Source organism: Ochotona princeps, chromosome 11 (assembly GCF_030435755.1).
Source record: "Ochotona princeps isolate mOchPri1 chromosome 11, mOchPri1.hap1, whole genome shotgun sequence".
Taxonomy (NCBI): domain Eukaryota; kingdom Metazoa; phylum Chordata; class Mammalia; order Lagomorpha; family Ochotonidae; genus Ochotona; species Ochotona princeps.
In genome coordinates this window covers 72,997,976-73,136,544 of record NC_080842.1, presented here as the reverse complement: position 1 = coordinate 73,136,544, position 138,569 = coordinate 72,997,976, and the positions used below count along the sequence as shown (strand labels likewise).

General features: G+C 55.6%; 2 protein-coding genes across 5 annotated transcripts; both read left to right on the top strand.

Annotated features, from left to right (window-relative positions):
• The first annotated feature begins 1,346 nt into the window (after positions 1-1,346).
• On the top strand, positions 1,347-23,741 carry RNF4 (ring finger protein 4). Its single transcript, XM_058670349.1, has 8 exons — positions 1,347-1,511; positions 9,545-9,684; positions 12,777-12,891; positions 15,096-15,179; positions 20,602-20,607; positions 22,590-22,749; positions 23,063-23,111; positions 23,506-23,741. The coding sequence occupies exons 2-8, from the start codon at positions 9,676-9,678 to the stop codon at positions 23,653-23,655; spliced, it is 573 nt and encodes a 190-aa protein (XP_058526332.1). The 5' UTR covers positions 1,347-1,511; positions 9,545-9,675; the 3' UTR covers positions 23,656-23,741.
• Positions 23,742-33,565: 9,824 nt separating this feature from the next.
• FAM193A (family with sequence similarity 193 member A) lies at positions 33,566-137,178 on the top strand. Of its 4 annotated transcripts, none has more exons than XM_058670346.1 (21): positions 33,566-34,020; positions 76,895-77,140; positions 88,444-88,598; positions 89,077-89,244; positions 91,014-91,248; positions 95,017-95,141; positions 96,410-96,557; positions 101,280-101,357; positions 102,136-102,245; positions 102,352-102,579; positions 104,247-104,400; positions 104,477-104,656; positions 111,281-111,532; positions 118,772-118,970; positions 120,076-120,333; positions 121,225-121,504; positions 122,968-123,151; positions 123,702-123,932; positions 125,981-126,818; positions 132,819-132,900; positions 136,494-137,178. In XM_058670346.1, the coding sequence occupies exons 1-21, from the start codon at positions 33,787-33,789 to the stop codon at positions 136,585-136,587; spliced, it is 4,479 nt and encodes a 1,492-aa protein (XP_058526329.1). In that variant the 5' UTR covers positions 33,566-33,786; the 3' UTR covers positions 136,588-137,178. The 4 variants fall into 4 exon arrangements, with proteins under 4 accessions (XP_058526329.1, XP_058526330.1, XP_058526328.1 ...); XM_058670347.1 differs by having other exon boundaries at positions 88,441-88,598; positions 104,486-104,656; XM_058670345.1 differs by having other exon boundaries at positions 88,441-88,598.
• The last annotated feature ends 1,391 nt before the right edge of the window (positions 137,179-138,569 follow it).

The following is a 138,569-nucleotide window of genomic DNA, read 5'->3' as shown; positions in this document are numbered from 1 at the left end:
AAGGGATGACCACACAATCCCCCAAACTGGGTCGAGCAGCCTGGAACAGTGAGAGCCAGTTACTGCCCCCCTGGGTGGTGGGAGCCAGGACAGAGCCAGGAGCCGGGCAGCTGTCATCCAGTTCTGGGGCTGCATGCCCAGTAGTTGCCAGGCCCATGAAGGCCATTGCAGCTATTGCGCAACAATTGCCATGCAGAGAGGGCCAAGAGCAGAGAGAGGTTTACCAACAGTGACAAACTACATCAGCATCAGACGGGAGAGGGGTTCTGGGGAAGGATCTACAGTCCACAAAGTAGCTCCAATTGGCCCCTCTCTGAAAACCAGACCAACCAATAGATTCAACCAATCACAGGAGGAGCCCACTCGGCGCATCAGAGGCAGGGGGCACTGGCTGAGTTGTCTAACTGACCCAATTGCCATCCAACCACCAGCGGGTCTCGTCCCTGGCATTCCAGTGGCCTAACTGCCCACACGGCCCTCTGACTCTTCCCTGGGCCGGACCTAAGGCAGGATGCCGTCTCCAGGGGAAGAGGCGTGCTTTGGGGGTCCCTGTGGGGCGGCGTGCAGCACCTCCTCAATCCAGAGAGCTAGTTAGGGAGGCAGCCAGAGCCGAGGGAGGCAGGGAGCCAAGCCCAGGCGGCAGCGAGGCGTTCCCGGAGCCTCACCCCTGTCTGCTGTCCTCCAGAAGGCCAGCGGCCGGCTGTCCAGTCCCCACGCAGCGTGTGCCTGCACAGAACAGGTGGGGACCGTCGGGGGGTCCGGGGCCTGCCGCAGGGCAGGGAGCAGATGCCTGCAGCGGCCGCCCAGGCCACCTGGGACTTGGGCCGATCCCTAGGGCGGGGTCAGCTCTGGGCTCCTGACCCACTGGGCAGCCGGCCTCGCCCCAGCCCCTTGCTCCCAGGGACACAAGGTTCCTCGCTGCCCGGGCCTTCAGTCCCCGGCTCCTCCGGGGAGCACCCCCAGACGCGCTGCTCGAGGGCCTTCTCCTGACCAGGGCCCCCTGGGGGTCGGTCCGAGGTGGGGCCTGCGCGAGTGTGGGCCCAGGCCCGGCCTCCACCTTGTGCCCCTGAGAATACTCCTCACAGAGGTCTCCTCCCCGCATCGCGACTAGCGACGGGATCGCTCGGAGGCCGCCGGGATCCCACCGGCCGGCCAGCTGGGGAGCAGCCAGCTGCCAGACTACAACTCCCGAGAGGCTTTGCGGGAGGACATGGCGCGAGCACCGGCTCTCGCGGGACTCTGGGTATAGAGGCGCGCGAGCGTGGGCGGGGCCGGAAGAGACGCAGTTCAAAGTGGTGATGGACGTCGCTCGGGTCCAATAGTCTTGCCGCCCCGGCGCCCGCGGGGGGCCGTGCCGGCGACGGGGCCAAGGGCTTCGGGGCGGAAGTGGGTCGCGGCCGAGTCGGCGGCGTCTTCCTCAGGGTGCTTGTGGTCAGCGGCTGGCCGGAGGCGCGTCCCTGCTGCCGGGCGCGGACGGCGCGGCGCCTCGCGGGCCTCGGGACCGGCTCCGAGTAAGGCCGGGCTGGGCGGGGTCCGCGCGGCCTGGGGTAGGCCTCGGGGCTCGGCGCGCAGCCGGGGCGCGGGGGTCTGGAGCCGGCCCCGGCGCCAGGCCTCCCGCCGAGGGGGCGTTCGCAGCCGGGGCCCCGGGAGGCGGTGTGGTGGGGTCGTGGCGACCGGCTGCTTTTTGCTCGGGGCTGCGTCCGTGAGAGCTGAGCTTTTGTCTAACCTTGGCCCCCGTGGGCGTGTCCCGCGCTCTTCCGCTGCCCGGGGGGCTGCCCTGTCCGGGGGACCTCACTGACCGGGGGCTCTGCTGACCCGGGAGGCCTCGCTGGCCCGGGGGGCTGCCCTGTCCGGGGGACCTCACTGACCGGGGGCTCTGCTGACCCGGGAGGCCTCGCTGGCCCGGGGGGCTCCCCTGTCCGGGGGACCTCACTGCCGGGGGCTCTGCTGACCCGGGAGGCCTCGCTGGCCCGGGGGGGCTCCCCTGTCCGGGGGACCTCACTGACCGGGCGTCCCCGCGCCTGAGGTGGGTGGGGTGCCATGGTGGCTTGCTGGGCGATGGGCAGGGGGCGTCCGGGTTGTGTGTTACTCTCGAGGACGTATTGCTGGTTTCTCTGATGCTTGAACTTTTGTTTTCTGAGTCTAACTGAAAAAGTGTTTATAACACCTTTACCTTTTCAAAAAAGAAAGCTTTATTGGAAAGGTGGGTGTATACAGGAAGAGAGGGAGCTCTTCCGCCTGCTGGTTCACTCCTCAGAAGACAGCGACAGCCTGAGCTGAGCCAGGAGTCAGCAGCGTGGGACCTGGAGCCAGGAGCATAGAGCCAGGAGCCAGCAGTGTGGGACCTGGAGCCAGGAGCCAGCAGTGTGGGACCTGGAGCCAGGAGCCAGTAGTGTGGGACCTGGAGGCAGGAGCAAAGAGCCAGGAGCCAGCAGTGTGGGACCTGGAGCCAGGAGCATAGAGTCAGGAGCCAGCAGTGTGGGACCTGGAGCCAGGAGCCAGTAGTGTGGGACCTGGAGGCAGGAGCAAAGAGCCAGGAGCCAGCAGTGTGGGACCTGGAGCCAGGAGCATAGAGTCAGGAGCCAGCAGTGTGGGACCTGGAGCCAGGAGCATAGAGCCAGGAGCCAGCAGCGTGGGACCTGGAGGCAGGAGCCAGCAGTGTGGGACCTGGAGCCAGGAGCCAGTAGTGTGGGACCTGGAGGCAGGAGCAAAGAGCCAGGAGCCAGCAGTGTGGGACCTGGAGCCAGGAGCAAAGAGCCAGGAGCCAGCAGTGTGGGACCTGGAGCCAGGAGCATAGAGCCAGGAGCCAGCAGCGTGGGACCTGGAGGCAGGAGCAAAGAGCCAGGAGCCAGCAGCGTGGGACCTGGAGCCAGGAGCAAAGAGCCAGGAGCCAGCAGCGTGGGAACTGGAGCCAGGAGCATAGAGCCAGGAGCCAGCAGCGTGGGACCTGGAGGCAGGAGCAAAGAGCCAGGAGCCAGCAGCGTGGGACCTGGAGCCAGGAGCAAAGAGCCAGGAGCCAGCAGTGTGGGACCTGGAGCCAGGAGCATAGAGCCAGGAGCCAGCAGTGTGGGACCTGGAGCCAGGAGCATAGAGCCAGGAGCCAGCAGCGTGGGACCTGGAGGCAGGAGCAAAGAGCCAGGAGCCAGCAGTGTGGGACCTGGAGCCAGGAGCAAAGAGCCAGGAGCCAGCAGCGTGGGACCTGGAGCCAGGAGCAAAGAGCCAGGAGCCAGCAGCGTGGGACCTGGAGCCAGGAGCGTGGGGCCAGGCACTGAGGACTGGGCCATCCTCCGTTGCTGTCCTCCCCCGCATCAGCAGGGAGCTGGACAGGAAGCAAGCCAGCACAGCACCTCGGGCCCCGTGAATTCTTGCTTGAATGACGGCCTTGATAAGTTGCTTTCTGCTTGTCTTTCTGCATGACATTTTTATGCCACATCCACTGGGGTCCTGTACGTCTTTGTGCCGCACACATCTTTGTACGTAGAATGAGTAGAATTTCCCACACCGTGGCAAGGCGCACGTTTGTGTGGTCGGCGTGGTTTTGAGGTGGACAGAGGTGGGTTACAGCAGGGAGCGGAACTGGAGTCCGCTGGCTCTTCTGGGGCGGGAAGGGCAGGATTGTGCAAGACCGGGGGAGGCCCAGGCTGCACAGGCCCGCAGGAACCGCTCGGGGCGGAAGCTGGGAAGTCGCATGGCTGGAGTGGTGTGAACAGTTGGGTAGGACCGGAGACTTTGGGGTCAGTGAGGAAGAGAACAGTAGCCAAGACAGTGACTGGCGGCTGAACTTGGTGTAGAAGGCCGAGGCGGAGCGCAAGACTGGCTCGAGTGTTGTGTGTTTCCAGCAGTCTACAGCCTTTAGAAGACAGATGGGCTCCTGCAGGGTGCCGAGGGCTTGCGTGGGCCTCGGCGTCCCCGCGTGCTCTTGCAGCTGGTGTTCTTAATGCCCAGCGACTGGCTCTCTTCCGCGTTTCCCCCTGCCCGTGCCGGCTCTGAAGTCTGTCAGAGGGCCACCTGCTTTCCCAGGCCTGTTGTACCCCGACGGCCGGGAAGCCTTGGGCTCCTCACTTCCCCTGGCGTCTGGCTGTCAGATTTGGAAGCTTCTCCCTCCTTCTCTTGGTAACTCTGACCTTTACATTTTAAACAGAAAGAAGTTACCAAATACGCATACTGTGATCAGTTGTACATCAACATGCCTGCCATCTTTTCTTATGTGGCTATAAACAGTAAAGCTGTTACCTTGGCAAAAAAAAGTGTGAGGTTTGAGAATGCTGCTGTAGGTCTCTGTAATTCCCTTTGGGAATGAGTTTTTGGGGCCACAGTCAGGGTTAAGCGCTGAAGCGTAGGACAGGCTGGAAGCTTGCAGTTAGAAGTGAAACTGTGACCACCACGCATTCCTGAAGTGCTGTTTTAAAGCATGCACTGCCTGCTGGCTGCTGAGTGAGCTGCTGTGTAGGTTTAAGTTGGCGAATGGCTGCTGAATGGCAGCGTTTCTGTAACGGTGAAGACTGTGCCCGAGGTGTTCCCAGAGGCTCCTGTGGTGAGCCCTCCTGCTGTAGCTCGGGAACCACAGCCTGCGTGCTCCTCTGTGGTGGGAAAGTGCCTGATTGATGTTGCTGGAAGCCTCAGATGATGATAAAGAGCCTGGGGGAGGGAGATTGTTGTAACCGGAGGGCTCTGGTTGTAAGCCTCTTCAAGGAACGGCTCAGTGACAGCGATTTCTCCAGAGGGAAGTTGCTGTTCCTACGGGTCAGCCCTGTCTTCTGTGTCTCACCACCTACCCCCTGTCCACATGTTTGAAAGGGAGGCTGATTCAAACCCAGAGAAAGATCTGTTCTCTGGTTCACTTCCCAGATGGCTGCCGTGGCTGTGCCTAGGCCCGGCCAAAGCCGGGTCTCCTGTGAAGACAAGGGCTCCAGGCGCTTGGGCCGTCCTCTGTTGCTTCCCCTGGCCTGGCATGGAGCTGGGTGAGAAGCAGGGCACCACTGTGCCAGTGTCACAGCCTAACGTGCCCTGCTGCTTGCTGTTGCAGCATTCTTTGTAACTTACATTTTGTTTTGCCTTTTTTTTTTTTTTTTTAAGTATTACTTATTTTGAAGGCCTGGTGACGGATCTTCTGTCTGCTGGTTCGTCCTAAGTACCCACAGACCCAGGAGGAGACCAGGCTGGAGCCACGGGCACAGAGTCCATAGGGGTTTCTCACTTGGGTGCCAGGGCCCCCCCGTACTGCGGCCATTATCTGCTTCCTTCCCAGGTGCCTCAGGAATAAGCTGGACCACCGGCAGAGCCAGACTCCAGTGTGGGAGCCTGGCAGTTTAATCTGCTGTGCCTGCCATGAAATCTGCTTGTCTTTGGGCCAGTGTGATGAGCTGTAGTGGCATCACTGGGATCCCATGTGAGCACAGGTCTCATCCCAGCCACTCCACTCTTCCAGCTCTCTTGGCCGCTGGCTTCAGATCGGCTGTTTCGGCTGTTGCAGCAGATCTTTGTATCTTTATATCTCCCTTTCCAATAAAAATATAAGATAAATCTTTTTTTAAAATTGCTTTTCTTTCAGTCTCTCTCTTTTATCTTTGTGGTGACTCTGTGATGACTTTCCTTGGGCCTCATGTGATGGCTCACCTTGCAAATGCTGGGATTCCATATGGATGCTAGTTCATGTCCCAGCCACTCCACTTCCCACCCAGCTTTCTGCTTGTGGCCTGGGAAAGCAGTGGAGGACCCTGCCCCAGCGTTGGAGCCCATTTGGGGAGTGAATCCATAGATAGGAAATCTTTGTCTCTCCTTCTTTCCATAGAATCTGCCTTTCCGATAAAAATAAATATTTGAATTTTTTCCGTTAAAAACAGTTCTCTGTTAAGCATGTAATAAACTTGACAATTTCAGTGGGGCAAAAAGGTTTTTAACTTTATTCACATATTTTCCAACTGCTCAGTAAGAAGTTAGTCCATAGGAAGTACCTGATCCAGAGTTAAGTATATCATGTTAAGGAACACTGAAAGAGTGGGAGAAATGGAAGAAACCTTTGAGGCAAGTCTTAGAGGATTGGAAAGAATTATGCTGAGTTGGGGGGAGTGGCAGGACCCTTCTTGTAGGGGAAAATCTAGAGAAGTTGCTTGGAACCCAAGAAACTAAAGAAACTAAGCTGAAAGAGGGAGCCAGCCGGTGGGTGGCGGCCGGGTGCTGCCCAGTGCCAGTGTCCAGGCCCCGCTGTACAGTGCTCAGGCTCTTCAGGAAGGTGGCCTTGTTCTGTGGGATGTGGGATTAATGTATTTCAGAAACATTTGAGCACGATGGGAATGTGAGTTGGTGCTGGCCAGTTCCTTAATTTGTTGATGTTCTCACAGTTGAGGGATGTGTGCTTGTGTCGGCCTCTGGGTCAGGCGTGGAGGAAGGTGAATGGGACTGTTGGTGCGGCTTGTTTTTCTTCTGTCTGGGGCGGGGCAGGGGCCTGCTCCTTGCTGGCTGCCGGCTGCCTAGCAGCGTTGGACTTGGTACACTGGACTACCGAGTGATGACCAATAGCCAGGGTTTATTAACAGCATCAGGCTTTTATAGACTGGGTTTTATAGTCTGTTAAGCTTAAGGAGGAGTGTTTGTGGCAGGATGTAATTTACATATCAGGAGCCTGAGGGAGTTGACTTTTGGTTGTGGGAGTTCCCGTCCCTGCCTGGAAGGACCCTTCTGAGGGTTAGGGTTAGGGAGTAACTGTCTCCCTACAGAGTTGTGACTTCTCAGTGTCAGACTTCCTCACCAGGGGTGGGAGATGGGCGTTTGACACCTTAGAGACCCTGATGGGGGAAGTGTGTTCTGAGGGTGTTTCTTGAGTGGCTTCCATAGTTTGGGGGAAGTTCTTGGTTTCATTGCACCAGGGTTGAGAAAATTGTTCCAAGGTCTGTTGGTTGACTAAGTCCATCCTGGTGCATACGCAGACTAGGGATGTGTTGCGAAGCGTGGCCAGGAGACTCGTCTTACCTGTTCTGCTCTCCTTTCTCTGAGGAGGCGATGATTACCCTGCTGGCCTCAGTGAGCTGGCTGTCATGCTCCCATGTGCATCTAGACATGCTGTCCACTGCACAGGCTCCACAACACCAAGAGGCCTAGTCCTCACACAGGCAAGTCAAGGTTGGACCGCATGTCCGTGATTGTGCCTATGGCGGGTGGTTTGAGTCCAGCCATCCAGTTGGGCTGTCCCCCAAGAAACCTTGCCTGGAGTGACCTCAGACTTGACTCTAATGTATGCCAGCTAGTGCAGGGTCAGGCTCGGTCTGTCAGCCAACACACATACTGCTGGATGCAGCTGCCTGGTCAGTTCTGTCCCCAGCCCCATTTTTCATCTGAACTGATGACTGCTATGGCCCTGCCCAGGCAACCTGCCACAGACCTGGTCCTTACGCATACCAGCGGGTGCAGTGACCTAGTCGGGGCAACTCCCAAGAGCCCCCATCAGACCCCAGACCCCAGACCCGGTTTTTGCATGTGCCAGCCTCTGCTGCAGCCAAACCCTACCTGGCCCTGTACGCTGACAGGTGCTACTGCTGCATCCATCTTGATGGTCCCCAGCCCTGTTCTTGTACTCAGCAGTGCTATGCGGGAAAGTGCCACAGTTTCCCCCTAGGCACGTTGCCTACCTCAGATCTTGTACCTGCCAGGGGTGTGGCCCGGTTGTGACTCACACCCAGTGCTAGTGGTGCTGCCATCTAGCCCTGCTGGCCTGCTCACTTCTGGCTCTTGTGCGAGCCAACAGGTGCAGCAGCCTATCCCAGTCTGGCCCATCCCCGGTTCCCGCTCTCACACTTATCAGTGGGAGCTGCAGCCCAGCAAAGGAGTGCACATAGTTCCCCTACAGGGCCCGCTCCCAGCCTCAGGTCTTGTGTGTGCCAGCAGGGGCTGCAGCCCAGCACCTGAGATGACCTGGCCTGGCTTTCACTCATGCTAGTGTGTGCTGTGGACTGGTCCAGCACGCTCTAGCCTGCTGTTGGCCTTGGATTTTGCACTAACCGACAGGAGCTGTGCTTGGCAGGGGAGTGCCCCAAGTTCCTCTACCAGACCTGCCCCCAGCAACAGATCTGCTGCCCTGGCATGGCTGGTTCCCAGTCTTGGCACTCATTGATGGATAATGTGGCCTTGCCTGACCTGCCCTTACCCATTCTGGCTCTCGCCAATGGGTACTATAGCCTAGCCCAGTCTGGCCTGCCCCCAGCCCTGGGCCTCATGTGTGCCATCGGGGCGGTGGTCTTGCTTTGCACTGTCTGCTCTTGGTCCTGGCCTTTGCATGTGCTGGTGGTTCTGTGGTGCAGCCTGGCTTAGCCTGTCACCAGCTGAGCTCTGTGCATACCAGCAGTGCCACAGAGGCGAGTCCCCTGCAGAATCTGACCCAGGTTCCAGTATTCTAGTGCTTTGGTGGGTGCTATGGCCAGCCACACATGTCCCCCTAGCCCCAGCTTTTGGGAATGCCATTGGGAAGTAGGTGATGCTGTTTAGCCCAGCCCACCCACATGCGCGGGTACCTTGTTCTGACTCAGACATCCCCTCTGTTTCCCCTCTCTAAAAACTCCATCTCACTCCCTCGCTTACCTGCAAGTGCAGTGGCCCAGTGTGTGGAAGATGCCAGAAGTTGTTTCTGCGCTGCCCAACATGCCCTCCACCGCTCTCTCCAGTATGTCCTTAGACTCCTTCCCGGGGCAGTCTGCCTCCCTCTCCCTCCACCCCGCCACCCAGGACCAGGGTGGCATGTCCTGGCCTGGGGTTTTCCGCCTTCCCCCTTATCTTTCATTTTTATTTTTCTGATGATGTTTGCATAGTTGACCAGCTTGAGAAGATGGAGGCCTAGGAGAGTGTGGGTGAGACCACTGTTTGCAGCTCTTCTCCCTCTTCCTCCTGTATCTATCTGATCCTCACTTATCTTAATAACAATAATAATAATAATAATAACAATAATAATAATAATAGAAGAATAAACAACTATGCTGGTGTGCTGGGATAGTTAACACTTATTTGGCATTCACCAGGCCCCAAGATGCCCGCCAGCCTTAGCTGCTTTTCTCCTAGCAGTGGAACACTGCCTCGGTAGAAGGCAGCCTAGGCCCTTGCATGTAGCTGGGGGGCACTGCCCAGTTTCATCTTAGAAAATTGAACCCAGGGCCCAGTGTGGTAGCCTAATAGTTAAAGTCCTGGCCTTGCCTGCGCTGGGATCCCATATGGGTGCCGATAAGTGTCCCGGCTGCTCCACTTCCCGTCCAGCTTCCTGCCTGTGGCCTGGGAAAGAGTAGAGGACGACCCAGAGTCTTGGGACCCTGCACTCATGTGGGAGACCTGGAAGAGGCTCCTGGCTTCAGATAGGCTCAGCTCCAGGTACTGTGGCCACTTAGGGAGTGAACCAGTGGACGGAAGAGCTTTCTCTATTTCTCCTCTCTGTAAATCTGACTTTCCAGTTAAAAAAAAAAGAAGACTTGGTGCTAAGGACACAACTTGCACGAAGTATTCAGTAGGTGGCGGGAAGGCGGGGGCAGCATTCATGTACCTAACAGCTTGTTGTTTGTTCTTTTAGGGCTGGAAGATTGTGGAAATCTGTGTGGACCCAGATTGTGCAAACCCAAGGATGTGTGTCCAGGCGGCCTGACGGGTGGATATTGGGCATCTTTGAGCCTCACCTCGAGGCCACGTCCTTTTCTGAACACAATGAGCTCGGTAAGTTTCACCAGCTTGTGAGTTATTTCCTTTTTTTTTTTTTTTGAAAGATTTATTTATTTTTATTACAAAGTCAGATATACAGAGAGGAGGAGAGACAGAGAGGAAGATCTTCCGTCCGATGATTCTCTCCCCAAGTGAGCCACAATGGGCCGGTGCTGCACCGATCCGAAGCCGGGAACCAGGAACCTCTTCTGGGTCTCCCACACGGGTGAAGGGTCCCAAGGCTTTGGGCCGTCCTCGACTGCTTTCCCAGGCCACAAGCAGGGAGCTGGATGGGAAGTGGAGCTGCTGGGATTAGAACCGGCGCCCATATGGGATCCTTGTGCGTTCAAGGTGAGGACTTCAGCTGCTAGGCCACGCCGCCAGGCCCGTGAGTTATTTTCTGAGCTAAGCAGCTGTGTTGCTCTGAAATGTTCCATAAAGCCTGCGGCTTGGAGAGTGAGTGAGCATCGCTGTCATCGTGACGCGGGTCCGCTTGTCTGCAGCTGCGTGGCAGGTGTCGAGAGTGGAGCCCAGAGCGGAGGAGCCGTGGTGTAGGGCTTCGAGCCCTCGGGCCGTCTGCGCCTTAGGGTGTAGACATCATACTACTCGGTTCTGCCTTGCCCTTCTGCAGTGAGGCTCAGTGTGTGACGGTGATACTGCGGTGAAAGCTGTAACTGTTGTGAAGAGCTTCCGCCACACCCCCGGGAGCTGTGGTTGGGTGTAACCCCGTGTCACGTGGAGCCTCCTGAGCTTTACTTGCGTGGAGATCCCCCAGCCCCTATTGCTCTGGTGACAAAGTGCCCGCGTCAGGCTTGTCATGTGACCTAGATGCAAAACAAGTGTTTGAGTTGCTGCGTTCAGACCAGATGTAACCCTTGTTCCTGAGGTGCGGAGTGTCCGTGGGGTGGTAATGGGGGTGCTGTAGCTTGTTCCTGAGGTGCTGTGCCTGCTGTGGGGGGCAGGATGAGACCCAGAACACGGTGGTGGGGTGCTGTAGCTTCCGCTGCCACCCTCTGAGGCTTTGGGTCCTCCCTCTCTTCTGCGTTCTTCCCTGTTTCTCTCTTTCAGCCTCTGCTGTGCTGAGGGCGCGCTGTGGAGAATGGTCTGTTCCCTCAGCCCACCCTTTATCTGCAGCTTGCCCCCATCGCTCACCTGTGGGGAGCAGGTGTCTTAACCTCTGAAGCTCCACCTTGACCCAGGCTAGAGCAGTTTGGCCTTTGATGTAAGAAAGCTGGTTGGGTTTCCTGAGTTCATTGTGAACAGCATGGGTGGCGATGAGACGGTGTGCAGGAGAGGTGCTGGTGTGGAGCGGCAGTACGCTTGAGTCCGCTCTTGCCAGCGGGGTGGGAACTGGCCACTTGAAGGAGGGCAGGAGGCTCAGGAGGACCTGGAGGGATGGTGAGTGCAGCCCGGGAATGTGGTGGGTGTCGGTGGACCAGGACTGCCTGCATGGCTCCTGTCCTGGGGAGCGAGTTGTGCCGGCTGTGTCTCTGCAGGGGAGGGAGGTGAGGGCCAGGGCACGTGTTGTAGGAGCCCAGTTCCTGGGCAGGGGCAAGCATTTGGGCACAGCGAGTTAAGCTGCTCCTGGGAACACCTGCATCCATATTGAAATACCTGGTCCAAGTCCCCGCTGTCTGCTGTTATGCTGGACAGGCCATGCGGGATCGCCCAAATCCGTGGGTTCCTGCCAGCCACATGGGTACCTAGGTAGGATTTCTGTTTCCTGGCTTTGGCCCAGCCTAGTCTGGGCTATCGGGGCACCTGGGGAGTGAACCAGAAGATGGGTCAGTCTGTTATCTTTTCCCATCACTTTACCTTTCTAAGAAATACATAGTTAGGGCCCGGCACCATGACCTAGCAGCTAAAGTCCTCGCCTTGTCCAAGCCAGGATCCCATGTGGGTGCTGATTCTAATCCTGGCTGCTCCACTCCCCATCCAGCTCCCTGCCTGTGGCCTGGGAAAGCAGTCGAGAAGGGCCCAGAGCCTTGGGACCCTGCACTCATGTGGGAGACCTGGAGGAAGTTCCTGGCTTCAGATTGGCTTCGGATCGGCACAGCACCAGCTGTTGCAGCCACTGGGGGAGTGAATCATCGGACAGAAGATCTTCCTCTCTGTCTCTCCTCCTCTCTGTATATCTGACTTTGTAATGAAAATAAAATATATCTTTAAAAAAAAAATACATAGTTAAAGGGGGAAAACCCCGACACTGGGCAGTAGAAGCCACTGGAATTTGGAGTGTCAGCGCCCCCGAAGCTTTCGAGAAGCAGCTCTCTTGGGAGTTAAGAACTACTGCTGGTTCTTGCCTGTGACTCTCCTGGTGTGGCTCTGGGTGCCTCAGATGCTCCGGATGAGGCTAAACCCAGCTCTTTCCAAAGCTGCCTTGGGACGCCAAAGCCACTGGAGCGCCAGCAGAACTAACAGTTGGCGGCCTCTGTTGTCTTCTGCTGATGGGCATTTTTGTGCCTGCCTCACCTGCCCAGTCTAGACCCTCCAGGGTTTCAGGAACAGAATGATTCCAGTAAACGTGGAGCATTGGCTCATCCAAGCTCAGTACTTAAATGAAAGCCGGAGTTCCTGAAAGGGGTGGGAGGAAATCTTCCGTCTGTTGGTTCACTCCCCAAATGGCCGTAACTCCTGCGCTGGACAAAGCTGAAGACAGCAGCCTGGAACTCTGGGTCTGCAGCGTAGCCGGCAAGGACCCAAGCTCACGGACCATCTTCTGAGGTTTGCCCAGGACCGTCAGCCAGGGAGGTGGATTGGAAGTGGGGTAGCAAGACTTGTTCAGAGTTCCTGGGTGCTGACATTTACTCTTCTGTGCCACAGGGTCCCCAGTGATGGGCTTTAGACTTAGAAATTGTCCCACATCACCCAGTTGGAGGACAGATAGACCCAGGGCTGGCTGGCGTAGTGTGAAGTGGTAATAGGAAAATATACTCAGGATTCTTAGTTTCTCACCCCTAGAATCTCAAGTTTTAAAAGAACCCCAATGTCAAATTTGCTCACTGACATCTTGTTTGGAACAAATGGAGCCGTGTTTCTGTTGGCGCTTTTGTTCCTTTTGAAGTCGTTGCAGTCTGGAGCTCTTGACTGTTTCTTTTCCCCTTCAGAGAAAGCGTCGTGGTGGGACAGCACATTCTAGACAGACGCAGAAGCGGACCCGGGAAGCAGCTTCTACTCCTGAGATCGCCTTGGAAGCAGAACCCATAGAACTTGTGGAAACTGGTGAGCTGGTCAAGTGGTCGAGGAATGCTGTGACTGTGGGGAGGCTGAGTTGGCTGGTGGGGAGCACGTTTGTGGAGCTAGACGGGGATCAGCAGTGGAACCTGCCAGCCAAAGAAGCCACTGCCGGGGTCTGTAAGATGGTCCCAAGCTGCTGCCAACTCACTCAGAAGCTTCATTCAGAGCCCAGTACGGAAGCCTAGTGGCTAACTCCTCAGCCTTACATGCACCGGGATCCTATATAGGCACTAATTTGTATCCCAGCTGCTCCACTCCCCTTTCAACTCCCTGCTTGTGGCTTGGGAAAGCAGTCGAGGACAGCCCAAAGCCTTGGGACCCTGCACCTGCGTGGGAGACCCAGAAGAAGCTCCTGGCTCCTGGCTTCGGATCGGTTTAGCTCCGGCTGTTGCACCTAGTTCCTTCTCTCTGTACCTGCCTTTCCAATAAGTATAAATACACAGTAGAGCTGCTCCCAGGAGGCTTGGTGTTGGCCACGCTTGGTTTTCTCCCTGTGTGCCCTTGTGTCTGACTCGCGGAAAGCCTTCGCTTTGCATTCAGAGGCTGGGACCTGCCTGCTGCCTGCAGCCCACAGTGGTGTCTTGGAGGGCTGAGGGTCTCAGGCCCAGGGAAGCCCACCTGCTCTCCAGGAGAGCCCTGATTTCACCTTGTGAGCAGAGCTTGTGGTCAAGACGAGGACTGGGTCCTGGACGGAGCTGCTTGTCAGGGTGGGCAGGCTGGTGGCCTTTCTTCTCAGTTATAAGCAGGTCATGGTGGGCGCTTAGCATGGAGGCAGGATGCTGGGGAGACGACCCGGGGCCAGCTTCCTGCCACCACCCTGGGGTGCTGTAGTGGTGACCCGAGGTACTCAGATCCTGGCCTTTGCAGCCCCCTTCCCCTGCTGTCTCTCAAATAAGCTGGTGTTTAGTAGTAGTTCTCCCAATATGTGTTTATTTATTGGAAAGGCAGCTTTACAAGAGAGGAGAGGCTGAAAGATCTTCCATCTGCTGATTCACTCCCTAAGTGGCTGCAGTGGCCAGAGCTGAGCTGAGCTGAAGCCAGGAGCCAGGAGCTTCTCCCGGGTCTCCCACGTGGGTACAGGGTCCCAAGGCTCTGGGCCGTCCTCAACTGCTTTCCCAGGCCACAAGCAGGGAGCTGGATGGGAAGTGGAGCAGCTGGGATTAGAACCGGCGCCCATATGGGATCCCGGGGCATTCAAGGCGAGGACTTTAGCCACCAGGCCACACCGCCGGGCCCTAAACCTGCTGTCCTAAGCTCATGCTTTTACTGTTTAGATTTATTGTGGAAGAGTTGAAGGGTTTTTTGTTTTTTTCTGTTCTGGTTCATTCCCAGATGGCCCCAATGTGGAGTGCTGGGCAGGGCTGCATGCAGGAGCCTAGGGCTTCACCCCGATATCCACAGTGGCCCAAGCACTTGGGTTACTTTCTGTAACTTCCCCAGGCCCTTGGGGAGCTAGACCAGAAGTGGAACAGCTGCAAGTTGGAGCAGTGTTTGCACGGGCTGCCTGCGGGCGTCCCAGGCAGCGCCTCTCCATGCTGTGCCCCGACCTCAGACTGTGTGTGAAATTACTGGAAACAAGCATGGGTGTGAATGGGTTTTGTTGGCATAAATGGAATGGCACTGTGCTCCTTGCTGCCAGCTGCCGGAAGTGACTGTCTTCATTGTGTGCTGCTCTAAGGCAAGCCGCCTGTCAGGCCCCACACATCTGACCTGTTGTGTTCTAGAAGATGAATAACTATTACCACCCATCCGTGCTCTCCCCATTCAAGTTGAGAGGTGCTGGAGAGAGAAGTGGGGCTTGAAGTGCGTCCCAGGGCTCGCTGACAGGCGTTGAGTTAAGCATTACTCTGCATCTTTGCTGCTAGTGAGGGGTTTGCTTCTCCCAGGGGTTTCAGTCCAGTCCATCCCAAAGAGAAAGGCTCTGAGCTGCGCATGCCCAGTGTAGGTGCAGGCCGGGTGTGGGCATAGCACGTGGTGGTGACACACCATGGGGAGAGAATGCGCGTGCACCCCCCTTGCACAGCATCTGCTGGGTAGCCCTGGGAGCACACTGGGTTGTTGGTTGTTGCTCCTGAGCAATGCATTGGTCTTGATGCTCGGAGTTAGGTAGACGCGGTAACCGTGTGTGCCATACTGATGAAGCTCTGAGGGGTGCACCCTAACGTGTGCTGGGCTGCTCGCTTTTGCAGCGGGAGATGAAATCGTGGACCTCACCTGTGAATCCCTGGAGCCCGTGGTGGTCGACCTGACCCACAATGACTCCGTTGTGGTAAGTGCTGAGCGGGAGCGGCTCTTCCTCAGTGCTGCCAGGGTCAGACCTCAATGACAGGTTTCAAGTCAAGGTTACAGCTTGGGTTGAGGAGCTCATGCATTCAGTGACTGAAATCCAGTGTCAAAAGTTTGCGGGAAGACCATGTGTTGTGACTGGCTGCCTGCGGAGTAGGCCTGTCTGCCCTTTGCCCCGTTGGGCCCTGGAGGCTTGGGGAGCCTCTGTGTTGGGTCTTCAGTAGCTGTAGCTGGTGGAAGCTGTGCTGCCTGCAGCGCGCTACGTAGGTTCCTTCACCTGATGAAGGGCACAGGAGCTCAGCTTAAGATGTCTGCAGTTGGGAGGGGCAGAGTGATGGAATTGCAGGAGCAGTCCCGATGGTGGGGTGGGCTGTCCGTCCTGGTGGTGGAGGGACGGTGAGCGTAGGCCGTCTGTCCTGGTGGTGGGGGGATGGCGGGGTGGGCCGTCTGTCCTGGTGGTGGGGGGATGGTGCGGTGGGCCGTCTGTCCTGGTGGTGGGGGGATGGCGGGGTGGGCCGTCTGTCCTGGTGGTGGGGGGATGGCGGGGTGGGCCGTCTGTCCTGGTGGTGGGGGGATGGCGGGGTGGGCCGTCTGTCCTGGTGGTGGGGGGATGGCGGGGTGGGCCGTCTGTCCTGGTGGTGGGGGGATGGCGGGGTGGGCCGTCTGTCCTGGTGGTGGGGGGATGGTGCGGTGGGCTGTCTGTCCTGGTGGTGGGGGGATGGTGGGGTGGGCCATCTGTCCTGGTGGTGGGGGGATGGCGGGGTGGGCCATCTGTCCTGGTGGTGGGGAGATGGCGGGGTGGGCCGTCTGTTGTGGGATTCAGGCTCACATTTACTAGTTGTTTGACCAGAGGATTTCTCTGAAGCTGGCTGCTGTTTTCCTAGCTGAAAAACAATTGTTTAGTCCAAATGCCAGTTTATTAATTTGTAGTAAGAAATACACCTGTGTAGGATTCTCTGCGTAGATCTGTGTGTTCAGCCTATTCAGGGCAAGGTCCAGCACTGTGGTCAGGTGTGCAGGTGACTGGGGGAGATGGCGCAGTGTGTCTTTCCAGAATGGGGGCGACCATCAGGCACTAGGAGGCAGGCTCCGTTTGCTGTCTTCACGCACAGAGGCGGTGTGCTGTGTGGGGAGAGGACGCCTGCTGCCTCACGGCCCTGCTGCCTCCAAGCATCCTGGGAGCTCTTGTGGCAGAAATTGCGTGTAGAGGAATTTTTCCTGCTGCAAGGGTCTCAGAGCCCCTGAGCAATTAGCAGTCCTGAGAGGGCTGTCGGATGCTGGGAGGCACCTGGTGAGACCCCGGTTCAGCTCTGCTTCACACTCCGCTAGGCTCACAGAATGGCACTTTCCGGGGTCGGACATTGTGAGTCGCTTGAAGTTTTACTGTGTTAATCCCTGTTTTCTGCCAAGTTGTTCCAGGTTTTATAAGAATCGTTTATTTATTTACTTTATCAGAAAGTCAGATTTACAGAGAGAAGGAGAGACAGATATTCTATCTGCTGGTTCACTCTCCAAGTGGCCGCAATAGCCAGAGCTGAGCTGATCTGAGGCCAGGAGCTTCTTCCCGGTCTCCCACATGAGTGCAGGCTCCCGAGGCTTTGGGCCACGATTAGGAAGCTGGAAGGGAAGTGGCGCAGCCGGGGACATGAACCGGTGTCCATATGGGATCCCAGTGCAGGCAAGGTGAAAACCTAGGGCCCTCCAGTTTTACATTTGAACCAGTCAGTGTCTTTAGATTCTTGGGATTCCACATCCTTACCACAACTTTTTCATTAAACCAGTTATTACCCTTTACGTTAGTTTCCTGATTCCTAACAGGATTGAGGGAAGTGAGAGACGAGCTCCCCCTGCCGGTTCACTCCCAGGACGGCCACGTGCGGCCGGCCCTGCCGCTGGCCAGCCTCCACCTCTTTCCCAGGCCGTTAGCTGGGAGCTGGTGGGAAGTGGAGCAGCAGAGACACCCATATGGGCTGCCTGCCATGACATAAGACTCGTCCCTGTTCTCTCCGTTGCCAGGTTTTACAGCATTTAAATTTATTATTGTTTTTTTTATATATTTTTTATTGGAAACATTTACAAAGAGAAGGAGTGGGAAAGATCTTCCATCCGCTGGTTCACTCTCTGCGTGGGCTGGAGCTGAACTAATTCAAACCCAGGAGTTTTTCTAGGTCTCCTAGGTGGTATAAGGGCCCAAGGACTGCATCCCCAGGCTGTGATTACAGCAGGAAGTTGGATCAGAAGTGGTGCTCATGTGGGATGCTCACTGCTGGCATCATGGCACCAGCGCCTAGAAATCTTTGTTATATTCACTTGCTTATTTGATTGTCTGTCTTCTAAGTCTTAGGCTAGTGGCAAAATCCTCACCTTGCACGCCCCAGGATCCATTATGGGCCCTGGTTTCCTGGTTGTTTCACTAACCTTCCAGCTCCTTGCTTGTGGCCTAGGAAAGTAATAGAGGATGGCCCAAAGGTTTGGGACCCTGCACCTGTGTGGGAGACCTGGAGGAAGCTCCTGGCTCCTAGCTTCAGATTGGTTCACCTTCTGGCCATTGTGGCCACTTGGGGAGTGAACCAGGGGGTGGAATATTCTCTCTCTGTCTCTCCCATTCTTTATGCGGTTGCTTGGGGAGTGAATCGTCGGACAGAAGATCTTCCTCTCTGTTTCTTCTCCACTCTGTGCATCTGACTTTACAATAAAAATAAATACATTTAAAAAAAATCTTCTAGAAAAATTCTAAGTCTTAAGTATGGCAAAGTTCATGTGGAATTTGTCTTTCTGTTTTTAGTGCTTACATATAGAACCTTGTGGTGCATGCGTGTGCTGCTCAGGAGTAAGTGGTTCATCTCGGCTTGCTTAGTGCGCGTTCCCTACCGGCTTTGGTGTCCTTAAAATGGATTTGGGTTTTTTTGTTGTTATTTTGTTTTGCTTGTCTTTTTTTTTTTTTTCTACAGAAGACTTTGTAAGATTGAAATTACTTCTTCCTTGAATGTTTGTTGGGACTCTACAGTATCTACCTAGAGTTGTAATCAGTGTTGGTAAGATGCTGGTTTTAGAGAGCCGATTTCCTCTGAAATGCTTGCTCTCGCTGGCGCTGTTCTCAGGCTTGTGGGTTTTGTTCTGGCGCCCTCGTTTCTGCTGTCAGGTATTTGTGTTTTCCTTTTAGATTAGTTATTACCAGTACTTTGTTAATATTTCCAGGAACCAACGTTTTAACTTTGTGGATCCTTTTTCTTGTAAGTTTATTTCCATTTCTTCATTGATTGTCTTTTAATTTAGTGTTCTTTTTCTAACTGACTTTCATTGTTTTTTATCCAGTTAGTCAATTAAGATTAAACTTTTATCATCAGTGTTTCATACTTGTATTATTCATCCAGTTTTCACTTGTTATTTTAAGAGTTATTTTTATTGGAAAGTCAGATATACAGAGAGCAGGAGAGAGACAAGGGAAGCGCTTCATCCACTGATTCACTCCTCAGGTGGTCACTGAAGCCAGAGCTGAGCTGATTCCGAAGCCAGGAGCCAGAAGCTGCTTCTGGGTCTTCCATGAGGCTATAGCTGTCCTCTACTGCTTTCCCAGCTGGAATGAAAGTGGAGCAGTTGGGACATGAACTGGTGCAGGGACATAAGCCAGTGCGTATAGGAGATCCTGGAGTGTGCAAGGCAAGGACTTTTGCCACTAGGCTGCAGTGCCGGGCCCCCTCTTGAGGCTTCCGACAGCAGACAGAATCCCCCATGCCGTTTTGTTTTCCTTTGACTAGTAGCCCCTGTGTGTGCCCTCCGTTTTCCTTACTTTGATGTTTGTGTAAGTGTGTGCAGGGGCTTGTGTGGTTTCTGGAAGCAGGTTCCCTGTTGTTCTCTGTTGAATTGAAAGCTGCAGTGTTGCCCATCGTTCCTCTGTCTTGCCTGCCTGAACAGGTGGCTCAAGCTGCAGGCCGCGTTTCCTGAGCAGGTGCAGCCGTCCTGTCCTGACGGGTTTCCACGTGGTTCCCGGCTTCTCTCTCTGCTCTGAGGTCTTGGGGCAGTCACCTGGCCTGGCAGTTAAGATGCTCACACCCTGTGTAACGAGTGCCTCTGTTCCCAAATACTGGAAAAAAAAAAAACCAGAAACCGAGTCTTTGAGGAAGAAGTTTGAAAACTATTTGTTAGCTGGCACTGTGCCACAGCGGGTAAAGCCTACTGCGTTGGTGTCCCTTGTGGGCACCGTTCATGTCCCAGCTGCTCCACCTTTGACTGCGGCCTGCGATGCACCTGGGAGAGCTGCAGAGGATGGCCTGGGCGCTCGGCGTCCACGCCCGGGGGCAGTCTGGAAGAGACTCTTGGCTCTACACCTGCCAGCGCTGCCTGTTGCAGCCATTGGGGGAGTGGACCAACATAGTGCAATCTCTGTAGCTCTGCCCTTCAAAGAAGTAAGCCTTAAAAGAGTAAGGAGGGAAGGGAGATGTGTGCTTGGGTAAATTACATTTCACAAAATTGGGTCCGATTTGATTGCTCAATGACTACATCCTCACTGTGCAAGTGCTGGAATCCCTTACAGGCGTCGGTTCTAACCCTGGTTGCAACCTCCCATCCAGCCCCCTCTTGTGGCCTAGGAAAGCAAAAGAGGAAAAAAAAACCTGGGGACCCTGCACTCCTGTGGGAGACTTGGAGGAAGCTCATGGCGTCAGATTGGCTCAGCTTCAGCTTTTGCAGCCACTTGGGGAATAAACCAGCAGGTGGAAGATCTCTCCTCTCTGTAAATTGACCTGCCTTTAATAAATCTTTTAAAAATTTTTCCTTCACAAAATCGTGTCTGAAAGTTGGGTTAACTGTTCGGACTGTGTATGGAGTGTGCCGTCGTCACACGAGTCATGTTCTGCTCTGTATCCTTTCGGATTTTCTTGTTTTCATGATGCTGTGAGAAATCCAGCTGATGGAGTCTCCCTGCAGGCTGGGATAGCCCCTCGGGATGTAGGGAAGGACATGAGAGGACGGTGAGTGTAGGAATGCAGAACCCAGCCCCTTCTGTGTGAGAGAACAAGACCTTCCTTCCACACCGGAGCCTCGGGGCTGTCACCTGTGCCACCAGAGGTGGTTTGGACTCTTGTCGGCTGCATCTTGCTGGCCCTACAGGTCACAGTGGTCAAACGGTGCCCAGTGTCCAGGCTTGGCCATCGAGTGTGTGGAGACAGCTGTTCTGGTGAACAGTGTGTAGTGCCCTCATCCTATCTCAGGGCTGTCCCTGGATGCCTGGCTGGCTGAATCTAGAGAATTCCCAGGGTTGTCCTGTGCTTCCTGTAGCTTGATTCTCATGTTGCGTCATGAGTCTTGCCTATACGTTAGAATGCAGAGGTTCCTGACGGCCTTCAGGTGCCCTGAACAGGTTGGCCCTGGTCTCCACTGCTCTCCTTCATAAGTGAGACTGGAGGGGAGTAGAAGGTGTGCGTCTCAGCTGGTGGACTGACGACGCTGCTCAGGCCGGGGCGTGGCCTGACTGCAGTGGCTTCAGAGTGTGTTCTGGTCCCCGCTGCCCCAGACCTTTCTGCTTTTAAGGTCTCGAACCAAGTTGGCGGTCCCAGGGAGGGGTCAGTGAGTGGACATTCCCGAGGGCCTGATATGCTCGTGCCTGGCCTCCGTCGATGCCAGGCAAGCTGACGTGTGGCAGTCACCTCCTGGGTCTTAGGGCTGCAGCACTGTGCTTCCTCCTGGGTGCAGGACTCCTGCTGTGCCCTAGGTGTGTTGCTGCCCAGAGTTGGGTGCTTAGGGAGAGCAGTTCCCACACCCCAGGTGCCATGGAGCCGAGGTGCCATACCCTTCCACCTGTGTGCTGCCGCTGTCATCGTCCTTTCTACTCACAGCAGAGTTCACTTCTCCCAACTAAAGCCAGGGTTCCCCAAGATGGAGTCCTGTTTCCAGCCTTTCTTTGCGGCTCCCCTTCCCTCTTCTGTAGCCTTCATCTGACGGCTGCTACAGAAGTGACACCCCCTCGACCCCCCAGTTTCCATGATTACCCTCTGTAGTCCCTGCTGGGAGTTGGGGGACAATGCTGTGGGGTGTGGGTTAGGTTCTTACCTTCAGAATCAAGATGTCTGTACTGAGGTCTGTGAAGCCAAGTCTACTCCGATGATCCTTCAATAAGTGGACTTTAACATGTGGAAGGAGTTGTGCCAAAAAAGCTTAGGAGAGCAGGCTGGCCTGTCCATGTTGAGCCACCTGGGGGTTTCGCCAGGCAGGGGCTCACTGGCCCACCGGTACCCCCGGATTCAAGCAGGCCTGTCACCACTCCTTGCTTGGCCCAGAGCACTTCGAGTACCTCTTAGTAGCCCAGATGCATCTGCCAGGAACCGCCAAGCCTGCGGTAACCTCTCCTCCTGCCTGAGCTTGTTGAGCATGCTGAGTTGAGGAGGCTTAGCATCCCTGCCATGAGGGAGTGAGAGAGGGGGCCATGGGAAGGACTTTGTGGAAGCGTGCCTCCCAGGCGCTGAGCAGGAGGTGGTCAGGATGTCGGGAACACGCTGTAAGCCAACAGAGGCTTTGGTGGGCTGGAAGCTACTGGTGAATGCTTTTCCTGGTAATTACACTGTTTTGAGTTAATCTCAGCCCTTTGTGTACCAAGTTCATAGTCATACGTGACCTGCTTGTAATGTGGCAGATTACTTTTTAACAGTATGCTGAGCTCTCTTGGCCTTGGCAGCAGCTGGCACAGGAGAGCGCCTGCAGGTGCTCTGGGTGCACTCACTGAGGCCCGCGTCCCTGGGGCTGTGCTCACAGCAGCAGCAGCATGGGGAGGTCTGGGCACAGTGCATCTCTCACCCAGGTCTCACAGCACGTCTTCGGCCGTGGGCACTCGCACTGCAGAAGCTCAGCGCCTTGGACACAGTGGGGCCTGGGAAGGGCCGCCTGGGACCAGGGGAAGGGCCGCCTGGGACCAGGGGAAGGGCCTCCTGGGACCAGGGGAAGGGCCCAGGTCCTCTGGGGGGTGGCTGGGGGATGCGCGTCACTCACTGAAAACAACCAGTACTCCCAGTGATTACTCAAACTGATTAATTTTTTCTCTTTTTGCTTTTTTTTTTTTCAAGATTGTTGACGGTGAGTGGTTTGGCCATTTTCTCTGGGCTTGGAGAGCCACGTGGTCAGGAGAGCACTGCAGATCTTGCCAGATGATCCTGAGGAGGTCCAAGAAGACCAGCAGGAAGATTCCCAGGGCTGCCCTGGCCACGCGGCGCAGTCTGAGCCTTGTGCCTGCCTCTAGGCGCGAAGCCAGAGCCCTGCTGTGGGGCCTCTGGGGTGTCAGGCAATGCCCAAAAATGCAGGGGGGTGTGGGTGTCCCTGGAGGTCCTAGCCAGACAAGGAGGGTTCGGGGGCACCAGGGTGAAGTGGGGACAAGGAGTCTGCAGTCTGAACTGTGACTCTCGTCTTAGAACGGAGGAGGCCGAGGAGGAACGCGCGGAGGCTCCGTCAGGACCATGCCGACAGCTGTGTGCTGAGCAGTGACGAGGAGGAGCTGGCCAGGGACCGAGACGTGTATGTGACCACCCACACTCCCACAAGTGCCAGGACTGATGGAGCTGCGGGGCTTAGGTACCATGGGCCCCTGTGCTCTGCTGGGGGAGGGCGGGGCCAGCACACTGTATTTTCTGTGGTTCCGGGAACGCTGGGCTGGGCTCAGTGAGCAGCACGTGCTGGTCCGTGGCGGAGTGGGTGTGGACAAGCCCAAGGCACGACAGCTGGGTGGTCGGCATCTTGTAGGGTTTTCATGGCTATACTGCCTGTCCCCTTGGCTTCCCAGAAGCCTCCCGGGGTGGGGGTGTGGCATGAAGGGAATTCAGGCTGCTTAGGGGGCAAGGCTGAGGGCTGTGTCTGCTCGGCTGCTGACGGGAACCACTGTCTGTAGGTCCTCGGGTACTGTGAGCTGCCCCATCTGCATGGACGGATACTCAGAGGTAAGCTCTGATTGGACAGGACTTCTCTCCTGGGCTCCGTGACAGGATCTTGCTCTTAAGGGCGTGACGCCTCACGTGCTCCCTGGGCGGGCACATACTTCGAATGGAAAGCACGCCAGTGTCTGACCCTGGATCCCCGGGGCCAGGGCATCAGCTTGTTAGGGTCCTCACCTGACCCTAACAAGCCCCTTACTTCTTGGGGTGCTCTGGAGCCCTCTTGTGCTGCAGCTGCTTGGAGGCCACACTGCTGCTTTCAGCTGGGGGTGAGGCCTGAGTGGGCTGCTCCTCCTGCTGCAGCCCTGAGCCCCTCCCCCGCAGGATCATCTGCAGGGGGCAGGGCTCCGACCCTCTGGGAGGAGGGAACACTCAAAGGCTTTCTTTCCATGTCTTGTAGATTGTGCAGAGCGGACGTCTCATTGTTTCTACAGAATGTGGCCACGTCTTCTGTAGCCAGTGCCTCCGTGATTCCCTCAAGAGTGCTAACACTTGCCCAACTTGTAGGAAAAAGATCAACCACAAACGGTATCACCCCATTTACATATGAAGTGCTCAGAGCTACTCGGAGGTTCGGACGGACCAAGGGAAAGCCTGGCCAGGGCTCTGCATGCTGTTAGGAGTGCTGTGGGCGAACCAACCCCGGCGCCAAGTGCTCTGTCATTTCCAGCCCCTCCTGGATTCTGTGTGACGCTCTGGAACGGGTCCAGCGCCCGTCTCCTCCCTGGGGGGCTGGTTCCCGAGTGGAAGAAAGGACAGTCAAGAATTGTGGCTGCAGCTCTTTCTGGAACCTCCATGTTGGCTGAGAGAATCCCCTTGTGCCCCAGCTCTGCTGCGCTATACTTCTCTTTGGCTTCTGCCTGTCAGTGGACCAGCCTGCCTGCCAGAGACCGGCCAGACCCGGCCCAGCCAGCCCGAGGGCCCTGGGTGCGAGAGCAGCCCTCTGTCCTGGAGAGATGAGCCTGCACCTTGCAAGGACGTGCATTGTTCCCTGCAGCCAGGAGAGCCTCTGCAGGGCAGACGGCAAAGTGCAATAAGCCCGCTCTTGACCTGTCTGTCCACAGCCTGGGAGATGGAGCACAGCTGCTCTCCTCCCAGAGGTCTGGGGCCTCCTGAGGAGCTGTGCCTGGCTGCCCTATCTCTGCTCACCAACTGTTCTCAGGAACCTTACCCACGCTCCAGAGTTTTTCACCTGGCACGGGACATGTGTTTGAGTGTCCTCTCTTTTCTGATAAAGTCTGTCCTGTGTTTGCCTCCATATGTCCTCTGACCCTCAGTTCTCGCTGCCCGGGTCTGTCCAGGGTCAGCAGACCCTGAGGTGGTGGCAGTCGTCGTGGCCTTAGCAGCAGCTCACGTCCACACTGGGGTCCAAGGCACCGTCTCTCCACGTTGCAAAGAACGCAGCCCGCCTCACTAGGCGTTCTCATCTGCTCCCCAACAGTGGGTGTTTCTAGCGGAAGCTGCTCCTTTGGCAAGTTGGGCTTTGATCCTAGCTCTTTTGACTGCTCCCCAGGCGTTGGTTGGCAACCCGCAGGGGCTTGGCCTTCCCAGGGCACCCATATAATAGCCTCTGCCCCAGGCTCCAGGCATGGGGGAACCTGGAGTGCTCTCAGATGGCAGCACAGGGCCGGGGACAGCTGGCAGGGTGAGGCCTGTCAGTGCCAGCCTGCCCCCACCTGCGTACCTCCTCTTCCTCAGAGGGCTTCAAGCCACCCAGCAGCCTTTTCGTGTGAAATGTCCCCAAGATGAGCAAGGGACTGGTCCAGCTTTGCTAGCAATAACTGCCCTTCAGATTGCCCTTCTGAAGGAGCAGGGACTCGGCACAGAATTCACTTTATGGGCTGAAGGCGTGCCCTCCTGTATGTGAAGAGCAAATGGTTATATTCTTCATTCTGACTTTTTAACTTTAGGCTCACTTGCAGTTCGTATGAATGAAAGTAATAATTTTGTACTTGGAGTCAAAGAAGGCCGTGTCCTGGCACCCATCGTTGCTTGTAGAGCCCGGCTGCCCTCTCTTAGGATAGCGTTGCCATGAAGTCCCCCTGGGCTTCCTGGAGAAGCCCTTCTGCTGTGTCCCAGTGATGTCCAGGGGTGACGTCAGGCGCACAACAGCTGAGCAGAGACACAGCAACACCCATTTCAAACCAAGTTTATCTCTCCAGACAACCCAAGTGGTTGATCATAAAGGTTGTGTTACTGTCTAACTTCAGTTGGGGCAAAATGTGTTTACTTTCTAAAAAAAGAATCACAAACTAAAAAGATTGGTTGAGAAAATTCCTTTCCCATCCTGAGTGTACATAGTTGAGCTCTCCTTGTTGATATATCCATGAACATCAGTTAGCCTTGGACTCCTGCGAGCGTTGAAGGTGGAAATAAAACCAGTCATTTGAACCAAGTATCTTTTGCCACGCATTTGTTTGCTTTTGGCAGTGGGCAGCACCCCCATGCCCTCACTCCGTTTTGCCAGTGTGCATGTTTTGCCTGCACCCGTTGTCCTAGAAAGCTTCTGCTGCAGACACTGGCACGCAGCGAGCCAGTCTGGGACCAGAACTCCAAGGTCCTGGAATCCCTAGCAGTGCAGAAATGGTTCTGAGAAGTGAGGCTGTTCGGGAGGCTGTCCTCCCCTCCGACATGTCCTGTGCTTTGGGCGGGAGTCTAGGCCCGTGGAGTTCAGGTTTTACCAGTAACTGCCATGATTGAGTGGTGCCATCTTAGCGTGAGGGAAGGACTTCATTTGGCTTTGGACAACTTGAGGAGGGCCAGGTTGTTGGCCTCCTGTGGTGAAGAGGCTGTAACACCATCATTGGGATGCTGGCCGTGCGTGTGGCTCTGGCAGTTATGGGGACACCCAGCTGCAGGGCTTCCTCCTGGACAGTGGGAAACTAGGTCGGAGCCGGAGAAGCAGCAGTGGCTGGCTTCCTGAGGCAGGCACGCTGTGCTTCCGTCCTGCAATCCCAAAATGGAAAAGAGTTCTGAGCGGGACCCTGTGAAAACTCCCTTTGCTGGCAGGCAGCAGGGTCTGCAGAGCTCATGCCTGAGATGGGTCATGACTAAGGGTGTGGGGGGCGTCCTCCCCTGGTCTGTCCTGAACACCCCAGGGCAAAGGCCCATTGGGAGGGCAGGGTGCCAGAGAGCCTCAGGCCGGCCTGACCTCAGTGGGCTCCCAAGGCTGGCTGGAGGAGGTGGTTTCTGGTTGTGAAATATTCAAATGGTATCTTTATTCCTGCTAGTCAGTTTGTTTGCGCCTGTTTGGGTTGCAGTGTCTGTTGAATGATCCTGCCCCATGACCTGGGCCGTTGAATTTCCTCCATTCCATCCGTCTACTGTGTCTTCTAGTCCCTTAACGTGCGTTCCGTTGTAGGGTGGGCACCCATTCTAGAACTCCGAACTTTGTGAAAACCAGTGTGAGCGTGACAACACATGTGGAAAATGGCTGTACCGTAGGTCCCAGAACACAGGTGCACTGGAAATCTTGTATAAAACTACCTTCAGGCTATGCAAATAAGGTAATTAGAAACATAAATGAACTTCCTAGTTAGGACTGTGTTCCGTCCTCAAGGAGTGGGGCAGGGGTGACAGGCAGCAGTGCTCTGCTCCAAGCATCATGGATGCATATTCAACTTGTGTTTGCTTTTCCAACATATGCCATTCTTGGATAAATTCATTGTGTTGATATTTTATACATTGCTTAATTTGTTTTGCTAGTATTTGGATTAGGGTTTGTTTTGTTTTATTAAAGTCCATGTTCAGAAGATACAGTGTGGTTTTCTTGTACTGTCTCAAGTATAACTGATTCATTGGAGTCGGCACAGTGGCTCAACAGGCTGATCTGCCTGCCCTTGCCAGTCTCCCATATGGGCGCTGTTTCTAGCCCCACCTGCTTCACTTCTGATCCATTTCAAGTTACACTGATAGGATTTTTTTAAATGTTTGAGAACCATTCATAAATTTTGAAGACACTACATGGCAGATTTCCATAAATGTGTACATTTTAACTTTTTTTTAAGATTTAGTTTTTTATTTGGAGGGCAGGTTTTATGGAGAGAGGAGAGATGGAGAAGGCCTTCTGTCCACTGCTTCTCTCCCTACGTGGTCATAATGGCCAGAGCTGAGGTGACCCAACACTGGTGGCCAGGGGCTTCTTCCAGGCCTCCCATGTGGGTACTGGAGTCCAAAGTCGTGGGTCGTCCTGCTCTGCTTTCCCAGGCCATCAGCAGGGAACTGGATGGGAAGTGGAGCAGTCAGGACACGAACCTGCCCCCTTCCGTGTGTGATGCTGGAGCTGCAGACAGAGGGTCAGCCTGCCATACCCTCTGACCTGCTGGCCCCTCTCCCATCTCCTTTTTCATTCAGGTAGGGAGCCAGGTACCACGTGAGGTACCTGGACTGCATTGTGGGCTCCTGGCTTTGGCCTAGTCCAGTCCCAGCTGATGTGGGTTTGGGGGAGTTCACAGCAGGTGGGAGAACTCCTTTCTGCCTTTTAGTAAGTAAAGGAAATAAAAGAATGGCCAAATGACTCAGCTACTTCACTCCCAGGTATATACCCAGATTAGTGTAAAAAGTCGCACCATGTGTGGATGAGTGTCCCCGGTGATCACAGCCCCAGGTTGGAGTAGCTCATCCATGGCTGGGGGTGCAGGAAGGCTAACAGTACAGCACTGCTTCATGCTCAACAAGTACTGAGGGGGGCCCGGCGCCGTGGCCTAAGTCCTCATCTTGAACGTGCTGGGGTCCCTTATGGGCGTCGGGTCAAATACCGGCAGCTCCATTTCCCATCCAGCTCCCTGCCGTGGCCTGGGAAAGCAGTGGAGGACGGCCCAAAGCCTTGGGACCCTGCACCCGTGTGGGAGACCTGGAGGAGGCTCCTGGCTTTGAATCGGCTTGGCTCCAGCTGTTGCAGCCACTTGGGGAGTGAACCAGTGGATTGAAGACCTTTGTTTCTCCTCTCTGTAAATCTGGCTTTCCAATAATAGTGAATCCCAGACGACTGTGTAAGTGATGGTATCGGTAGTAGGGATTCCATGTTAAGTTGGATAAAGGTGGGATAAGCTAAGTGAGTCATGAAATCAACACTCACGGCATTGAGTAACAGGAGGTCTGACCTTCAGCCTGGCCGAGCAGGCTGTCCTAATAAATCCCTTTAGTAGTGAATTCAACCTTGGATCATCACTTAGTTTAAGGTTTTTTTTAGTTGGGAAGATTTACAGAGAGGAGAGACACACCTGCCGTCTGTGGGTTCATTGCCCCAACTGGCCATGCCATCCAGAGCTGAGCGATCCCAAGCCAGGAGGTTCCTCAAGATCTCCCACGCAGGTGCAGGATCCCAGCACCTCTGGCCATCCTTACTGCTTTCCCAGGGCACACACAGGGAACTGGGTGAAAAGTGGAGCAGCTGGAACATAAACGGGCTCCCATTTGGGAACCTGGGCATTTAAGGTGAGGATTTGGCCAGTAAGCAACTGTGTCAGTCCCTGAGTTTATTTTAGAAAGCGCAAATGAGTGAACGAGTGGAGGAAAGAACTCCACATTGCAGATGACCAGTTGCTCTTGGAGACGTGAATGAGCTGCTCTGTTTCATACACTGGTGCATTCTTTGTGCAGGGCTGGCATCTGGCGTAGCGGTTAGGGTACCTGAAGTCCATAATCCAAGCACCTGGGCTTTGGTCCCAGCTCTGGCTTCAAATTCTAGAATCCTGCCAGTGCCGGAATTAGCCAGTTCCTGCTGCTGTGGGAAACGCAGGTGGCCAGAGGTGTAGCTGGGGCCTGGCAGCTCCAGCAGGCTGCAGCTGGACAGCTCCTGACCTGTGCATGTCACTGGCAGATGGCTTGACAGCTGTGGTGGACAGGCCCCTCTGCCCAGCCCTTTCTGCAGTGTGGGAAACTAGAAATAGCCAACATGGTTGCACAATGTAGACCTTAAGTCACTAATGTGGGGTTGTCAGAACAGGAATTGTGAGCACCAGGTAACCCCTGGCCTGCAGGGGTGCCGTGAGAAAGCTCTGAGAGGCAGAGTCCCAGGCCCAGCCCTGGCTCTACGCTGCCAGACAATGGCAGCTTGTGGGAGCCTTGTCTTACAGTTGAGATGACCCGTGAAGGCTTGGGAAACTGTACCAAAGCCATGGCGTTAAAACATGGAGGAGACATGGAGATTTCCTGTCTGCAGGTTCACTTCCAAATGGGCAAGGTGTCCCCCATGGGTGGCAGGCCCCCAGGTCTTCAATCTTCTGAGGCCTTGGTGTGCGCCTGTGGAGGCAGCTGTGACCTCATCCCCGCAGAACCTCCCCCTGAGCTGGAGTGTCCTTGGAGGTTACATTTCAGTTAAAACGCAACAGGGGTAGTTACCGCTTCAGAATTTCGTGAGAAGTATACCTGCCAGCCCATCAGAAAGACCTGTGCACTGACGGCTACCCTGCTGGTTTCTACCACTCATTTAAAAGAACAAATGCCAAAAACTTAAAAACATAAATTATGTCAAGTTTCAGGTTAACTGGTTGACATAGACTACCAGTGAGTGATCAGAGGTGATGATCCCACTTCATACAGTGTGAAAACAATAAGTAGGTGTGGCCAGTGAGGCAGAGCCGCCTGTGCTGAGGGAGGGGCGTGGGGCCTGGAGTGGCACAAGCATTCGAGTGCTTGGGCAACCCAAACGGGCAAAGTCAGATTACAGAAAGGAAGATCTGTCCACTGGGTCACTCCCCAAATGGCAGCAATGGCTGTTGCCGAGCTGACCCGAAGCCAGGAGCCTGGAGCCTCTTCTGGGTCTCTCACGTGGGTGCAGGGTCTCGAGGTTTGGGCCGTCCTCCACTGCTTTCCCAAGCCACAAGCGGGGGGCTGGATGGGAAATGAGGCCACGGGGATTAGAACCGGCGCCCATTTGAGATCCTGGAGCATGCAGGTGAGGACTTTAGCCCAGAATTACACAGACTTTGTACCTAGTGGTTGAGTCGGAGTCTGGTCTAAGCATCTAGGTCTCCCAGGTGGGTGGCAGGACCACCTGCTGCCTGGCACCACAGTGCTGATGCTGTGGGTCTCTGGTTTTCTGCCAGGAATTTTCCTTGGTAATCGCCTTCAGCCTGGACTGCTGGTATCCAGGGCTTGAACCAGCACCCAGTGCGATGCCAGCACTGCAGATGTTTGCTTTGCTTGCTATGCCACAGCACTGGGCCCAATATTTTTAATTTCGAACACTGCTTTCTTGTATCTTTGAACCTGTTAGCATGTTTTTGAAAGTGGGACAGAGAGGGCAGGGGGGAAGAGAGAGCTCTTCATTCCACTGGTTCTTTCCGCAACTGCTCAGCAGCCAGGACTGGGCCAGGCCAGCATGCCAAGAGCCAGGAACTCACTGAACTCTCCCACATGCGTGGCAGGAAGCCAAGCACTGGCGTCATCTGCTCTCTCGGAAGCAGCATCAGAGAGCTGGACTGGAAGTGGGCAGCCCTGAAGTGGAACTGGCGTTATTGAATGCAGGGGTCTTCTTTCCTGTTTTGATATGTTTTTAGTGGAATTGAAAGTTTACAAAGCAAAGAGACGAAGATTTCCCATTTGTTGTAACAGGTGGAGCAGAGCCAATCTGAAGCCATGAGCCAGGAACTTCTTCCCCATTTCCCATGTGGGTACAAGGTCCTGAGGACGTGGGCCGTCCTCGACTGCTTTCCTAGGCCACAGGCAGGGAGCCGGATGGGAAGTGGAGCAGCCGGGATGCTGGTTCTTACAGGTACTGCACCAGGATGCGGGTGTCTTAAGCTGTGGCTTACTTCACAACATCTGTCCCTGGGGCATTTCTTCAGGCCGTGCTCATGCCCGTTGATTCATGTGACAAGCTTTTCTGGACGGAGTTGCAGGTGACCCCTTGGGGCATAGCATCAGAGACAGCCGGCATTTTTGGGACTCCTCAAGTTCGCATCCTTTCTTGCATTTTGCAGTTTGTGTGGAGTTTGTGTGTCTTAGGATGGAAGTTTAGTGCCTGTGGTCTTGCCTGTGGCCAAAGCCTTGTCTAACTGGCTTTCCTAAAGTGAAGTGCCCCAGGACATTTTATCACAATCACATGCGCCAGCCACACACTGTGTGATGATTTACCTGATTAGCCTTGAGAGAGGAGAGACAGATCTTCCATCCGCTGGGTCACTCCCCAAATGGCTGTAATGGCCAGAAGTCAGCCAATTTGAATCCAGGAGCTAGCGGCCTCTAGGCTTCCCATGCAGATACAGGGTTTCAGAGCTCCCCGTCATTCTCCACTGCTTTCCCAGGCGATTAGCAGGGAGCTGGATGGGAAGTGGAGCTGCCGGGATTAGAATCAGCACCCAGATGGGATGCCAGTGCTGGCAGGTTGGAGGATGAGCCAACTGAGCCATTATTCTGGCCCCGGATGTTTGGAAGTGAAAACTTGCTTTGGAAGGCCTGCCTGCTTCTCACAGGGCTGGGCTCTGCCCTGGTTCTGCTCTCAACTCCCACTCCTGCTGCCGTGCGTCCTGGGAAATGGTGGCTAAGCTAACTGCCCAGGGAGTTGGATCCCTGCCAGCTGGGGCTCGGGGTGTCCAGCTCTTGCTTCTAGCATTGCACAAGGCTGTCCGTGGTGCTCTTGCTGCTGCACACACATGCTGGGCAGCGTGGGTGAGGCAGATTTTGCACCCCGAGGTGCTGAGCCCCTGCCATCCGCTGAAGCCCCCAGCAGGACTGCCCAACGGCACCAGACACCCAGACATGTTGGCATCCGACCGGGCCTCTGCAGCTTGTTCACTGCAGGTTGTGGGAGCTAGGGGACAGGATTTGAGTGTACCCTCAAGGGCGAGTGCTGACGCCTAAGAGCCACACGTTAGCTAGAGCTGTTTGGTGCTTGCTAAAGCTTAGTCAGTCGGCGCTGGCATATGGGTAAAGCATCACCTGCAATCCCAGTTCTAGCACTCATCTAGCTCTCTGCTAATGTACCTGGGAGAGCAGCAGAGGACAGCCCAAAGCTGCGTGCCCCTGCACCAAGTGGGAGACCCAGAGGAAGCTCCTGGCTCCGCTTGACCTGGCCCTGGCTGCTGCAGCTGTTTGAGTGACCACTGGTTATGTGGAAGGCAGTTAGAGGAGAAACACTATCTGCACCCACTGGTTCACTCCCCTGCCCTGGCCAGGGCTGGGGTGGAAGTCTCCTGTGTGGGTGGTGGGAACCATGGCCACTGCCTCCCCGGGGCTGCACAGCAGGAAAGGGGCACCTGAGATCCTAATGGGCGAAGTGCCAACTCCTGCAGTAGCTTCTGAGGGTGCCCTGCCCAGGTTCTCCACCGCAGGGGCGGCCACCCCATCTCTATCATGTGGCCAGTGCTCTGAGCCCTGCCTCCTGAGTCTGCTTCCTGTCCCATGGCCGCGTGGGCTCCCCACGGTGCTGTGACAGGCTGACAAACGGTCAATCTTAACATCACTCCTCCAGCCGAGAAACGCTGGGCATCGGCTGCCCAGTCCCTGCTTGCTGAGCACAAGCGGGACGCGGGGCTGGGAGAGGAAGACTCTCACTTCTCACGTTCCTCCCAGCCCAGGGACCCCAGGGACATGGGGGTGTGGGACTGTGCTTACAGCAGAGGGTGGGTTTGCTTCCGTGGGTGCCTCATGGTTGGGGCCGAGGCTGACAGCTGTGGGAGTCCATCGGCCTGGCAGAGGGGCCTCGTACTGGGTATACATGGCAGCGGGGTGCTCGGACCCGCGGGGGGACAAGCCGTGTCCTGCCTGGGGTGACACGGGAGCCTGATGGCTAGGCAGAGGGCCCGAGCCCTGGGTGCACATGGCGGCGGGGTGGGAGCTCCGGTGGTCGCTCCGGTTCCCACGCCAGGCTGGGACCGGGCCGGCAGGGTTAGCACAGCTGCCCGCGGAGGCCTGCTGCAGGCCGCGAGGCGCCCGGGAAGGAGGGGGACAAGCGGCTGGGCGTCCGAGATCCCCGTGGGGTGGGGGCAGACCGGCAGGGACACCGGACGACGGCGCCAGCGGGCTGCCCAGAGGAGGGACAGCGCACGGACCCCGGCCAGCCGTCCTCCCCGAGCTACCTGCACCCGGGTGGGGCGGCTGAGCCAAGGTCGCAGGGCTCGCGGGCGGGCCTGGGGTCCGCGTCCTCGGGGACCAGCCGGCACGGACGCGCCACGCAGCGCCGCCCGGCCTCGCCGTCCTCTCGGGCCGTCGCCCGCGGCCTCCTGCTCGCCCGCCGGCCGCGCCGCCTCGACCACAACTCCCACAAGGCCGCGCGGCGCGCGCGTCCCCGCCGCCGCCACTCCCCGCGCCCGCCTCCGCCGCGCACGGCCCGACGGGAAGCGTGGTTCCCCCGCCGCGCGCCCCCGCGGCCGCCCGGCCGCGCCGGACTCCAAGTCCCGGCGTGCCTCGCGCGCCGGGCGCACGTTAACGGCGGGAGGCGAGGGCGAGGCCGGGGGGCCGCGGCGCCCGGGCGGGGGGGCGGACGCCCGCACCCCTCCCCCGCCGCTCTTCCCCCTCCCCCGACGTAAACTGGGCTCCCTTTCCCCTTGTGTCCGCCATATTGGACTCTAACTCTGGTCAGCGGCGGCGCCGGGCCCGGTGGACTCGCCGTCGCTCCCCGCCCCGCGGCCTCGCCCCGCAGCTGCCGCCCGCCCGGGAGGCGACGCGCCCCGCGGCCGGCCGCCGCCGCCTCAGCCCTCCGCGCCTTCCCCGCCCGCAGCCCCTCTCCCCGCCCGCCATGAGCCCGGCCGACGCCAAGCGCGGGGCCAAGCGCCGGAAGAACAAGCGGGGCGGCGCCGGCGGCGGCGGCGGCTCGGGCGGGGGCAACGGCGGCGCGAGCGGCGGCAAGGCCGGCCCGGCGGCGCTGCGCGGCTCCCAGGCCCCGGGCCTGGCGGCTCCGGGCGGCGCGGCGCCGGCCCACGGGCCCCTCGGCGCGGGCGCGGGCGGTTCCGCCCCCGGAGGCTACTTCGAGGTAAGCGGCCGCCGCCCCCTCGGGCTGCCGGGGCTGCGGATAACGGGCCGGGCGCGCGCGGTGACAGCGGGGCCGGGCGCGGGGACCCCGACATGACGGTGCGCCCGTGGGCGCGCCCGGGGCCCGGGCTCCGCGGGCAGGGCGGCCGTGGCCGGGATCCCATTGGCTCCCGAGAGATGATGCTCTGCTTTTTGGTTTTGCTTTTTGGCTTTAAAAGTTGTATGGGTTCTTAGAGCGTCGTTAGTGCTGGTAAGTCACATTATGTTAAAGGCGTTTCCAGTTGAACAAAAAGCCTCGGGGTGTGTGTGTGTGTGTGCGCGCGCGTGTGCGCCGAAGGGTGGAACAGATCACTTGCTGCTGCGATCCAGGCGCCGTGTGTAGTGGGAGCAGGTGACGCTTGGTGCCTGTGGCCTGGCCCACCCGTGGCCTGGCCTATCTCCTGGCCCACCCGTGTCCTGCTCCGCCCGTGGCCTGGCCTGCCTGTCTCCTGGCCCACCCGTGGCCTGCTCCGCCCGTGGCCTGGCCTGCCTATCTCCTGGCCCACCCGTGTCCTGCTCCGCCTGTGGCCTGGCCTGCCTGTCTCCTGGCCCACCCGTGTCCTGCTCCGCCTGTGGCCTGGCCTGCCTGTCTCCTGGCCCACCCGTGGCCTGCTCCGCCCGTGGCCTGGCCTGCCTATCTCCTGGCCCACCCGTGGCCTGCTCCGCCCGTGGCCTGGCCTGCCTATCTCCTGGCCCACCCGTGTCCTGCTCCGCCCGTGGCCTGGCCTGCCTGTCTCCTGGCCCACCCGTGTCCTGCTCCGCCTGTGGCCTGGCCTGCCTGTCTCCTGGCCCACCCGTGACCTGCTCAGCCCTTGACCTGGCTCGCCCGTGTCCTGCTCCGCCCGTGGCCTGGCCTGCCTATCTCCTGGCCCACCCGTGACCTGCTCGGCCCTTGACCTGGCTCGCCCGTGGCCTGGCCCACCTGTGGCCTGCTCCGCCCGTGGGCTGGCTTGCCCGTGGCCTGGCCTGTCTCCTGGCCCACCCGTGGCCTTCTCTGCCCGTGGCCTGTTCTGCACATGGGTAGCTTGCCTATGGCCTGGGCCACCAGTCTCCTGACCCGCTCGTGGCCTGCTCACCTGTTGGCTGGCACATGTGGCCTGGGCTGCTCACCCATGGGCTGGCCCGCACGTGGCCTGCTCACCCGTAGCCCTCCCAGCCCTCATGTTGGCAGTGTCCTCGTGTTTTCTGGTTGCATTCATGGAGGGTCCCGGGTCCCAACTACCTACTCCCCGGGAGGAGAGCAGCTGCAGTGGGCGTTTTCAGGGCTGAGTTTCCTGCTGCTGGGGAGCAGGAAGGATGCTCGGATGGAAAGCACGAGTGCTTCAGTCAAATCGGTAAAAACCCTTGGTGACACAAGACAGTCATCGGCTGTTCTGTCCGTTCTGGCTTGTAATTCCTGCTTGCTTTGAAATATCTGGCTTAAATAATGTACATTAAGTGATTGTAGTAATCGCACTTACACCTCGTGTGTGTGGTAGTGTTTTGGCAGATTAGGCCATCTGGGTGTTTGACCATGTGCCACTGTACCAAAGGAGGCATCTCCAGAAGCAGGACACGCCCCGCCGAGTTCCCTTGAGGTCTTCCAGTTACACGTCCTTACTTTTTGGCCTTGCCTGTTGCCTTCAGTTTCATTAGCCAAATATTGGTTCCAGATTTATTTCATTACGTATATTTAGAAGAAAAGCATTCGCTTCTCCTTTTAGTTGTAAAATTCTTTCATAAGCATTTTGATTGTGTTTTAAAGATATGCTATAGTGGTAAAAGCTTTTTATTTGAAGGGGGAAAGAACGAGAGAATGCCGCGGCCCCGGTTCTCTCAGGTGCGGGGGAAGCTCCGCGTGCCTGCCTGGACCCCAGCTCGTTGCTGCTTTCCCAGGTACAGTACCAGGGAGCAGGATCAGAAGCAGAGCAGCTGGGATTTGAACTAGCGTTGCTAGGTGATGCTGGCATTTCAGGCAGTGGCTTAGTTCACTGTGCTGCAACGCTGCCCCCCCAAGGAAACCATCCTGGAGGCTGATTGTAAATGTAAGTTTGCAATTATTCCCCTAAAGCTCGCGTGTGTGATACGAAACAGGTTCTGGAGTCTGTTCCCCTTCCCATCCAGCTGCTGATGGCCTGGGAAAAGCAGAAGACGGCCCAAATGTTTGGGTCCCTGCACCCGCCTGGAAGCAGCTCTGGTCCAGCCTGGCTGTTGTGGCCAACTGAGCAAACCAGTCGATGGCAAATCTTGTCTTTGCACTTACCTGAGTAACTCAGAGATGTCATTCTTTTGAAAGCAACATCAGCAAGGGAAAGGCTCTCTCTGCTGGGTGGAGTACCAGCCTCTGTGCCCCATTCTCTGAGCGCTAGAGCCCCAGTCTGTGTTGGCCCCTGGCCCTCTGAGCGCTAGAGCCCCAGTCTGTGTTGGCCCCCGTCGTCTGAGCGGTAGAGCCCTAGTCTGTGTTGGCCCCCGTCGTCTGAGCGGTAGAGCCCCAGTCTGTGTTGGCCCCCGTCGTCTGAGCGGTAGAGCCCTAGTCTGTGTTGGCCCCCATTCTCTGAGCGGTAGAGCCCCAGTCTGTGTTGGCCCCCGTCGTCTGAGCGGTAGAGCCCCAGTCTGTGTTGGCCCCCGTCGTCTGAGCGGTAGAGCCCTAGTCTGTGTTGGCCCCCATTCTCTGAGCGGTAGAGCCCCAGTCTGTGTTGGCCCCCGTCGTCTGAGCGGTAGAGCCCCAGTCTGTGTTGGCCCCCATTCTCTGAACGCTAGAGCCCCAGTCTGTGTTGGCCCCCGTCGTCTGAGCGGTAGAGCCCCAGTCTGTGTTGGCCCCCATTCTCTGAGCGCTAGAGCCCCAGTCTGTTGGCCCCCGTCGTCTGAGCGCTAGAGCCCCAGTCTGTGTTGGCCCCCGTCGTCTGAGCGCTAGAGCCCCAGTCTGTGTTGGCCCCCGTCGTCTGAGCGGTAGAGCCCCAGTCTGTGTTGGCCCCCATTCTCTAAGCGCTAGAGCCCCAGTCTGTGTTGGCCCCTGGTCCTCTGAGTGCTAGAGCCCCAGTCTGTGTTGGCCCCTGGTCCTCTGAGTGGTAGAGCCCCAGTCTGTGTTGGCCCCCGTCCTCTGAGCGCTAGAGCCCCAGTCTGTGTTGGCCCCTGGCCCTCTGAGCACTAGAGCCCCAGTCTGTGTTGGCCCCTGGTCCTCTGAGCACTAGAGCCCCAGTCTGTGTTGGCCCCTGGTCCTCTGAGCGGTAGAACCCCAGTCTGTGTTGGCCCCCATTCTCTGAGCGCTAGAGCCCCAGTCTGTGTTGGCCTCCGTCGTCTGAGCGGTAGAGCCCCAGTCTGTGTTGGCCCCTGGCCCTCTGAGCGGTAGAGCCCCAGCTCCTAGGGTCGCATGTGGAGAAGGTGCCCAGACATTGCCTGGTGCTATGCAGAAGGGGCTTGGGGTGTGTGATGGGTTTGTTTCTTTTAAATATTTACTTTTTTTATTGGAAAAGCAGGCTAGGTTACAGGTTAGGAGAGAGAGAAAAGGAGAGAAGGAGAAAAGGAGGGAGAGAAGGAGAGAGAAAGATCTTTCATCCAGTAGTTCACTCCCCAAATGTGTAGAAGGGCCAAAGCTGAGCCGATCCGGAGCCAGGAGCAAAGAGCTCCTCCTGGTCTCCCACGTGGGTGCAGGGTCCCAAGGTTTTGGGCTTGTGGCCTGGGAAAGCAGTTGAGGACGGGCCAAAGCCTTGGGACCCTGCACCCACGTGTGAAAGAACCAGAATTGCTCCTGGCTCGTGACTTAGGATTGGTGCATCTCTGGCTGTGTGGTCACTTGGGGAGTGAGTCATCGAATGGAAGATCTTCCTCCCTGTCTCTCCTCCTCTCTGTATATCTGACTTTCCAATAAAAATAACTAAAAAAATCTTTAAAAATTCATTTGAAAGGTATATACACACACAAACACCCAGAGATATAAAGGGCTCTCCTATGTACTATGGTGCTCCCCATCCTGTGTACTGAGGTGCTCCCCATCCTGTGTGCCACTGTGCTCCCCATCCTGTGTACTGAGGTGCTCCCCATCCTGTGTGCCGAGGTGCTCCCCATCCTGTGTGCCGAGGTGCTCCCCATCCTGGGTGCCACTGTGCTGCTCCCCATCCTGTGTGCCGAGGTACTCCCCATCCTGTGTGCCACTGTGCTCCCCATCCTGTGTGCCACTGTGCTCCCCATCCTGTGTGCCGAGGTGCTCCCCATCCTGGGTGCCACTGTGCTCCCCATCCTGGGTGCCACTGTGCTCCCCATCCTGTGTGTCACTGTGCTGCTCCCCATCCTGTGTGCCTAGGTGCTCCCCATCCTGTGTGCCACTGTGCTCCCCATCCTCGGTGCCACTGTGTTCCCCATCCTGTGTGCCACTGTGCTCCCCATCCTGTGTGCCTAGGTGCTCCCCATCCTGTGTGCCACTGTGCTCCCCATCCTGTGTGCTGAGGTGCTCTCCAGATATCTGGTGGCTTGGCTTGAGCCAGGTGAAACCAGGCGTTCGGGGCACAGTCCCACATTCACTGCTGTTGGCAGGGCTGGGTGGGAGCAGGCTCAGAGCTGATGCCAGGCACGCAGTGGCAGGCAGTGCCCCACCAGCTGGTGTAAACAGCCTCCCCATGTCTTTGCTGAAGACAGCCAGAGCAAGAGTATTTTTTCCATGGGCCGAAGTGTGGTGTAGCTGGTTAATCCTCTGCTGTGGCGCTGTGGTCCCATTTGGGTCCCAGTTCTGTTCCCAGCTGCTCCACTTGCCATCCAGTTTCCTGCCCATGGACTGGGAAAGTGGTCTGTGGAACCCTGCACTCGCTTGGGAGACTTGGAAGAAGCTCCTGACTTCACAGCTCTGCTCTCTGTCTGTTGAGGCCACTTAGGGAGTGAACCAGTGGATGGAAGATCTGTCTCTCCTCCTCTCTGCACATCTGCCGTTCAAAAAAAAAAATAATAAAACAAAACAAAACAAACTTTAAGCCTGCTCTTGCATGTGCTGGTTCCCTGTCCAGATGCCTCCAGCAGCCAGGACTTGGCCCAGCAAGCCGGGTTCCAGGAGCTCACCCTGGATCTCCCATGTCAGATGCTCAGTGCAGGAAGCGGCCGTCAGAAGCAAATTCCAACTTAGGCGCTCTGGCATGGGGTGCTGACCCCCCAAGTCGTGTCTTTGTTTTTTTGCCTTTTTGAAGGATTGATTCATTGATTCGAAAGGCAGAATTTTAGAGTCAAAAGGATGAGAGATCTTCCGTCCTCTGGTTCATTCTACAAATGGCTGCAATGGCCGTAGCCTGCTGGGCCAGGAGCCTGGAGCATCTCCAGGTCTCCCATGTGGGTGCGGGTTCCCAAGGACTTGGGCTGTCCTCCTCTGCATTAGCAGGGAGCTGGACTGAAGGCGGAGCAGCTGGGACACATGTTGGCACCTGTTGGAATATCGGTGCTGGCAGGTAGAGGATTGGTCAGTTGAGCCATTGTGCCAGTCCCTGCTTTTTGTTTTTTTTTTTTTTTTTTGTAAGATTTACTTATTTTCACTGAAAAGGCAGCTATACAGAGAGAAGGAGAGGCACAAAGAACATGTTCCATCTACTGGTTCATTCCTCAGTTGAACCATAGTGGAGCTGAGCCCATCCAAAGCCTGGAACTTCCACTGGGTCTCCCACAGGTGCAGGGTCCCAAGGCTTTGGGCCCTTTTTCCACTGCTTTCCCAGGCAACAAGCAGGGAGCTGGATGGGAAGTGGAGCAGCTGGGACTTGAACTGGTGCCCATGCGGGATCCTGGTGCATGCTGGGCGAGGATTGAGTAGCCATTAGGTCTTGGCGCTGGGCCCCTGCATTTGTGTTTTATCTATTTGTTTTTGTGTTTGTATTGAACACCTGTTCCTGTTTGTAGCTCTGCCCAGGGGGGCTGTTTTCTAGGCACATCGGCAGCTTGCTGGCTGTGAGGTGCAGCAGCTGGGACTTGAATGCTGGCACGGCCAGAGACTACGTGATGTGTGTGCCATTGTGCTGGTCCCGGCTTAGCAGTTCTTAATTTGGGTGTTGGTTGTCTCCAGTTTTCTGATTAGAAGTAGTTTTTGTTAACATTATAGCATTATTAACATTACAGGTTTATGGTGAGAGTGAATTACTACTGTTGAAAAGATGTATTTTTATTGGAAAGGCAGGGAGAAGGAGAGACAGAGAAAGGTCTTCTATCCACTGGTTCACTCCCCAAGTGGCCACAACAGCCATTGCCGAGCTGAGCTGAAGCCAGGAGCCTCTTCCGGGTCTCCCACATGGGTGCAGGGTCCCAAGGCTTTGGGCCGTCCTTGACTGCATTCCCAGGCCTCAAGCAGGGAGCTGGATGGGAAGTGGGGCTGCCAGACACGAACTAGTGCCCATATGGGATCCTGGCACGTGCAAGGCAAGGACCTTAGCCACTAGGCTGCTGTGCTGAACTCAGGAGTAAATGTTCCATCTGTAGGGTAAATACCAAGGGGTGTGAGCTGAATTGTATGGCAGGTCATTGCAGAGCCAGTGCCCCGCCTGCCCCGCCAGCATTGCTGCTGGCATGAGGTGTGCTGTGCACTTGGTGGGTGGCGGCATGCTGTCATGGGTTGGATGTGCGTTTCTTTGCTGGCCTAGCGACAGTGCACACTGTCTGTGACTGTTCACTCTCTCCCATGTCTCGGTCTCCAGGAGAGGTATTTATCCAAGAGCTGTAAGAGCTCGGTTGACTATGGGTAAGGCACAGAGACTGGGCGGGTCACCCTCCAGATGCGCCCGTCAGCTGGGTCTGGTCAGGCCAGAGCCTGGGGCTCCCTCTTGGTGGCCCACATGGGTGTCAGGGTTCAGGTGCCTGAGCTGTCACGGCTGCCCTGGGTGTGCGTGAGCAGGAGGCCGGGGTAGGAGCAGGGTTGGGTGGCAGATCACTGCTGTCCCCCGGTGTGCGTTTGGCCAGGAATAGAAGTACAGCCAGCTACTCAAACCCAAGCACTTGGAAATGGTGTGTGGGCACCCTGCGCAGCACCCTTGTCACTCTGCCACCCCCTTCCTCCAAGACGACCTGTTTTCACCTGGGTTGGTTGTTTTTGTACTTTTAAGTTCAGAGAGTTGATTGTGATTTTGAATAACAGGCCCTCTGCCAGATGGGAAGTGGAGCAACCGGGACTTGAACCAGTGCCCCCTTGGGATGCTGGTGTTTGGAGGGAGGAGGATTAGCCATTTGAGCCATAGTGTTCACCCCGGAAGAGCATACTTTTATTTTATATATCAGAATAACTGATCTTACTGTAATTTTACCAGCTTTGAAAAAGGTGTTTTTTCCATAGGCGCAGGGATTTCCCTTCCACTCCGCCTTCCTCCTGTTGTAACAACACAACAGTAGCAGCCGCCAGTCATCCTCACATTGTAGGTATAGACAGTGGCAGCGAGTCCAAGAGGCTACTTTTTTTTTCTAAACATTTGTTTATTTTTGGCTTGGCCCAGTAGCCTAGCAGCTAATGGGCACCAGTTCTAATCCCAGCTGCTCCACTTCCCATCCAGCTCCTTGCTTGTAACCTGGGAAGGCAGTGGAGGACAGCCCAAAGCCTTGGGACTCTACCCACATGGGGCCCTGGAAGAAGCTCCTGGCTCCTGGCTTTGGATTGGCTCAGCTCTGGCCATTGAGGTCGCTGGGGGAGTGAATCAACGGACAGAGAACTTCCTCTCTGTCTCTCCTCCTCTCTGTATATCTGACTTTCCAATAAAAATAAACAAATCTTTATTTTTATGTATTTTTATTATTTAGATTTATTTATTGGGATCCTGGCGCATGCAAGGTGAGGACTTACCGGCTAGGCTACCGCGCCGGGCCCGAGTGTGTGCTTTCTTTAGTTGACTTTTGCCAGTGCCAAAATCAGTTGACTTTTTAATCCCTGCTATGTTGATTACTCTTGTGGTTTGAAAGGTTGAGTTAGAGATGGAGATATGTTGCAGCTGATGGCTCAGATGGCTACAGGAGGCAGGGTTGGGCCAGCCTGAAGCCAGGAGCCTGGACCTCCTTCCGCAGCCCCCTGCAGGGATGCACTGTGCCCCCTGCTCTCCCAGGTGCTTAGCAGGGAGCTGGACACACACTGACCCCCGTGGACTGCTGGCCTGCCGGCTGACAGCTTCACTCAGTAGACCACAGTGTGGGCCTCTTCAGACCAGGCTGGGCTGCAGGACATTCAACGGGCTTTATTCCTGGAATAAACCTTGTTTAGTCATGGTGTGTAGTTGTGATTTTTGTTTAAAGATTTAGTTATTTGAAAGAGTGGTGGACAGGGTGAGAGAAACTTGGGTTCAGTGGTTCACTCCCTAAAGGCCTGGACAAGAAGGGCTTGACCAGGCTGAAGCCAGAGCTGGGAGCTCGGCTGCACGGTGTGTCTCCCGTGCGTGTAGTCGGAGGTGCTTGGTCCATCCTCTGCTGCCCTCCACTACCTTCCGGGCCTTCAGATCAGCTCTGCGTGTGGGTTGGGGCTTCCCTGAGGGATGGAGACGCTGTGCCAAATGCTCATCCTCTTACCCTTTCCGTGTCTGAGGGTCTTAAAGTTTGTGCTTTCCTGATAGTGGTCCTTGCATAGGGTTGAGCCCCTGAAGTCGAAGGTGCATTTGCGCAGGGCCTGTGCTCAGCGTCCTGGCTCGGGCACAGCACACTGGAAAAGGCTGCTGTGCTCCCGGGGCTGTGAGCAGCTCTCCCCCGAGGGGCACTGCTGTGGCACCGTTGGCGTGTGGACAGTGAGGGCAGGGCCCGCCTGCAGGTGTTTGCTGGCGTTGCTGGAGGCTTCCTCATTTCTTGGTCTTAAAAGAAAAAAAAAAGACCAGCTTTTGCTTTTTCCTCCTTGTTATTCATTTTTAACTTTAGTGATCACTTTTCTTACTATTTTCTTTATTATTTGCCTTGACTTTATTTTGATGTTCTGACTCCAGAAAATAAAAGCTTATTCTTTTTTAATATGAATATTTAGTATTAATGCTACTTAATACTTTCAGCTTCTGAGCCATATTTTGGCTGCATGTCTAAATTTTGCTGTGTGGTACTCTTACAGTTAGCCTGACTCACTCAGGCTTGTTTAGAATACTCATTTTTTTTAAAGATTCTAAAAGATTTATCCATTTTTATTGCAAAGTCAGACATATATATATAGGAGAGACCGAGAGGAAGATCCTTTATCCACTGATTCACTCCCCAAGTGGCTGCAACAGCCGGATCTGAGCCAATCCGAAGCCAGGAGCCAGGAGCCTCCTCTGTGTCTCCTACACGGGTGCAGGGTCTCAAGGCTTTGGACTGTCCTCAACTGCTTTCCCAGGCCACAAGCAGGGAGCTGGATGGGAAGCGGGGCCGCCGGGATTAGAACCGGTGCCCATATGGAATCCCAGCACGTTCAGAGCGAGGACCTAGCCGCCAGGCTACCATACTGGTTGTTTACATAGTTGAGAAGTTGAGTGGTAGGCCTGTGTAGGGCAGGTTGAGGTGTGGAAGGAGAAATGTTTCCAGTTTTTCGTCTTTCTCCCGTGTCGGGGCAGGGAGAGGCGAGAGGGCCACTCCTTGCTGCCAAACACACCACAGCTGGAGGTAAGAGGGGTTCTGCCTGGTTCTGCCCAGCCTGTCCCCAACCCCAGCTTATGCTGGTGGGTGTTGTGGCCCAACCTGGCCCTTGCTGCACCCCATCGTGGCTCTCGAACTTGCCAGCAGGTGTTAACAAGCTATCCCAGCCTGGCCTGTGCCCAGACCTTGTCCACTTGAATGCTGAGGGACATTGTATTGCATTCTGGTCTGGACTGCCCCCAGCCTTAGCTCTGGCACTCACCAGCAGGAGCTGTGGCCTAAGAGTTCTTTAAGGTCCCCCTCAGGTCAGCTCCCGGCTCTGAGTCTTGCATTAGGGTATGTGCTCTACCAAGCCTGACATGACATTCACTGACCTGCACCTGTTCCAGTCATTACCAGTGGGTGCTGCAGCCCAGCCCTGCCTAGGCCACCTCTGAGACCTGCCTCTCCTAGAATGCTGCAACACGGCCCAGCCTGATCCATACCCACTTGGCTTTTGCAAGTGGCAGCAGGTGCTGGGGCCTAGCCCAGGGCAGCCAGTCCGGGATCCGGCCTGCAGGGATGTGGGGGGATGCTGCTGTTTTGCCCCCAGGCCCGGCTTCTGGGCTCAGCAGTAGGAACCACAGCTAGCAGGGGAGCCCCTTCGTTCCCTACCAGACCCGTTCCCAGCCTGGCTCTTGCACGTGCTGGTGGTACTCCGACCCAACCTGGCACATGCCCAGTGTCATCCTCCATACCCTCCGGTCTTTGGTCCCAGAGTCACCTTCACCACCCTGCCTGCCATATGTATGTATGTATATCATATGTGTGTATTTTTTGATGGACTAGACAGCTGTTTGTACCAGCACACTGGTAGAGTTAACACAGATTGGCATTAACTAGCCCGGGATGTCCGCCAGCTGCTGGCTGCCTTTCTCCCAGCTGAGAAACGCTTGCCTGGGTGCAAGACAGCCCGGGCAGTTGCCCACAGCTGGGACGGATTGCTCTCCTCTTACCTCTCTGTGGCTGAATTCTTCCCAGGTCCATTGTGGTCATAGCACATCTTATGATTTTTCTTGGTGACTATTATAGATGTATGTTTGATAGCTGGATTGTTTTCTTACCCAGTTGGTTAATGGTTTTGTTCAGTTCTATATTCTTGCTATTGTAAAAAGTTATTGAAGCGAAACTGGCAACAATAGAGTGACCTCCACTTTGGGGCTGGCCGGGGACCGCAGTCCAGGTGACCTGGGCTGGAGGTGACAGTCCAGTGACTTCATGCCTCACCGGTCTAAATGGTCAGGAAGCTGGAGTTGGGGGCGAGAGTTGGGAAATGGGGCTATGATAGCTTGTAGAATTAACCTGCCACTCCTTTGGTTTTTGTTTTTAAGATCTATTTATTTTATTTTATTTTATTTATTTATTTATTTATTTTTTTTAAAGATTTATTCATTTTATTACAGCCAGATATACACAGAGGAGGAGAGACAGAGAGGAAGATCTTCCATCCAATGTTTCACTCCCCAAGTGAGCCGCAACGGGCCGATGCGCGCCGATCCGATGCCGGGAACCTGGAACCTCTTCCGGGTCTCCAACGTGGGTGCAGTGTCCCAATGCATTGGGCCGTCCTCAACTGCTTTCCCAGGCCACAAGCAGGGAGCTGGATGGGAAGTGGAGCTGCCGGGATTAGAACCGGCGCCCATATGGGATCCCGGGGCTTTCAAGGCGAGGACTTTAGCCGCTAGACCACGCCGCCGGGCCCTATTTATTTTATTTTTATTTCAAATGCATATGGAAGATTATAGAGATAAGAGATCGAAGGTCTTCCATCTGCTGGTTCACTTCCCAAATGCCCAGCGCTGAGCTCACCCAGTCTGAAGCCAGGAGGTTTTTCTGGGTCTGCCATGTGGGTACAGGGTTCCAACACTTTGAGCTGTCCTCTGCTGCTTTTCCAGGGCACAGGCAAGGAGCTGGAAGGGAAGTGGAGCAGCGCGGACATGAACCAGTGCTCCTAGGAGACCCCAGTGCCACAGGCGGACGATTAGGCCTCTGGGCCGTGGTACTAACCCCTTTGTTTTTGCTTTAGTCTGACAGCTCATTTGATTGCTGAGAAAAGATTGTTGAGAAAGCTTTGGCTAAAGCTGGATTTGTTGATTTTTAAAAAAGATTTATTTATCTTTTTAAAAAAGATTTATTTATTTTTATTGGAAAGTCAGATACACAGAGAGGAGGAGAGACAGAGAGGAAAATCTTCTGTCTGATGATTCACTCTCCAGGTGACCTCAATGGCCGGTGCTGCGCCAATCTAAAGCCAGGAGCCAGGAACTCCTCTGGGTCTCCCACACAGGCGCAGGGTCCCAAGGCTTTGGGCCGTCCTCCACTGCTTTCCCAGGCCACAAGCACGGAGCTGGATGGGAAGTGGAGCTGCTGGGATTAGAACCGGCGCCCACATGGGATCCCGGCACGTTCAAGTTGAGGACTTTAGCCGCTAGGCTATGCTGCCGGGCCCATATTTATTTATCTTTTTTAGAATGTCAGACTTACAGAGAGGAGAGACAGAAAAATCTTCCATCCAATGGTTCACTCCGCAAGTGGCTGCAACAGCCGGAGCTGAGCCGATCCGAAGCCAGGAGCCAGGGGCCTCTTCCAGGTCTCCCACACGGGTGCAGGGTCCCAAGGCTTTGGGCCGTCCTCAACTGCTTTCCCAGGCCACAGGCAGGGAGCTGGATGGGAAGTGGAGCTGAGACATGAACCGCGCCCATATGGGATCCCGGTGATTCCAGTGTGTGCGAGCCGAGGACCTTAGCTGCTAGGCCCCACACTGGGCTGATTTGTTGACTTCTTAAAGAGGTGTGTCTACATACATACATACATACATATATTTTTCAAAGATTTGTTAATTTTGCAAGGCAAAGTGAGAGATTTTACATTCACTGGTTCACTCCCTGAAGATCCTAGGGGCTTGAACTGGACCAGCCTGAAGCTGTGAACCCTTTCTGGGTCTCATGTGGGTGCGGTGGCCCGAGGAAGGTTCATCTTCTGAGAACTGCTTTCTCAGGCGCGTTAGCCTTGAGCTGGGTCCACAGTGGACACTGGGGCCTGAGCCGCTGCTGTGTAGGACGCAGGCAGGGGATAAGCTACAGTGCTGTGGCAGCAGCAGCGTTGCAGAGAATACAGTCATGAGCGCAGGGGCCAAGGCCTTGCAGCGTCCTCTGCTGCTTTCCCTGGCACGTCAGCAGGGAGCTGCAGGTGGAGAATTAGCCTGGGAGGCCACCATGCTTCCACCCCTAGTTTGCTCCTGTCCTCTGGCTCACCTGTCCAGTGCCCACCATGGCTGGGGTCTGTGGGAGGGAGGTCGGGTGTCCCATGTGGGAGGGGTTGCAGGACCGGAGGCCTGGGGGTATCGGCAGCTGCGTTCTGATATGAGAGTGTGTAACTGTGAGGCTGAATCCATCCCCAGGGTTCATGGGATTATCTTCTCTTTAGTTAGGCAAATTGAGAGAGAAAGATACTGTCCATGAGCTTTTCGCTGCCTTCATGGCTACAGCGGCCAGAGCTGGGCCGGAGCCAGGAGCCAGGAGCCAAAAGCCAGGCAGTGCGTCTGGCTCTTCCGCCACCTTCCTAAGTACCTTCCACGGGAAGCTGGGTGGGAAGCAGAGGAGCGGGACTTTTTGCTTTTTAAATTATTTTTGATGTTGTTGACCTAGTTGAGAGAGGTGCATGCCCGTGTGGGCCTCCAGTTAGGGTGGGGAGGGTCAGATATGGAGGGAGGTGGGTGGGATAGACACTTTCCTCTGTTCTGTGTCCTCTGGGGGAGGATGAGGGGGCCACTCCTTGCTGTCAAACCACACCAACACCTGGGGCTGGGGGACAGTGGTTTGATGACGCCTTAGAGACCCTGGTGTGGGAAGAGTGTCCCGAGGGTGTTGCTTGAGTGGTTTGGATAGCTCTGAGACGTTATCAGCTTTGTTGCACCAGGACTGAGAAAATCTTTCAAGGTCTGTTTGCTGACCAAGTCCACCTTAGTGCAAAGCTTGGCCAGGAGAGCTGTCCAACCTGTTCTGCTTTCCATCCTCTGACGAGGGGCTCGTTGTCCCCTGCTGGCCAGGTGACCTGGCCGTCACGTTCCCGTGTGCATCTAGACATGCTGTCCGTTGCACAGACATCAGCAGCTGAGGCGGCCCAACACATGCACTCCAAGGTCAGACCACATATGTTGTTATTGTCCTGTGGCCGGGGTTTGAGTTCAGCTCTCCAGTTGGGGAGTCCCCTAAGAAACCTTGCCTGGGGTGACCTCAGACCCGACTGCGTGCCAGCTAGTGCAGGGTCAGGTTTGGTCTGTTACCTGCACCAGCCAGTTCACATAGTGGATCAGCTGTCTGGTCAACTCTGCCCTCAGCCTTATCTCTCACATGAACTGGTGGGTGCTGCAGTCCAGCTCAGCCCATCACAGTCCACCAGAACCCACCGCAGGCCCAGGCTTCATGCCCATCAGTGGATGCTGTGGTCCAGTTGGGGTGAGCTCCGATAACCTCCACCAAGCCCACTCCCAGCCCTGGTCTTTGCCTGGCCTGGTTTGTCTCATGCACGCCCGTGGCAGATACAGCTTAGCTTAGCCTGACCTGCCCCCAGACTTGGCCTACACATATGCCGACAAGTGCTGCTGCCTTGACCAGCTTGACTTGCCTCCAGCCCTGCGTCTGCTGCTTCTCAGGGGGAGTTGCAGCCCAGCTGGGGAGTCCCACAGTCCCCCACCCTGCCCAGGAGTCGGCCACAGCATGACAGTGTCCTGAGCAGTGGCTCAGCCCGCAGCACCTGAAGTTGGCCTCTGTCTTGGGGAGTGCACTTTTGTCAGGCAGGCTCGGGGAGTCGGAGTTCCGTCTATGCTCGAGCCAGAACGTGGCTTCCCAGATCTGCCTCAGGCAGGACCCCAGGCATTCATTGTGGAGATGCAGGCGGCCTTTTTTTCCTGTTTAAGATTTATTTATTTCTTGGAAAATTAGAGATACAGAGAGAGGTGAGACAGAGGTGTTTGATCTGCTGCTTCAGCCCCCAAATGGCTGCAATGGCCAGAGTTGTGCCAGTCTGAAGCCAGGAGCCAGGAGGCTCTCCTAGATCTCCATGTGGGTGCAGGGGCCTCAGAACCCCTGTGGGATGCTGGCACTAGCAAGTGGAGAATTAGCCTGTTACATCACTGTGCCAGCTCTTGGATACAAGCATTTTAATGTCAGGGCCAAATGCCAACCCCTGGAATTACTTTTTTTAAAAAATTCTTTTTTGGGGCCCGGCGGCGTGGCCTAGCGGCTAAAGTCCTCGCCTTGAAAGCCCCAGGATCCCATATGGGCGCCGGTTCTAATCCCGGCTGCTCCACTTCCCATCCAGCTCCCTGCTTGTGGCTTGGGAAAGCAGTCGAGGACGGCCCAATGCATTGGGAGACCTGGAGGAGGTTCCTGGTTCCCAGCTTCAGATTGGTGCAACACCGGCCATTGAGGTCACTTGGGGAGTGAATCATCGGATGGAAGATCTTCCTCTCTGTATATCTGACTCTGCAATAAAAATAAATAAATCTTTAAAAAAAAATTTTTCAGTTTATTTTTTTTAAAGATTTATTTATTTTATTACAAAGTCAGATATACATAGAGGAGGAGAGACAGAGAGGAAGATCTTCCATCTGATGTTTCACTCCCCAAGTGAGTGCAACGGCTGGTGCTGTGCCGATCTGAAGCCGGGAACCAGGAACCTCCTCCGGGTCTCCCACACGGGTGCAGGGTCCCAAGGCTCTGTGCCGTCCTCAACTTCCTTCCCAGGCCACAAGCAGGGAGCTGGATGGGAAGTGGAGCCGCCGGGATTAGAACCGGCGCCCATATGGGATCCCGGGGTATTCAAGGCGAGGACTTCAGCCGCTAGACCATTGTGCTGGGCCCAATTCTTTTGGTTTGTTTTGATAATTTGAGATTTATTGGTGGAAAAGTTACTAGTGTAGGAGGTTTCCATAATACTTTGAGCAAACTTCTCATGTTGGTGTCGAACTGAACCTGGTTACATTTGCCAGAACTAAGAAGTCAGTGTTGACAGAATGCTGTTAGCCACAGATCTGGTTTGGATTTTATTGTTAATGTCCCCTTTCTGTGTCAGTATCTAGTCCAGGACACCACACTGCATTTAGTGACTCCAAATCTCAGTTTCTTTTTAGATGCTGTCTTTATGAAATGCCAGGATTTTTTTCCTTGAAGTAGTGCTGCCCAGGCTCCTTTCAGGGTTCAGTGGACTTGATCACAGTGATGGTTCGCTGTCACGTTCCCCTGCAGTGAAGCCACTCAGCCCTGCGTGCGTGTGCGTCTGCGTCACTACACAGGTGCCGCCAGAAGGCCTTGACTAGGGCAGCTGGAGAAGGACACGCAGGGACTGTGTGCTGTGAAGGAGGGAGCTGCAGTGCAGTGGCCCCGGACCTGTGTCAGGACACGTGGCGAAGGCAGGTACCAGCTGCTGGCCAGGCTGGTGGCCTTGAATGAATGCTACAGAAGTGAATTCTTGGGCCTGGTGCAGTGGCCTAGTGGCTAAAGTCCTTGCATTGAATGGGCAGGAATCCCATATGGACACCGGTTCTAATCCTGGTAGCCCTGCTCCACTTCCCACACAGCTCCCTGCTGTGGCCTGGGAAAGCAGTGGAGGACGGCCCAAAGCCTTGGGACCCTGCACCTGCGTGGGAGACCTGGAAGAAGCTCCTGGCTCCTGGCTTTGGATTGCTTCAGCTTCAGCTGTTGCAGCCACTTGCGGAGTGAATCATCGGACGGAAGATCTTCCCTCCCTGTCTCTCCTCCTCTCTGCATATCTAACTTTATAATAAAAATAAATAAATCTTTTTTAAAAAAAAGCTTACAAAAAGGAGGGACCACATTGTGCGACCTGCACTGTTGGCACTTGGCGGTCCCTGCTGCTCTACTCCCAGCCAGGTCCTTGCTCTTGTACCTGGGAAGGCACTGGGAGATGAGCCATGTGGGAGAGCTGGGTGAAGACCTGAAGGGATTTCAGGCTGCCAGCTCTCTTGGCCCCGTCCCAGCCCCAGCTGCTGTGGCTACGGGCAGAGCAAACCAAAGGGAAGGATAGTTTTTTTTTTTTTTAAAGATTTATTTATTTTCATTGCCAAGTCGTATATACAGAGAGGAGGAGGGACAGAGAGGAAGATCTTCCGTCCGATGATTCACTCCCCAAGTGAACTCAATGGCCGGTGCTGTGCCGATTCAAAGCTGGGAACCTGGAACCTCTTCCGGGTCTCCCACGTGCAGGCAGGGTCCCAAATCTTTGGACCGTCCTCGACTACTTTTCCAGGCCACAAGCAGGGAGCTGGATGGGAAGTGGAACTGCCAGGACTAGGACCTGCACCCATATGGGATCCCGGGGCGTTCAAGGAGAGGACTTTAGCACTGGGCCCTAAACATATTTTTAATGCACTTCAAAAAACATCATTTGGGCCCAGCATGATGGCTCAATGGCTAAATCCTCACCTTTCACACACTGGGATCAGATATGGGCACCGGTTCAAGTCCTGGCTGCTGCATTTCCCATCCAGCTCCCTGCTTGTGGCCTGGGAAAGTAGTCAAGGATAGTCCAAAGCCTTGGGACTCTGCACCCATTTGGGAGACCTGGAGGAAGTTCCTGGCTTTGGATCGGCTCAGCTCTGGCCATTGCAGGCACTTAGGAAGTGAGCCAGTGGACGGAAGCTTTTTCTCTATCTCCTCTCTATAGATCTGCTTTTCAAAAAAAAAAAAAAAAATCACTCATTGATGAAGTCAGATTTTAACTGCCGCCAGGGTTCTCTGGAGCTGTGCAGTGTTGCTGGAGGGATGTCGCAGTACGTCCCTGTCCGAGTTGTGGCTTGTGGTGCTCTCTGTGCCTACCCCTTGTCCTGGGGGAATATTGGGGTGCTTCTTCCGGGGACCATTGCTTAGTGAAGGAAGGTGAAAAGATCGAGTTTATGAAATTCTCTCAGTTGCCCTTGCCAGTGTCCGATTGGCACATTGCAGCCTGGGGGCCCTCGATCCCTGCTGGTTCGTGCCTGGTGACCTGCGCCCTCCTGTGCTCGTCTTCCCTTGAGCCCGTCCCTGGAAAGCACTGCCTGTTCAGGCCGCCTTCTCACCGGGCACAGCAGGCCTCTGCGGGTCTGACATGGCCCCTTCTTGGGCTCTGCCTCCCAGCGGGGCTGGCCAGTCCCGGCCTCAGCTCCCTGCTTGCTTTCTGGGCTCTCCCTTGGTGTCGGACTTTTCTCAGTGTGTGTTGGGGCCGCCTCGCTCTGTGCCTTTGTTGGTCACCCTCTTGTGCCTGGCCTGTTCTCCCTGCTTTGCTTGGTCACTGCTGATCTCTGTTGTGGGAAGTGGTGCCGTCCTGTGGGAGCGCCCTCACCCCTGCCCGTCGGGCTCCCTTGGTGCCGTCCTGTGGGAGCGCCCTCAACCCTGCCCGTCGGGCTCCCTTGGTGCCGTCCTGTGGGAGCGCCCTCACCCCTGCCCGTTGGGCTGCCTTGGTGCCGTCCTGTGGGAGCGCCCTCAACCCTGCCCGTCGGGCTCCCTTGGTGCCTGGTGTAGACTGGGCCGGAAGGTCTGCTTTGGTCTGCAGGCCCGGGCTCCCTGCTCAGCGCTGCCCTCAGTGCTGCCTGCACTTGGCACCTCTTCACCTTTGTCTCTGACAGTCTCCTGCCTGGGAAGGAAGCATTGATCTTTGAGAAGCTGACCGTGTGCTCTGGGATGTCTCTTTCATGAACGCTGCCTTGGCGTGAGCCTCGCAGCACACCTGCTGCCCTCACTGCCCTGCTCTCTGGCACTGATCGGCTTCTGCCCGGGTTCCTGGTCACTCACAGCTGTGCTCTGGGACTGCTGAGTTCTGTGTTTCAGGCTCAGATGTGGGTTGATACTTTGAGCATTTGCTGTTAGAGAGTTCTGGAAGTTGGGAAGGTTCTGCCGCTGTGGGTATTGATGTGTTGGAAATGCTGCCCGAGGCCTTGCCCTCAGCTCTGTTTGCTGTGTGCTGTCGGTTGTATTCTCACTGGACCCAGGTGAGAAGATGCTGCTGGCCCCCTGGCCAGGTCCCCTGGGACATCGGGACAGCGCCGAGCCTGTGCGGGGTGGGCCACTTGCGAGGCACACCGGAGGGGGGTGTCCTGACCCTGTAGCTGCAGGAAGAGTGTGTGGACATGTGGGCCTGGACCAGGCAGGCACCGCTGGGCCGGCCACCCTTCCAGTGGCAGAGGCATGGGTGTTTGCAACTGGCGTGCGGGGAGCCTTCCACCTGTGCGGTTGCTCCCCAGAACTTGGAGCTCTGGGCGCCTGCACACTCGGCGAGGGTGCATCCTATGCCTGAGCGATCAGGGTCAGGAGATTGTTTTGTTCACTTCTAGAATTCCTGCAGCAGCCAGGAGCCTGGAGCTCCGTCAGAGATTGCCCTGTGGATGGCAGCAACATACCGGAGCTGGAAGCTGGAGTGGAGCGTGGAGCCAGGCCTGGGGCCTGAGCACCCTGACAGAGGGGGTGTGGCTGTGCCAGGCTGTGCCTTAGTGGATGAGTCAGTCCCCGCCTCCCCGCCACCAGCTGTCGAATGGTGTTTAAACTCTGCTTCCGGCGAAGCATCGGGTGGTCTTCGAAGAAACACTGGATTGGAGAAAATGCAGGCCATGAGAGCATGAGGCCTCAGAGGCGTTCGCGACACCACCTGTAAATTTACAGCTGTTTGAAGTTACACATCACTAAGCCTGCTGCTTCCTGGCAGTTGATGGAAGCGTCAGTTGGAATCAGGGATCTTGAACGGAATCCGGTTGGAGAAGCAGGGAGGGCCGAGAGCGGAACTCCTGTGGAGAGGACTTCTGGCTGGCTTGCTGTGGTGTGTTCCAGTGCAGAGTGCCAGGTCCAGCTGGGCCTCGCTGGCTTGCCCCGGGAAAGCAGGCCCGCGGGGGAGCAGCAGAACAGCAGAAGAAACACAGAAGAAATGTGTGTGAGACACGTTAGTGTCAGTGCGTACTTGTGGAGTGTTCATTGAAACAGCCGCAGGTTAGAGCAAGCTCAGAAACGTTGGGGCTGTGGGGATGGCTGTGGGTGGCAGAGGTGTGGGTGTTTGCAACTGGCGTCACCTCTGCTTGTTGCGAGGCTCTGATCAGAGTGTTTTGTTGGGAGACAAACATGGGATGCGCCGGGGCGTGTAGGTCCTGAAGGGCTCTGTGGGCAGGGGCAGGAGGGCCAGGCACGACCCCACCTTCAGCGAGAGGCACTGCCCATTGTCACTGTGAGAAGTGACGATTAGTAAAATGCTACCTACAGATTCAGTGTTTTTTGAGGAAAATGAAGTCTGCAGTGTGTGTCCTTGCTGAGAGGGACGGTCATCTGCACGAGCGGAAATGAGGTGGGATCTTCAGCCTGTTTAGAAGCTTCTGTTATAAACTTCTTAAAAATAGAAAGTGGCTTTTGGTGATACAAAGATGTTTTCAGCAGTGTTCGTTTTAAGAAAAGCAAAAATAGTTTGATTTTCACATCATCTGTTTCTGTAGGTTCTGTTTCTGGGGGCTGTAGGTGACAGGCCGCACTGCTGGGTGCTTGCCTCCAGGCCCGCGAGGCCGTGTGCTGTCTGCGCTTGGGTCTATGAGTGCAGACTCCGCGGTGGGTACCTCGCTGGGGACTGGGCAAGCTGGGCCGCGGCCAGCTGGGTACCCCCTGCTCCCCACTGCCCTGGCCCTTGTGCCGTGTGCTGTCCTCGGGCCAGGCTCGTGCTGCCCTGGGTGTCCAGGAAGCTGTGTTCTGCACCTTCCTCCTGGCTCTGCCTCCTGACACCCTCCACCCTTCGTGGTCTGGCCCTGCCCGGAAGGCTCCTGGTTGCTCCTCTGCCGTGGGCAGTGGTGCCCTTGTGTCACACACAGCCGGGTATCTCCTTGGGACTGCAGGACATTGGTCTCATGTCTTTACCATGGCCAACAAGCCCCTGCTGGACAAATTAAACGAGATGTAGATAAGAAAGTTTTTTTTTTTCTTAAAGATTTGCTTATTTTTGTTGGAAAGGCAAATTTATAGAGAAGAGACAGAAAGATCTTCCATCTGCTGGTTCACTCCCCAAGTGGCTGCAACTGCCGGGGCTGAGCCGATCCAGAGGACTTGCCAGCCCCCCATCTGGGGTTCTGCTAGAACTTGGAACAGCAGACCTCACTTAGAAGCAACTCCAAAGCAGTCCAGAGCCCGTCGGTGCAGTTGCGTGGAATCGTCAGGGTGGTTGTGGATGTGTGTGTTGATGCTCTAGACAGAAAAATGTGCTTGTAAATTAGAATACATATTGTTGAGTTTGAGAAGTAGAGATATACACAGAGAGAGAGATATCAGTCTGTCTGCCGTGGTTCACTTCCCAAGTATTTATAACTTCAGGGCGGGGTCAGGCAGAAGCCAGGGGCGTAGAACTGGCTGGGTGTGCCACGTGCAACACGGGGGCGAAAGCGCTTGTGCCAGGCCCATTAGCAGGGAGCCAAGGAGTGGAACAGTCAGGATTCGAACTGGTGCTCACACGGGATGCTGCCTCTGCAGAGGGAAGCCTAGCACGCTTTCCTACAGTGTCCTCCTTTCCCACCCGGCACACATGGAGGCCATATTTCTGGATCACACTTGATCCAGATTTTTAGTTAATTCTTAGTATCTACACATATATACATATATATTTATGTATTTGAAAGCGTCTCCCACCCTGACTGCTCCCACAGATGCCTGCGGTTGCTGGGCTGCGGGGCTCCGTCTGGTCCCTGCTGTGGCTGGCAGGGACCCAGGTGTGTGAGAGGAGCTGGGACTTGACCAGGCACTTCAGAATGGAATGTGGGTGCCCACCTGTAATTACGTGATTCTTAAGAAATGAATGTATTTGGGAGGCAGAGAGAGTGTTGCCGTCGGTTGGTGGGGCCTCCAGGAGTCAGGAGCCAGGCAGGGGTGACGGGAAGAGCTGTTGTTCATGAATTTGAGCGGAGCAGCTCTGCAAGGTCTGTTGGCCTGAAGCCACTGGGATGGGCGTGAGCCTTGCTGTCACCGTCACCGCCTCGCGCTGTGTGTCAGCTTGGTTGTTGCCTTGTGTGAACACTGACACTGGGATGAGTTGTCCTCAGTGTCGACGATGCACACACAGGATGTGGTCATGGGTGTCCGAGACTTGGTGAAGCAGTTGTTCCTGAAGGTCCCTGACCTTCTCATTGAGAATGTCACAGATCTGTGCACACGTGGGGGCTTGGCCCAGCCTGACTTGGTCCACCTCTGGTTTTGGCAGGAATGGCGGCCTTGCCTGACTGGCCCACACCCATTCTGGCTGTTAACTGTTGGGGACTGCAGCCCAGTCCCACTCGGCCACCCGAGACCCAGCTTCCATGTGGCTCAGCGGGTGCTAGGATGTAGCCCAGCTTGTCCTACATGTAGCCTGGCTCTCTTGAGCACAGACAGGCGCTGGAGCTGAGTTCAGTCAGGCACGCCCAGGCCCGGTCCACTCCCACGCCGAGAGATGCTGCAGCCGTGACCAGCCCAGATTGCAAAGCCCCTTCTGGCTTTCACGCTCACAGTTGGGAACCTCAGCCCACCTAGGGCATCTTGTGGCTTCCCAACCAGGCCTGCTCGCAGCCACAAATCATGGCATGTGGGCAGCCGCTCTGACCCAGCCAGCATAGCCCTCCCCCAGCTCGACCTTTGCTGTCAGATGCTGTGGCCGGCCGCCCTCCATCCCTGATTTTCATGTCAGTTGGCAAGTGTGATAGCCTCACCTAGCCTGATATGTCCCACATTCCATCCTGGCTTATGCACTTGCCAGTGCAGTGTGCTGTGGTAGTTTGACCAGACCCTGTCTGGTCCACTCTCCCACCCCCAAGCCGGTCCTCTCCTTGCCTACACATGGAGCAGCCTTGCCTGACCTGACCAACACCCGGCCCTCACTCAGCATGCTCACTAGGTAGGGCTCTAGCCTAGCCCCCGGGAAGCTCTCCAAGTTTTCCCACCATGCCCACCTGCAGGTCCAGGGCTCATGCATGACAGTGGGTCTGAGGCACTCACCCTGCACCTTGCTCCCGTCAGCCTCTTGCTGGCCTTCACGCTGGATGTGGCCCTGCCCGCCCCACACGCAGTTCTTGGGTGTGCTTCGGGTGCTGCAGCCTGAACCAACCCGCCGTGAGTGTTGGTGAGTTCCATGGTCACGCCCAGCTTGGCGTGTCACCACTCCGTGTCCTGAGCAAAGCAACAGATGTTGCAATCCCACGGGGGTGAGCCCACAAACCCCCACACAGTTTGCCCCCAGACCTGGTTCTTTGGTGCTGGTTAGTGTCGAGGACTGTTTGGATACCTGCTCGTGGGCACTCTGGGCCCCAGCCCTAGGTTTCTGTGTGCTGGTGGATGGTGGTTGATGCCAGCTGCTGTATCCCACATGGCCGGGTACATCGCTCTGACCCAGAAAGATCTTCCAACTTTGCTCCACGGCACTCTTCTGTCTCAGCCCGCTTGATTCCCTGCAGGTGCACTGTGGCCTTGTTGGTGGAAGTCCCCTACAAGTCATTCTGCACCAGGGCCCGGCGGCATGGCCTAGTGGCTAAAGTCCTTGCCTTGAAAGCCCCGGGATCCCATATGGGCGCCGGTTCTAATCCCGGCAGCTCCACTTCCCATCCAGCTCCCTGCTTGTGGCCTGGGAAAGCAGTCGAGGATGGCCCAAAGCTTTGGGACCCTGCACCCACGTGGGAGACCCGGAAGAGGAAGAGGTCCAGGTTCCCGGCATCGGATCGGCGTGCACCAGCCGTTGCGGCTCACTTGGGGAGTGAATCATCGGATGGAAGATCTTCCTCTCTGTCTCTCCTCCTCCTCTGTGTATATCTGACTTTGTAATAAATAAATAAATCTTTAAAAAAACAAAACAAACAAAAAAAAACCCAAGTCATTCCGCACCTGCAGATGCTCCCTCAGTGTTCCCCCCTTCCTCACTCATATTCCAGAGCCCCTTCCTGAGCAGTCCACTGCCCGTGGGTTCCCCAGCCCGGTCTTTTAGCTGGGTGGTGTGCCGGCTAGGGATCTGCCTGCCTTCCAGGACCCAAGTGCACGCCTGTTTGCCTAGACCCAGTCCTCCTGCATCTGTGCCGACCTGGGACCTCGTACCTCCACACAGGCATCCAGCTCCCTGCCTGTGGCCTGGGAAAAGCAGTCAAGGATGGCCCAAAGCCTTGGGACCCTGCACCTACATGGGAGACCTGGAAGAGGCTCTGGGTTCCTGGCTTCAGATCGGCTCAGTTCTGGCCGCTTGGGGAGTGAATCAGTGGGCAGAAAATCTTTCTCTCTGTCTCTCCTGCTCTCTGTATATCTGACTTTCCAATAAAAATAAAATAAATCTTCTTTTAAAAGGATTAATTTATTTGATAAGCAGATTTAGAGTGCGTCCATCTGCTGGTTTGCTCCCCAAATGGTTGCAGTGGCTGGGGCTGGGCCATATTGAAGCCAGGGGCTTGGATAGAACTCTGTCCAGGCCTTTCCTGTGGGTGCAGGAGCCCGAGGATGGAGCCGTGTGCTGCTGCTCTCTCAGACACATTGGCAGGGTTGGAAATGAAGCGTCCAGGTCGTGAGCCGTGGCGCATCTGGGTGCTGCAGTTGGAGGTGCGTGTGCCGCATCCCTGAACAGCTGCTGGGGGTGTGCTCCCAGGAGTGCAGGGTGGGGCTGCACGCCAGTGGCACTGACGGGCACATGAAGGGCATTCTACTCATCTGCCTTGTTGATTCAGTGTGATATAGTCTGGATTTGGGGGCGTATTTCGTTTGGAAGCATGTGTAGATATAAAAACACATTACTGACAAAATTTTGTTGGGAGAGGAGCATATGGTTCTGGGGTAGTGTTTCGTTATTTTTCCTTCATTTTGTTTTATGACAAATTCACATGGCTAGAAAAAGTTGATCAGCACTAATGTGGTTGTATTTAGGAAATATCCAACACTTTAAACCGAAGTATAGAGTAGAAATGTGGGTGTTTTTTTTCCCCCCTTCACTTATTTTTATTTGAAAAGATCTTGCATCTGCCGATTCGTTCTCCGCATGCTGTAGCAGCCAGGACTGCTGACGGCTGAGGCCAGGGGGCAGGAGTCCAGTCCAGGTCCCCATGTCGGGAGGACTGACTAGGGAGTGGGAGTGTGGGGTCATACCCGGGCTGGAGGAAGCCAGGCCTGCCCCGTGGCCTCCTGCAGGGGTGGGCAGCCCGTCCCGAGGACCAGCCGCCATCCCCCAGCTCCCTCTGCTGGCCGCAGGCAAAACCACAGACAGGTGTCAAAGTGGTACTTGTTCAGTAAAAACCGTACTTCAGTTTTAAAATTTAATTTTATGTTTGATGATGTTTACATAATTGAGAAGTACAGACACCCATGTGGACCACTGATCAGGGTGGGAAAGGTTGAGGAATGAAGGAAAGTGGATGAGACAGTGTGTCTAAATTATTTTTCTTCCTGTACTGGAGAAAGGGAGGAGAGAGCAGGAGAGAGCTGCTCCCAGCAGCCCAACCGCATCAGTACCCGGGCTGTGGGCCGGCCACTCGGTGTCACTGGAGAGTCCCCAGTGTGGAGCCTGTTCCGAGGGCACTGCCCAAGTGGTTTCGGCAGTTCTGAGGTGTTGATTTTGTTGTTCCAAACTTGGGGAAATCCTCCCAAGGCCCACTGGCTGACACAGTCCACCTTAGAGTCTCTGCTCCCCCAGATACTCGCTGTCGAAACTCAGCCGGGAGAGCTGTGCAGTTTGTCCTGCCCCCGTGGTACTGGACGTCCTCTGCAGGCCTCGATGAACTGGCTGCCATGTCCCGCATGTGTGTCTGGGCGTGCCATCCACCGCACGGGCTCCAGCAACCGAGGAGGCCCAGTTGTGACCCATGCACTCCACGGTCAGTGCACAGCTCCTGTGATTGTCACCGTGGTTGGAGTTCTGAGTCCAGCGGTCCATTTGGGGTGAGGGGAGCCCAAAGCAACTTGACCAGAGGTGACCCCAGAGCTGACTCCTGCGTGTGCCAGCCAGTGCAGGGTCCGGCTCCGTCCATCACCCACATCAGCCTTTACACAGATTTCACCCAGTCACCCATCAGACCTGTCCCCAGCCCCAGCTCATACGCAAACCAGTGGATGCGGTGGCCCAGCCTCACCCTGTCCGCCACACACTTGGCTCCACATTTACCAGCGGGAACTGCAGCCTAGTCGGCTGACCCCAGTAACCCCACCCGGCTCTCCCCCAGCCTGTTCCTGCACGTGCGACAGATTGGTCCCGTCCTACCTGTATCTGTTGAGCTCTCATACAGACCCATGGGTGTTGGATCCTAGCTCATCCCAACTGACCCCACTATCCAGGCCACACTCATGCTGGTGGGTGCCACTGCCTGTCCAGCCACGCCTGCCCCCAGCCCTGGTTCTCATGCTCATGAGTGGGAGCTGTGGCCCATCAGCAGCGTGCCCACAGTTTCCCTGCTAGGCCCACTTCCAGCCCTGGATCTTGCACTTCCATGGTGGTTCTGCAGTCTAGCGCCACAGGACTTCCCCCAGCCCCCATTCCAGCACCTGGCAGCTGATGCTGCCGCACAGCCTGACCAGCCCACTGGTGGACATGGTCACTTGGCCCAGCCTGGCTCTGTCCTAATCCAGCTCACATGCAGGCCAGTGGGTTTTCTAGCCCTTCCCTGCCTGGTCTACCTCCAGTCCCAGATCACACACTCACAGTAGGAGCAGTGGCCCAGTGGGGTGCTCCCACACTCTCCTTCCTGGGCTCGCTCCCTCTCCCTGAGTGTTACGTGTGCTGGTGGATGCTGTGGCCAAACTGGCATGGCCCACCTTATCTTGGCATTTGCTGGCGGGTGCTGCAGCCTAACCCAGCCCAACCAGTCCCCAGTCCCGGCCCTAATGTGAACTAGCTGGTGTTGTGGCCCAGCCCAGCCTGGCCTGATTCTCACATCTGTCAGTGGGTGCTGTGAACTGGCCCAGCACGTCCCGTCCCCAAACTTGAACTACACATATGCCAGTGGGTAGTGTAACAGCCTGGCCTGGTGTGGGGTTCTCCCAGCCTCAGTTCTTGTGCCCACCTGCAGGGACTGCGTCCTGCCGGGGCAGTTCCCCAGCTCCTCCATCAGGTCACTCCCAGTCACAGATCTGTGCACACGTGGGGGCTTGGCCCAGCCTGACTTGGTCTACCTCTGGTTTTGGCAGGAATGGCGGCCTTGCCTGACTGGCCCACACCCATTCTGGCTGTTAACTGTTGGGGACTGCAGCCCAGTCCCACTCGGCCACCCGAGACCCAGCTTCCATGTGGCTCAGCGGGTGCTAGGATGTAGCCCAGCTTGTCCTACATGTAGCCTGGCTCTCTTGAGCACAGACAGGTGCTGGAGCTGAGTTCAGTCAGGCACGCCCAGGCCCGGTCCACTCCCACGCCGAGAGATGCTGCAGCCGTGACCAGCCCAGATTGCAAAGCCCCTTCTGGCTTTCACGCTCACAGTTGGGAACCTCAGCCCACCTAGGGCATCTTGTGGCTTCCCAACCAGGCCTGCTCGCAGCCACAAATCATGGCATGTGGGCAGCCGCTCTGACCCAGCCAGCATAGCCCTCCCCCGGCCTGGCTTTGGCCTTTGGGTATTGCCTCCTAGCCTAGCCTTGCCAGCCCCTAGTTCCAACTCAGCTGGTGGGTGCTGCCGCCCAGCCCTGGCCAGGTATGATAGCCTAACCCGATATGTCCCACATTCCATCCTGGCTCCTGTACATGCCAGTGGCTATGGTTTGGCTTGGCCCTGCCCGTTCTGCCACCCCCGACCAGCACCCCCACACACACCTGCTGACAAAGCAGCCTTGCCCGACCTGACCTAACTCCCATCCCTGATTCGCGTGGTCACCAGTGGCAGCTACAGCCCACCAGGCCCACTCACAGACCCAGATCACATGCATGCCAGTGGATCACATGGTCCAGTCTCAGCCTTTGTGTGTGCTGGTGGATGTAGGTGCTCCGCCTGCCCCACACCTTATTCCTGGTGGGCTGCAGTCTGGACCAGCCCAGCCTGTTCCCCACCCTAGTTCCCATGAGTATCAGTGCGTTCCGTGGTTGTACCTCGTCTGGACCGTCACCACCCCCCTCTTGAGCTAACCAGTGGATACTACAGTCCCACAGGGCGGAGCCCACATATTTCTCTCAGATTCTGCCCTCATTTTTTTTTTAAGATTTATTTATTTTTAATGGAAAGGCACAGAGAGGAGGAGAGACAGAGAGGAAGATCTTCCATCTGATGGTTCACTCCCCAAGCAGCCGCAACAGCTGGAGCTGAGCCAATCCGAAGCCAGGAACCAGGAGCTTCTTCCAGGTGTCCCACACGGGTGCAGGATCCCAAAGCTTTGGGCCATCCTCGACTGCATTCCCAGGCCACAAGCAGGGAGCTGAATAGGAAGCGGGGCTGCCAGGATACGAACTGGTGCCCATATGGGATCCTGGCGCATTCAAGGTGAGGACTTTATTTTATTTATTTATTTATTTTCAAATAATGTCATTTTTATAAGAAAACTTAATAGCAAAGGACATAACATTGGCACAGTATCTTTTTTCCCTATAGAAATTTGTCTGGTTTTTTATAAGATTTATTTATTTTCATTGAAAAGGCAGATTTACCTAAGGCTTTTGGCCATTCTCTGTTACTTACCCAGGACACAAGTAGGGAGCTGGATGGGAAATGGAGCAGCCTGACATGAATCCTATATGGGATGCCTGCACTTGGAAGTGGAGAACTAGCCAGTTAGGATAACATGCCGGCGCTTGTTAAAAAAATTTTAAAGGATAAAATCATGATTGTCACTCCGGAATAAAATAAATACACATTGAAAAATTTGTTTATATCATTATTAATGAGGAAATAATGAAGATGTTACAATTGGTCCAAAAGAGAATGAGAAAGCTATACATGTATTGGCCATTACAGAAGGTGGTATTCAGTTACAAGGAGATCCTTCATCGACTACAGTGCCACACTGCGGTCATGTCCCGTGGATAGTGCGTCCACTTTTGTATAGGAAGCCCACAGACCCCTACAAACTGTTCTGAATAGGCCACTCGGCAATCATTAGCATCTCTCTCTCTTTTTTTTTTTAGATCATTCACATTTATTTTTGCTCCAAGTAAATCGAGGATAGTACATCGTATTTCTTCAAATAATCCTCATGTATTAAAGTTCTCCAGTTGAAAGAATACTGAGAATAATTTGTGCTCATTTTGTCCTAAATTGTTCTAATATTGCTTATTCCTTACCATTTTTGTTGCCATGCTTGCCTCACATTAAAATATAAACAGTTAACACTTTTTTTTTACAAATTTATAAGCATCATATCAGTCATGTTAAATCAACATATGCATTTAGAAAGATTTAACAACAGAATCAAGATGGCGGAATAGGGTAAGGACACGTTTATACAGACGGGAAAACATTTAACCAGGATGAAGCACAGAGGACACATTTCAGGAATTAGGAAAGGACACAACAACAGCAGAGGGGTACCTGGAGACTGACCGACACAGGAAAGCAGCAGACACAACGGGGTGGTGTTGCAGTGACTGATACTCCAGCACGGCGATCTGAACTCCGCAGCAGCCGGAACTCCACCAGCAACCAGGTGGGAAGGGACTTTCACTGGGATCTCCGGTGGTGAACCCAGACAAAGAACTGTCCGTTCCGCTGGTCCATTTGATTTGACCAGGAGCAGAGACAGAGCAGCAGATCTCAGACGGGCAGTGCGAGAACAGAGTGGATTTCACAGTCCAGTCAGCCCCCTAGAGCTGAATTGGGTGCCATTTTGCCTAAGGAGGAAAGGGCGAGGGAGAGGACTGAGCATGCGCTGAGCTGGGAGTGAGCTCATTTCTGACCCAGTGGACTGCAACGACGTGGCATTCTACGGGTTCCACTCAGGGCAGGTCTGGGTAGCCCTCGGATCTGACGGCCAGCAGATCAAGAACCTTAGTGGTTGTACGGCAGGCGCCATTTTGCGCACTGTGCAATAGCTTTGGGACTGCAGGGGACAATAGTGAACTGCGCATGTGCTGATCTCGGGAGAACTTGCTGAGGTCCGTGAATGCATTGGTCCCGCAGGAAAATAATACTGACTGTGTCATCGTGCAGGTCAAAATAGGTCCGTGTGGCACCCAGACCTAATGTCCAACAGGTTCCGACAAGATCAGCGCCACCAACAACCTAATTATATCGGACACCTGGTGTCTCTCTAATCCTGAGACCTGCTCCTACCGAAAGTGGGAGAAAGGTTGCAGAGACAACAGTGCAGCCTCACCACGGTATCACAGGAGGTGGAGAGTGGTCAGCCAACAGCTGGGGCTGTGGAGACCACGGTGGAAATCTGACATAAGAACCCAGACCTGGAACTTGCTGGAGGTTGTGGCACAAGTGGCTGCAAGAAAAGTTGTGTACCAATGACAATAAATAAAATCGCATTGTAGACCTGTGGGTGACAAAGCTTAGAAACTTACCCCAAGGAGAAGACTCTGCTAACCAGAAGTACAGTGATCAAGAGCAAAAGAAGAGACAAAGGCACAATGAATATTACCGAAGACTCCCCTGCAAGGGAGCAAAACCCTAAGCCAACCTCAGAGTTAACTGAGGAAGACACCGAGAAAACGGGGCACACAGAATCCATAAGACTCATTTTAAAGATTCTGATCAACAATGAGAAGCTCATGCAAGAGTTCAAAGAATTTAAGGAAGCAATAAAGCAAATCAAGGCTGATATATCAGAAATTAAGAACACAGTAGAGCAAATTAAGAGTACAATGGGGAGTCTCCAAAATAGAACGAAGCAAGCAGAAAAAAGAATCTCAGAATTGGAAGGTATTTCCTGTCACCAGGGGGAAGCAAACAAAAAGCTGGAAGCAGAGCTGGATCAGGCCAAAAAAAGTATTCAAGAATTGAAAGACACTATTAAGAGGCCAAATCTAAGAGTTATGGGAATCCCAGAAGGTGCAGAAAGAGAAGCTGAGTTTGCAAATGTATTTAATGAAATAATAAAAGAAAATTTCCCTAATCTAGAGGAAGAATTGGGAAACAAGTTCCAGGAGGGGCACAGAACTCCCAACAGGCTTGACCAAAAGCGATCTTCACCATGACATATGATCATCAAGCTCTCTTCAATTGAACATAAGGAAAAGATCCTTAAATGTGCACGTGACGTGGCCTAGCGGCTAAAGTCCTCTCCTTGAAAGCCCTAGGATCCCATATGGGCGCCGGTTCTAATCCCGGCAGCTCCACTTCCCATCCAGCTCCCTGCTTGTGGCCTGGGAAAGCAGTCGAGGACGGCCCAGTGCATTGGGACCTGCACCCGCGAGAGAGACCCGGAAGAGGTTCCAGGTTCCCGGCTTCGGATCGGCACAGCACCGGCCCGTTGCGGCTCACTTGGGGAGTGAAACATCGGACAGAGGATCTTCCTCTCTGTCTCTCCTCCTCTCTGTATATCTGGCTGTAATAAAATGAATAAATCTTTAAAAAAAAATGTGCACATGAAAAAATCAATTGACATATAAAGGAATGCCAATTAAACTCACAGGAGCTCTCTCACAGGAAACTCTACAGGCAAGAAGAGAATGGAGTGACATATTCCAGATTCTAAAAGAAAAAAATTGTCGGCCCAGGATAACATATCCAGCAAAGCTTTCTTTTGTCTTTGAAAATGAAATAAAATTCTTCCACAGTAAAGAAAAGCTAAAAGAATTTGCCTCTTTCAAACCTGCCCTACAAATGATACTTCAAGATGTGCTCTTGGCAGAGAAGAGGAATGGCACCTACCAAAACCAAAGGCAAACGGGAAGAACATCCCAGTAAAATGACAACAGAAGACTAAACCAATGAACAACCCATTGCTAAAATGACAGGAGCAACGTAACACCCATGTATATTAAACTCTGAATGTAAATGGCTTAAGCTTAATCAAACATCATAGAATAGTACACTTGATTAAAAAACAAAACCCGTCTGCTTATTGTCTGGAGGAGGCACACTTCAACAAAGATTAGCGGAAACTATATCACATGAGTTTTGTTATTCTCTGTTAGTTTCATCTCTTCAAAACACTTTCTTCTGATTAAATCATTCAGTGACTCGTAGATCATACGGCAGCATCATTTTCTTCAAGAAGGTTCTTGATTTTCATTTCTTCAGCTACACATTAGTCATTTAATAGCATGTTATTTAACTTCTTGGTGTTGTAAATTTCTTTTTTCTTTTTCTTTTTTTTTTTTTAAAGATTTATTCATTTTATTACAGCCGGATATACAGAGAGGAGGAGAGACAGAGAGGAAGATCTTCCATCCGATGTTTCACTCCCCAAGTGAGCCGCAAACAGGCCGGTGCGCACCAGTCCGATGCCGGGAACCTGGAACCTCTTCCGGGTCTCCCATGCGGGTGCAGTGTCCTAAAGCTTTGGGCCGTTCTCGACTGCTTTCCCAGGCCACAAGCAGGGAGCTGGATGGGAAGTGGAGCTGCCGGGATTAGAACCGGCGCCCATATGGGATCCCGGGGCTTTCAAGGCGAAGACTTTAGCCACTAGGCCACGCCACCAGCCCCAAATTTCTTTTTTCTTCCTGTTGTTGATTTTGTTTTGTGGCTCTTCATTTAAGGGGATGTATAGTAGCTATGTAATGGAGACTTTCATATCTAGTAACATGTCATTTAACTTCAGGCATTGTAAATTTCTATTTGTTGATTTTGTGTCATGACTTTTCATTTAAGGGGATGTACAGTAGCTGTGAAATGGAGACTAACATTCAGATGTGAGGATGTAGTGTGGTATGCATTTCTGCTTCCAGACAAAAATGGACTTACAATGAAACTGTTTACTATATCTTGACAATAGGATTCTGGACTCTCTGCCATTGTCTATGCCCACAATGATGGACATATGACTGAGTATGAAGAACTATATGTTAGTAATGATATAGAGGAACTGGGGGGGAGGGGATAAGGGAATATGAAACTACTATAAAATAATAAGAATAATAAAATGTATAAAAAATGAAAAAAAAAGAAAGATTTAATAAGTGTTTTATTTTCAAACCCTGGAAGTTATATAAAATTCACAATGTTAATACTGCTAAATAATTTTTTCTATTTTTTCTATATTTGCTTATCAGTAACAAGGTGTTCTACATTCCATTTTAGTCTAGGTAAATCATGTTTCTTTAACTCTTACTAGTTGATCAATATCAACACCAATGGTTATCATGGAATTATGCTTGACTGGTATTTTGTGTTTATTACTTATATAGCCTTCTTTTTTTTATTAATTACATTGCATTATGTGACACTGTCTCACAGGCTCTGGGATTCTCCTCCCCCTCCTCCTCCCCTCCCCCGTGGAGGACTCCTCCCCCTCCTCCTCCCCTCCCCCCAGAGGACTCCTCCCCCTCCTCCTCCCCTCCCCCGGAGGACTCCTCCACCGTGTCGCAGTATTACAGATCAGATTCTGTCAGGATTCTTTCATTGCAGGCATAGAGCCCAGCATCTTATTGTCCAGATAAATTCAACAGTTTCTTGGGGAGACCATCTCTGGTCTGAGGCAGAGCTGGCAGAATATCATCCCGATCAATTAAAAACTACAACATATCATCAACATCACTTTACAACATTATGGAATTAATTGACATGGTATTGAGTAACCAGTATGTTAAAAAATGCAAGTTCTTAACCACCTCCTGTGATTACTTCATTGACATTTCAATTTTAATTTATACACAGAACCGGCTGCTATACACCTTAAAATGGCTATAGGGTACTATTCGGCTGTCTTCTGACTATTTTCCTTTTAGTATTTAGTGGTTTATAGTGTTGAAGGTTAATTTTGCTGAACTTGGCAGATTTTGGGATAGTCTAAACTGGCTTATAACTCATACAAAGCATATGTCCGCAGTTGGGGTGCAGAACGGTTCTAGGAGAGGTGTGCACAGAAATCTCCGATACCTTAGTGAGGAGTGACTAATCTTTGTGTGCACAGAAATCTCCGATACCTTAGTGAGGAGTAGCTAATCTTTGTGTCCTGCCTAGTTAGGTATGTGTGAGTCGACGCTGACCGTTTCCTGTCTGGTTCCAAGCTTTCCTTGTTCTCTGTCTATCCTTATTTTTTTTGTTGGTATTTATTTTTTTCCTTTGGGGGTGGGGGGCTCCGGAGCGACCCTGATGATCATTGCAGGAGAGGGTGGGGTTCCAAAGTTGGAGGCTAAGTAAGGACCAGAGAAAGCTCCTCTCCCTAGTCCCGGAGGAAGTTTACTGTTCTTCTGTTTCTGTGGACCGCTCAGGGCTCCTGGCTGTTCTGATGACCTTGGATCCTGCGAGGAAGGATTTGGGCTTCTTGCATCCCATGTGGCAGATCTGAGCGGGAGTGGATGACCTCAGAGTTCTCAGCCTCCAAAGGCTTTCCCGTTTCCTCAGTGTGCCTTCTTGAAGCCTCTGGGTCTCAGCTCCCTTGCTTCCTGTCAGCACAGTGGCCTTGTCAGTAGAGGTGCCCCGGAAGTCACTCCTAACCTGAACATACTCTATTAGTGGTCCCCCTGCCCCCCACGTCCCCGGGGGCATTTGTGTCCCCACGCTGGTCTTCTGGCGGGTGGCATGCTGGCCTGCACAGCCAGGCCCTTGGATCCACTTCTCCAGCGCTTAGTCCTCAGCCCACCCGGGACTCAAGGTAACGAGCCCCCAAGCCCGGTCCATCAGACACCATGCCAGCCTGCCAGCCTGGGCCCTAACATCTGCCGCTCTGGCTTTCCCCCACCTGGGATCCAAACATGTGCGGGGGGCACTGGCCCCCAGTGCAAGTTTCCAGGCCACCCAAGGCTGCCTAGGTGCCGCCAGAAGGAAGGTCATACTTCACCTTTAAGACTTGATTAGATAAGATGTAGATCGGATTTCCATCAGACGGCTGCAGTGGCAGGGGCTGGCCAGGCTGAAGCCAGGAGAGCACCTCTCACTTGGGTGGCGGGGCCGTAGATACTCAGGGGTCCTGCGCTGCCCCCCAGGTGCATTAACGGGGAGCTGGGTGGCAAGCAGAGAAGCCGGCACGGATCAGACTGACATTGCAGGTGCTGGCTCAACCCACTGCACCACAGTCCCTGGCCCTGCATTTCTGTTTTTGGGCCCATGCTGTGTGGTGAGATTCTTTTAAAATTATTTATCTGTTTTTTTAAAAAGATTTATTTATTTTTCTTACAAAGTCAGATATACAGAGAGGAGGGGAGACAGAGAGGAAGATCTTCCGTAGGATGGTTCACTCCCCAAGTGACCGTTACGGCCAATGCTGTGCCGATCCGAAGCCAGGAACCAGGAACCTCCTCCAGGTCTCCCACGTGGGTGCAGCGTCCCAGAGCCTTGGGCCGTCCTCGACTGTTTTTCTCAGGCCACAAGCAGGGAGCTGGATGGGAAGTGGGGCCGCCGGGATTAGAACCGGCGCCCATATGGGATCCCGGGGCGTTCAAGGCAAGGATTTTAGCCGCTAGGCCACGCCGCCGGACCCTATTTATCTATTTTTATTGGAAAGTCAGATTTATATGGAGGAGGAGATACAGAGAGGAAGACCTTCCATCACTGGTTCACGCCCCAAGTAGCTGTAGTGACTGGAGCTGAGCCTATCAGAAACTAGGAGCCAGGACCCTCTTCCAGGTCTCCCTTATGGGTTCAGGGTCCCAAGGCTTTGGGCTGTGCTTGACCGCCTTCCCAGGGCCAGGCAGGGAGCTGGAGGGGAAGCAGGGCTGCTGGGATTAGAACCTGCGGCCCATATGGAATCCCAGCGCATTCAAGGCAAGGACTTTAGCCACTAGGCCGCCGTGCCGGGCCCTCATGTGGTGTGATTCTTGGAGTGCTGGACAGGTGGCACAGTGAGCTGCGGCCCCGAAAGCCCCGAGACATGAGGGGGATGGTGGGTACTTGTATGTTCTGTGTAGTTAGGGGGATGGTGGGTGCTTGTATGTTCTGTGTAGTTAGGGGGATGGTGGGTGCTTGTATGTTCTGTGTAGTTAGGGGGATGGTGGGTGCTTGTATGTTCTGTGTAGTTAGGGGGATGGTGGGTGCTTGTATGTTCTGTGTAGTTAGGGGGATGGTGGGTGCTTGTATGTTCTGTGTAGTTAGGGGGATGGTGGGTGCTTGTATGTTCTGTGTAGTTAGGGGGATGGTGGGTGCTTGTATGTTCTGTGTAGTTAGGGGGATGGTGGGTGCTTGTATGTTCTGTGTAGTTAAGAGGATGTTTGTTACGTGAGGTGCCTTTAAGATATTGTTTATTCATCTGGGAGACAGCTCCCACCTGCTGGTTCATCACTGACTCTCGGGGGTCAGGGCTGAGTCATGCTGAAGCTCCAGTCAGGGCCAGTCACGTCCCCCCCCCTGGGAGCAGGGGCCTGGCCGCTCGCTCTGGGCCTTCCCTGTTTGCATCTTGGTGTGGCTGTGGGAGCAGCTGTTTCTGGAAGGCACAGTGTGAGGAGAAGCTGAGAGCTGGAGCATCTGGGCTCCAAACCTCTCTCCCTCGGCCCTCTGCTGATCTGTCAGCAGGGCTGCGCAGGCCGTCCAGGGCCTTGAGTTCTGGAGGCCTTTCTCATCTCTTGGTCTTGGGGTGCTTAGCCCAAGGGTAGGGAACCCATTGGTGCACAGCGCGTGTATTTCATCTGCATCCCCAAGTGAGCTTGTCTGGCTTTCCCGAGAACTCAACAGCACATCTCCAGACCTCCTCCCAGTGTCCCCCTATACCTCCCACTGTCCCCCACACCTCCCACTGTCCCCCACATCTCCCACTGTCCCCTCCTACACCTCCCACTGTCCCCTTCCACCTCCCACTGTCCCCCCCTACACCTTCCACTGTCCCCTCCTACACCTCCCACTGTCCCCCACACCTCCCACTGTCCCCTCCTACACCTCCCACTGTCCCCCACATCTCCCAGTGTCCCCTCCTACATCTCCCACTGTCCCCCTATACCTCCCAGTGTCCCCTCCTACACCTCCCACTGTCCCCCACACCTCCCACTGTCCCCTCCTACACCTCCCACTGTCCCCCACATCTCCCAGTGTCCCCTCCTACATCTCCCACTGTCCCCCTATACCTGCCAGTGTCCCCTCCTACACCTCCCACTGTCCCCTTCCACCTCCCACTGTCCCCTCCTACACCTCCCACTGTCCCCCTATACCTGCCAGGGTCCCCTTCCACCTCCCACTGTGCCCCACACCTCCCGGTGTCCCCCACACCTCTCACTGTTCCCTTCCACTTCCCACTGTGCCCCACACACCTCCCACTGTCCCCCACACCTCCCGGTGGCCTGCCATGGTCCCCTGTGGCAGCTCAGCCCACGCAGTGATGTTGAAGTCTCAGCCTGACGGCATGGATGCTTCCTTAGAAGGCCAGGGTCATCGCTGCCACCCTTATCTGCCCTTCGCTCGATAGTCCTCTGGCCTTGTGTAAGTTCCTTGGTGCCCCGTGTGATGACCCTGCTGTCGCCCGGTCAGCTCGGGTCATCCTTGGTGCAGCTTGTCTCCTCCGGCCTCACTGCTGTGTCTGTGCCTGAGCCCATTGAGTTAGCGCTGGGAGGAGGCTGGCGGACAGCAGGGTCGTGAGTGCTGCTGAGCGTTGCAGGCACCCTGCACTCCACGCCCCTCCTGTGCCTCTTCCCCAGGTCCTTGCCATGGGTTGTTCCTTCTCTCTTCTTTGGAAATTCCTGACCAGCCAAGCGAAGGTAGCGACTCGGAGTGAACTGGCATGGACCTGTGTCTGACCAGCTCTCCTCCTCAGCCAGGGAAACTGCTCTCTTTGTTTTGGAGAGAGAGCGTGAAGGGGAGGAGGAGTGTCTTCCCCTGTGGCCATAGCGGCCAGGCTGGAGCAGGAGCCCGGAGCTCAGCCTGAGTCTCGTACCAGGTCCTGGGGCGTGCAACAGCAGGGAGCTCCCGTCGAAGCCAAGTGAGGAGCTGCTGGCCAGGGCTCTGCCTGCAACAGCCGCATCCCATGGGCGCTGGTGGAGTCCTGGCTGTTCCCTTTCTGATCCAGCTCTGCTAACGTCCCTGGGAAAGCAGCAGCAGGTGGTCCAAGCACTTGGTCATCTGCAGCCACATCGGAGCCCCAGAAGCTGTTCTGGGTCTTGGTTTCCGCCTGATCTCTCCCTCCTCTCCCTCCCACCCCAAATAAAAGCTCAGATGGAACTCCAGCTGAAATACTTCAGTGTGGGGTGCCGGTGTGACAGCTTCTTTGCACCAAGAGCCCGCCCCCATGTGTGTCGTCTGAGCATGGGGCCTGCTGTCGCTACTGCTGCCTGTGCTTCCCGAGCGAGTGCCAGTGTGGGTGCAGCTGCTTCCTGAGCTCAGGCCGCTCCCGGCTTAGCTCAGGTGGCACTGGGGCTTGCTGCTTCACAGTCAGGCGTGCCAACAGCTGCGACTCGCTGCCAGCCCTTTGGGAATTCTAGCAAGGCTGGCCCGTCATCACTGCGAGGTCTTTTACGTGGACACAGTCAGCTGTGTAAGCCATGCTGTGCAGAGTGGTTGAAACACCGTGTCTGGTCTCCAGGAGTGTGCAGAGCATTGACTGGGAGAGAGGCCAGGAGGCCTAGCTCTGACGGAGGGTACGAGAGTGGGGGCGGGGGCGGGGCGTCTTTGCAGCGGGAGAGGATGACCGAGCGGGCTGCTGATGCACACTGTCACTCCCACGTGGTTTCAGTGACTGGGTCTGGCCAGGCTGACACGTGAGTGCAGCAGCCGAAGACTCGGTCCATGTTCTGTTGCTGCCCTGGGCACATCAGCAGGGAGTTGGATGGAAGCGGGGTAGTGTAAGAGATGCTGGCATCGCAGGTAGGGGCTGACACGCTGTACCACAGTGCCAAGCCCCGTGAACTAAAGATGCCACATGAACTACATTGAAAGCAGAGGGCATTTTCTGAGTGGGTAACAAGGGTGGGAATCCTTCCCTGACATTCTCAGACAAGGGTATTTGAAGAGAGGCAGTTCATTGTAGTCTGGGTTATTTCAGGCCTAGACTCAGGGCCTAGCTCTGGGGCTTTAGGGGTGAAATGACTTGCTGGTTCGAGTCTTAATTTCTCTAGCTACCATTCTGTCTTAGAGAAACCTTGTCCTGTGGCTCACTCCGCAAGTGCCTGGGACTTGGGAATGTGGTCCAGGACTGGCACGGGGCGTGAGGCCCACTGCTGGACACGGCATGGGGCATGAAGCCCACTGCTGGACTGACACGGGGCCTGAGGCCCACTGCTGGACCACTGCTGGGCATGGCACGGGGCGTGAGGCCCACTGCTGGACTGGCTCGGGGCGTGAGGCCCACTGCTGGACTGGCATGGGGCGTGAGGCCCACTGCTGGACTGGCACGGGGCGTGAGGCCCACTGCTGGACTGGCGCGGGGCATGAGGCCCACTGCTGGACCACTGCTGGGCATGGCACGGGGCGTGAGGCCCACTGCTGGACCACTGCTGAGCATGGCATGGGGCGTGAGGCCCACTGCTGGACTGGCTCAGGGCGTGAGGCCCACTGCTGGACTGGCACGGGGCGTGAGGCCCACTGCTGGACTGGCGCGGGGCATGAGGCCCACTGCTGGACCACTGCTGGGCATGGCACGGGGCGTGAGGCCCACTGCTGGACCACTGCTGAGCATGGCATGGGGCGTGAGGCCCACTGCTGGACTGGCTCAGGGCGTGAGGCCCACTGCTGGACTGGCACGGGGCCTGAGGCCCACTGCTGGACCACTGCTGGGCATGAGGCCCACTGCTGGAGCAGCCTCTGTTGCTCCCAGGAGCAGCTTACTGTAGACTTGGGAGCCATATCCCAGCTGCTGTCTTAACTGCTGACCCAGCTTGACAGTAAGAAGGCCTTTCCTTCCGTCCGAGTCATTGCAAGGCTTAGGGAACGGTTAGCACAGCACCAGGCAAAACCTGGGGCGCCGTCAGCACCAAAAAGTCACAAAGATCCAACTCTTCCCTCTGCTGGTTCACTGCCCTGGTGGCCATGCCCACCCTGCCCACACCCTGCCCACACCCTGCCCTGTCCTTTTATGTAAACACTCTGCATTATACTGTGCTGTTTCCTAGGAACTGAAGTGTTGGTTTAGTGTTTGAAGCCATCTTGTCTGTCTGTCTCTGTCCTTCAGGAGGTGGGTTATTTTCTAAGCTGAGCAGGTGTAGTCCTGGCAGTTAGTTGTGCAGTTAGCTGTGGGTCACACACGTACCTGTGTATGTACATTTGTACGTATGTGAAGATGCTGAGGGCTAGTGTGTGAGGCACTGGGTCACACGGCCCGACTGCCGATTTCTCATATCTTAGCAGACTGCTGGTGCAAATCTCGGCTGCTCTGCTTCCCTCCAGCTCCCTGCTGGTGCCCCTGAGAGGCAAAGTGTGGCCCATGTGCTTGGGGCCCAGTGCCCATGCGGCAGGCCTGGGAGGAGTTCAGGTCAGGCCAAGCAGCCATCTGGGGTGAACTGACCGATGGGTGACTCTGTAACTGCCTTTCAAATCAATCAGCAGCAAGTCCTTTCTTAAGAAAATTTGTGGGGCCCGGCGGCGTGGCCTAGCGGCTAAAGTCCTCGCCTTGAAAGCCCCTGGATCCCATATGGGCGCCGGTTCTAATCCCGGCAGCTCCACTTCCCATCCAGCTCCCTGTTTGTGGCCTGGGAAAGCAGTCGAGGACAGCCCAATGCATTGGGACCCTGCACCCGCGTGGGAGACCTGGAAGAGGTTCCAGGTTCCCGGCTTCGGATCGGCGCACATCGGCCCGTTGCGGCTCACTTGGGGAGTGAATCGTCGGACGGAAGATCTTCCTCTCTGTCTCTCCTCCTCTGTGTATATCTGGCTGTAATAAAATGAATAAATCTTTAAAAAAAAAAAAAAAAGAAAATTTGTAATTGTTAGTAATTGTCTCCCAAGCAGTGCTTATTGCATAAAGAACCTGCATGTGGTTTAAAAATAGTTTTAAAGATATACTTATTTGAAAGAATGACTATTGATACATGCACAGAAGCATCTTAAAGCTGATAAATGAGAGAGCACGGGGTGTTTGATGTTGTGTGCAGGTCTAGGACCTACCAGGCAGAGGGTGGTGCCCGAGGCTGGGGGGGCCTGCAGCATGACTGGGAGGCTCTGGTGTGGGGCATGCTGGCTCTCTGAGCGTGGACGTGCACTCTGAAGCACACACTCCTCTGTCACTCACTCGGGCCCTCAGGTCCCTGCAGAGGCGGACTCCGTGGCCAGACTGTCAGATTCTGATTGACCATCAAACCAGTGGGGCAGAGAGCCTCCCACTGAGGCCACGTGGGGAGCTGGGGCTGGCCAGCCAAGAATTGGGGGTTCTCTTGCCTGGCCCCTGCAGGGGATTCAGAGCATGGCCCAGGCAGTGCCTGCCTCTGTGTGTTCACGTGTGGCAGCTGCCAGCCGCTGCCCAGGGCTTCTCTCGCTTGTCTTGAGGGCCAGGTGGGGACCGTGTTGATTCGTGGCCTTGGTTTATCTTTCTGTGCAGTGGCCATCTTCCAGAACAAGTGTTGTTCCTGCCCGACTGCCTGCCTGCAGCTTTGCTCTCCTCCACACTTTAGGAGCTGCTCGCGAAGCAGCCTTGAGGCCCGTGCCAAGGCGTGCCAGGCCAGGCTTTTTCCTGCGGCACCAGCATCCCATATAGACAGCAGTTTGAGTCCCAGAGGCTGCACTTACATTCAGTATTTATTTTTATATAGAAATAAATGCATATTTTAAAGATGTACTTATTTTTATTGGAAGGGCAGATTTACAGAGAGAAGGAAAGGCAGAGAGGAAGAACTGCCCAAATGGCTCCAGTGTCCAGAGCTGAACTGATCCAAAGCCGTGGCAGGGTCCTAAGGACTTAGGCTGTCCTCCACCACTTTCCCAGGCCACAGTGGGAAGTGGGGCTGCCGGGACACGAACTGGCGCCTGTACGGGCTGCCAGTGCTTGAAGGTGGAGGATTAGCTGTTGAGCTTTGGCACTGGCCCCTAAATAAATAAATGTTTTTAAAAAGAAAAAAACAAAAGCAAACATTGAAGTGGGGGAGTTGGAGATAAAGATAACTTCATTATTATTTTAAGGTTTGTTATTTGAAAGGCAGAGCAGCGGAGGGGAAGGGGGAGTGAGATTGCTTCCTCTCTGTACTGGTTCATTTGCCCTGGTGGATGCACCGGCAAGGTATCACCTGGGCTGAGTCCGGGAGCCAGGAACTCCGTGTGGGAAGGTCCACGCAGCTGGCCCGGCCCGCCCTGCCTGTCCCAGTAAGCCCAAGAACAAGTGGAGTAGGCATCGTAGCCTACCCTGGTAGGAGTGCCCACATCGGGTGTGGCTCGGCTCTGTGCCACAGCACAGACTCCCTCGTTGCTGAGCCTGGAAGAGAAGCCGGGTCGTGGGAGTGTGGCAGCCCCCGGGCACCCTGCTGCTTACCTGGAATCTCGGGTGGTCTCCTCAGGGTGGTGTGGATGTGCCAGTGTGCTTGGTCTAGGAGCCTCTGTGTACAAATGCCCCTCGGCTTGTGGTTTCCCACCTGCTTGATGATAAATGATGCTTGGGTTTTCTCATGGGCTAAAAATCGAGGCTGATAGTTTCCCCATGCGGAGAACTCAATCAGGAGTCTGGGTAAAAGGGTTAGTTGGACAGTTTTATAACTCCTAAGATTATCTTTGTAGAATTAGTGCTTACATTTTTTAAATGTATTTTCGTCTGCAGGTTTACCTTCTGTCTGCTGGTTTACCCCACAGACTCCCCAACAGCAGAACTGGACCCGGCCTGAGTGGCATTGAGAGTCCCACAGGTGTGGTAGTAGCAAAGTCGCTGTGCCCTCAGCCCGCACTCCACCTGGGAGGCGGTCGTGCCACAACACCTGCTCCCATGGCATCGCCATTTGACATTTTTAGAACACCAGGTCCAGTTTTATTTAATAAGTTTCCCATTTTGTGTTTCTCTGTGTAAATCCACATGTGCCTTTTTTTTGAAGATTTATTTTCATCACAAAGTCAGATATACAGAGAGGAGGAGAGACAGAGAAGATCTTCCATCCGATGATTCACTCCCCAGGTGACCTCAATGGCTGGCGCTGTGCCAATCTAAAGCCAGGAGCTCCTCCAGGTCTCCCACGCGGGTGCAGGGTCCCCAGGCTTTGGGCTGTCCTCGACTGCTTTCCCAGGCCACAGGCAGGGAGTTGGATGGGAAGTGGAGCTGCCGGGATTAGAACCAACACCCACAGGGGATCCTGTGCATTCAAGGCGAGGACTTTAGCTGCTAGGCCAAGGCGCTGGGCCCCCACATGTGCCTTTTAACTGGAACTACATCTATGTATTAGCAGTCTTGGTTTTGTGACTCAAGTTTTCGAAATGAAACTTTGTTTTTGTGTTGCAGGCTCCTTTTGGTTTTGGCCTGAGCCCCAGGGCGCCAGCCTACCCGGCGGGGGAGTACTGTCTGCTGTGCAGAAGTGAACGCAAAGACTCCTCCTCCTCAGACAGCGGGATACAGACTGCGAGCCGACTGGCCCTGTCCATGCCTCCCAAGGGCAACAGTGTGCTGCACCTGCCGCTCTGGGTGTGCCCAGACTGCCGGAGGACCGTGGAGAAGGAGGAGCGGCCGGGCGCCCCTGAGCAGCCGGCGGTGAGTGGCTGCCAGCCGGGGCCGTGGCCTTCCTGGCTTTTCTCATGGGTTCTGGGCCCTTGAGAGACAGGAGTGAGTTGTGCCTGCTGCGGAGGGCTGCCCCCGCGTGCACAGGGCTTCCCTCTAGGCCTGCCTGCAGTGAGGTCTGCTGTCCTTGTCCGCACAGACACTGTCAGCTGCTGCGACCCCAAAGGACATGTTTGGTTTTTTGCATCTGAGCTCAGAATGTTGTGGCAACAGTTTCCTGAAAAAGGAAATAGGCGTCTGTGGCTCGAGGTCTGGAAAGTTCCACACCTGAGTAACTCCCATGCAGTTCTTTGTGGAGGCGTAAACCTAAGGTCTGCTTCTCCCAGCTTGAGCCTGAGCTGTGCTCCAGCCCATGGAGGCTTGGGGTAAAGGCCACATCCTGATCTCTGCCCTCGTGCCGTGTACTGGGGCTCCTCTCTCCTCCCCTAGGCTGCGTTCTTCCTCCCAGCTGCCTGGCACCTCCAGCTTCAGTGCTGTTCTGCTCTGGTCCAGCCACTGAGCCAGGCCTCCTGCAGGACATGGCTAGGCTGCCTTCCCAAAGCACGCGTGGGCTCACGTGGCTCCTCAGGGTGGAGATGGAGTCTCATGGAGCCCCTTCCACATGGCTTACTCTCTGTATTCTGATGCATTGTGCGTTTCATTCATGTCCACGGGAATATACATTTCTCGAAGGCAGCTGTGTGTGTGTGTTCTGCCTGACGTGGATTAGGTCTCCTAAATATTCCATGTAATGAGCCGACAAAGGCATGGAGGAACAGTGGGATCTCAGGTTTCCTCTTAGGTCTTTGTTTTTATCATTTCCTTGCTTTCCTTTTCTTTTCAGATGTATTTGTTTAACAGAGTTACAAGGAGGGGGAGAAGGCGGGGCAGGAGAGCCGTCAGTTCCCTCTGATTGGTTCCAGCAGCCCCAGGTCGGGCAGGGGTCAAGAAGCTCCCTGCCTGTGGCCTGGGAAAGCAGTCGGCGATGGCCCAGGGCCTTGGGACCCTGCACCCGCGTGGGAATCCCAGAAAGAAGTTCCTGGCTCCTGGCTTTGAATCGGCGCAGCACCAGCTGTTGCAGCCACTTGGGGAGTGAATCATTGGACGGAGAATCTTCCTCTCTGTCTCTCCTCCTCTCTATATCTGCCTTTCCAATAAAATAAAATAAATCGTTTAAAAAAAAAAGATTCACCATCATGGAATGCTGCCTTTGGGATTGAGATTTGCTTGAGGAGGGAGTTCTGGAGGACACAGGGCACGTTGTGGCTCCGAGAGGGGCGATGGCTGAGAGTCGGGGGAGTTCTGCAGCTCACGGGGTGCATGTTTAGGCCAAGCGCATAATCTTAAGTGAAAGCTAGTTTTCTTAAGGTTTATTTTAATTTTTACTAGAAAGGCATATTTACGGAGAAAAGGGAAGACAGAAAGATCTTCTGTCTGCTGGTTCACTTCCCAAGTGGCCATAGCGGTCAGAGCTGAGCCAGTGCAAAGCCAGGAGCCTCCTTTAGGCCTGCCACACAGAGGCAGCGTCCCAAGTCTTCGGGCTGTCCTTACCACTTTTCCAGGTCCCAAGCAGGGAGAAGGTGGGAAGTGGAGCAGCCGGGACACAAATCAGTGTCCGTATGGGATCCTGATGCTTGGAAGGCGAGGATTTAGCCACTGAACCATTGCACCAGGCCCTGTACGTGCGTGTTTTAGAATGTTTATTATTTCATGGCCTGGTGCAGTGCCTCTGGCTATTCCTTCTCTTCCAAGCGCCAGGATCTTGTATGAATATTGGTATGTTATCGGGGTCCCCGGGGTCTCCCGTACCCGCGGAAGAAATCACCCGACACTCCAGGCTCTGTTTCAAGAGCCACTTTACTTCCAGCCAGTCTTTCTTCGTCTTCGTCGTCTGTCCCGTCCGTCCGTCCTCTGTAGCTCCCTGTAGCTCTCTTTGTCCCGCCTAAAACGGGCTGCTTATATATCCTTTTTTCCCGTGGGACCACTGGGTGCTACCTGATTGGCCAGACCCTGGAGAGGAGGCAAATTTGCCTCACCTGCTGGCAAGACCAGCTCTCGTCTCTCCACTTTGCAGAGCAGCTGCTGGTTTGGGTTATTGGCCGCAGCTGCCACCACGGAGCTTTCTTCAGCAACCCACTCCCCACATCTCCCCCCTTTTTATTTTTTAAATGATTTTCAGGGGTTAATTTTGACCTTCATCATGTATAAAGGATTGTCCTTTCAACATCTTACACTTCATAATGCAGTTCAGAAGTTCACATAACAGTTCATCATGCCCAGAGTTCATACAGTTCATGGGTCCATACAAACAACAAACCACCACCTTTTAGGGCCAAAGCTTGAGACTTTCTCTAAATGTAAAAGTTGATATGTCACTGTAAGCCCTCTTGCTCCTCTCGCTGCTGCCGAGCCCCGCCCTGCAGCAGCGCCTTGTAGTGTGCCCGCTTGGCCCGGCTCAGCTCCCGCTTCTCCTGGGCAGCTGGCCTTCCTGCGTCTGCTTGGCGTGGGCCATGCACTGGGCACGCTCCCTGCGCACCTGCTCGGTCTGCTGGCACCCTTCCTGCAGGCCTTCCTCGGGCTGCTTCAGATTCTGCTCCTGTTGCAGTCTGCACAGCCGGCCTCCCGTGCTGCGGGCTCCACCTGCTCGTGCAGCAGCAGGCCCTGCCGCTTGGCCAGCGCTCGGTGCCGCTCCTCGCCGCGCTCGTACTGCCGCTGCCATGCGGTGGTAATATCTGCCGCATGTCCCGACCTCCGGGCCGTCACCTCCTCAGGCTGCCGCCATGTTTTCCTTCCTTGTACCTGGCCTTGCCACCGCGGCACTCTGTGGCCCCTGTGGCTCCCCGCAGGGGGTTGGCCACGCCTGCACTGTCGCCCATAATTGAAGGTTCTGCATCTGGACGATCGTCAGGGTGAGCAGCATCCACCACACCCAAGGATCATTTGGATGCGGCTTCTTCAATGCTCGCGTCAGGCATTCAGGCGCCCACACTGGTCCGTCCGAATCCTTTCCTTAAGCAGTTTGAAATCCACGGGCCCCCACGAGCAGACAGGAGGATCCAGAGTTCTATCCTGCAAAACTGGAGACACCTGTCCTGGCATTTACCAATCTCTGCAACAGGTGCTGCATGCGCACCGTGGAGGACAGATTCCTCATTGCTCTTCTCTAGTCTTATTGCCAACTGCTCTGAACCCTTCTCGTCGCCAACCGCGAACTTTTCTGAACCCCCCTCGTGCACGTCCCCGCTTTGTGCGGCTTCCTGAGCTATTCACTCAGTTGTTTACCTATCCGAGTCACAGCTCCAGATATCGGGGTCCCCCGGGGTCTCCCGTACCTGTGGAAGAAATCACCCGACACTCAAGGCTCTGTTTCAAGAGCCATTTTACTTCCAACCAGTCTTTCCTCGTCTTCGTCGTCTGTCCTGTCCGTCCGTCCATCCTCTGTAGCTCCCTGTAGCTCTCTCTTCCCGCCTAAAATGGGCTGCTTATATATCCTTTTTTCCCTTGGGTCCACTGGGTGCTACCTGATTGGCCAGGCCCTGGAGAGGAGGCAAATTTGCCTCACCTGCTGGCAAGACCAGCTCTCGTCTCTCCACTTTGCAGAGCAGCTGCCGGTCCTGGGTCATTGGCCTCAGCTGCCACCACGGGGCTTTCTTCAGAAACCCGCTCCCCACAGTATATGAGGACGGCCAAAAGCCTTATGACCCTGTACCTGCACAGGAGACCCAGAAGAAGCTCCTGACTCCTGGCTTTGGATTGGCTCAGCTCTGGCTGTTGCAGCCATTTGGAGAGTGAGCCAGCAGATAGAAGATCTTTCTGTCTCTCCTCTCTGTAAATCTGCCTTTCTAGTAAAACAAATTTGTACAAAAAACAAACACACAGTTTTTCCCCCCACTGGTTCATCTCATATTGCTGGCTTCCTAGGATGTCTGTTTTTTGGCACACACACACATGCTGGGGCCAGGGCCATGCTGATATGCATCCTGTGTTGGATCCCAGTTTCTCGGGTCCCAGCCACCGTACCCTGGAGTAGGCGGGACTTGAACGGGGGGGTGGAGCATGGCATCCATGTTCCAGCCTCTGAGTCCCTGAGGGCTGTGTGTGAATCATGAACTGTCGTGGTGGACATCTGCTACCTGTTCTTTTTAATCAGAATGGTTTTTTGCTAGATTATTTGCATTTCCATGTGACATTTAGACCTGGCTTATTGATTTGTACAGAAAAACCTGCTGGAATTGTAATATTCAGCACTACAGACATCTCAGCAGGTTCTGACAATTCTTCAGAAAAATGCAGGTGCCACGAACCCCGTCCTAGGCGCTTGCCGGGTCATTGTGCCTGTTCAGCCGCAGGCGAGAGCTGAGCTGCCAGTGGGTCAGGCTGCTAGGGCGTCCTGCAGGTGCACGTGGGGCACAGCGCGGGAAAGCTGCAGTTGCAGCAGCAGCAGCCTTGTCCTCAAGAGCCGGCCAGGCTACCTGCCCAGGACCTCACTTCTTCAGATATGTGCCGCATGGCCACTAGCAAGTTCAAAAGACCTTGGAATTGATGTTGAGAGTCAAAGTGTATGTTTACAATTCAGGTTTTAATTAAATAATTAATTTTTAAAGATTTATTTATTTTTATTAGAAAGGCATACAGAGAGGCAGATCTTCTGTCCGGTGGTTCACTCCGCAAGCAGCCGCAATGGCTGGAGCTGAGCCAGTCTGAAGCCAGGCACCTCTTCCAGGTCTCCCACGCGGGTGCAGGGTCCCAAGGCTTAGGGCCGTCCTCCACTGCTTTCCCAGGCCACAGGCAGGGAGCTGGATGGGAAGCGGGGCTACCGGGATACGAACCGGCGCCCATATGGGATCCTGGTGCGTTCAAGGTGAGGACTTTAACCACTACACTATCACGCTGGGCCCCAAATTCAGGTTTTTTGAAGGTTTACTTATTTATGGGAAAGAGATACCTGGAGAGGGAAAGAGAAAAGATCTGGGGAAAGAGAGTCTTTTGTCCTCTGGTTGGCTCCCTGGATCACCGCAGCAGCCAGGGCTGGGCGAGTCCAGAGCCAGGAGCTTCCTCTGGGTGTCCCGCGTGGGTGCAGAGGCCCAAGCACCAAGGCCAACCTCTGCTGCTCTATCCCAGGCCACAGGCGGGGAGCTGGGTGGGACATGGAGCAGTGCCCATGTGGGAGATTAGGACTGCGGACAGTAGCCGCTTCACCATGCCAACACACTGCCCCACAAAGCTGGTGGGTTTTTTTTTTTTCATTGCTAAATGTTCTTGGCATTTGATTAGTAAGTGTTAAATTTTCTCATTTTATTTCTGTACCTACTGAGGTGTTCATAGAGTTTTTGTTGTTAACAAAATTTATCATACAATTTTTTTAAATTATTTTAAAAATTTTCTTGGAAAGGCAGATATACAGAAAGAAGGAAAGACAGAGAGCAAGATCTTCCATCCATTGATTTATTCCCCGAGTGGCCGCAAGGGCCAGAGCTGAGCCAATCTGAAGCCAGGAACCAGGAGTTTGTTCCAGGTCTCCCACGCGGGTGCAGGGTCCCAAGGCTTAGGGCCGTCCTCACTGCTTTCCCAGGCCACAGGCAGGGAGCTGGATGGGAAATGGGGCTGAACCAACGCCCATACGGGATCCCAACTGGCACGTGCAAGACAAGGACTTCAGCAACTAGGCTACTGCGCCAGGCCCAATTATACAGTTTTTGAAGTGTGCAAATTTTACATTCCTGAGGTAATCCATACTTGACTATGATATATACTCTTCGTGGTATTATGGACTGGATTTACTAGGTTTTGTTAAGTTATTATATCTGTTCATGAAGCATCAGCCAGAAATTTAGGGAATTATTTTATTTTTACTTGAAAGGCAGAGTTACAGAGAAAAGGAGAGACGGAGATAGATCTATCTGCTGGTTTACTCCCCAGACGCCTGCAGTGGCCAGAGCTGAGCAGACTTGAAGCCAGGAGCCAGGAGCTTCTTCCGGGTCCCCACATGGACTTGGGCCATCCTCTGCTGCTTTCCCAGGCCACCAGCAGGGAGCTGGATGGAAAGTGGAGCAGCCAGGACATGAACTGGTGCCCACATGGCATGGTGGCACCGCAGGCTCAGCCTCCGGTGTCATGGTGCCAGCCCTAGTCCGAAAGGTAGAGTGGAAGAAGGAGAGAGACCAGTTCTCCATGTGCTGGGTTGCTGGCCGAATTGCTACAAGAGCCAGAGCTGGACCAGGCCAGCCCAGAGGTGTGCAGCTGCGTCTGGGTCTGCACGTGCCCACAGGAGCCCGTACCTGGTACATCTCCTGACTTGTCAGGCCCATCCACAGGGAGCTGGATGGGAAGTGGAGCATCTCTGCTTTGGGGTGCTGTCCTTCCAAGCATAGCCTTAAGTCATTATACCACACCCTGGCACATCTGGAAAGTTCCCGGCGAAGTTTGTACAGAATGCAGGATATTTCTGCCTTCATTGGTTGGTAGAATTCACCAGTTAACCTGTTGGAGATTGCCTATTGGTCATAAGGCCAGCTCTAGTTACTGGTGGTCTCTGGGGAACTGTGCCTGTGGCAGGGGGGTGCACTGGGCCCACCCCGCATTGATGTGCTGCTTGCAGTTGCAGCCCCTCCACTGCAGCCCAGGTCCCCGCTAATGCTCTGCAGAGGTTGCAGGTGCGCTCCAGCCCTGGGCCTGTCCCTCAGAGGGAGGTGCTCATGGCACGCCGGCCCTGGCCGCACCCGGCTGCTGCTCGCCTTGGCGAGTGAGCCAGCAGACACAAGATCTGTGTTTCTCTGACACTCTGCTTTAAGGAAGGTGAGCATGATTTTATGTGCAGTACATTGACATGAAGTCTTTGTGCTGCCCTTTTTTTTTTTTAAAGATTTATTCATTTTATTACAGCCAGATATATACAGAGGAGGAGAGACAGAGAGGAAGATCTTCCGTCCAATGATTCACTCCCCAAGTGAGCCGCAACGGGCCGATGTGCGCCGATCCGATGCTGGGAACCTGGAACCTCTTCCAGGTCTCCCACGCAGGTGCAGGGTCCCAATGCATTGGGCCGTCCTCGACTGCTTTCCCAGGCCACAAGCAGGGAGCTGGATGGGAAGTGGAGCTGCCAGGATTAGAACCGGCGCCCATATGGGATCCCAGGGCTTTCAAGGCGAGGACTCTAGCCGCCAGGCCACGCCGCCGGGCCCCTGTGCTGCCCTTTTAATGGACGTAGTTTCTATAGCAGTTGAACAAGTTGCTTTGAAGTGTTTACAGGATCGGGAATGCCTGCTCCCCCTTGCCTTTTGTTTCACTTGCTCCTGCTAAGACTGGCAAGGGTTCTCCCATAGAACTGTTTTGTTTGAATTAATTTGTTGCTTTTCCCGTTTTTGCTTTTACCTTTATTATTTCCTTTCTTCCATGTGGTTTGCATTAATTTTGCTATTTTGATTTCTTAAGAAGGAAGTTTATATAATTTATTTAAGGCCTTTTCTGATTTACGTATTTAATTTTTTAAGATTTATTTTTTATTATTGGAAAGGCAGATATACAGAGAGGAGGAGAGACAGAGAGGAAGATCTTCCGTCCAATGATTCACTCCCCAAGTGAGCCGCAATGGGCCAGTGCGCGCCGATCCGAAGCCGGGAACCTGGAACCTCGTCCGGGTCTCCCACGCGGGTGCAGGGTCCCAATGCATTGGGCCGTCCTCGACTGCTTTCCCAGGCCACAAGCAGGGAGCTGGATGGGAAGCAACGCCACCAGGATTAGAACCGGTGCCCATATGGGATCCTAGCTTGGACAAGGCAAAGGACTTTAACAACTAGTCTCCTGCACTAGGCCCAATGTATTTAATTCTATAAAATGCTGAAAGAACTCCTATCTGAAATTTTGATGTTAGATTTTTATTCTGTTCAAAATATTTTATAATTGCCCTTATAATTTATTTATTCTTTGATCCTTGGATTATTTCACTAGTTTTTCTCTGAGAAAGAGAATGAACAGTCCCACCCACAGGTTCACTCCTTCACTTCCTACTGCAGCCGGCGCTGGGCACCAGGAGCTCCATCCCCGCACCATGGCTTATAGGAGCGGGCTGGGCAGCGTGGGTCGAGTGGAGCCCAGGTGCTCCAGCCTGGGTGGAAGTGTCTTAACCACAGGACCAAAGGCCTATCTCATCCCTCTGCCACTGTCCTTTCGCCCTCTTTCATCTGGTGCGTGTCCAGTGACCGGGTGTACACACGGCGTGTCCAGTGACCGGGTGTACACACGGCGTGTCCAGTGACCGGGGTGTACACACGGGGTGTCCAGTGACCGGGGTGTTCACACGGCCTGTCCAGTGACCGGGTGTACACACGGCGTGTCCAGCGACCGGGGTGTTCACACGGCGTGTCCAGCGACTGGGGTGTACACACGGCGTGTCCAGCGACCGGGGTGTTCACACGGCGTGTCCAGCGACCGGGTATACACACGGCGTGTCCAGCGACCGGGTTGTACACACGGCGTGTCCAGCGACCGGGATGTTCACACGGCGTGTCCAGTGACCGGGGTGTACACACGGCGTGTCCAGTGACCGGGGTGTACACACGGTCTCCCATTGAGCACAGCTCTCGGTGTGCTGCAGGTTAGATCTGTTTGCCTTGCTTCTCCCTGTTTTTCCAGACACCTGCTGTTGCTGCCCTTTACCCATTATGACTTTTAAAGATTTGTTTGAAAGGCAGAGCAACAGATAACAGAGAGATCTTACCCTGCTCGTTGCCCAGGCGGCGGCTGCAGCCAGGGCTGGGCCAGGTGAGGCCAGGGCTGGGACCCCCCCGGCTGCAGGGCTACATGCTTGGACTTTGGTGTGCTGCCCTCCCAGACACATTAGCAGGGAGCTGGAGCAGAAGCGGAGCAGCCAGGGCTGGAGCTGGCACTGTTGTATGGGACGCCACTGGGCCTGGATTGAACTCTGGATTGAATCTTGCTTATTACATGTTTACTTATTTGAAGATCAGAGTTATACAGAGAGACAGAGATTTGACATCTTCCAGCTTCCGCAGACAGCCGCAACAGAGAAATGGAGGCTGTAAAAACAGCAATAAGAAGTAAATGGACGGGCCCAGCGTGGTAGCCTAGTAGCTGAAGTCCTCACCTTGCATGCACCAGGATCCCATCTGGGTGCCAGTTCAAGTCCCGGTGGCCCCGCTTCCCATCCAGCTCCCTGCCTGTGGCCTGGGAAAGCAGTGGAGGACGGCCCAAAGCCTTGGACCCTGCACCCACGTGGGAGACCTGGAGAAGCTCTTGGCTTTGGATCAGCTCAGCTCCGGCCATGTGGGGAGTGAATCAGCAGATGGAAGATCTTCCATTCTCTCCTTCTCTCTGTATATCTGACTTTCCAATAAAAATAAATAAATCATTTTTTAAAGAAGCAAATGGAACTTCAGAGATGAAAAATAAAAAAGAAGAGTGTTTACTAGAGCCTTAAAAGAACAGGTTGGGGTTAGTACACTATCAACGAACAAGGAAACCAGGCTCCCCGAAATTCCATCAGAAGGCCCAGAAAGAAATTAGAGGAGACAGGTAGAGGGTGTTGGTGAGACACCTGCAGGCTCTGGCGCCTCCTTCAAAGACGTGCAAGCATAGAGGAGGGGAGAACTCAGCTCATGCAGCAGACCTTGGGCACATGGTCCTCAGGTGGCCGGGTCCAGGGTGAAGGGCACATGTGAGAAACAGCCAGAGGGAGAAAAGACATCTCACTCAAGGGCTCGGTGGCTAAATACTCACCTTGTGCGTGCCAGGATCCCATGTGGGTACCAGTTTGTGTCCTATCTGCTCTGCTTCCCATCCAGCTCCCAGCTGGTGGCCTGGGAAAGCAGGAGAGGACGGCCCACGGCCTTGGGATCTGGAAGAAGCTCCTGGCTTCAGGTTGGCTCAACTCCTGCTGTTGTGGCCACTTAGTGAAACAGCGGATGGAAGATGTTTCTGTCCATACTTCTTTCTGTAAATCTTTCCAATAAAAATAAATAAATCCTTCAAAAAAAAAAAAAAGCTAGCCTCACAGCAGCAGAGACGCTGTGGGGAGCCAAGGTGAGAGTTGAGCCGGAGTCCAGGCTTCTACGCAGATCTGTCTGTCTGTCTTGAACGTTTGTTTATGTGAAAAGAAAGGAGAGCCAGTTCACCCCCTGCTGCGTTAGCAGAGAGCCAGGCGGGAAGTAGAGCAGCTGTGACATGAGCCAGCAGCCACAGGGGATGCTGGCTCTGTGAGCAGTGGTTTAACCCACGTACCACAGCACTGGCCCACAGTTGGCACACTGGCTGCCCTATGGGGGAGGCGCTCTCTGTCAGGGCCGTCCCTGCTCATGCAATCCCCTCCTGACGGCGTCTGCTTGGACTGTTGCCCTGAGATTGAGGAGGTGAGCATGCAGTTCCCGGGGCTATTGGGACGGGCCCCAGGCTGCCTTGTGCAGATTGTCTTAGCACTGTCGGCCTGCCTTGGGTCCTGGAGGGAACATCTCCTCTCTATGGGGACCCAAGAAGAAAGTCCCTTCTAGAAACTGTGTCCTTGGACCGTGGGAGGTGGTGGTGGGGAGCTGGCCCTGCCCCGGGGGAAGTCCTCTAGCAACCTGCTTGTGGTGTCCACACGACAGGGTCCTCCTTGGGGCCTGTCGCTGAGGTGAGTGGGGAGAGCTGCTGAGAGGGGCACAGGGAGGGCCTGACTTTGTGAGCCTTACGTGTGATGTCAGCATCCTGTCGGTGCCATTGGGTCCTCCCTCCGTCCCTCACACAGCACAGGAAATCATGCTGATGGGTTCCTGGGGACAGAGAGGCCCTTTAGGCTGCCCTGAGGTCTCAGCTGGGGTGGCTGCAAGGATGCCTGCTTAGTGGCTTAAGTCCTTGCCTTGCATGTACAAGGATCCCATATGGACACCAGTTCATGTCCCGGCTGCCCCACTTCCCGTCCAGCCCCCTGCTGGTGGCCTGGGAAAGCAGCAGAGGATGGCCCAAAGCCTCTGGACCCTGCACCTGCTTGGGAGACCTGGAAGAAGCTCCTGGCTTCGGATGGGCTCAGCTCCAGTTGTTGGGGCCATTGGGGAGTGGACCAGTGAATGGACGGACCATCTTTGTCTGTCTCTCCTCTCTGTAACTCTGTGTTTCGAATAAAAATATATGCTTAGAAAAGTTAAAAAGATGTTAACTGTGGAAAGGTACAAAACCATTCCAGGGCAAAATTCTGAGTTAGTCTTTCATGTAGTCTTTTATATTTGTTCTCCAGCGGGCGTCTCTGTGAGCAGTTAATGGAGTACTTTTGAACATAACCAGCCTATTTTGTTCTGTTTTTTAAGCAGGGCCAAGATTTTCTTCTTCATTCCCAGCTGGGTGGTTCCCAGGCTGAGGCTGGTGGCGGGCGGCTGGCCCTGGGCACACAGACGTTGTCCTCAGCAGGACTGGGCACAGCTCCCTCAGACACACCGTGCTCCTGTGAGGCATGCAGTGAGCGCAGGTAGGTGCCGGGGGTCCCTGGACAGGAGCAGGGAGCAGGGCCGCGTGGACACTGCCAGCCAACGAGAAACACGTGAAAGGGACAGTGCCTGGCTGTGATGAGGGGCACAGTCCCTCCTCTCAGAAACCAGACAGAGTGACAGGAAGGTGGTGGAGAATGCGGGCTGTGTCTGCATCGCCCTGCGCTCTGGCCCTGGGAAGAAGCTGATGGAGTTCCCTGCGGCAGGGTGGGAGAAGCACCTTGGGAGAGGGTGTCGTCCCAGGGTTCCCCAGCAGGCCTGTTGCGGGTATGAAGGTCTGGGACTGACAGCAGAGGGCGCCCCGGAGCTGTGTCAGGGCCACTGTGGGTCTCCCTGCCTCGCTTGCATGCTGAGAGCTGGGCAGGGTGTCGGCTCTGGGAGCTGCTGGCCCGCCCTCTGTCCTTCAGCTTTGCCATCTGGTCCTGTAGCTCAAGCTCCGGTTCCTGTGCTGTCTCTTAGGGACATTTCCTCGGAGCCGGACCGGGAGCCCCAGCAGCTGCAGAATTACTGGTCAGAAGTGCGCTACACAGTCCGCTGCATCTACCGGCAGGCGGGCACCCCGCTGGCGGATGACCAGGACCAGTCCTTGGTCCCCGACAAGGAGGGCGTGAAGGAGCTTGTGGACAGGTACACGTGGACCCTCATCCTGCCCTCAGGGTGGGTTTTCCTGCTGGCCAGTCGGGTCCAGCCCAGGGTGCAGCTCGCGTCTGCCTGGGAGGGTGGACCGACCAGAGTGAGCCCTTTGTCTCAGTGTAATGCATGCTTCCTTGGCTCACGTAACACCTGCTGCCAGAGCCCTCGTGCCTGGGCTACTGCCTCGGGGCTGGGCACGGGGAAGGGCAGCCTGTCCCATGGGTGTGGCCTCGTGGAGCCAGCCAGGTTGTGGAGCATGGTGCCGTACGGATCAGAGTCACGTGCTCCGCGTTGGCCTGCGGCAGCTGCCGTGTGCACAGTCGCAGTGCAGCATCTGAGGCAGGCAGAGTTTCCTCTCCCTTATAGCCCAGGCTGGCACCTGCTTCTCCTGTTGGAAATGACCCACACAAAAGGAATTCCTTTGATGTGGACACTGTACTGGTCACTTGTTCTGTTTCAGAGTACAGCCCCTTTGGGATGTCTAAGCACCATGTTCACTGGGCAGGGATTGGTCGGTGGACCCCGGGGCTCAGTGGATGGGTCTGGATAGTATGTGACTGAGAAGGTAGTTTTCCTGGTGGCTTCTTGGGTTATAAATTCTGCATTTTTGATAGCTTAGAATAGTGTCCAGCAGTTGGCCGTGTGATATTTACTGAGGTACTTGGAAACGAATGTGTGCGGGGAATGGCCAGCTCCTTCCCAGTATCTTCTGCTCTGTGCCTAAGTACCACCTGGTTATTGCTTTGCACTTATAAACTACAGAAATCGAAAAGGCGTGAAATGGAAAGCATCTGTTTCCACCAGTTAGGAGGAGCTGTGGCTGTCCTCACTCCTCTGTGGCTGTCCTCACTCCTCTGTGGCTGTCCTTTAACAGATCAAGTATGTTCTGCTTGACAGGACAGATTTTTAGACTAGTCATCAAAATTAAGGTTTTGATGCTAAAGATAAAAGTCTGCGTGAAATGTACCAGCGCGGCCAGAATCCCACGAGCTGGGGCTCTCGCTGCATTTGCTGTGACTGTCACGGGGTCACCGCTTCTCTTTACAGCGGGTGGTCTGGTAACCTCAAGTGGGGCAGTTGGCAGCGTGGGGTGGGCGCAGGAGATGAGCTGTTGACGCCATAAAGCCTGAGACCTTCCGCTCGCTCTGGCTTGCTGCGTGTTTCTGCTGGCGTGCTGAGCCTCTGCCGATGCTTGGTGGTTAAGGTCGGCCGTTTGAGATGTCGCTGTGGCGATCCTGGCCTTCTGCCTCCTAGCTCCTCAGAGATGAGCACAGTAGTAGCAGCTCAAGTAATGCAGGTCTCGGGAGAGATTGCGGAGTGAGCCCAGGGGCAGGGGTGCGTTCATTTCCCCCTCCTTTTCAGGTCACACAGTTTATTCTGTTTTCTGTTGTCTTTCTCAGTGGACAGGCTGCCTCTGTTCTCTGCTTAGAGAGCTTGGAGCAGCCCAGATGTGTGGTGCACCGGGTTCCTGGAAGGCAGGAGGGCTCAGCCTGTGGCGGGCAGCAGCCCTGTGGGCACAGTGCCCCCTGTTCACGGGAGCCTTCGGGAGCCCAGGCCGACGTGGTGGCACTTTGCCAGGCTCTGCACAGAACATGTGCATCTGTGCAGTGGGCATGGGCAGCTCTCCCCTGTGGGCTCAGCAGACAACGGTGTCAGCAGGTGGCTACCTGAGGAGAGGTTTGGAAGAGACGTTTGGTGACACGAGACGTGTCTGCCACGGGCCTGCGTGGGCAGCCCAGCTGAGTGGTGGCCCTTCCCTGCAGGCTGTGTGAGCGGGACCCCTACCAGCTGTACCAGCGTCTGGAGCAGCAGGCCCGGGAGTACGTTCTGGAGGTGAAGGTTCGTCTGCTGCGGCAGCTGTCCACCGCAGCCAAGGCCAAGGTGCCTGCGGGTCTGCAGGGCCCACCGCAGGCACACCACTTCATCTCCCTCCTGCTCGAGGAGTATGGCGCCCTCTGCCAGGCGGCACGCTGCATCAGCACCTTCCTCAGCACCCTGGTAAGAGCAGGGCCACAGACAGGAAGCTGCGTGGGTCGGGGCGTCTCTGAGCCGCCACAGGCAGGCAGCTGCATGGGTCGGGGCGTCTCTGAGGCCAGGGCGCTGTCTCGGGCCCCTTCTTCCGAGGGCCCGGTCGCTCAGGGCCAGCCCTCCGGATGCAGGTGCTGAGGAGATGGGCTCCTGTGGCTGGGAGCGGAGGGCCTGTGTGCACACCTGTGGGTGGCCCGTGCACAGCTGCGCTCTCGTCCAGCAGCACAGGGCTGGGCGGGCCCCTTGGACTCGAGGGGCTGTCTGCTCCCAGCTGCTGGGGCTCTGACAGCTTCTGCAGGCAGCCCGCCACGCTGGGGCAGGGACATGGATGAAGCAGGGTGCTGCTGCGTGAGGTCCACCTCAGGGCACCTGATGCTCCCTGGAGACCAACACCGATGCCTTCTTGGGATTTTCCTTGTTTTATACATGTCTTTGTTATTTTTATTTGAAAGGCAGAGTTTAGAGAAAGATCTTCCATCTGCTGGTTCACTCCAAAACCAGGAGCCAGGAGCTTCTTCCGGATCTCCCGTGTGGGTACAGGAGCCCGAGGACCTGGGCTGTCCTCTGCTGCGTCCCCAGGCCATTAGCAGAAGCTGGATTGGAGCGGAACAGCCAGGACTCGCAGAGTGCTCACGGAGTACACATGTTGAGATGAGCAGTAAGGTCCTTAAATGCACACAAGTGGCAGATACAGGTTTTCCAAATGTCTGGTTTTTGCTTGAAAGTTGAAATTTTATGTCCAGCCACAGTGTCCCTTAGCTTTGTAGCACCAGGGTCACTGGCTGTGTGAACTCTCAACTGATTCCTTGGTAACTTGCCTAGCTTCTCAGTGACCACCCCAGCCTTTGCTCTGCCAGTTGCACTCAGAAATGCTTTCAGAGGGCCTGGTGCGATGACCTAGTGGCTAAATTCTCATCTTGCATGCCCCAGGATCCCATATCGGCACCGGTTCATGTCTCCGCTGCTCCACTTTACCATCCCAGCTCCCTGCCTGTGGGCTGGGAAAGCAGTCGAGGATGGCCCAAAGCCTTGGGACCCTGCACCCATGGGAGACCCGGAAGAAGCTTCTGGCTTTGGATCGACTCAGCTCTGGCTATTGTGGCCGCTTGCGGAGTGAACCAATAGATGGAAGATCTTTCTCTCTGTCCTTACTTCTCTCTATAGGTCTGCCTTTCCAATAAAAATAAACACATTTTTATTTTTATAAGTAGGGTAGGACTCAGTGTAACCCCGTCATGGTGGAAATACCTGTGCAGGCTGGAGACCCAAAACATCTCCATTTCCCCCACAGACACAGGGGTGTGAAGGTTGTGTTTGTAAGCACCATCTCTTCCGTCTTGCAAAACTCTTCCCCAGAAGGTGCAAACTCAGAATGTGTGAGTGGAAAAGACAGATTACAAATCCTTGACATACCTTATCTGCCTGAAAAGTGGGCACACCCCCTTCCCTGACCCCTGCTCCTGTGTGTGCCTTGGTGGCCTCTCTGTGACTCTGGGTGGGCACACACCTCCCCAACCCCTGCCCCACAACGCCACCCCTCTGTGTGCCTTGGTGACCTCTCTGTGGCTGGGTGGGCGCACACCTCCCTGACCCCTGCCCCATGTACTTTGTGTGGTCTGAGTAAGTCAGGTCCCCTGCAAGCCGCCTGGAGATGTTGGTGAGGCCTGCACTGCTAGCTGTGCCTGGCAGTGTGGTTATGAAGCCTCTGCCGAGGCACCCATGGCCTGTGTTGGAGCGCCTGGACGCAGTGCCCAGCTCCACGCTGACAGGCAGTAGGGCATGGCTCAAGTGCCTGCATCCCTGCCGCCCGCAGAGGAGACCCACGTTGGACCCCTGGCTCCTGACTTCAACCTGTCTGAGCTCTGGATGTTTGGGCCTTTGGAGGTGTGGATAAGCAGATGGGAATTCTCTGTCTTTGCTTTTTGATACATAATAAATAAAAATACGCTTTAAAAAATCGCCTGGCGGGCCCGGCGGCGTGGCCTAGCGGCTAAAGTCCTCACCTTGAACGCCCCGGGATCCCATATGGGCGCCGGTTCTAATCCCGGCAGCTCCACTTCCCATCCAGCTCCCTGCTTGTGGCCTGGGAAAGCAGTCGAGGACGGCCCAATGCATTGGGACCCTGCAGCCGTGTGGGAGACCCGGAAGAGGTTCCAGGTTCCCGGCTTCGGATTGGCGCGCACTGGCCCATTGCGGCTCACTTGGGGAGTGAATCATCGGACGGAAGATCTTCCTCTCTGTCTCTCCTCCTCTCTGTATATCCGGCTTTCCAATAATAATAATAAATCTTTAAAAAAAAAAATAGCCTGGCTATGGTGGCACACAACCAGTTGTTAGCGCAAGTTGGACTCTGAATTACTCCAGGTTGATTTCAGCTTGTGCAGTGAGGTCTGCTGTTAATCTTGCATGCCTCGCTCAGAAGTGAGACATAAACCGAAGTGGCAAGTGCTTTGGCACGTCAGTCTTCATGCAGAAAGCCAGAGCTGTGGGTCATCCTGTGCGCTGCGCAGCCTCAGGGAGCGCAGCTGCTCAGGGGTGTCCGGCGAGGCCTCCGCCCCAGCTGGGGGAGAGTGGAGGCGAGACGTGGCCCCCTGAGGCATGGCCCTAGCTCCTGCATGCTGTTCCTCCTGGGTGGCGTTCCGTACCTCCCTGCCCAGGGCCTCCAGGTGGGGAGGGTTTGCTGCAGCGGGTGGTTGCTCGTGCTGCGGCTGCTCGTTCCAGGCTGGGGCCACGTTCCCAGGTCACCCCACGCTGGTCTCCAGCCATGTGCGACTCCTGCATTGAGTGAGGCTGTCAGGTGCTTAGAGTGAAACAGGAGTGATGAGCTCAGGCCTGGGACGTGCTGGCATTTGGATAAATGAGAAAGCATGCTGCGCGTGTTGGCAGAAGGCAGGTGTGAGGGGCCTGCCCATGGCCTTAGTGGCGTGAGGACGCTGGTGCGGCCAGCGCACTGCTCAGCGGAGATGGTTGTACGCCCTCCACCACCTTGTCTGCAGGTCACAGGGAGGGATTCTGTGGTGAACTGACAAGAACAGATCAGTTTGGCTGATCTGTAAACAAGCAGACCACTGAATGCAATCAGTTCTGAGAAGACACGTTTTTTAAAATTAGAAAGGCAAACTTACAAAGAGAAGGAGAGACAGAATGATCTTCCGCATGCTGGTTCACTCCCCAAGTGGCCGCATTGACCAGAGCCAAGTCAGTCCGCAGCCAGGAGCCTCTTCCAGGTCTCCCATGGGTGCAGGGGCCCAAGCGCTTGGGTCGCCCTCCACTGCTTCCCCAGGCCACAGGCAGGGAGCTGAGAGGGAAGTGGAGCTGCCGGGATTAGAACCAGTGCCCATGGGGAATCTCTGGGTGAGCAAGGCGAGGGCTTAGCCAGGCAGATGGTGCTTTGTCTGCGTCTCTCCTCCTCTCTGTAAGTCTGCCTTTCTGGAGTGGGGAGGGCTCGGGAGAGCGAGGTGGGTGATTGTCAGGGAAAGGAGAGAATGAGAGGAGTGGCTCTTGGAGAAAGGAAGGTGTGACTTTCCGCAACGGCCTGGTTGGGAGAGGCCCTCCGCCACGTGCGGCTGTGCCTCTTGTCGAGCTGTGGCTGTGATTGCGGAGGGGGGTGCAGCCGGCCAGGCGCTGTGTGCCTGGGGACCTGCGTGGCGGCGCTCAGCAGCACGTAGGTGAAGGAGAGTCCATGTGGGCATGGGCCAGGCTCCATCAGTTCATATCTGCCTTGTTTATTATTATTAGGAAAATGAACATTTGAGAAAGTTCCAGGTGACCTGGGAGCTGCATAATAAGCACCTGTTTGAGAATCTCATCTTCTCGGAGCCACTCGTGCAGAACAGCTTGCCGGCGCTGCTGTCTCAGATCAGGTATCGGGTCTCAGCCCTGCACCTGCCGTGCGCACCCCTGTGTCGGTGGCTTCCTGGGAGAGGGGCGTGGGGGGCACCGCAGAAAGCCCAGGAGGCTCACGCAGAGGGCTCCACACATGCAAGAAAGCTCGCGTGTAAGTTCCAGGCTCTGTCTGCGCTTGTGCCCTGCTTGGGGCAGTGGTGTGGCTCGTGCTGAGGGGAGTTGGAGGGGCCCGCAGCACCCCCAAGAGACATCTCTGACATTGTTCAGTGCCCCGGGCACCCCAATTTCACATCCTTGTTCTCCCTTTGGGTCCCATACTCTGAGTGTCCGGAACCTCGCGGACATCTTCCTGATTCCTGTTCCTCGGTGTCCAGACGGTGCCATAGGCTGAGTGCTTGGCAGAGCAGTGTGGCCTGTGTGCCGACACTGCTCTGTGGCTGCCAGGGAGCCCTATGCCAGCTCTTTCTCTGCACACAGCACCCAGTGTGTGGCCCATGAAAGGGGAGAGGGGTCTAAGGTAGTTGTCTCACCATGCTTACTTCCATTACCAGATCTTGCAGTGATGCAGATATAGTTCTGAAAACATTTAGGTGCCGTAAATGATTTGGTGTGTGTTGATACAATTCTTTCATACTGCGGCATGATGGTTTAGTTGTTTACCTGGTGCTGGCTGTATTTCCATTTCAGAGCATGTGTGTGTGTATGTGTATACACCTGTGCATATGTACAAGTAGGTGTGGGAGTGGAGGGACATGGTTCACAGTGTGTGCCTACCCCCGGTCCCTAGTGTTCGGGGACGTGGTTAGGGTTAGGGTTGGGGTTAGGGTTAGGGTTAGGGTTAGGGTGTTGGGGCGTGCCTAGCCCTGGTCCCTAGTGTTCGGGGACGTGGTTAGGGTTAGGGTTGGGGTTAGGGTGTTGGGGTGCGCCTAGCCCTGGTGCCTAGTGTCTAGCAACATGGACCCCACGGGCAGCTTCTGGCCGTGTGTAACCTTTGCTGTTGATATACTGTAAGTGTGGCCTATGGTGCCAGATAAACCTGACCAAAATGTCTTTATTCCAGTGATTTTAATTCATATGCTGAGATAATTAGAAAGTAAGAAAATGCATTTTAAAAGTGAATCCTGCTTTGAAAGGTGTGCCTACTAACTCTGACACAGCACCGTTGCGCCCTCTGGCCCTGGGAGAAGAGCTGACTAAATCCCATAGTAGCAGTGGGAAAGCGCTCCAGGCTCCAGCTCGGCACCCTCGGGCTTTTGCTTCTGTTACGAGGCCTTCTTGCTCCCAGGTTAGGAAGCACCACGCACGACACCTGCCGTGAGGACACCTACAGCGCCTTGCTGCAGAGGTACCAGCGCTCCGAGGAGGAGCTGCGCAGGGTGGCCGAGGAGTGGCTCGAGTGCCAGGAGAGGATCGATGCTTACGTGGACGAGCAGGTGAGGGCGTGGAAGTTGTGCCTTGCACCTGGCAGTGCTTGGGATGCAGTGGCTGCAGTTGGGCAGGTCATTCCCACGTGGGCTGCCCCACTGTTGGCCACACAGGCAGCCCGCCGGCTTGATTCCATGCTGGAAGCACGGTGGCCCCAAGGAGCCTCGGTTTGCTGATTACTGTGCATTCAGAGCTTGCTCCTGGGGTACTTAGGGGACCCGGATGTGCTTGTAGTTGGTGGGTGTGGCACATGGGTGGGAGGACAGGTTTGCCAGAGGTGGGCCTGAGGGGATGGTGCGTTGGCAGCCAGAACTCCTCAGTGGCTGGCAGCAAACAAGTCTTTGCAATGATATTCCTGCCAGCCACCCTGGCCTGCTCTCCTTGACCGGAGGAGTCACACGGAATTTGGAATGAGGTCTAAGAAGATGACATCTTAGAATGTGTGTAGGTTCTGATGCTGCTGGACCCAGTCTGTTCTGGGCTCTGAGGCCACTGTGACACACTGACCTTTGCCCGCTGTGAGTGTCCCTGTGCGCCTGAGAAGACGCTGGGCAGAATAGGCTGCTGGCTGTTGATGCCTCCTGCGGTGTCGCTCTGGAGGCATGGACACTGTGGCAGGACCTGGGCCCATGCTGGCCTTTCTGTCCAGTGTCCCTGGTCATCCCAGACTCTGCATCTTTGATCCCACCTCGGGTCTACACCCCCAGGGAGGAGTGCCTGGGTCACATATGCACAGCTCAGGTCAGCTGTCTCCTGCGGGCCTGGCCTGGTCCTGCTCTCCTGTGGGTCTGGCCCTGCTCTCCTGCGGGCCTGGCCTGGTCCTGCTCTCCTGCATTCCTGGCCTGGTCCTGCTCTCTGCAGAGAGTCTGTTTTCAAAAGGACAGCCTCCCTCAGATACATTTCTGCAGCCAGAGGTTACTCCAGAGCTTGACTTGTCCCTGTCATGGCTCCTTGGCTCAGGCCACTATGGACACGGAGCTCCCCTGAACTCCTCAACAGAGTGTGGAGCCAGCCTGTGGCTGCCCTGAGGGGGTGGCTGATGGACAGGCAGCCAACAGAGGAGGCACTGGGAGCCGCCTCCATTCCCCGGTCAGGAGGTGGCTGTGCTCATCCTTGGTGCGGCCAGGAGACAGAAGGAGTGAGGGGCTTGGGCTGGGTAGGGTGACAGCTGCAGTGTCTGTGCAGGAAGGAGTGACCTCAGTGTGTGACAGTGCAGAGCCCTGGTGTCCTGGGCCCTGAGCAGGACCCTGCGGGGCAGCTGTGTCTCCCCTCTCTGTGGAGTCAGGCACCCACCATGAGGTGGCTGCTTGGGCAGCTCTGGTGACTTTCTGTGCAAGGGGCTGTGCGGGCCTGGTCCTAGAGGCGATCGGTCTCTGGGGCACCGAGAGTGAGGAGACAGGATTCTCTAGCTGGGAGCCTTCAAGGGGACAGTGAGGTGTGAGAAGCTGGGAATCTGGAAACTTCTCTGAACCAGAATTTCCTTGTGCAGGCATCCGTGCTGCCTACGTAATGCATCAGTCTTATCACTGTTGCGGGTGAGGTTGTGAACCACTTAGGACCTCCAGGAGAATGGAAGGAACTTAGATGAGGAGCTGTGAAGGTGGGTGGGCCTTGCCGAGCGCTGTGCCGGCCATGTGCCTGGAACCATGTGGTCACTGGCCCAGTGTTGGATGACCCGAGGCTCCCCAGGCCTGTGGGGTTGGTGTCAGGAGTGTGTATCCTTGGGGCTGTCCTTACACATGTGTGTTCTGTAGGTAGAGTCATGGGTGGTTTCTCCATGGCTGCAGTGGAGCTGTAATCCAACATGGAAATGGCCCAGAGCAACTCTGAGGAACAAAAGCAAAAACTGCCTTGCTGAGGCTGGTCAGTCCTTGCTGTATCCGTGGTCTGGAGTAGTGTAACAGGCAGTGCAGTCACTGCTGTTCTGGTGAAAATGGGGGGACGTACAAGCTCACTTAAAAACGGAAGCTGCCAGGCTGGCTCAGTGGCTCCGGGTCAGGTTGGCCCTCTGTGAGCACCTGCCTCAGGCCTGGGGCATTCCTGGCTGGGCCTGCTGGGTAGTGAACCAGCAGGTGGAAGAGTTTGCTCCCTCAGTCCCTGTCTCTGCCTTTCAGATCAATAAAATATTTCTAAAAGAATGAAACTGAAATTGGGGATTTATCTCTTTAGAATAGTGCATATGTGTGTGTGTGTGTGTGTATATATATTTTTCTAAAAGTTAATCAGTGAACTCACCAAATCAATCAAAGTTTTTCTTACTTTAACTCCCTCTTTGAGAAATAAGACTCAGTAAAACAAGTTAGAAAATTAAATACCTAAGTCACACTCGGAGCTTTGGAGGGAGCGCTGCCCAAGACGGCGAGCTCTCCTCTGGCTGTTCTGAGTCCAGGGTGTGGGCAGAGCTCCTGCTGCCTCCGCTGTGGGCATCGTCCCTTGCTCACCTTGGCACCCTCGGGGCAGATGCCCATGTGCTGCCATGCAGGAAGCGCTTCAGAAAAGCAAAGATTTTGTAATGCCAAATACTTAGAAAATAATTGTGTCCATGCCCACAGCTCGCAGCTTTGCAACTGGTTGTTTCTGTTTGCTTTTTAAAATGTACCCTTTCTTCATTGTTTCACATGTATGTAAGCCTAGAGCTACCCAAATTTGTTCCTCACCAAATAATTTTATTCAAAGTATGTGAAGGAGGGTCAAAGAGGAGGAGATTGACTATTCAATTTTTTTGTTTTTGTCACTTTTATTTTATTTCAAAGGAAAAGAGACAGAGTTCTCATCCTATCTGCTGATCCCCCCTGAATGCCCACAGAGCCAGGCTGAAGCCAGAAGCCCTGAACCGATCTGGGTCTGCTGCACGGATGACGTGGTCTCAGTCCCCGAGCCATTACTGGCCACCATGCTCGTAGGAAGCTGGGACCCGGATCAGACCCTCTTACATGGTGTGGGGGTCCGCAGCAGCGCCTCACCCTGGGCCAGATACCCCCAAGCAGGTTTTGTTTCCATGAGTTTCCTCACAGCTCTTTGGAGTTCTGTTCGGATTTCCACGACGTGCCCTTGCCTTCAGCACATTGTGATGATGTCTTTAGTGGGCAGTGCTGGCAGGACTAGCTCCTTGGAAAATAGTTTTCCCCAAAATTACAGACATATGTATTAAATAGGAAGACTGACATCACTGTCTAATGTTTCCAGACAATAGTGTGTTTTGTATTTGGTTTATTTATTGTGTTTCCTGGTTGTAAGGCACATTTTTATTCTTTTGGCTTGTTTGTTTTAGAAGCTTATTTATTTGAAAGCAGCATTACAGACTCTTCCCTTCACAGGTCCACTCCCCAAAGAGCCTCAGTAGCCAGGCCAAGGCCAGGGGCTTCCTCCAGGTCTCCCACGTTGGACCTGGGCCATCTACTGCTTGCTCAGGTGCAGTAGCAGAGAGCTGGATTGGAAGTGGAGAAGCTGGGACTTGTATTGGCAACTGCGGGATGCCTGCACTGCAGGCCGCAGGTCCCCAAGGTGTGTCTGTTTCTTACTGAGTTACGCTGTGCTGCTCAGACCAGGGAGCAGGTGCCTTGGGCCCACTGCCTCCTCGCGGCCCTCAGTGACTGAGGGAGCATGCTCAGTCACTTGCCGTCTCAGCCTTCCAAATGTTCAAACGTCCAAGCGTTTGATGGCAGCACCTGGCTTCATGGGAGCTTTAGAGATTTCACTATGAAGTTAGATGCTCTTTAACAAATTACAGAAGCTTACTTTGTTTCTGCTCATTTCAGTTTTTCGACAATACAAACGAATAGGTGAAATCTGTGACTTTTCTTCCCCTTTTCTCACTGTTTCTCTCTGTGTCTCTGCCTTGGTCAGGACTGGACCACGGCTAAAGCTAGAAATCATGGATCCAGTTGAGGTCTCCCGGGAGACTGGTAGGAACCCAGTGAGGCACCTGGCATGAGGAGCCAGTGCAGGGCCCAGCTGGGACCCAGGGTCCTAGCTAGTCGGCTCAGTTCCCACCCTTATCTGCTGCTGTATGAATTCAGAGATAAGCTTGTGGGCCCAGCACAATGGCTCAATTGGCTAATCCTCCCTTTTCAAGTGCCAGGATCCTGTATGCGCGCCAGTTCATTTCCCAGCAGCTCCACTTCCCATCCAGCTCCCTGTGACCTGGGAAAGCAGTCGAGGACTGCCCAAAGCCTTGGGACCCTGCACCCGCGTGGGAGACCTGGAAGAGATAGGTTTGGATTGGCTGCACTCCAGCCTTGTGGCCATTTGGGGAGTGAACCAGCAGATGGAAGATCTGTCTGTTTCTCCTCTCTGTCCAGTAGAAATAAATGTTAAAAAAAAAAAAGCAAACTATTAAAAGATTTTCTTGCATTCCTTGGAATGAACCCTATTAAATTATGGATGTAATTCTTTGATCCAGTATTAGATTTGTCTGGCCTTTGGTTTTCATATACAGATGTTGTAGCTTTGTGGGGTGAATGCGGGCGTGTGTTTTCCCGTGTCTGTCTGAGGAAGGCCTTGGCGGCTGTAGTGTTGGGAGCCAGGACGAGGCGCGCAGGGAGGTCGGGGTCAGCTCGGAGGGAGCCGGGCGGGAGGCTGAGCAGCCGCTGGGTCCCTCGCTGTGGCTGCTGCTTGACGATGATGCTTGTACGTATCATTTTTTACATCTACCTTTGAAAATGTCCTGTGTTGTTTTTGCCAGTTCAGAGCTTCTTATTTTTTTAATTTTTTTTACATCTCCTGACTAGATGACAATGAAAACCAAACAGCGCATGTTATCAGAAGACTGGGAGCTTTTTAAACAAAGAAGGTTCCTCGAAGAACAGGTGAGGTTAGCAGGAGGAGGGGCAGTGAAAGCAAGCACTGGAGGGCCGGGCTGTGTGCGGCTTCCCCGTCAGCTCAGGCCACACGGTGCTTGCTGAGTGACCTCTGCCAGCCAGGCACCTGCTGGCTCCAGCTTATGTCTGAGCAAGTGACAGGTGAGTCCCAGGAGCGGGGCTGGGCCTGGCCTGGCACAACCCCAGGTGCTGTCTGGCTGATCTCACCTGCCATGCCGGCTTGCCCTGCATCGCTGCTGCTGACTGCCCTGGGCCTGGTATCGGGGCTCTCAGTTGTATCGGGGAGCCCACTTTCCTGGAGGTCCCTCTGGGGGCTCTGTGTCTGCAACCAGCTTCGTAGTTTCTGTTGAAGCTCCACATGCTTGGTCTTCCTTAGAAGTTTGAGTTTCCTTGGCCCTGCGCCTCCCTCCTTTCACACCCCATGGTTTCCTGGGGCACTGCAGGGAGGCAGGTAGTGTGTGTCCTGTCCTGCCGGGGAGCCCTCGCAGCACCCCCGTCCCTCCCCTGCTGGAAGGGCAGGTGCAGATTGTCACTTCATCCGCTGAAGATTGGCTGCCACTTCAGAAAGCTTCAGGTCTGCACCCGCGCAGTCTGGGGGTGCTGCTGGCTGTGACGAGCGTCTGAGGGGCTTGCAGCACCTGGCCCTGCTGTACCCCTGCCCTGTCCTGCTGCAGGGGCGGTGCCACCGGCTTCCTGTGAGCATCGTTACTGAGACAGATGTGTCCTGTGGCGGACGTGTAAGCCACCATTTGAATGTTTCCTCTAGTTAACCAGTAAGAAAGCCGCTGGTGAGAACCACTTCCCAGACACCGTGAGACACGTGCTTTCATCACGCCTGAGCATGCCCGACTGCCCCAACTGCAGCTACCGGCGGAGGTGAGCTCTGGTGGGACAGGCCTGCTCACTGTCCTTCCGCTTCAGATGGGGCGTGGGGACCCAGGGCAGGCTCTGGTGGCCCTGCTCACGGCCCGTCCCCCCTCAGATGCGCCTGTGATGACTGCAGTCTCTCCCACATCCTCACCTGTGGCATCACAGACGACATGCACCAGCTCCCGCTGCACGTGGATGCTGCCCCCGACGGGGTCCCTGAGATGCGCCCACCTAGCGTGTCGTCAGCAAGCTCAGGCTCGGGCTCGGGCTCTAGCTCTCCCATCACAATCCAGCAGCATCCCAGACTCATCCTCACAGACAGTGGCTCCGCACCAGCTTTGTAAGTTGTGACTTTGTCATAAAATTTTTAAAATTGAAGTCATCCAGTAATGAGAAATACAGTAATATCCACGGAAGTGTGAACCTCATTCTCTGTTTCAAGCAGCATCTGAAACATAAAATCCAGTTTGACTGTTTTATTACCGGAAAAAAAAACATGTAGCCCATTCATCAAGAGCAGTCCAGCACCTGTGTTGGTGCGCGGAGTGCCTCCGTCCCAGCCTCACGCCTGCGGGTTCTAGGAGGCCGGCCCGCCTCCTGGCTCGCTAACGTCCCAGTGATCACTTCAGTGAAGGGTTGAAAGTCGGCGTTCTGTTCCCGTGCCGTGGGAAGCACATGTCACCCTAGCACGGGGCTGTCGCCATTCCGCACCGTGGGTCACAGAGCCTTCTGGAAGGGTTGCACACAGGCATGGTCTTGTGACTGAGAGCCCTGGGTTTCTGTGCATGTCTGGGGGATGTGCCTGCTTCTGGAGGCGCCCCAGGAAGGCTTGTTGCGCCAGCGGTGGCCGAAGGACATGGGCTCACCCCTCCACGAGGATTGTCCATCGCTCTGATGTCCTTCAGAGTTCAGTTCACAGACTAATCCGAAAGGCCTGGCCTGAGACGCTCTGTGTTAGGCGGCTGCTTTGTGGTCGGCAGTGCTGGTGAGCACCCCCAGGGCATGAGGAGGGCTGCAGGTGCAATTCAGGTTCACTGAGAGGCCAGGCACTGACCACAGGAGCCTTTCTCAGCTGACACTGCCCACACCTGGGCTCTAACACAAACTACTTTGAGCCAACAATGGCCGGAGTTTTCTTGCTTGGTTTCCATTTTTCATTGGTTAGCTAGAATACTGGACTTTCCGTCTTTCTGGCTATTACAGGCCAGTCATGTTAATGACAGTTGAGGACACACGCCCTTTGCCCAGTTGTCCCAGACCCCAGGAGGCCAGGCTGCTTCACCTGTAGGGCTTACGTGCTTTCTGTGTCGGCTCCTGGTCATGAGCAGCACTCTGCCAAGGTCACCAGTTCTTCAGATTTGCACCTTCTTGAAGTCTCGAAGGCTGAAGATGGGCTGGGCAACCTAGGGAGTGAGGCCTGGGTGTCCAGGAGAGCCGGGAGCCTCAGCTGCAGAACACTCCGGGCTCGAGTTGGCCTCGGCGCTCACAGGGACTCTGCTGGGGGCCACTGGTTAGGAACGTTGGTGCTTATTCGCATGACGGACTTGACCAAAGCAGGCTTTGTGATTACCAAAACTGGTTAATATTTTGTTTTGGTCCACTATCTGTTTCTGCAGTGTGGATGGTTATAAAAGCAAGCAAGCACTAGAGCTGCCATAACAGGAAACAGAAGCAGTGCTGTGTCCGCAAGGGGCAGTGGGTGACCGTGGGACAGTGGGTGACCATGGGACAGTGGGTGACCCGTGGGGCAGTGGGTGACCGTGGGACAGTGGGTGACCCGTGGGGCAGTGCTGTGTCTGCCAGGGGCAGTGGGTGACCTGTGGGGCAGTGGGTGACCCGTGGAGCAGTGGGTGACCCGAGGGGCAGTGGGTGACCCGTAGGGCAGTGGGTGACCCGAGGGGCAGTGGGTGACCCGTGGGGCAGTGGGTGACCCGTGGGGCAGTGCTGTGTCTGCCAGGGGCGGTGGGTGGCCCGAGGGGCAGTGGGTGACCTGCGTGTTTGTCTCAGCTGCAGTGATGATGAAGATGTGGCCCCGCTCTCGGCCAAGTTCGCTGATATCTACCCCCTGAGTAACTATGAGGCTGCGGAGGTGGTGGCCAGCATGAACGGAGTCCACAGTGAATTGGACGGTGGTGGGGAGAACACGGCCCTGCAAGGCGAGGTACACGGGGCAGAGCATGCGGTCGGACGGGTGAGGGCGTGTGGGGCGTGGGAGTCCCACACGGAGCTCTTTAAAGTCCCCTCAGGTCAGCAGTCCCAGCAGCAGTTCCTCAGACGCCGATGACGAAGAGGCGGACGGCGAGAGTGGCGGGGAGCCGCCCGGGGCCCCGCAAGCAGAGGGCGCGCTGGGCAGCAGGAGCCCGGGGCAGCAGGAGCGGCCCGGGCAGAGCCCGCCCCCGTCGTACCCAGCTCAGCAGGTACGGGTTACGTGTTCCACTTGCCTGTTTGGCCTCTGTGGATAGTGTCTCTAAGTATTGAGTTGTTTGAAATTTAAAATTTATTTGAGTAATTCCTGAGCATTGAAGTGAAAGCTTCCGAGCACACTTACTAACCACCTGCAGACAGGTGCCGTGGGACTGTGTGTTAGCCACCGCGTGGGACGTCCGCAACCCAGACTGGAAGAGCTGCTTCCCGTCCTGCTGCTTGCCCGCCAGGGCACCTGGAAAGCAGCAGAGGGTGGCCCGTGTGCTTGGGTCATCAGGTGGAGTTCCTGGGCCACAGACCTGAAGAGAAAGCCATTTAATAGTTTGGATGGGGCCCGGCAGCATGGCCTAGCGGCTAAAGTCCTCGCCTTGAATGCCCCGGGATCCCATATGGGCGCCGGTTCTAATCCCGGCAGCTCCACTTCCCATCCAGCTCCCTGCCTGTGGCCTGGGAAAGCAGTCGAGGACGGCCCAAAGCTTTGGGACCCTGCACCCGTGTGGGAGACCCGGAAGAGGTTCCTGGTTCCCGGCTTCGGATCGGCACAGCATCGGCCCGTTGCGGCTCACTTGGGGAGTGAATCATCGGACGGAAGATCTTCCTCTCTGTCTCTCCTCCTCTCTGTATATCCGGCTTTCCAATAATAATAATAAATCTTTAAAAAAAAAAAATAGTTTGGGTGAAGTTGACCTAGGAGCTGTCCCCTTTGCTGCCTGTTGGGGAGCAGGGGTCTTTCACCCACAAAGTCTAAGTCCTTTAGAGGTGTGTGTCCTGCAGTGTTTCTTATGGTCTAGTTGTTGGTGTGTGTCGCATTGTGTTGAACAAACATCTCCCTTCCAGGGGTTCACCTCTGCAGCAGGGGCTGGCAGGAGTCAGGTGGCCTGAGACATCGCTGCTAGGCCCAGGATGGAACGCAGCCACACTTGGAAGTGGGGCGTGGCACCTCAGCTGCTCGCTGACCTCTCGGAGTTTTTAGGGTGTCTTTTGTAGAGAAAAGCTTTTGGTTCTGATGTATTCCGGCTGTGCTTTTCCTTTGTGATTTCTGCCTTGCTAGCTGACCCAGGAAAACTGCCTGCCGTGAAATGTCTTCCTTTCAGTCTAATTCTGAGGCTTTCTCAAGGTCTGTGGCCTGTAAAGCTACGTGTTAGCTCACATCATTGCTTAGGACCTGGTCCAGGTTCATCCACTACGTCCTGTGGAGATGCAGTTGTCCTGTGCCGTGTGTCAGAAAGAGTGTCCTTTTCCTGTTGGGTCGCTTCGGCTGTTGGTTAGACACCTAGGCGCTGTGAACACACCCGTGCTGCCGCCTGCTTCCTGCTGGGCACAGGCCTTCGCCAGCTCAGGGGGACGCTTTCAGGTCACCTTGTCTGCTCCTGCACTCAGGGCAGCTTGAGGACCTGTGGGTCGGGAAGAGGCAGTGGCGGTGGGCTTTTGTTTCTGTGTGATGACATGGATCAGTTTGGAGAGAATACAATCTTAAGACACAGTGTTTCGATTTTACAAACCTTCTGTAGTTTCTCTTTCATTTAATTCACCTTTAATTTCTCGTAGTCTTTCTTCCCAACATTAAATGATAATTTATTTTTCAGGCTTAAAAGGTTTCAAAATATGTGTGTATAAGATAAACTATAAGAAATTACTGTAGAACAGGCCACATAAACCTATAGGGTCTGTAGTAGGATACAGAAACGCATCAGTGAGTTTAAAAGACCAGCAAGAGAAGTAGGCAAATTATATGGCATCAGCAGAGTACTTCTAAGATGCATCAGGACAAACCCCTGAACAACAAGGTAACATTTTTGGGCCCAGTGCAGTAGCCTAGTAGCCAAATTCTCACCTTGCATCTGTCAGGCTCCTGTTTGGGTGCCAGTTCATGTCCCAAAGCCCTGAGACCCTGCACCTGCATGGGAGACCTGGAACAGGCTCTGGACTCCTGGCTTCAGATCAGTTCAGCTCTGACTATTGTAACTCTTGGGGAGTGAACAGCAGATAGAAGATCTTTCTGTTTTTCTTCTCTGTAAATCTGACTTCCCATTAAGAAATAATAATTTTTCCTTAAAGATTTATTTGTTTTCATTACAAAGTCAGATATACAGAGAGGAGGAGAGACAGAGAGGAAGATCTTCCGTCCGATGATTCACTCCCCAAGTGAGCCGCAACGGCTGGTACTGCACCGATCCGAAGCTGGGAACCAGGAACCTCTTCCAGGTCTCCCACGTGGGTGCAGGGTCCCAAAGCTTTGGGCCCTCCTCGACTGCTTTCCCAGGCCACAGGCAGGGAGCTGGATGGGAAGTGGAGCTGCCAGGATTAGAACCGGCGCCCATATGGGATCCCGGGGCATTCAAGGCGAGGACTTTAGCCGCTAGGCCACCACACTGGGCATAAGAAATAATAAATCTTAAAAAAAAAAAAAAGTCCTACGCTTCCCAGCTGCATGGGTATTTTTGAGTTTTGGCTGTTTTTGGTTTTTTTCTTTTTTTTGTGATAATTCATTTAAAAGGTAAGGAAATCAGAGATACACGTTCAGGGATAGAGGAGACTGGGAAAGTGGGCGAGATGTTTCTGTGTTGGTGTCAGAGAGGATTCTAGGAGCTAGGGATGGGGAGTGGTCACGTGACTCGACCCTATTCCTGGGGAAGGGGTCGTTTGATTGATAGGGGCTGCCACACGCTCTGTAGGCTCCCAGCCTCCCCTCTCCGCCCCAGGAGCCCTGCCTTTGGGCCCCTGGCCTGGTGCAGTGGCATGCTAAGGGTGCGGCCACCCAGGGCTCAGGTCAGGCCTGTGGGCTAGCATAGTGCTGTGCCGTGGCTGCAGCCTGCCTGAGACCTGTGAGGTCCTTTGGTCTACCCATTCCCAGGCCAGCAAGGTGGCATACCATGGGTGCAGTGCACCTAGGACCCTGTTCTGCCATCTGAGGAGTGGGCCTCACATCTCTAGCCTCCCTGCCTCGGACCCCTACGATCAAGCAGGATTCGGTTGAAAAATCCTAAAGTCTCTGTCTTCAGACCAGAGAGGGTATACCTAAGAAGCCATTGAACTTGACTGGACAATAAGATGCTGGACTCTGTGTTTGGTATACGCTTGCAATGGGGGAATCTCAACTGAACTTGAGCTGTGGTTATGCAACAAGGTGGAGGAATCCACCATGGTGGGAGGGTTTGGGGAGGGGTGGGAGAACCCAAGTATCTATGTAACTGTGTCACATAATACAATGTAATTAATGAAGTTAAATAATAAATAATTAAATTAAAAAAAAAAAAAAGAAAAGAAAAATCCTAAAGTCAGTTGACACGACATACAGCAGAACAACGGGTAAAAATCACAGAATCAGCTCAGCACATACAAAACAGACTCAGAAAAACCTAATGCACACACAATCTAAAAGCAAAGTTCTGGTAACTTCTAAACCCTTAAACCCAGGAGTAATCCCTTCAAGCTAACAGAGCATCGATGAGCAGAGCTCGACACAGCATTAACTCATCCGAGAGCAAAGGCTGCAAGAAAGTGTATCTGGTGGCCATGCTTCTGCCCAGCACCACACTCAAGGTGTCAGGCAGCTCCACGAGGCGAGAGCCGGGAGGCGAGCCACTCCCCCGGGAGCCTGCGTGGAAACAAGCCGAATGTCTGTAAGCGGAGAACTCATCTTCTCCCACTGCAAACCCCAAAGCTCAAACACGTCCCAATCGCACCAGAAGAAACTTCACAGTGTACCAACACCAACCATACTTGCATGGTCCTGATAATCAACTAGAAACTGAGATTAGAAAATATTATTTACTATAAATACTTCACAATAAATTTTAAAAGTATCTTCAACATACACAGATGAAAAAAATCAACCAAGACCAAGAGACCCCAGCTGTACCTAGGCAAGTATTGCCCATAGGCGGTGGGCATTCTGTGCCTGTTCTTGCCTACTCTGAGTGTGCCAGCATGGCTGCCTACTGCTCAACAGTGAATCTGCGCAGGAGGATACCTGAGGAGGCGTTGCAGTGACGCAGCACCAGGCTGGGCCCCGATTAAGTCAACCTTTAAAAGTTTTCGTTTATCTGTAATATTTCTATTCAGATTTTTTCATTTGGTATTCAGTCCTTTTTAAATAATTTGTTTCTTAAGACTTCACTTCTTGGGCCTGGCGGCATGGCCTAGCGGCTAAAGTCCTTGCCTTGAACACCCCGGGATCCCATATGGGCGCCAGTTCTAATCCCGGCAGTTCCACTTCCCATCCAGCTCCCTGCCTGTGGCCTGGGAAAGCAGTCGAGGACGGCCCAGAGCTTTGGGACCCTGCACCTGCATGGGAGACCTGGAGGAAGTTTCTGGTTCCTGGCTTCGGATCGGCGCACCGGCTGTTGCAGCTCACTTGGGGAGTGAATCATTGGATGGAAGATCTTCCTCTCTGTATATCTGATTTTGTAACAAAATAAATAAATCTTAAAAAAAAAAAAAAAAAAAAAAAAAAGACTTCACTTCTTCCAGGTTGTCCTAATTTGTTTGCCTGCGGTTGCCGCGTTCTTTCGTAGGCCTTTAATCCTTAGTCTGTGGTAATAGTTGTTCCTGATTTGGGGTGATTTATCTTCTCACTCACCCCTCATTACTCATATCAAAGATTTTGTAGTAGTTGCTCTTACAGGTAACAACTTTCTCCTTTCTGTTTCATTCATTTCTCTTGTGATTTTTTTTTTATCTTGTTTTGTTGTTGTTGTTGGTATGCACTGGATCTGGCTGACTCTTTTTCTCTCTTTTTGAAACCAAAGCCTAGAATATTGATTTTAGGGATTTCAGATTTACTAGAACCTTTTTATGATCTGTGCTTGGTAACATCTCTGTGTACTTGATGTGTGTGTTCTATTCTTGAGACATTGCACTGCACAGTGGGACTGGGTCGGCTGGTGGCACTGCAGAGTGGGATTGGGTCGGCTGGTGGCACTGCACAGTGGGACTGGGTCGGCTGGTGGCGCTGGACAGTGGGACTGGGTCGGCTGGTGGCACTGGCACAGTGGGACTGGGTCGGCTGGTGGCACTGCACAGTGGGACTGGGTCGGCTGGTGGCACTGGACAGTGGGACTGGGTCGGCTGGTGGCACTGCACAGTGGGACTGGGTCGGCTGGTGGCACTGCACAGTGGGACTGGGTCGGCTGGTGGCACTGGACAGTGGGACTGGGTCGGCTGGTGGCACTGGACAGTGGGACTGGGTCGGCTGGTGGCACTGCACAGTGGGACTGGGTCGGCTGGTGGCACTGGACAGTGGGACTGGGTCGGCTGGTGGCACTAGACAGTGAGGCTGGGTGAGCAATAGCATTGGACAGTGGGGCTAGGTGGGCTGGTGGCATTGGTCTCGTGTTGTTGCTGTTACTGTAACCATTACTGCAGACTGTGGCTTCCAGCACAGCCGTTTCTTTCTGAGCTCTGGAGGCCACAGAGCACTCTGCCCTCGACTGCCATTTGCCCTGCTGGCCTGCTCCTCCCCGTCTGAGAGGCAGAAGCCTCCCAGACCTACCTCCTGGTGCTGCCTAGAAGCTAAAAGATTGTATTTATTTGAAAAGCAGAGTTAGAGAGAGACAGAGAGATCTTCATCACTTCCCCAAGTGGCCACGATGGCTGGGGCTGGGCCAAGCCAAAGCAGGAACTAGGAGGTGCTTTAGGGTTTCTCTGTCCAAGCCCCACTGCTTTCCCAGGACTTTAGCAGGAACTGGATCAGAAGAGAAGCAGCCGGGACTTGAACAGGTGCCCTTGTTGGGATGCTGGGCTTGTAGGTAGTGGCTTGACTTGCCATGCCACAACACTGGCCCAGAACGTGTCTGTTGGGACCATGCCACAATGCTGGCCTGGAACGTGTCTGTTGGGACATGAATAGCCGGGTCACGCCGTGCTTCAGCCGCTGTGTGACCGCAGAGAGCAGAGACTCTGGAAGGCAGGAGGGACCGGCTTCCTCCTTTCATTTGTGCAGTTTTTCATGCATTCGTTGGGTGATGATGTTGGACTGTGTGTATGCATTGTTGCTGCATGTCTCTGACATACTGACCCTTCCATCATTAGGAAGTGTTACTGTTACGTGCTGTTGGGGCCCCTCTGGCTCCCTGGGTCACTGTACCAAAGTGGGTTTTTTTCACTGTCTTTTTACTTTCAACCTTATTAGTCTTTCATTGTAAAGTTTGTCTTTTAATCTTTCATTTGAAGCTTGCAGTTTTAATCCTATCCTCTGAATATGTCCGTTTGACTGACGGTTCTGGAACCTCACACTTGTTTCTTGTGATTGACAGTGGGGTTCTTTGTGCTTTGATGGACAGAGCACCGGCCTTGTCCCTCGCCTTCACTGCAGGCTCTTCCTGGCCTCATTTTGGAGTCACTGTGACCTTGTGTTAAGCAGACCCCGCCGGCAGGGCATCCCTGCCCCGTCCTCTGCGCTCCAGTGCCCAATCTTCCCTCAGTCGTCTCCACCGGTCAGGCCAGAATACGGGTCCAGAGCTGCCGCCAAGCACCAGGAGTTCTTTCTTCTTGTTGGGCTTTGGGGTCCCCTTGCTTAGCTCAGAGGGCCCCAACCCCACACCTTTGCCTCTGCTTTGTAACTGCCCAGCAACAGCCACACTTACTCACGTTGTTACCTTGTCCCTTTCTCTTAGGCTGAGCAAGCCGCAAACACCTGTGAATGCCACGTTTGTAAACAGGAAGCTTCTGGCCTGCCAGCATCAGCAGTGACTGCTGGAGCCCTGCCCCCTGGCCATCAGTTCCTGAGCCCGGAGAAGCCTACCCACCCTGCGCTGCAGCTGTACCCCCACATCCACGGACACGTGCCTCTGCACGCCATGCCGCACCTGCCTCGCCCGCTCATCCATCCCACCTTGTACGCAGCGCCCCCCTTCACACATAGTAAGGTAAGTGGGACGAGCTCCGGCCCTCCAGGAGTGCATGGCTGGACAGGCAACAGTCTAAGTGGCAGTGTGTTTGGGTACTGCGCTCACTGCTCTGGTGGTCTGCAAATGCTGGCCATCATTACAGTCTCTGAAACCTGTGTTATTCCAAGCTTTTGCAGTTGTACAAGCAGTCAGGAAGGTCATGGCTGAGACATTCAGAATTAGCTAGAACACAGAAAGCTGACAGGTCAGACCCAGGTCACCTGCTCACAGCCTTCTGGGGTGTCGCTGTGAGTGAGTGTGCGTCCTCTCCTGCTGGCTGGGCTGCCCAGGGTCTGATTCGGTCATACCTCCTCAGCAGGGAAAAACCCTAGCCTCAAGGAAAAAGCTGAGAAAAAGGCCTCAGAAAGTGACACAGCCCTGCAGGCGGGGGCTGGGGGTCAGAGCCCCTGCAGGAAGGCAGGGAGCTGCAGAGCTGGCTGGCATCTGCGCACTGCTTCTTGAGAAGGCAGTGCTTATATATTGTGTCTTGGATTTTGCAATGAAAGTTTTAGGTTGATTTTGTTCTCTGTACCTTAGACAGTGTTGCCTCTCTAAGTATTTTGGTGGAATGGACTGCTTTGTTAAACAAAGTTTTATTATTTATGGCAGAGCAGCAGAGAAGGGATGTAAGAGAGCAGTGGCCTGCACCAGCTGGCTCACTGGTCCGCACTGCAGCCCGAGCCAGGGATGGACCCATCGGTGCACTGCCCGCATGGTCCACACTGCAGCCCGAGCCAGGGATGGACCCATCGGTGCACTGCCCGCATGGTCCACACTGCAGCCCGAGCCAGGGATGGACCCATCGGTGCACTGCCCGCATGGTCCACACTGCAGCCCGAGCCAGGGATGGACCCATCGGTGCACTGCCCGCATGGTCCACACTGCAGCCCGAGCCAGGGATGGACCCATCGGTGCACTGCCCGCATGGTCCACACTGCAGCCCGAGCCAGGGATGGACCCATCGGTGCACTGCCCGCATGGTCCACACTGCAGCCCGAGCCAGGGATGGACCCATCGGTGCACTGCCCGCATGGTCCACACTGCAGCCGGAGCCAGAGGATGGACCCATCGGTGCACTGCCCGCATGGTCCACACTGCAGCCCGAGCCAGGGATGGACCCATCGGTGCACTGCCCGCATGGTCCACACTGCAGCCGGAGCCAGAGGATGGACCCAGTGTCCTGCTCTTGGGGCCAGGGCCCAACACTTAGGCCATCCGCCACTGCCTTGGGGGGCGCATTAGAGGGAGCAGCAGGACTCTGCCTGTGTTGTATCTCCCTATCACGCTGCCTTTCAAATAAATGACTTCTGAAATAAGTCATTTCTTGTGTTCTTGACAAACATGTGTTTAACCTTGCTAGGTTGAGTATTTCCCTGAACGTTTGTTGCTGTGTTGCTGTCCTGAAGTCCGGCTCTATTTGGTTTTTCTCTGGATGCATGTGGAAGGTTAGGCAGCTGTCCACTCTCTGCGATCACCTGAACAGGCTCTGTTACTAGTCCTGAAGAACGGCCTTGGGACGTTCTGCCACATGAATCTTCTCAAGAATTAGTTACTGAGCACGTTCAACTGGGTAGTGAAGTTAATCACCCCAGAACTCACGGACCACTCAGGCAGTTTTGGGGTGAGGCATGGAGAGCCCATCTGCATGGAGGATGGGTTCTTTGTCTTCTGTTGTTTTAATTCGTCATCAGGTGGGAGAGGCTGGCGCAGTAGGGACTTCACGTCCTCAGGGAGAGGACCTGTGGAGATCGGGAGCTTCTGACTCAGCCACGTGGCTGTTCATCTCTGGACTGTTCTTGGACTGATTTAAAATACCTCAGTTGGAAGCCATTCAGACTTGTGAAAAGCAGGATCCAGTGGAAAAATATTTCTCTTATTCCTGGTATGAAAATACTTGTTCCTTTATGCAAGCTTGCCTCCAACATGCCTTGCTCTGTGTTGCTTGAACTTGACTCAGCTGTGTGCTGGGATGCTCTGTACCCGGGTACCCGGGGCATTAGTGACCCCACAGCTGTAGCTGGGAGCACGTCTCTCTCCAAGCCAGTGCCTTAGAGGTGCCAGGGGGCTGTTCAGGGGACAGAGGCGGACGGTGGGTGCTGGGGCGGGGCACCTTTGTGCCCCAAGGCCCCAGTGGACCCCGCTTGGGGTCAGCATTCATTTCTGCTTTGTCAGACCCCTCATTTTATGTCCTGATAGGTCTCATTCTTGTAATTCATGTTTTGATCAATGTATGTAAATATTTAGTACCTCAAATGTTGAGGGCGAGTACTGTGGAAAATTCATCCTCTGAAGGAAACCCGCTAACTTCTCTTTGTAAATGTTTCCATGCCAGTGATAGGTGTACTTTGAGATGCGAATTGTCTTCAGCTTCACAATACTTAGGGACAGACGCAGCAGTGTGGGGTTTCCCTCGTCACCTCACACAGACGTTGTGTGGTTCTTGCTGTTCTGATCAAGCTGTGCCCTTACCTGCCAGGGTGCAGACTCTTGAATGTTCCCTGTGAGCTTGAAAAGCACGTGGAGGGGTCTGCAAGAAAGTCATGAACCCTGTGCGTGGCTGTATCAGCGGCTTTGCACAGTCAGCTGGGTGTTTGTGAACCTGCTTTTGAGGTGGCTGTGCGCACCGCCCTGTCGCGGATGCAGGGTCTGTGACTGACCGCTGTCCCCATCAAGCAGGTGCTGCTGGGGCTGTGCATCTCTAAGAGCTGGATTGCTCCTTGCAGATTCGTTGTTTTGTTTTTAAGATTTATGGAAGTCAGATATAGAGAGGAAAGATTTTCCATCCACTGGTTCACTGTGTCCACTGGCCGCAACAGTTAGAACTGAGCCAATCTGAAGCCAGGAGCCAGGAGCTTCTTCCAGGTCTCCCATGTGGGTGCAGGGTCCCAAGGCTTTGGGCCGTCCTCCACTGCTTTCCCAGGCCACAGGCAGGGAGCTGGATGGGAGGTGAGGCGGCCAGGACACGAATTATGCCCATATGTGATTCTGGTGCATGCAAGGCACGGATTTAGCCACTAGGCTACCATGCTGGGTCCCTGGCTGTGATTTTTCACGTGTAACACAAAAGGCCCAGACAACAAAACCTAAAGTAGTAAAGGAACTGAACTTTATGGAAATTTTTCAATGTTGTACTTGAAAAGGTATCACTTGTGCAGAATAAAACAGCAGCATCAGCCCCCAGAATGGGAATATTGAGAAATCATGTATCTGTTAAGGCTGTAATATCCAGAATATAGAGGATTCCTACAGCATAGAAACAAGCCAACTCAGGAACGGGAAGCAGCGTTCAAGAGCTAGTTCTTTAATGAGGAGACGCACAAGGGGAACTCTCTGGGACACTCGGGCATCACCAACGCCAGCACGGTGTTCCCAGCATCACCCACATCGGCCGCCAGCAGAAGCACAAGGCCGAAACAGCTGTTTCCCGAACACTGACAAACAGGGTTGCTGTGGGACTCCACAGGCTCAGGAGCACCGAGTCAAGGCCGGGCAGCAGTCCCGGCTCGTGCACAGCGGTTACTCAGCACAGCGCTAGACATGCCAGGAGTTCCCCACTGCGTGAACAGTAAAGAAGAACGTGGTGGAGCCACAGTGGCACGTCCGTACGCCCTAAGGACTGGAGTTCTGCAAGGGTCGTGACCTGGGTGCACCCGAAGACAAGTCACCCAGAGGGAAGCTGCCAGCAGTTTCCTTTAGGAAGCTCAGGGTGGCGAGCTTTGGGATGGGCTCAGCTCCAGTCGTATGGCCACGTGGGGAGTGAACCAGTGGGTGGAAGCAAACCTGTCTTTCCAATAAAAACAAACAAATCTTTTTTAAAAATCTTTTAAAATATAGTTTTGTTTTAATTTAAGAACAGAGAGGAGAGGCAGAGACAGATGAACCTGTCCTGTGGTGCACTGCCCACCTGTTGTGCGCAGACTGGACTGGGCCTGGCTGAAGTCGAGACCACGAGGGGCCTGGCGTGATAGCCAAGTTAAAGTCCTCGCCTTGAACACGCCGGGATCCCATATGGGCGCTGGTTCTAATCCCGGCAGCTCCACTTCCCATCCAGCTCCCTGCTTGTGGCCTGGGAAAGCAGTCGAGGACAGCCCAAAGCTTTGGGACCCTGCACCCGCGTGGGAGACCAGGAAGAGGTTCCTGGCTTCGGATTGGCTCAGTTCCAGCCATTGCGATCACTTGGGGAGTAAACCATTGGACAGAAGATCTTCCTCTCTGTCTCTCCTCCTCTCTGTGTATCTGCCTTTCCAATAAAAATAAATAAAGATTGTTTTTTTTTTGAAAGACCATGAGGGGGAAATGTCCAGCTCTCCCCAGAGGCTACAGGAGCCTGAGTTGTTCAAGGGTCAGATTCTGCTTCCATGGTGGCCACTGGCAGGGGTTGTAGCTTTGGGCACAGAACAGCTCTGAGCCAGGCCCCGCGGGGTGTGGTGTGGCCTCCCTGCCGGAAGCACTCGCGCTTCTCCTAGTCCTCTTGGCGTGAACGAAGCTGCCGACTGATCCCCGTGTGCTGACGTCAGAGCCGTTGTCCCATCAGTGTCATGAGGCGGCTCAGTGGTCGCCACGGGCAGTGCTGATGCGAGCCCCTCACCCTGGCGCTCTGGCCTGGTGACTGGCGTGAAGGTTGGTGTTGAGGCTGTCTCAGGTGTGGGCTTGGTGTTTCCTTGCGCACTCTCCTCGGTATGGCGTCTCGCACACGTGTTCCTCTGGTCTAGGCTGGCGCATATCTCGTTCCTTGCTCCGTGAAGGCATTGTTGGCACTCTGAGACAGGCGGAGAGCTCCCTTCCACCGACTCAGTACCCAGACAGGCGCACACTGAGAGCCGGGCGCCCAGTTCAGGCCTCCCACAGAGGCTGGACAAGCCGGTGTTGCTTCCTCAGGCTCTGCGTCCGCAGGGAGCTTCCCATGGGGGCTGGAGCGGCACTGAGCTCAGATGCTCAGTGTGCCCAGTGCGGGCCCTGTGTCTCTGTGACAGTGTAATCGCTCCTTTTGTCCCAGAGTGGAAGATGCTCTGAAGTCTCGTGTGAGAAGAGCAAAGCCATTGCTGTGGTCTGATGGTTTGTCGGCGCTTGGAGTGCATGCTTGAGTTGCTGGCACACCCACCAAGGCCTGGTCCAGAAAGGACCCAGTGCCCAGATGTGGATTTTCTTCTGAAGACTGTTAAGCTTTGGGGGGTCAGTAGGCATCTTGTGTAAAAATAACAGTGAAAAGCTGCTCCTCCTTGCTTTTGTCTCTGCACTGCTGGGCTTCAGGGAGTAGGACGGGTAGCGTCGTCACCCCGTCCCTCTCGGTAGAGTCCGCTCTGCCTGCATTTATTGAACACCCAGTATGTGCCAGGCTCTGTGCCGCCCCAAAGGAAAGGCAAAGGTGGCCCATCCTTGTTCCTGTGCCATGATGTACCCGTAGGTGCAGACGCAAGCCAGGGCTGAGGCTCATGGAGAAGTTGCAAGAGCTTTCTGGACACGTGCTGGCTCCCTGCCGGACTGTGGAGCACCCAGCACTCCCAGCGTGGCCACAGAGGGCGTGCAGGGCGAGCTCCCCGTGGGACTGTGGGGCACCCAGCTCACCCAGCGTGGCCAGGGAGGGCCCTGAGCAGCATCCTGTGTTTAGAGCCGGTCTGCTGTGCTCAGCTCTGGAAGTATTTTCTTGGGTTGTCGGCTCTCTGAGGCTCCCCTGCCAGAGTTGCTAGTTGAGACCCACTGCTTTCCCCTCCTGCTGCCCACTGTCGGCCTGAGTCAGCTGATAGGATTTGGCGAGTGGTTCCTGTCCTAGGAAGTGCCGAGGCTCCAGGGCCTGGCGGTGTGGAGGCGATCGGAGCACTGCAGGTGGGTGATTGCCTGAGGTCACACAGCTGGTCCGAAGGAGGCAGACAGGGATCGGACTGCAGACCCAGCTCCAGCACCTGTCGACACGACACTCGTGCTGGAGCCGGGGGCACGGCACTGAGCGAGCTGTTCTGTAGTCGTAGGCCTCCTTGCCGTCTGCGCTGCCATCCCTCCGCATCCCTGACTAACTGCCCCAGTATCCTCTTCCCCTCCAGCTTGTCCTGCTGCTGTGGCTTGTCCCCCTAGAAACCAAAATCTTCACTCTCACCTCAAATTATCCACGGCTCCCAGACCCCTCAGGGCGTAAGTGGCACGCAGTAGCTGCCCTGTTGGAACCTGCTGGGCACCAGCGGGCCCGCCCATCGCCTGATCTGGGAGTCTTTCCTGAACTTGTGGGGTTCATGGATCGTTGTCATCTCAGAGGGTGAATCACCAGGTGTCCTCTCACCTGCCTGTGGGTGACACAGGCCGGAACAGGAGGGCAGGACCCCTCACCCCTCCTCCCCGCCTCAAGACAGCATGACCTGGGGCTTGGCAGACAGCCCATAGACGACATGGGAGTGCTGATGTGTGACTGTGGAGAAGCAAGCAGGAAAAGTGTGGCTCTCTGTGTGTCTGCGAGGAAGGCTCACGGCGGGTGTCGGTGGGGAGCACAGGCTCCGGTCAGGAGGGGGTCGCCTACCTGAGAGCTGAAGGAAGAGTGAGATTAGGGTCTTCTAGAACACGGACATGAGTGTCTTGGGAATTTGGACACCTAGGGGGACTCGTGGAGCAGGACAGAAGGTCAGCCCCAGTGCCTCGGATCCGTAGAGCCATGTCCAAGACTTGGCCTGTGAAGCACGGTGCAAGTCCTGCATTCCGAGCAGAAAGGCTCCCCGGGTGAGGAGAGGGACCGGCAAGGGACCAGGACCCTTGGAGCTCATGGACAGAGCCTGCGGAAGGCTGCCCGAGCCCTGCCCCCTTCCTGCTGACACCTGCGTAAGGGCTTGCAGCTGAGCCCAGCATCAAGGCCCTCTGGTTCTTGAGACCAGACGTTGCCCAGGGGCAGGGGGTCAGTCTGAGGTTTTCTCATTTTCATTAGCGATTCCCAAGGCGACTTGTTAGCGGCAGGAAAGATGCCAGGGGAGCGAGCATATGCCTTAGGAACAGCCGTGATGTGTATGAGCCACGTTTGGAAATCAGAGAAGGTCGTCGGGACATATCCCTTGAGGCCTCCTCAGCTGTTCGCAGTGCCCCTCTGGTGGCGATCTGACCTGCGGTGTCCAGCCGAACCGTTCCAGGAGCGCTCGGTGAGGAGTGCCCGGGCCAGCACCTCCCGCTTGTCTGCTTGCACTTGAATGACGTAGCTCAACAGAGTATTAATTCTGATTTGTGATTAGACATTTCTTTTTGTAGGCTTTACCGCCAGCACCTGTTCAGAATCACACAAATAACCCTCAGGTATTCAGTGCATCTCTTCAAGACCACATTTACCCGAGCCGTTTTGGGACTGCTCCGGAGTGGAATAGTTCTAAAATGATAAGTCTTTGGGGATCAGAAGTGATGACTGATAAGAACTGGAACCCTGGCGCTTTCTTGCCAGATACAATTTCTGGTAAGGAACTTGTTAAAACTTTGTTCAAGTGTCAGCTAATCAATCCCAGCTGAATGGATTGACATTGTTATAGTCTCCTACAGGATCCCTGCTAAGCTCCGCCAGCTGCTGCTCCCTCAGCCTCCTAGGGGTGCCAGGGCCTGTCCCCCCACGCCTGCCGTGCAGTGAGGCCTCGCCAAGGCTGCGGGTGGGCGTGACCAGCCGCATGAGCACTGCTGGGGCCACTGGACCCCAGCACGGGCCAGGTCTGTCTTAGATCTCTGTGATTCTGTACTGACCCTCCGTGGGGGCAGGCCCTAACATGCTCCTTCCTTCCTAGTTGAGCTCAACGTTGGGGACACTGAGGAGGGGTTGCTGCCAGCACCTTGTGTCTGTCTGCCTGTAGCCAAGAGTTCCTGGGGGCCTCCCCAGCCCTGCAGTGCTCAGAACAGCAAGCCAGGCGTGACATCCTGGTCTTTGCTTGGAAAGGATTCTAGCTGTGTGACCTTAGGCAAGCACTTAGCCTCTCGAGCCCCAGGTCTTCATCTGTAGGGTGAGTGAGTGGCAGCACCAACCTCAGACAGTAGTGTGAAGGCGTTAAGTGGTTTTGGAAAGTGCCTGGCACAGGGACTGGCACATAGTAGGTGCTCAATAAAGGGGGATCCCACCTCCAGCAGCTGTCCCAGGGAGTCTTCCTCCAGCAGCCCTCCAGGGGAGCCCCCCTGCAGCAGCGGGCACAGGGGAGCCCCCCTCCAGCAGCTATCCCGTGGGAGCCCCCCTCCAGCAGCGTCCCAGGGGAGCCCCCCTCCAGCAGCTATCCCATGGGAGCCCCCTGCAGCAGCCAGCCCAGGGGAGCCCCCCTCCAGCAGCTATCCCATGGGAGCCCCCCTCCAGCAGCCAGCCCAGGGGAACCCCCCTCTAGCAGCGTCCCAGGGGAGCCCCCCTCCAGCAGCCAGCCCAGGGGAGCTTTCCTCCAGCAGCCGGCCCAGGGGAGCCCCCCTCTAGCAGCGTCCCAGGGGAGCCTCCCTCCAGCAGCCGATCGTATCAAGTGTTGTCCACAGCATGCCCCTTACTGTGCAGCCAAGTGTCATTTCTTTTATAACCTTGATTCTCCTGTCCTCTGAAGGGGGTGACGTGTCAGGGCCAGCACTCTCGGAGACGCGGTCTGAAGCCCTCCCACCTCCATCTAACAGCGAGGATAGTAAAGAAAGAAAAAATGCAGCGAAGAAGAAGTGTCTGTATAATTTCCAAGATGCTTTCCTGGAAGCAGACAAGGTCGTGATGGCCACCTCATCGGCCACATCCTCTGTTTCGTGCACGGCCACCACGGTGCAGTCGAGCAACAGCCAGTTCAAGGTGTCGTCCAAGAGACCGCCTTCCCTAGGTAAGGACTGTGGTCCTCCCGCGTTGCCTGCTGCTGTCCTTCACAAGCCTAGCCAGAGTGGACAGATGTCCAGAGGTGCCCCCTCCCACAGAGGCCGGGCAGCCCCACTGGGCCTTGCCTTTGCTCCTCCCGGGGCCGGGACAGAAGGAAGGCGTCACACGCAGGCAGCCCAGGGTCAGTGAGGCCCTCAAGGAGTGTGGTGGCCGTGGCTGTGACTGCACGAGCTGGATTGACAGGGATGCCCGAGCAAGGGGCTCGGCCAGGGATGGACGCGCACACTGCTGCTGAAGAGGAGGAAGAGGGTCGAGGCTGCACTTGGCAGTCGGCAGTGGGAGTGCTGGGTTGGGTCAGTGTCCCTGGGAATGTCCGCAGCACTGGCTGGCCACTGGGCAAGTGCAGCACCCAGGAGGCAGCTGGCAGGTCGCCCCAAACACTGCCCCGAGCACAGCCCTGCCACACGGTGCAAGAGGCTCAGGAGAGTCTGTCACTGGCAGGACTCGGACCCACAGCTTTCACCCAAGTCCCGTGAGACGGTGAATCAGGTGGGTGGCCTCCTAGGCAGTGTTGCTCTCGCCAAAAGGAAAAAGAAAAGGTGGAGTCGAACCTGAGCTTGCAGAGAAGCTGAGGGACACATGGGGGCCGCAGCACCCGTGGCCGCGTTCCGTGGCCGTCGGCATGATCCCGGTGCTCGTGCCGCTCCGGCTCCCACGCCAGCGTCAGGGCGGAGTGCGTGTGGGGAGCGGGGCCTGAGGCCGGGGACGGGTCTCGGCTTTGTGTGATTTGCTGCAGGTTTCACCGTTTTCCTACCCGAGAGATGCTGGCAAGGTATAATTAATGGAAACATGTGTGCCTTTGCTCAGCTGCTGGGTGACTCTGTGTCTCTCGATTCAGGCGACGTCTTTCACGGCATCAACAAGGAGGGCCCCCGGCCCCTGGCCCCGGCCGCACCCAGGAGCAGCCCCACAGGTGTGGCGCCGCTGCCCGCCCTTGTGCCTGCTGCCCTCACACCTGCCTCCGCACCTCACCTTGCAAACCTCACAGCCCCATCGTTCCCCAAAACTGCTACCACGGCTCCTGGATTTACAGACACACGCAAGAGCTTCTGTCCCCCTGTGGTCCCCCCAGCTCCCCCCACAGACGGCTCCGTCAGCGCCCCTCCCAGTGTCTGCAGGTGAGTCCCTGAGGCCTGGGCAGACTGGAGGCGGGGGCCAAGCCATCCAGCTGGCTGCCCGGGCCGGCGCGTCCCCCGGAGGCCAGCACAGGCTGTGGTCCCCAGGCTCGCTCCCTGCCCCCGTCCCACCACCATTTCATTTGAAAGGCAGAGTCAGGGGTGGGTGTTGGGGAGAGAGCGGTCATCTACAGGCTCTCGCTCCGGAGCCCACAGCAGCTGGGGCCAGACCAGAGTAAAGTCAGGAGCCCCGGAGGGCAGCGGCCAGGTGCCTGGGCTGCCTCATGCACTGTTCCTTAAAGGGAAGCTGGGCTCAGAACCTAACAACTGAGGCACCCCAGGCAGGGTGCCACGGGGCGTCCGAAATGGGATTTTAGTCTGTCTTGTGGGCTTCTTGAATTGTATCTGTTCCTGCTTGAGTAGAATCAGAAGAAAAATAGTGAAGATGTATTTTATTTTGGGAGGTGCAGGGTAGCACTGGTGCAGCTGGAAGATCTTTCTCTGGCATTCTGCTTTTCTAGTGTGTGTGTGTGAGAGAGAGAGTGTGAGAGAGAGAGTGTGAGAGAATGTGTGTGGGGGGGTCAGCTGGCCAGCTCTGTGTGTGTGTGAGAGAGGGAGAGAGTGTGTGTGTGTGAGAGAGAGTGTGTGAGAGCGTGTGTGTGAGAATGTGTGAGTGTGTGAGAATGTGTGTGTGTGTGAGAGTGTGTGAGAATGTGTGAGTGTGTGTGTGAGAATGTGTGTGAGAGTGTGTGAGTGTGTGAGAGAGTGTGTGTGTGAGAGAGGGAGAGAGTGTGTGTGTGAGAGAGTGTGTGTGAGAGAGAGGGAGAGAGTGTGTGTGTGAGAGAGGGAGAGAGTGTGTGTGTGAGAGAGTGTGTGTGAGAGCGTGTGTGTGAGAGCGTGTGTGAGAGAATGTGTGAGTGTGTGAGAATGTGTGTGTGTGTGTGAGAGTGTGAGAATGTGTGAGTGTGTGTGTGAGAGTGTGTGTGAGAGAATGTGTGTGTGAGAGAGAGGCGGTGTGAGAGGGAGAGAGTGTGTGTGTGTGTGTGTGTGTGTGTAGGTCAGCTGGCCAGCTCTGTGTGTGTGTGTGAGAGAGAGTGTGTGTGAGAATGTGGGAGTGTGTGAGAGAATGTGTGTGTGTGTGTGTGTGTGTATTTTTTTCCTTTTGTGACACAGTTTCATAGGTTCTGGGATCCCCCCACCCCACCCCGTCCACTCCCCCCACGGTGGACTCCTCCACCTTGTTGCAATATTACAGATCAAATCCAGTCATGATTCTTGCATTGCAAGCATGTACCATGCATAGAGTCCAGCATCTTAATGTCCACACAAATTCAACGGTTTCTTGGGGAGTGTGTTTTTTTTTCTTTTTTCAATGAAATGAGCCACACAGGGGGTGATGGGGAGTGGTGTGGGGTAACGCCTGGCAGCGACCCCTGCAGCTGAACAGCCCATGTGTGGTTCCACAGCGACCCCGACTGTGAAGGGCACCGCTGTGAGAACGGCGTCTACGACCCCCAGCAGGACGAGGGGGACGAGAGCGGGGACGAGGACAGCTGCTCCGAGCACAGCTCCGGCACCTCGACCTCCACCAACCAGAAGGATGGCAAGTACTGCGACTGCTGCTACTGCGAGTTCTTCGGGCACGGCGGGGTGAGTGCGTGGGCGCAGGCAGGCGGCTGCGTTCCCGTCCGAGACGTGCCTGCCGGTAGTTCAGCTCTCGGGGTGCTCTAAATACTCCATGAGGCAAAGGGAACCTGCCACACATCGGCAGTGGGAAGCCGATGTGACGGGTGCCTGTGGTGGCACACTCTGTGCCGTGGAGCCGTCACACTGGGTGTCTGTGGAGCAGAGACTGTCGCTCGGGGTCTGGGCCTGGATGGACATTCCTCCGACACCCACGTGGGTCGGGGTCGGCAGAGTTGATGGCGTGGGTGGGCTTCCTAGTGTGTGGAGACGCCCTGAGCTAGGAGAGACGTGGCCCCTCAGCAGCGCGGCTGCTGCTCTTCTGTTTGAAACTCCATCTGTCACAGACCTCACTAGATTTTGTTTGCCCAGTAAGGTAGAGCGTAAAGGGCAAGTGCCAGGATGGTTATAAGTTCTGTCGTGTGTTTCTCTGATCTCCTTATTTTCTTTGTGCAACGTGAGTGTCTTCAGATTGCCTGAAATTTGCCACATTACAGTTGTGTCCTGGTTTTCTCAGCCTCCCGCTGCGCCCACAAGTAGGAACTATGCGGAGATGAGGGAAAAGCTTCGTTTGCGGCTTACCAAGAGGAAGGAGGAGCAGCCTAAGAAAACGGACCAGGGCTCGGAGAGGGAGAGCGTGGTGGACCACCGCAGGGTGGAGGACCTGCTGCAGTTCATCAACAGCTCGGAGACCAAGCCCGTGAGCAGCACGCGGGCCGCCAAGCGGGCCCGGCACAAGCAGAGAAAGGCAGGTGCTGCCCCCCGAGCTGGGCGTGGGCCTGTTCTGCTCCCCAGCCCCGTCCAGCCTGGCCAGCTCCCTCTGCATCTCCTCTGGTGGGATTCATGGCTCTCTCACAGCCTCCTCACTCCGCCTGCGTGAGCCTCTTCCCCACAGGGAAGTGGGGGACAAAGAGCCCTGGGGTGTAGACCCAGTGAGCTGGGCAGGTGCGTGGGGCAAAGTCACATGGCTTATAGCTGCAGCACAGCCGTGGGCCTGTGGCTCCACCAGTGGTGGTCTCGGAGGCGAGTCTTTTGTCCTGTCTTGTGTAGACATGAAGCGGACCCGCTGGTCCTCTAGGGCAACCTCCTGCACAGGCCCTGTCCTGGAGCGATTCCCTCCTCCTCCTGGCCTGGGCTCCTTAAGGCTGTCAGAGTCCCAGACCTCAGCCAGCAGGTGCGGGCTGCACGTGGTCAGTGGTGATAAGCATGAGCATTCTGGTAGCAGGAAGCTGGGTGAAGAGGTAAAGAGGAGGGCGGTCCCCGAGCGGGCCCGAGTTTGGCTGTGTGCCTTGGATTCCCCCTCAGGATCTGTCCGCAGGAACCCCATGTGATTTGGGGAGCATGGCTGCACAGGCCATCCTCCATCCAGCTGGGAGTCTTCAGGGTGAGCTTGGCCTGCGCCCCCAGTGTGGGGCCACCATGCCCTGCCCGCCGTGGGAGCCGTGCTTGCGGCCCAGCCGAGGTCCCATGTCTTCAGGCCTCTGGGGCTGCCCTGTGCCAGGCTCCTGCCCTGGTCTGTGACCACTCCACCCTGGGTCGTGCTTGCTGCTGGCCTAGCTGGCTACAGAGCCACTGCACTAGGAGTGCCCAACACATCTCAGCCCCCTGGGCCTGATGGTGCCTTCCCCGGCAACCCGCTCTGTGAGGGGGAGCCTGCACTCGCAGGTGGAGCCCGTCAGCTCTGGGCGTGTGACAGCCTCCCATGGCCGATGCTGGGCTGTGACCTTGCACGGGGCTCCTCCAGGAAGGCCTGCTTCTGCATCGAGGGAGAAGGGACCTTAAGTAATTTTTACTCAGTGTGCCAAATTAATTTTTTAGATGTGTTGTTGGATTTTTGCCATTTTCTATTTGAGTGTTTCAAAATGTAAATAAAATTGTTTCTTAAGAATATTGAAAACCGGAGAGAGGGAGCAAGTGGCAGGTCCCGTGGCTGAGATGCAGCCTGCATTCGGTCCCCAGGCCCCTGGAAGCAGTGGCGATTCAGGCAGCTGGCTCCCGGCCACCCCTGCAGAGACCTGGGCGGGGTTCCTGGCTCCTCCTGTCTTCCCATCCCCAGCTGTTGTGAATGTCTGGGAAATGAAGCAGCAGGGGGTGGGGGGAGCTCTGTGTCCCTGCACCAGCACATAAGTGATACATAGATGCTGTTGGGGCCAGAAGGCACTGCTGCCTGGGGCGCAGCTGCACCACACCCACATCGTCCCTGGGTCTGACCCAGCAGGTGCCAGCGGGCCTTCCCGTACTGCCCTAAGCACAGTTGCCCCACAGTGTCCCTGGGTCTGACCCAGCCGGTGCCAGTGGGCACCCCCTGGCTGCCCTGGGCTAGAGGTCACCTTTGATTAGTTGGAAAGAAGTTTCTGTTTGCACCCTGGCAGCGCGTGTCCATGTTACAGTGCAGTTCCGTGGAGCTGGGCTGTTGAGACAGCTGTATTTTAACCTCCTGTGGTGTGTCCTTTTACACTAGTGAAAATGTTACCACTTTTGTTTCCTTGCAGAACAGGCCGACACCAAGGTCCTTAGTACCTGTTCTTGGCTGTCCCTCGTGTGGAAAAGCCTGCACACTACAGGCTGCAGCCTTCAGTCTGCAGGGCCAGCCTGACCGTGTCACACACCTGGGGAAGCCAGCTGCCTCTTGTTAGCAGCGCCCCCACCAGGGTGGCGGTGTGCACACTGGCGGCCACCCTGAGTGGGATGGTCGATGCAGGCGACACGTGCACGTCCCGTTGGAGCTCCTTGGTTGTCGCATCTTCCTTGTAATGCTGAGCGTTCCCTGCGACCCCTTTTCTTTCCTTTCGGCAGCTGGAGGAAAAAGCACGCTTGGAGGCCGAGGCCAGGGCGCGGGAGCACCTGCACCTCCAAGGAGAGGCGCGGCGGCAGGAGGAGGACGAGGAGGAGGAGGAGGAGGAAGAGGAGCACTTCAAGGAGGAGTGTCAGCGGCTTCAGGAGCTTCAGAAGCTAAGAGCTGTGAAGAAGAAGAAGAAAGAGCGCCCAAGTAAGGACTGCCCCAAGTTGGACCTGCTCACTCGGCATCTGCAGACGGCCGCGGGGCCCGTCCCCAGTGCCAACGGCGTGCCCGAGCCGGCTGAGGAACCACACAGCACCTCCCGCTCCCCCTCCAGACACATGAGCCACACCGAGCCCAGGCTGAGCCCAGGAGCCGACGGGGACACTGTGGACGCCGGTGGCCCTGGGGAGACCTGTGGGCAGCAGCCCGAGCCACTCTCTTTCTTCCTTGATATGGTGCAGCACCACAAGGAGGGCCACAGCAAGCAGAAACTGAAACCGCCCCCTAAGGCCAGCAGTGAGCCCGTCAGGAAGCCCGGGGAGCCCCCCAAGGCCACAGAGGGACAGCCCAGACCCCGGGCGCAGGCCCAGGCCGAGGCCAAGGCCAGGGTGGCTGACCTCACCCCAATCACAGAGCAGAAAAAGGAGGAGAGGAAAGTCAACATTAACAACAACAACAAAAAGCAGCCGAGCCATGCCAAGGAGGAGAAGGTCCCCGCCGGCCCCGAGCCCGCGTCCCCTGGGGACTTGCAGCAGCAGGCCAGCAGGCTGGCGCTGGCCGACTCGCCACAGCCCCGGGGCAAGAGCCGGAAGGGCAGGAAGAAGAAAGGGGACCGTGCTGGCAGCTCCATCGGTAAGTGCCCGGCAGGGGAGGTGGGGAGCCCTCACCCCATATTTGTGGGTGCTGTTGACCTGTCCCTGCTTTGAAAGAGCACTGAGCAATAGTAGCCATTGCTCTGTTCTGTTGTTTCAAGATATCACTGGGCTCCCCCGGCAGCACGCACGGTTGAGGTGACGGAGCTCTGGCCTTGAGACCCTGCGCCTGCGTCCTTGGGCAGAGCTCAGCTCCACAGTCTCTTCTGGCATGGAAGCTTCTTTCCTAATTGTCTTTTATTGGCAAGGCGGGTTTCCAGAGAGAAAAATCTTGGTGCATCTGCTGGCTCACTCCCCCAGTGGTCACAGCAGTAGGGGTGAGCCAATCCAAAGCCAGGAGCGTCTTCCGGGTCTCCCACGCGGGGGCAGGCCGGCACTACAGGCTGACATTCAGCCGGCTGTACCATGGCGCCAGCCCCAGACTTGGAGCTGTTACAGGTAACCTGGGTTTCGCCTGAAGTGGTTCTGCTGTGTCGTTGGCTATGTGGTCTAGTGCTGCTCCATCTGAATTTGACTTAAAAAGAGCCGCTTAGTGGGTGTGGTCAGGTTGGTTGTGGTTCCCTGGCTGGTGCTGCCCACTGGGACTCCCAGGTAGGACCAGAACGATTGTCAGAGCCCCTCTGGCCAGCTCTCCCCCAGGCTCTGCTGACGGCAGCCCATAGCCTTGGCATGCTCGACACTCTGTCATCCTCAGGTGATGGCCTGTCCCAGCCCGGAACAGCCCTCTGCAGAGCAGCCCTGGCCCTGAGGACTGCCGGTGGGCAGAGCAAGTTTGGGTGGCACATGCCTGTGTGCCTGTGACCTGCACCCGTCTCTCCGGGGTTCCCACAGGGGTGCCAGGTCCATGCCAGGGATGCCAGGTCCATGCCAGAGGTGCCAGGTTCATGCCAGGGGCTCCAGGCCCATGCCAGGGGCTCCAGGTGCACCCTCCCCTTCCCTCTGTGGCAGAAGGGGCCAGGTTCTGTCATCCACATTGCGTGCTGCTTTCTGGCTTCCCCTCATATGCTGAGGCCAGCCCTCTGATTGTCGCTCAGGTGTTCAGAACCACTCCACACCTGTTCACTGGAGAGCGCCTCCTGTTGTTGGCAGCTGCCCGGTATTCCGTGTAAATACGCTCGGCAGGGACTTCACCCACACACCTGTGTGTCTCAGGCTTGATGCGGGGATGCTGTCGGGCACCCCTGTGTTCTTGGGGTTTGGGGTGTGTCTTCGGAGGGCTTTTTGAAATTAATACAGGGTCCAGTGTTGTGCCACATTTATGTCCCAGCTGCTCCACTTCTGATCCAGCTCCCTGCTACTGTACCTGGGACCACACTGAGATGGCTGTGGAGTGTGGGCCCGTGTGGGCGGCTGGGATGGAGTTCCTAGCTCCTGCCGCATGCTTAGCCTGGCCCAGCGCTGCCTGTCGCAGCCACTGGGGAGTGAAGCAGCACTCCCCCCGTCTCTCTGTCTCCAACTCTGCTCTTCAAATACGTAAGCCTCAGAGCAAATGCTCAGTGCCCCAGGAGACACTCCATGCACCAGCACCCAGGCACCTGTTTGCCCACAGCCTGGCCTGGGTGGTCGGGGACCCTGCACCTGCATGGGAAACCTGGGGGAGGCTCCTGGCTCCTGGCTTTGGGTCAGCACAGCTCCGGCCGTTGTGGCCCCTAGGGGGGTGACCCAGCAGGTGGAGGATCTTCCTCTCTGTCTCTCCTCTCTATAGATGTGACTACAGTAAAATAAATAACAACCTTTTGTTTTACATTTTTGAAAAGGATTTCTCTGGGTGCTCAGTGGACGCCCAGCTCCTCTGCCTGTGGTGTCTGGCCCTCCCCGTGCAGCTTTGGTGCCAGGAACCTGGCTTCACAAGGAAGGGCACTGACGGCTGCCCTCCTGGGGTGGCACCATGTGTGCCGTGTGGGGGAGCTGGCGGCTGTGCCGTGGCACCACGTGTGCCGTGTGGGGGAGCTGGCGGCTGTGCCGTGGCACCACGTGTGCCGTGTGGGGGAGCTGGCGGCTGTGCTGTGGCACCACGTGTGCCGTGTGGGAGAGCTGGCGGCTGTGCTGTGGCACCACGTGTGCCGTGTGGGGAGCTGGCGGCTGTGCTGTGGCACCACGTGTGCCGTGTGGGAGAGCTGGCGGCTGTGCTGTGGCACCACGTGTGCCGTGTGGGAGAGCTGGCGGCTGTGCTGTGGCACCACGTGTGCCGTGTGGGGGAGCTGGCGGCTGTGCTGTGGCACCACGTGTGCCGTGTGGGGGAGCTGGCGGCTGTGCTGTGGCACCACGTGTGCCGTGTGGGGGAGCTGGCGGCTGTGCTGTGGCACCACGTGTGCCGTGTGGGGGAGCTGGCGGCTGTGCTGTGGCACCACGTGTGCCGTGTGGGAGAGCTGGCGGCTGTGCTGTGGCACCACGTGTGCCGTGTGGGGGAGCTGGCGGCTGTGCTGTGGCACCACATGTGCCGTGTGGGGGAGCTGGTGGCTGTGCTGTGGCCAGCCTGCCAGGGACAAACGACAGGGTCACTTCTGCTCAGTTCCACTCTACTTTTTCTTTTTTTTTTCTTTTTCTTTTCTAAGATTTGTTAATTTTGAAAAGTCAGATTTATAGAGAAGGGGAGACAGAGAAAGAAAGATCTTCCATCTGTTGGTTCACTCCGCAGTTGACCACAACAGCCAGATCTGAGTCAATCTGAAGCCAGGAGCCAGGAGTCTCCTCCAGGTCTCCCACGCGGGTGCAGGGTCCCAAGGCTTTAGGCCGTCCTCCACTGCTTTCCCAGGCCACAGCAGGGAGCTGGATGGGAAGTGGAGCAGCTGGGGCACAAACCATGTCCACATGGGATCCTGGCACATGCAAGGTGAGGACTTTAGCCACTAGTCTACCACATTGGGCCCATGTTGTATTTTAAGGTAGTAATTTGTTTCATGTTGTTCTTTTTTTAAACTAGGCTTTATTTTTTTTTTCAAATTATTATTGTTTCATGATACAGTTCCATAGGCTCTGGGATTTCCCTTACTCCTCTCCCATGTCGCCTCCCCTCTGAGTTCCCCTATATTGTCACAGCAGTATAATTGTTCATAAAGAGTCGTAAGCCCACATTGCAGGCGTGGACAGCGCAGTCCAGCACCGTGTTGTCAAGGTGCAGTTCACGGTCTCGTTGGCGTGCAGGTGGAGATACACCGAGCTCTCTTCATGGCTCACTGTCTGTGCCAGTCAGCGGACTTGGTGCTCTCCAGGAAGCTGCTGCCACAGCAGCCACCCTCTGTCGCACGTGCGCCCCCCGCTGGTGCTTTCGTGTACCTGCAGAGCGATGGGCATTGGTCTGTAATTTCCATGTTGGTTTGGGGGTTTCGTTTGGATTTGGGGGCCTTGTTTTTTCTGCCTTGCACCTAGCTCTGTAAAGGGTGGCTTTTAATCTCCAGGTGGCAGACCCTTTTGTTGTTAATCACTCCTCGTTTGCTTTTGTCCTTTTATCAGTGGTGTTCATGTCTCTCTTCGCAGAGTGGACTGGCGTTCTTTGTGACCCAGGAGGCCACTCCAGCTGTTAGGGGTGTTGCGCGTCGTCTGCATGACTTACATCTGGGGCTCATTTTGTCTGTTAGGGTCGCTAGTTGACAAGCAGAGACACAGGAATGAGAGCCCTCCCGTTTGCTGGTTTGCTGCCCGAATGCCTGTGGCCCCAGGACTGGGCAGCTGGAAGCTGGGAGCATAGAACTGGATCGAAGAGTGCCTCACGGGGGCAGGGCCTCGCCCTAACCCTTGAGCCCCCCAGGCTGCGTTAGCCAGAAGCCGGGCTGGAGTGGGTGCTGGCCCAGCAGTGCCCCGGGTGGTGACCACGTGACTCTCCTGGTGCCCCCGCGGTGGTGTTACGTGCACTGCCAGGTGGGGTTCCTGTAGCGCCTGCTTCCCAACTCCGTCTTGGACAGTGAAGTCCTCCCCCCTTTTAAATATTTATTTATTTGAATATTTAAATATTATTTCTTAATTGGAAAGTCAGATTTACAAAGAGGGGAGACAGAAAGATCTTCCATTTACTGGTTTACTCCCGAAGAGGCCACAATTGCCAGAGAACTAAGCTGATCTGAAGCCAGGAGCTTCTTCCAGGTCTCCCACACGGGTGCAGGGTCCCAAAGCCTTGGGCCATCCTCGACTGCTTTCCCAGGCCACAGGCAGGGAGCTGGATGGGAAGCGGAGCTGCCAGGACATGAACCATCGTCCATATGGGATCCCAGCGGGTGCAAGGGGAGGATCAGATGCTGAGCTGTCTCAGGCCCTTTGCTGGCAGTGCCCCCGTCTCTGTGTTTCCTGAGCCTTCGCGGCATCTGCTCTCCTCGCAGGGCGGACCTGCGTCTGGCTTGTGCTGCCGTGGCCGTCCGTCCGCGTGTGCCCCTCGTGTGCCCCTGGCGTGCTGCTCGGGCCCAGCTGCCATGCTGCCCGCCTTGCTTTGTGTGCCACACAGGTGCCGCTTTCTCCCATGGGATGTGTTTTCTTTGCTCCTTTTTTCCTATAAAAATGTTATAGCTGAAAAATTTCCTTACCATCCTAGTTGCGGCCCTGTCTGGTTGCCCTGCCAACGTGCTATGCCAGCGTTGGGGACCTCTGTGGGGTACCCACTGGGCCTCCGTTCTGCTTTCATCCGTAACTGTCCCACATTTGTCTTTGTGTCCCCTCAGCACGGTCAGCACCTCTGGGCACAGGTGTGTGGCACTTGCCGGGACCGCCCCCTGCTCAGGCCGTGTTCCATGGGTGACTCAGTTCCGGCCTGAGAGCCCGTGAATGTGGCCTGCTGCTGAGTGGGCACACTCCGATGCCAGGGGCAGGCCTGGGCAGGTCTGTGGGCACATCATGGTGTTGTTAAGCTTGCTTTTCCACCTGCCGCATTGTGGTATATTGCCAGGAGGCAGTCTGGGGGAGGAAGTACAAGAGGCCAGCAGCAAGAATGGGGCTCGCAGAGGCCTTGGGCCAGGAGGGAGCACAGGGTGCCTGTGGGAGCAGGGCTGCTGCGGGTGGCAGTGTGGGTTAAGGCATGCCTGCGACACCATGTGCCTGCATCGGAGCTAGTTCAAATCCCAGCTGCCCTGCTTCCAATCCAGCCTCTCGCCAGTGCGCCTGGAAAGGCAGCAGAGATGGCCAGGTGCCCAGCACTGCTGTCCGTGCTGGACACCCTGGTGAAGCTCTAGGCCCTCACTCTGCCTGGCCGTTTGTGGCCGAGGTAGCCATCTGGGGAGTGAGCCAGCAGTCGAGAGATGGCTCGCGCTGTCCCTTTCTCTGTTGGTCACTCTGCCTTTCCAGTAAGAGAAATGTTCCAGAGCAACCTAAAAGCTAGACCCGAGGAGCTGGGCAGCAGGTGGTGGACTGGCCCAGAGCAGACGGCTGTGTGGGAGTGGAAGGAACAGAGCTGCGCGCCTCTGGACCTTAGCTTGACCACTGTGGCCTCAGGAAGGAACCGCGGGGCTGATGGGAAGGAAGAGGAATGGCAGGCAGCTCAGGGTGGCATTTTCTGTGAGCCAACAGACACAGAGACACGTCAGTGGTGTTAGCACAAGTGGGCAGAGGCCATCCCTGTGCAGGGACGGGTCTGACCAGCGCCCGGGTGAGCTGAGGGTCTCAGGCGGAGGGTGATCCTCCCGAGCCACACCGAGGGCAGGGTGGCGTCAAGAAGCCGGCTGAGGGAGAGGGAGTGCAGTTCTTCCTGCCCGAGGGCTGCATTTCTGAGCCCGCCTCTGGGCTCCCGGGGCAAGCCGCCCCTGGCAAGGCCAGTGCCCACCTGCTGTCATGGCCAGGGCACCTCCCACCCCGGGCCTGCCCTCTGGTTAGCCTGTGCTGGCGCTGTACCCCAGCACTCTGGGGCTCAGGTGTGGGGTGTGGTCTCCCTTGAGGGGGCGTGAGGTTCCCGTGCCTTTGAGTGTGTGAGGGCTTGGTGTCCTGAGCCCTGGCCCTGGGCTGCCTTACCGGGCATAGGAGGTCACCTGACCTGTCTCCCCGTGCTGCTTGCTTCTTGCAGATGACGTTTTTCTGCCCAAAGACATCGACCTGGACAGCGTGGAGATGGACGAGACGGAGCGGGAAGTTGAGTACTTCAAAAGGTAATGAGGCGCCATGGTCGCCCGGCAGGGCAGCATCTGGAAGGGGCCCTGCCGTGTGCCTCCCACCGGTGCTGGGAGGCTGGCCTGTGTCGCAGAGGCCTGCTGCTGTCCACACATGAGTGGGTCACAGCTCTGCCCTGCTTTCCTAGTAGGCTCTTCCAGTGCTGTGTTTAATAATGTTCTATTACATGAATCCTGGCAACAAAGGGAAACTTAAGATTGGTTGATGTACGTGAGAGGCAGAGCAGCGGAGAGGGGAGGTGGACGCCACGCCCTGGGCGCCAGCAACAGCCTGGGGAGCTGGGCGAGGAGCGTGCAGGGGCCGGGGACGCCCGGTGACACAGGCGCACAGGACCGGCCAGGAGCAGTGTGCTTTGTTGCACTGCATTGTGTGAGATGCATATTCGTTCCAGAGAGGAGGCGTAACTGCTCTATCCCCACCCGTGGATTCACTCCCCACGTGGCCACAGCCAGGAGCCAGGAGCCCCATGTGGGTGCAGGGTCCCAGGGCTGTGGGCCGCATGCGAAGCGGATCAGACCAGGATTCGAACCATCACCCATAAGGAATGCCAGTGCTAGCAGAACGAAGATTAGCCAATTGAGCCACCATGCTGGAATAACAAATACGTTTTTTTTAAGATTTATTTATTTTTATTGGAAAGGCAGATATACAGAGAGGAAGATCTTCCATCTGATGGTTCACTCCCCAAGCAGCCGCAGTGGCTGGAGCTGAGCCAATCCAAAGCCAGGAGCCTCTTCCAGGTCTCCCACGTGGGTGCAGGGTCCCAAGGCTTTGGGCCATCCTCGACAGCTTTCCCAGGCCACAGGCAGGGAGCTGGATGGCAAGTGGAGCTGCTGAGATTAGAACCGGCGCCCCAATGGGATCCCAGTGCTTTCAGGGTGAGGATTTAACCACTATGCTGTCGCACTGGGCCCAATAAATACATTTTTAAAGCCCTAAATATTTGGAGATCTAAACGTAAGATTAAATCATTTACAGGGCAGGTAGGAAAATGTAGTGGATGCTCTCTGCTTCTCAAGTGAATTAATTTTTAAAAAGCAGAAATTTAAATAATAATTTACAAACTAGAAATCATTTTAAAAAGTCTGAAGTGACAAAGCTAGTTTCCAGACAAGGCAGAAATGCCATAATTAGGTCAGAAAGGAGGCGGCGGCTTCCGGACGGTGGCTCTTTAGAGCATTTCCAGAGGGAAAGCGCGTTTTGAGAACGTGCAAGCGAAAAGAAAGGAACAACTACAGACACTGCGGACAGCGAGACAAGCCTAGGACTTGATCTTCAAGCCTGAAATAGACCCTGCATCCAGCCCAGGAAGGCCGGGACAACCTGGCTGTCCCAGGCCTCTGACATCACAGCCACGCCCGGAGGGAGCCCCGATCCGCCGGGCTTCCGAGAAGGGATTGTGTAGCATGAGCGAGCACGGATGCCAGAGCTTCTGGCCAGATGTTAGGAAACAAGTAAAATGGTGGCGCAAAGTTGGCCCCAAAATAAGTAGAGGGCCTGGCGTGAGCCTGGTCGGGATCCCATATGGGCGCTGGTTCTAATCCCGGCAGCCCCACTTCCATCCACCTCCCTGCCTGTGGCCTGGGAAGGAAGTCAAGGACGGCCCAGAGCCTTGGGACCCTGCACCCGTGTGGGAGACCTGGAGGAAGTTCCTGGCTTTGGATTGGCTCAGTTGTAAATGTTGCAGCCACTTGGGGAGTGAATCAGCAGAAGGAAGATCTTCTTCTCTGACCTTCCAGTAAAAAGTTTTAAAAATCTATGAAAAAAATAACAAGTAGAAACAGTTGCAAGTTGGAGTCAGTGCGAGTGTTAGGCACAGATACCTTCAGGTGGAGTTCTCCAGCAGCTCCTTCCGTGCGCCCACCCAACGGGCAGGGACTCCCAGGGTGGTGAGTCGGACACCTATGAACTCTCAGCAGCTGCTTGTAATTAACAAGGAAAGACAAATGGTGAACAGCTGGCGGGGAATGCCGTGAGCCTCGGTGTCCCCGTGGGGACAAGGCCCAGCACGCGGGGAGGAGGGAGGGAAGCTGGCGCAGGTGCAGGGCCAGGCGGCAGGAAAGGCCAGCGGGGCCGTCCTCGAGGCCGAGTGCAGCCTGGAGAGCTGGCCGTGCACAGCGTTCAGTGCCCAGATCCTGCAGGAGCAGGCCGGGGAGCTGACTGTCTCACGCGCCAGCACACCAGAGATGGTCACACGAGAGGGAACCTGCAGGGAAGTGGGTCGCGGAAGCTGCACACTGGCCAGGGGCAGAGTCCAGAGCAGGGCAAGCCGGTCATAGCCCCATGGGGAGTGCCCGGCTGATGGCACTCGGAAATAGGGAGTCCACGAGCCATGTCCCCAGTGCACGGGTGTGGGAATCCATCCGCGTGCCCAGCCCAGTTGAGGAGCAGAGGTCCGGAGCGGGCATCCATGGGCAGATGGGCAGCACATCCCCCAGAGCTGCCTGGCCACCCGTGCACGGCTTCTCTTAGAGCAGGACTGCGTTTCCCTCAGAGTTCTGCAGCACGAGTTAGAGCTGGGGCGGTGAGAACAGACACGAGCAGGGGCACCACGCCAGGTGCTGACTGGTGGCCCAGCTGCCCCACTTCCCTTCCAGCTCCCTGCTTGTGGCCTGGGAAAGCAGGGGAGGACGGCCCAAAGTCTCGGGACCCTGCACCCGTGTGGGAGACCCAGAGGAAGCTTCTGGCATCAGCCTGGCCCAACCCTGGCCATTGTAGCCATTTGAGGAGTGAACCAGCAGATAGAGGTCTGATCTTTCTAAGTGCCTTTCAAATAAATAAACCTTTAGAACAATTTTTAAAAGAAGCGAGCGTTGGCACTCCCCAGAGTTTGCTGGGGTGAAGACTTGCAGGGGCTTTGCTGCCGTGGTTTGACCTGTGAGACACCCTGCTCAGGCTCCTCAGGACTTGGGGTTCTGCTGATTGCTGGGGCGCAGAGGGCAGCGTGGCACAGTGTTCTGAGTTGGTCGCAGGGACCCGTGGCGCATGTGTCCCAGCAGCCTGTCCTCCAGGGTTGGGGCATGTAAGGGCTCGAGTGCTGGGACCCCATCTCGCTTTCCTGGGAGGAATCCTCTTCGCGGGGCCCCGGGTCTGACCACGTGGTGCTGGAAGCAGCAGGGATGGTCTCGGGGCTGGGGTCTGTCACCCACCACTCGGGAGCCAGTGCCTGGGCCAGCCCTGGCTGTAGGGAGCATTTGGGCACTAAACCCACTCATGGGGACATGGGTCTCTCTTACCCTTCCCCTCAAATAAATAGGGAGGAAAAAAGGAAGTAGTTGAAGGACAAAGAACAGTTTGGGATAGAAATCACGTTTTATCAGAACATGTCTGAGTGGCTGCCACTGTAGTTTGGCAATCTGCCAGGGAAGTGCCTGCTAGGAAGCCCCCGGGGCAGCCAGTCAAGGCTGAGGTCTCCCAGCTGCCCTGCTGTGGCGCTCCTGTCCCAGGCCCTGCTGACATTGTCCTGCTGGGGCTTGTCCTGGGGCCCCACCCAGCCTGAGGAGCTGCCCAGGCCCCCACCTAGAGACGGGAGGCTGCCCTTGCCCGTGACCTCCGGTTTGTGTCTTGGCAGGTTCTGCCTGGATTCGGCTAGACAGACCCGACAGAGACTGTCCATCAACTGGTCCAACTTCAGCTTGAAGAAGGCCACCTTCGCGGCCCACTGACCAAGGAGCGCCGAGGCGGAGATGAAGGTGGGCCGGGCCGTGCTGCCCTGTGAGCCAAGCCCTAGTCGGCCGGCCTGGAGCCAGGGTGCTCGAGGAGCCGCCGCCCGGCCGCGTCGTTAGCTGTGTGCGTGTAGTCCGTGACACTTCCTTGACCGTAGCCCCGTGCTGTCAGAGTGCACCAGTAGCCCCGCCGAGTCCTCCTGCGCCTGGCTGTGGCCAAGACAAGTATGCGCCACCCACGGGGCCGTCGCCTCTGCATCCTTCCCTGTCCTCGGTCCCTGCCCGCCAGGGGGTCGGCTGCCACTCAGCTCCCGTGTGCCCCTCGCCCCCAGGCGGGTCTCCACTGTCCACTGTTTCTGAGTGTACACGTTGCGTGTCTGTGTCTGACCCTGCCCCGTAGCCAGCTCGTGTGCGACCCTGCAGAGAGAGAGTGGAACACGAGAGACCGCCCAGCGCTCACACCGTCCAGTCCGTTCTAGTGTGCGGCTGTATTAACACGGAGGCCTGCCTGGCTACTTTTTAACATATTGTTAAGTGATATTAAAATCATGTCTTTCTTTTTGAAAGATGGAACATATGAGTACAGCAGGAGACCTCGTCTGCTTGCTTTCTACTGGAGTGCGGGCCAGGGACCTTCGTGGGCCCGGGCCAAGTCTGTGGAGCAACCCCGAGTGGCAGCTGCGGGGTCCTGGTACCCTAGGGACTCTAGTGCACTGGGGCAGAGCTGGGCAGTGCCCATCCAAGCCACACAGCTACAGGTGGGGGGCTGGGACCACAGGTCCTGACAGTGTGGCTGCAGGCGAATGTAGGACGCTGGCCAGGTCCCCCAGGACCTTGCATGGTACCCAGCCACACGGGGGGCATAGGAGGAAGCCAGGTGAGTAGCATTGGTGAATAAGGGGTACCCGTGTCTGAGCTGGCCAGTCTCCTATGGGGACCAGGTCCAGGCAGTTGCTCAGCCAGGAAGAGGCGGGCAGAGCTTCTGGGGTGACCCAGAAGCCGCGCCTTGGGGTGCAGCCTAGAGTTGCTTGCTGTTCACAGGGCCGGGGTGGCTCACAGCAGCCAGTGGCCGTGGGGCTCCCCAGGGGGCTCCGAGGGGACATTTGGGCCAGTGGCCCAGAAGAGGGCTGGACGTGTGGGAGGCAGCAGGGTGCACCTTGAGGGGCAGAGACACGCTGCTGCCTGGCCTGTCTTCCCAAGAGGTCTGAGGTGCTGGGGCCACTCTGCCAACAGGCACGGCCAAGGCGCCCTGCGCCTTTCCCCTGGCCAACCCTCCGCTACCCGGAAACCATCTTGAAGGCGCCTCGGGGCCCCTGGGTCTCTGCTTCAGCATCTCCGGGTGTGTCTGGGCTGCCCCGCAAGGACCAGACAAGGAAGCCCAGCGGGGAGCTGGACATACATGGTGGCAGTCACTCACTTACATTAATCTACAAGCATGCTCTCACACATGCAGCACGTCGTGTGTTTACATGCACATGCATACTACATGCGATTGTGCTTGGTCATCAGTGTGGGTATGCACAGACGTACTCATGGCCGTTGGAAACTGAATTTTATGGAACCGTAAAGGAGTGTTTTTAGTTCCTTTCATTAGTTTGCTTAAAGGGCAGAAGGAAACCAAAACCCTCACAGGCAGGCTGTGCCCACAGCAGGCCGACACCCCAGGAAGGGACAGGCCCAGCAGACTGACACCCGGGAAGGGACAGGCCTGCTGCGGGACGACACCCAGGAAGAGACAGGCCTGCTGCGGGACGACACCCCGGGAAGGGACAGGCCCAGCAGACTGACACCCGGGAAGGGACAGGCCTGCTGCGGGACGACACCCCGGGAAGGGACAGGCCCAGCAGGCCGACACCCCGGGAAGGGACAGGCCTGCTGCAGGCCAACACCCCAGGAAGGGACAGGCCCAGCAGACTGACACCCGGGAAGGGACAGGCCTGCTGCGGGACGACACCCAGGAAGAGACAGGCCTGCTGCGGGAC

Excerpts from the sequence above, each read along its gene's own strand:
- RNF4 (XM_058670349.1), top strand. Across the intron at positions 12,892-15,095 it reads CATAGAACTTGTGGAAACTG|CGGGAGATGAAATCGTGGAC; the intron begins GTGAGCTGGTCA and ends TCGCTTTTGCAG. Across the intron at positions 22,750-23,062 it reads GATGGAGCTGCGGGGCTTAG|GTCCTCGGGTACTGTGAGCT; the intron begins GTACCATGGGCC and ends CACTGTCTGTAG.
- FAM193A (XM_058670345.1), top strand. The coding sequence starts at position 33,787 with ATGAGCCCGGCCGACGCCAAGCGCGGGGCCAAGCGCCGGAAGAACAAG. Across the intron at positions 91,249-95,016 it reads GCACCTTCCTCAGCACCCTG|GAAAATGAACATTTGAGAAA; the intron begins GTAAGAGCAGGG and ends TATTATTATTAG. Across the intron at positions 104,657-111,280 it reads CGTCGTACCCAGCTCAGCAG|GCTGAGCAAGCCGCAAACAC; the intron begins GTACGGGTTACG and ends CCTTTCTCTTAG.